At 45.4% G+C, this 120435-nt stretch overlaps 1 protein-coding gene across 1 annotated transcript; it reads right to left on the bottom strand.

Moving 5' to 3' along the window:
* Positions 1-31364: 31364 nt before the first annotated feature.
* On the bottom strand, positions 31365-104793 carry LOC115458789 (proline-rich protein 29-like). Its single transcript, XM_030188601.1, has 6 exons — positions 104702-104793; positions 86989-87079; positions 62054-62169; positions 57005-57204; positions 52244-52314; positions 31365-31411 (listed from the first exon to the last, which is right to left on the bottom strand). The coding sequence occupies exons 1-6, from the start codon at positions 104789-104791 to the stop codon at positions 31380-31382; spliced, it is 600 nt and encodes a 199-aa protein (XP_030044461.1). The 5' UTR covers positions 104792-104793; the 3' UTR covers positions 31365-31379.
* Positions 104794-120435: the final 15642 nt, after the last annotated feature.

The raw sequence follows: 120435 nt of genomic DNA, 5'->3' as shown, positions 1-120435 counted from the left end.
ACTTGGAACCAAATGATTTTGAAAGCAGATTTTGAAATTGCAACAGTAACTCTAACTAAGGGTAGGCAAAGTAACTGGCATTTTCTGAACTGGAGATCTTTACATCCACCTTTGTTTCTTGCTATGAAACTGCTTGTGTAACAGACATTCAGTGCTCTGTAGATTTCAATGGAGCACCATAGGTGAGATAAGCAGAGAAATGTTACAATGTTGGAATGCCTAGAATTTACCTCAGTAAAGAGCAGAATCCTCATTTTCAAGTACTGAACAAAACATATCCAAAGTAGAATTATAACACCTGAAAGCACACGAGCATGAAAGCAGATTTTGAAATTACAACAGTAGCTGTAACTAAGGATAGGCAAAGTAACTGCCATTTTCTGAAGTGGAAATCTTTACATCCACCTTTGTTTCTTCCTATGAAACTGCCTGTTTAACAGACATTCAGTGCTCTGTAGATTTCAATGGAGCACCATAGGTGAGATAAGCAGAGAAATGTTACAATGTTGGAATGCCTAGAATTTACCTCAGTAAAGAGCAGAATCCTCATTTTCAAGTACTGAACAAAACATATCCAAAGTAGAATTATAACACCTGAAAGCAAACGAGCATGAAAGCAGATTTTGAAATTACAACAGTAGCTGTAACTAAGGATAGGCAAAGTAACTGCCATTTTCTGAAGTGGAAATCTTTACATCCACCTTTGTTTCTTCATATGAAACTGCCTGTTTAACAGACATTCAGTGCTCTGTAGATTTCAATGGAGCACCATAGGTGAGATAAGCAGAGAAATGTTACAATGTTGGAATGCCTAGAATTTACCTCAGTAAAGAGCAGAATCCTCATTTTCAAGTACTGAACAAATTTACCTAAAGTAGAATTCTAACAATTGGAAGCAAACCAGCATGAATGTAGTGTTACTTGGCCAGAGTCAAAAAGAGCTGCCTGTGTCTAAAATGGGAATTGAACTCAGTTTCACAAGACCAAAGTCCAACACCCTAACCACTAGTCCACTCCACCAATAAAGTGGAGATCTTTTTGAAGAACTCATGATTTGAAACTTCATTTCAGTGTAAGAACAGCCAAGGAGTAGCTAAACAAGGTTTGCATCCACCTTTGTTTCTTCCTATGAAACAGCCAGTCTAACAAACATTCAGTGCTCTGTAGATTTCAATGGAGCACCATAGGTGAGATAAGCAGACAAGTGTTACAATGTTGGAATGCCTAGAATTTACCTCAGTAAAGAGCAGAAGCTTCATTTTCAAGTACTGAACAAAACATATCTAAAGTAGAATTATAACACCTGAAAGCAAACGAGTATGAAAGCAGATTTTGAAATTACAACAGTAGAGGTAACTAAGTGTAGGCAAAGTAACTGGCATTTTCTGAAGTGGAAATCTTTACATCCACCTTTGTTTCTTCCTATGAAACTGCCTGTTTAACAGACATTCAGTGCTCTGTAGATTTCAATGGAGCACCATAGGTGAGATAAGCAGAGAAATGTTACAATGTTGGAATGCCTAGAATTTACCTCAGTAAAAAGCAGAATCCTCATTTTCAAGTACTGAACAAAATTTACCTAAAGTAGAATTCTAACAATTGGAAGCAGACCAGCATGAAAGTAGTGTTACTTGCCCAGAGTCAAAAAGAGCTGCCTGTGTCTAAAGTGGGAATTGAACTCAGTTTCTCAAGACCAAAGTCCAACACCCTAACCACTAGTCCACTACACCACTAAAGAGGAGATCGTTTTGAAGAACTCATGATTTGAAACTTCATTTCAGTGTAAGAACAGCCACGGAGTAGCTAAACAAGGTTTGCATCCACCTTTGTTTCTTCCTATGAAACTGCCAGTCTAACAAACATTCAGTGCTCTGTAGATTTAAATTGAGCAGTGAGAAAAGCAGAGAAACGTTACAATGTTGGAATGCCTAGAATTTACCTCAGTAAAGAGCAGAATCCTCATTTTCAAGTACTGAACAAAATTTACCTAAAGTAGAATTCTAACAATTGGAAGCAAACCAGCATGAATGTAGTGTTACTTGCCCAGAGTCAAAAAGAGCTGCCTGTGTCTAAAGTGGGAATTGAACTCAGTTTCTCAAGACCAAAGTCCAACACCCTAGCCACTAGTCCACTACACCACTAAAGAAGAGACCTTTTTGAAGAACTCATGATTTGAAACTTCATTTCAGTGTAAGAACAGCCAAGGACTAGCTAAACAAGGTTTGCATCCACCTTTGTTTCTTCCTATGAAACAGCCAGTCTAACAAACATTCAGTGCTCTGTAGATTTCAATGGAGCACCATAGGTGAGATAAGCAGACAAGTGTTACAATGTTGGAATGCCTAGAATTTACCTCAGTAAAGAGCAGAAGCTTCATTTTCAAGTACTGAACAAAACATATCTAAAGTAGAATTATAACACCTGAAAGCAAACGAGTATGAAAGCAAATTTTGAAATTACAACAGTAGAGGTAACTAAGTGTAGGCAAAGTAACTGGCATTTTCTGAAGTGGAAATCTTTACATCCACCTTTGTTTCTTCCTATGAAACTGCTTGTGTAACAGACATTCAGTGCTCTGTAGATTTCAATGGAGCACCATAGGTGAGATAAGCAGAGAAATGTTACAATGTTGGAATGCTTAATTATACCACTTGGAACCAAATGATTTTGAAAGCAGATTTTGAAATTGCAACAGTAACTCTAACTAAGGGTAGGCAAAGTAACTGGCATTTTCTGAACTGGAGATCTTTACATCCACCTTTGTTTCTTGCTATGAAACTGCTTGTGTAACAGACATTCAGTGCTCTGTAGATTTCAATGGAGCACCATAGGTGAGATAAGCAGAGAAATGTTACAATGTTGGAATGCCTAGAATTTACCTCAGTAAAGAGCAGAATCCTCATTTTCAAGTACTGAACAAAACATATCCAAAGTAGAATTATAACACCTGAAAGCAAACGAGCATGAAAGCAGATTTTGAAATTACAACAGTAGCTGTAACTAAGGATAGGCAAAGTAACTGCCATTTTCTGAAGTGGAAATCTTTACATCCACCTTTGTTTCTTCCTATGAAACTGCCTGTTTAACAGACATTCAGTGCTCTGTAGATTTCAATGGAGCACCATAGGTGAGATAAGCAGAGAAACGTTACAATGTTGGAATGCCTAGAATTTACCTCAGTAAAGAGCAGAATCCTCATTTTCAAGTACTGAACAAAATTTACCTAAAGTAGAATTCTAACAATTGGAAGCAGACAAGCATGAAAGTAGTGTTACTTACCCAGAGTCAAAAAGAGCTGCTTGTGTCTAAAGTGGGAATTGAACTAGGTTTCTCAAGACCAAAGTCCAAAACCCTAACAACTAGTCCACTACACCACTAAAGAAGAGATCTTTTTGAAGAACTCATGATTTGAAACTTCATTTCAGTGTAAGAACAGCCAAGGAGTAGCTAAACAAGGTTTGCATCCACCTTTGTTTCTTCCTATGAAACAGCCAGTCTAACAAACATTCAGTGCTCTGTAGATTTCAATGGAGCACCATAGGTGAGATAAGCAGACAAGTGTTACAATGTTGGAATGCCTAGAATTTACCTCAGTAAAGAGCAGAAGCTTCATTTTCAATTACTGAACAAAACATATCTAAAGTAGAATTATAACACCTGAAAGCAAACGAGTATGAAAGCAGATTTTGAAATTACAACAGTAGAGGTAACTAAGTGTAGGCAAAGTAACTGGCATTTTCTGAAGTGGAAATCTTTACATCCACCTTTGTTTCTTCCTATGAAACTGCTTGTGTAACAGACATTCAGTGCTCTGTAGATTTCAATGGAGCACCATAGGTGAGATAAGCAGAGAAATGTTACAATGTTGGAATGCTTAATTATACCACTTGGAACCAAATGATTTTGAAAGCAGAATTTGAAATTGCAACAGTAGCTCTAACTAAGGGTAGGCAAAGTAACTGGCATTTTCTGAACTGGAGATCTTTACATCCACCTTTGTTTCTTCCTATGAAACTGCTTGTGTAACAGACATTCAGTGCTCTGTAGATTTCAATGGAGCACCATAGGTGAGATAAGCAGAGAAATGTTACAATGTTGGAATGCCTAGAATTTACCTCAGTAAAGAGCAGAATCCTCATTTTCAAGTACTGAACAAAACATATCCAAAGTAGAATTATAACACCTGAAAGCAAACGAGCATGAAAGCAGATTTTGAAATTACAACAGTAGCTGTAACTAAGGATAGGCAAAGTAACTGCCATTTTCTGAAGTGGAAATCTTTACATCCACCTTTGTTTCTTCCTATGAAACTGCCTGTTTAACAGACATTCAGTGCTCTGTAGATTTCAATGGAGCACCATAGGTGAGATAAGCAGAGAAATGTTACAATGTTGGAATGCCTAGAATTTACCTCAGTAAAGAGCAGAATCCTCATTGTCAAGTACTGAACAAAATTTACCTAAAGTAGAATTCTAACAATTGGAAGCAGACCAGCATGAAAGTAGTGTTACTTGCCCTGTCAAAAAGAGCTGCCTGTGTCTAAAGTGGGAATTGAACTCAGTTTCTCAAGACCAAAGTCCAACACCCTAACCACTAGTCCACTACACCACTAAAGAGGAGATCTTTTTGAAGAACTCATGATTTGAAACTTCATTTCAGTGTAAGAACAGCCACGGAGTAGCTAAACAAGGTTTGCATCCATCTTTGTTTCTTCCTATGAAACTGCCAGTCTAACAAACATTCAGTGCTCTGTAGATTTAAATTGAGCAGTGAGAAAAGCAGAGAAACGTTACAATGTTGGAATGCCTAGAATTTACCTCAGTAAAGAGCAGAATCCTCATTTTCAAGTACTGAACAAAATTTACCTAAAGTAGAATTCTAACAATTGGAAGCAGACAAGCATGAAAGTAGTGTTACTTACCCAGAGTCAAAAAGAGCTGCTTGTGTCTAAAGTGGGAATTGAACTAGGTTTCTCAAGACCAAAGTCCAAAACCCTAACAACTAGTCCACTACACCACTAAAGAAGAGATCTTTTTGAAGAACTCATGATTTGAAACTTCATTTCAGTGTAAGAACAGCCAAGGAGTAGCTAAACAAGGTTTGCATCCACCTTTGTTTCTTCCTATGAAACAGCCAGTCTAACAAACATTCAGTGCTCTGTAGATTTCATTGGAGCACCATAGGTGAGATAAGCAGACAAGTGTTACAATGTTGGAATGCCTAGAATTTACCTCAGTAAAGAGCAGAAGCTTCATTTTCAAGTACTGAACAAAACATATCTAAAGTAGAATTATAACACCTGAAAGCAAACGAGTATGAAAGCAGATTTTGAAATTACAACAGTAGAGGTAACTAAGTGTAGGCAAAGTAACTGGCATTTTCTGAAGTGGAAATCTTTACATCCACCTTTGTTTCTTCCTATGAAACTGCTTGTGTAACAGACATTCAGTGCTCTGTAGATTTCAATGGAGCACCATAGGTGAGATAAGCAGAGAAATGTTACAATGTTGGAATGCCTAGAATTTACCTCAGTAAAGAGCAGAATCCTCATTTTCAAGTACTGAACAAAACATATCCAAAGTAGAATTATAACACCTGAAAGCAAACGAGCATGAAAGCAGATTTTGAAATTACAACAGTAGCTGTAACTAAGGATAGGCAAAGTAACTGCCATTTTCTGAAGTGGAAATCTTTACATCCACCTTTGTTTCTTCATATGAAACTGCCTGTTTAACAGACATTCAGTGCTCTGTAGATTTCAATGGAGCACCATAGGTGAGATAAGCAGAGAAATGTTACAATGTTGGAATGCCTAGAATTTACCTCAGTAAAGAGCAGAATCCTCATTTTCAAGTACTGAACAAAATTTACCTAAAGTAGAATTCTAACAATTGGAAGCAAACCAGCATGAATGTAGTGTTACTTGGCCAGAGTCAAAAAGAGCTGCCTGTGTCTAAAATGGGAATTGAACTCAGTTTCACAAGACCAAAGTCCAACACCCTAACCACTAGTCCACTCCACCAATAAAGTGGAGATCTTTTTGAAGAACTCATGATTTGAAACTTCATTTCAGTGTAAGAACAGCCAAGGAGTAGCTAAACAAGGTTTGCATCCACCTTTGTTTCTTCCTATGAAACAGCCAGTCTAACAAACATTCAGTGCTCTGTAGATTTCAATGGAGCACCATAGGTGAGATAAGCAGACAAGTGTTACAATGTTGGAATGCTTAATTATACCACTTGGAACCAAATGATTTTGAAAGCAGATTTTGAAATTGCAACAGTAACTCTAACTAAGGGTAGGCAAAGTAACTGGCATTTTCTGAACTGGAGATCTTTACATCCACCTTTGTTTCTTGCTATGAAACTGCTTGTGTAACAGACATTCAGTGCTCTGTAGATTTCAATGGAGCACCATAGGTGAGATAAGCAGAGAAATATTACAATGTTGGAATGCCTAGAATTTACCTCAGTAAAGAGCAGAATCCTCATTTTCAAGTACTGAACAAAACATATCCAAAGTAGAATTATAACACCTGAAAGCAAACGAGCATGAAAGCAGATTTTGAAATTACAACAGTAGCTGTAACTAAGGATAGGCAAAGTAACTGCCATTTTCTGAAGTGGAAATCTTTACATCCACCTTTGTTTCTTCCTATGAAACTGCCTGTTTAACAGACATTCAGTGCTCTGTAGATTTCAATGGAGCACCATAGGTGAGATAAGCAGAGAAATGTTACAATGTTGGAATGCCTAGAATTTACCTCAGTAAAGAGCAGAATCCTCATTTTCAAGTACTGAACAAAATTTACCTAAAGTAGAATTCTAACAATTGGAAGCAAACCAGCATGAATGTAGTGTTACTTGGCCAGAGTCAAAAAGAGCTGCCTGTGTCTAAAATGGGAATTGAACTCAGTTTCACAAGACCAAAGTCCAACACCCTAACCACTAGTCCACTCCACCACTAAAGTGGAGATCTTTTTGAAGAACTCATGATTTGAAACTTCATTTCAGTGTAAGACCAGCCAAGGAGTAGCTAATCAAGGTTTCCATCCACTTTTGTTTCTTCCTATGAAACTGACTGTCTAACAGTCAGTGCTCTGTAGATTTCAATGGAACACTATAGGTGAGATAAGCAGAGAAATGTTACAATGTTGGAATGCCTAGAATTTACCTCTGTAAAGAGCAGAATCCACATTTTCAAGTACTGAAAAACATATATCTAAAATAACTGGCAGTTTCTGAAGTGGAGATCTTTACATCCACCTTTGTTTCTTCCTATGAAACTGCCTGTGTAACAAACATTCTGTGCTCTGTACATTTCAATGGAGCACCATCGGTGACAGAAATGTTACAAGTTTGGAATGCCTAGAATTTACCTCATTAAAGAGCAGAATCCTCATTTTCAAATACTGAACAAAATATACCTAAAGTAGAATTATAACAATTGGAAGCAAACCAGCATGAAAGTAGTGTTACTTTCCCAGAGTAAAAAAGAGCTGCCTGTGTCTAAAGTGGCTTTTGCTAGACTAGAGGTTAGAAAGGTCAGAGAGAAGTAAAACTTTCTTTGTCCCTTTTTGAGTGATGGATTGTTCATAATAAATAAACCACATCTGGATGCCATTCTAAGAAAGGCATACTGGACAGTCTCGAGGGGATCAGCAAGTAGGCAGTTTTAAAAGATTAGGCTGAATGCTGTTAAGAGAGAAGGAGATAGTTTAGATTTAAAGATTCTTGATAATTTAGATTTTGTCTTGTAAGGAATTCTGATTTCTGCTTATTTTAGAATGTTTTATTCTGTTTACTTAATAAGTTCTATTTTCTCCCTGTAAAATACATCTTTGTCTGACTTTTTCAAGTGAGATTTCCTACAGTTTAAGAGGTCATCATCTGGTTTGAATTATCCACAGTCCTAGCTAGTTCTGTGTATGAAGCTAAAAGGTGAAAGAGGTCAGGAAAAGTCAATTCTTTTCCTTGATGGATTATAGCTAAGTGTAGGACTGGTCTTCTGAAAGTAATAACAAACCATGTCTGTGTGCCATTAAGCAAGACTAGCCCCTCAATGAACTCAGCGAGCATTTTAAGTATTGGTAAAATAATACAATCTGAGAATTTAATAATAATAAAATGCAGGAGATAGGTGCCACATTGTCTAGTTTGAGAGGCCTGTAGGTGGTTATATATATATTTTGTAAGAGGCCAATTCCTACCTATGTACTCGCTTATGTCTAGGGGGCGTGGCCTCTGCCCAACCTTAGCTGCATGGAAAATAACGGACAGACCAATGGAATATATTAGTTTATTTATACAGCGTTATATACAAAAATATAGAAAACTCTTATCAGCTTATAGCATCAGCAATTCCTGATTGCATGCACAATGATACCAAAAATATAGAGAATAACTATGATTATCCTATGGGCTAAAATCTGTAATAACAGATAAACACAATACCAAGATCCTAATGATTACCACACAAATCTTATACTAGGCTAACAGCAACTAGAGATCATAAATCCTGACGTCACACATCTGATGGGTCCGAACACAGACTAATTATCTAACCCAGCCTGAAGGAAGTAAACTATGATCTCACCGTCCCGGTCACCAGATCAGATTCCTTCCGATTCCTCAGCCGAATGTCTCAGCGAGGTCCCACAAGCTCAGGTGATGCACTTGTCTTGATCAGCCACAGATGATACAGACTCAGTATAGATCCTGTAGACAGCTGTAACCTGGGAAAAAGCTTTGCCAGGTATTATCAGTAAGTCTCTCAGGTAAATCAGGGGCTTGCAGAAATGCAAGTGTTCTCCTCCTCTTGTCTTCTGTTCTTCTCGGTTCTTCAGCAACTAACTCCTGTTCCCGCTTCTCAGACCAATCAGTTTTCTGGGAGCCAATCAGAAATAGTCCCACCATGTACTCCCAGCATCTGTATGAAGCTTCCTTTGTCCGTCTTATCTCGTAAGCTCTCTTTCTCTCCCTCAGGGACATGCATTCTCCCCCGATACAGAGTGACCTTGGAGGTGGTGCAGGCTTCAGTAAATCTATTACAAGCTGAAATGCTGACTTCTGCACAGTTGGTAGTCAGACATATAGGTGAAAGGTTGCAGCGTCCATTTTGGCTGAAAAGGTGCTCTCATTTGCACACAGGGTGGGTGAGATCACAGCAAATACTCCTACAGGCCCCAGGTCGTAGGTCAGTTTAGGAAATATCTGAAACCTATGTAACTGATATTTTGAGTAAATGTGTAGAGATAATTAGTTCAAGACAGGGTAATCAATCTATTCCTTACCATCTGGTGAGAAAGGGGAGCTAGAGGGGTTTAGGACCATATATAAATGAGAACAGAAGCAGCTTACGTTAGAAACAGGAGACGCAGGACACAGAGAGAGAAGACAGGAGACGAGAGAGAGAAGGAGCTGAGACGAGAGAGACAAGACACAGAGAGCTGAAGAGAAGGAGAGGGCTAGCGCTGATGTCCTACTTTGTTTGCTGGCAAATAAAGAAGATTTCTCTCTCATTCTGGTGTGTGGTGTTTGACTCCTGAAGTACCACAGATTCTGCTAACAATAGTGGTAATTCCTGCATAAATTCCTGGTGTCAGAAGTGGGATCCCGGACCCTGCATCAATTTCTGATGCCCAACGTGGGGCTCCAGAACAACTGACTGAGGAACACTGGCCGGGTATGTATTTTGTATTCTGTATTGTAATCCTAGGAAACTGTAACCAGCCCCTCAAAAGTTGAGGGAAGGGGAGTCTGACCAACTCTCAGCGAAGGCCTTAGTACCTTCTAGTCTAGTGGGGACTAGCAGGGAAATCGTCAGAGCTTATCTGTATCTGAAGAATCTGAAATTGTTGGGTGGGATTTTTTGTACAGTGTGTGTGATGTATGAATGTTAAATGAGTGTGGACTTCTTATAGCTGCGGTTCCAGTTAACGCGAGTTCAACTGGCCAGCGACGGAAGGAAGCGATTGTTGTTTGTCTACCTTGTGTCTCGGGACGTGTGGACCCCTTACCACACTTCCACAAAAATTTCCCTTCCTTTCTGTGTGTTGTAACTGTAAGCATTATGGGGGGGACATCGTCTAGTCAAACTGGTACTCCCCTAGATTGTATGCTTAAGAATTTTAAGAAAGGATTTTTAGTTAATGATTATGGACAGACTAAGTTTAAGTACTCTAAGAACTTTGTGTGAAGTTGAGTGGCCATCTATGGGAGTGGGGTGGCCCCCTGGTGGCAGCTTAGATATTGAAGTAATCCGGAAGGTCTACAGCATATAGTACATAACATAAGTACATAAGTAGTGCCATACTGGGAAAGACCAAAGGTCCATCTAGCCCAGCATCCTGTCACCGACAGTGGCCAATCCAGGTCAAGGGCACCTGGCACGCTCCCTAAACGTAAAAACATTCCAGACAAGTTATACCTAAAAATGCGGAATTTTTCTAAGTCCATTTAATAGCGGTCTATGGACTTGTCCTTTAGGAATCTATCTAACCCCTTTTTAAACTCCGTCAACCTAACCGCCCGTACCACGTTCTCCGGCAACGAATTCCAGAGTCTAATTACACGTTGGGTGTAGAAAAATTTTCTCCGATTCGTTTTAAATTTACCACACTGTAGCTTCAACTCATGCCCTCTAGTCCTAGTATTTTTGGATAGCGTGGACAGTCGCTTCACATCCACCCGATCCATTCCACTCATTATTTTATACACTTCTATCATATCTCCCCTCAGCCATCTCTTCTCCAAGCTGAAAAGCCCTAGCCTTCTCAGCCTCTCTTCATAGGAAAGTCGTCCCATCCCCACTATCATTTTCGTCGCCCTTCGCTGTACCTTTTCCAATTCTACTATATCTTTTTTGAGATACGGAGACCAGTATTGAACACAATACTCCAGGTGCGGTCGCACCATGGAGCGATACAACGGCATTATAACATCCGCACACCTGGACTCCATACCCTTCCTAATAACACCCAACATTCTATTCGCTTTCCTAGCCGCAGCAGCACACTGAGCAGAAGGTTTCAGCGTATCATCAACGACGACACCCAGATCCCTTTCTTGATCCGTAACTCCTAACGTGGAACCTTGCAAGACGTAGCTATAATTCGGGTTCCTCTTACCCACATGCATCACTTTGCACTTGTCAACATTGAACTTCATCTGCTACTTGCACGCCCATTCTCCCAGTCTCGCAAGGTCCTCCTGTAATCGTTCACATTCCTCCTGCGACTTGACGACCCTGAATAATTTTGTGTCATCGGCGAATTTAATTACCTCACTAGTTATTCCCATCTCTAGGTCATTTATAAATACATTAAAAAGCAACGGACCCAGCACAGACCCCTGCGGGACCCCACTAACTACCCTCCTCCACTGAGAATACTGGCCACGCAATCCTACTCTCTGCTTCCTATCTTTCAACCAGTTCTTAATCCATAATAGTACCCTACCTCCGATTCCATGACTCTGCAATTTCTTCAGGAGTCTTTCGTGCGGCACTTTGTCAAACGCCTTCTGAAAATCCAGATATACAATATCAACCGGCTCCCCATTGTCCACATGTTTGCTTACCCCCTCAAAAAAATGCATTAGATTGGTGAGGCAAGACTTCCCTTCACTAAATCCGTGCTGACTTTGTCTCATCAGTCCATGTTTTTGTATATGCTCTGCAATTTTATTCTTAATAATAGCCTCCACCATCTTGCCCGGCACCGACGTCAGACTCACCGGTCTATAATTTCCCGGATCTCCTCTGGAACCCTTCTTAAAAATCGGAGTAACATTGGCTACCCTCCAGTCTTCCGGTATTACACTCGATTTTAGGGACAGATTGCATATTTCTAACAGTAGCTCCGCAAGTTCATTTTTTAGTTCTATTAATACTCTGGGATGAATACCATCAGGTCCCGGTGATTTACTACTCTTCAGCTTGCTGAACTGACCCATTACATCCTCCAAGGTTACAGAGAATTTGTTTAGTTTCTCCGACTCCCCCGCTTCAAATATTCTTTCCGGCACCGGTGTCCCCCCCCCAAATCCTCCTCGGTGAAGACCGAAGCAAAGAATTCATTTAATTTCTCCGCTACGGCTTTGTCCTCCTTGATCGCCCCTTTAACACCATTTTCGTCCAGCGGCCCAACCGACTCTTTGGCCGGTTTCCTGCTTTTAATGTATCTAAAAAAATTTTTACTATGTATTTTTGCTTCCAACGCTAATTTCTTCTCAAAGTCCTTTTTTGCCCTCCTTATCTCCGCTTTGCATTTGGCTTGGCATTCCTTATGATCTATCCTGTTACTTTCAGTTGGTTCTCTTCTCCACTTTCTGAAGGATTGTTTTTTGGCTCTAATGATTTCCTTTATCTTACTGTTTAGCCACGCCGGCTGACGTTTAGTCTTTTTTCCCTTTTTTCTAATACGTGGAATATATTTGTCCTGAACCTCCAGGATGGTGTTTTTAAACAGCATCCACGCCTGATGCAAGTTTTTTACTCTGCGAGCTGCTCCTTTCAGTCTTTTTTTCACCATTTTTCTCATTTTGTCGTAATCACCTTTTCTATAGTTAAACGCTAGCGTACTTGATTTCCTAGTTTCACTTCCTTCAATGCCAATATCAAAACCGATCATATTATGATCACTGTTATCAAGCGGCCCTCGTATCGTTACCCCCTGCACTACATCATGAGCACCACTAAGGACTAAGTCTAGTATTTTTCCTTCTCTTGTCGGCTCCTGAACTAGCTGTTCCATGAAGCTGTCCTTGATTTCATCAAGAAATCTTATGTCCCTTGCGTGTACAGATGTTACAGATGTGTACAGATGTCTATATGCGGGTAATTGAAATCCCCCATTATTATTGTGTTGCCCAGTTTGTTTGCGTCCCTGATTTCCTTTAACATTTCCGCATCCGTCTGTTCGTCCTGGCCAGGCGGACGGTAGTACACTCCTATCACTATCCTTTTCCCCTTTGCACATGGAATTTCAATCCACAGTGATTCCAAGGAGTGTTTTGTTTCCTGCAGAATTTTCAATCTATTTGATTCAAGGCTCTCGTTAATATACAATGCTACCCCTCCACCAATCCGATTCACCCTATCACTACGATATAATTTGTACCCCGGTATGACAGTGTCCCACTGGTTATCCTCCTTCCACCAGGTCTCAGAGATGCCTATTATATCTAATTTTTCATTTAGTGCAATATATTCTAACTCCCCCATCTTATTTCTTAGGCTCCTGGCATTCGCGTATAGACATTTCAAACTATGTTTGTTGTTCCTAAGTACATCATGCTTAGTACTTGACAGTATTAATTGGCAATCTTTTGTCTGATTTTTATTGTTATTTAAAGATACCCGATCTACTACAATCTCTTTTGCAACCTCACTATCAGGATACTCTATCTTCCCTGTTATGGTGATATCTTTGAAAGATACCTTATCCCGAACCATGCTCTTTTGAGCGACTGTCGGCCTTCCCCCCATTTCTAGTTTAAAAGCTGCTCTATCTCCTTCTTAAATGCCGATGCCAGCAGCCTGGTCCCACTCTGGTTAAGATGGAGCCCATCCTTTCGGAATAGGCTCCCCCTTCCCCAGAATGTTGCCCAGTTCCTAACAAATCTAAAGCCCTCCTCCCTGCACCATCGTCTCATCCACGCATTGAGACTCTGGAGCTCTGCCTGTCTCTTGGGCCCTGCGCGTGGCACAGGTAGCATTTCAGAAAATGCTACCCTGGAGGATCTGGATTTCAGCTTTCTACCTAAGAGCCTAAATTTTGCTTCCAGAACCTCTCTCCCACATTTTCCTATGTCATTAGTACCCACATGTACCAAGACAGCCGTCTCCTCCCCAGCACTATCTAAAATCCTATCTAGGTGACGCGTGAGGTCCGCCACCTTCGCACCAGGCAGGCAAGTCACCAGGCGATCCTCACGTCCACCAGCCACCCAGCTATCTATATTCCTAATGATTGAATCACCAAGTACAACAGCTGTCCTAACCTTTCCCTCCCGGGCAACATTTGGAGATATATCCTCGGTGCGAAAGGATAATACATCCCCTGGTGGGCAGGTCCTGGCTACAGGAGTACTTCCTACTTCACCAGGGTGATGCTCTCCTTCTAGGAGACCTCCCTCCTCCAAGGTAGCACAGTTGTAGGAGAACCAGGATATCTTGAACAGCTCCCTTATATAGGTTCCTGGGACAGCCTTGTCACTGACCCTCCCTCCTGGTTAAAAACCTATATGTTCATGCTGGGCCGCGTTCAAAGAAAGATTATTAGAAAATCTAAATTGGAGAAGGGAAACAGTCCCAGGAAGCCCACCATCCAATCGGTGGCTTCCGCCCCTACCCTGTCCGAGAAACCCATACTCTCTGATGACCTCTCAGATCTTGAGCCACCACCTTATTGTTGGGGTTCCGCTCCACCCCCAGAGATCCACGGCGTCTAGCCCAAGTCTCTCCAGCACAGGCTTCTTCGGATAGTTCCTCCCCTTCTGTGCAAACCCCGCCACATCCTAGGTTGGATTTTTCAGCCAGCATCTACCCTCCTCTGCCACATCCTTCCCTGCTAACCTCCCATGACCCGCTTTGGGCCCCACTCCCTGAAAGACCTTAAGACTTTTAAATCTGAGCCTTCTAGGCGAGTTTTACTCCAGTATGTAGATGACCTCCTGATTGCAGCAGTGACCCAGGAAGAGTGTGTCGAGGCTACCAGAGAATTGCTGGAGTTACTCTTGGAGGTCTCATGCTCGAAGGCCCAACTCTGTCAGTCAGAAGTGAAGTATCTGGGCTTCTGCATTTCCCAGGGAAGTCGGAGACTGGATGTCAGTAGGAAGCAAGCGGTTGCTGCAATTCCCCAACCCAAGTCCAGAAGGGAAGTTAGGGAATTTCTGGGAGCAGCCGGATTCTGCAGAATTTGGATTCCGAATTTTGCACTGATGGCGAAACCCAGGCCACAAAGGGGGGGGGGGGGGTGAAAAGGAACCATTTGAATGGGGACCTACTGCTCAACAATCCTTCATCGCCATAAAGAAAGCCCTACTCCAAGCCCCTGCGTTAGGCCTTCCTGATGTGGAGAAACCTTTCTCATTGTATGTCCACGAGCGACAGGGGTGTGCTGACCCAGATGATGGGATCCTGGCAGAGGCCTGTTGCATACCTGTCTAAACAGCTGGATGGAGTGGCTAAAGGATGGCCAGCCTGTCTGAGGGCCATTGCAGCAACAGCCTTACTGGTCCAGGAAGCGGACAAGTTGACCTTGGGGCAAGAACTGGTTGTCAAAGTCCCCCACGCAGTTCTCACCCTCATGGAGTACAAGGGCAACCACTGGTTTACAAATAGCCGCATGGTTAAGTACCAAGCCAGCTTATGTGAGAATCCACGGATACACCTGAAAACAGTGGCTACATTCAACCCCGCCACTCTTTTGCCAGCATCTGAGGGACCACCGGATCGTGACTGTATCCAAACCATGGATGAAGTGTACTCCAGTCGACCAGATCTCAAAGATGTTCCTTGGAGGGACCCAGATGTAATTTATTTCACAGATGGAAGCAGTTACGTGGAGAACTCCAAGCGATTGGCAGGCTATGCTGTGGTGACAGAGGACAAGGTGATAGAAGCAAGGGCCCTGCCCCAAGGAACTTCAGCCCAGAAAGCAGAACTTGTGGCCCTCATACGAGCTCTGGAGCTAGCAGCAGGACTGGTGACCAACATTTATACTGATTCCAAGTATGCCTTCACAACTCTACACGCTCATGGAGCTTTGTATAAGGAAAAGGAACTCATAAATGCCGCAGGCCAACCTGTTAAGCATGGACCTGAAATACTTCAGTTGCTAGAGGCCGTTTGGGCCCCTAAAAAGGTAGCTGTCATTCACTGCCGGGGACACCAAAGGACAGATACTCCAGTGGCCCGAGGGAACCGCCATGCTGATCGGGTGGCCAAGGAAGCTGCTCGAGGACCCCCAGCAGGTACTGTGACCCCCCTGTTCCAAATTCGACTATGTACACCCAAACGGAAGAGAAATGGGCTCAAGAAGAAGGGGCAGTAAGGAGACCTGATGGCTGGTTACATCTCCCTGATACCAGAGTTCTGGTGACACGCCACCTAGCTTGGCCTGTAGTTCCTCAAGCTCATGACCTGTCACACTTAGGAAAAACAGCACTAGCCCGCCTACTCAGTCGAGTAGTGGTCCTGGAAGGATTGGATAGTCTGGTTGCCACTGCCTCTGCCCGATGTACTCTCTGTGCCCAGAATAATGCTCGTCAGGGATCCCGTATTCCACCAGGAGTTCAGTCCAGAGGACTAACACCCTTTGAGTCCCTAGTCATAGACTTCACAGAAATGCCCAGGAGCGGTAGGCTCCGATACCTCTTGGTTATGGCACCATAGGTGAGATAAGCAGACAAATGTTACAATGTTGGAATGCCTAGAATTTATCTCAGTAAAGAGCAGAATCCTCATTTTCAAGTACTGAACAAAACACATCTAAAGTAGAATTATAACACCTGAAAGCAAAAGAGTATGAAAGCAGATTTTGAAATTACAACAGTAGAGGTAACTAAGGGTAGGCAAAGTAACTGGCATTTTCGGAAGTGGAAATCTTTACATCCACCTTTGTTTCTTCCTATGAAACTGCTTGTGTAACAGACATTCAGTGCTCTGTAGATTTCAATGGAGCACCATAGGTGAGATAAGCAGAGAAATGTTACAATGTTGGAATGCCTAGAATTTACCTCAGTAAAGAACAGAATCCTCATTATCAAGTACTGTACAAAATTTACCTAAAGTAGAATTCTAACAATTGGAAGCAGACCAGCATGAAAGTAGTGTTACTTGCCCAGAGTCAAAAAGAGCTGCCTGTGTCTAAAGTGGGAATTGAACTCAGTTACTCAAAACCAATATCCAACACCCTAACCACTACACCACTAAAGAGGAGATCTTTTTGAAGAACTCATGATTTGAAACTTCATTTCAGTGTAAGAACAGCCAAGGAGTAGCTAAACAAGGTTTGCATCCACCTTTGTTTCTTCCTATGAAACTGCCAGTCTAACAAACATTCAGTGCTCTGTAGATTTAAATTGAGCAGTGAGAAAAGCAGAGAAATGTTACAATGTTGGAATGCCTAGAATTTACCTCAGTAAAGAGCTGAATCCTCATTTTCAAGTACTGAACAAAACATATCCAAAGTAGAATTATAATACCTGAAAGCAAACGAGCATGAAAGCAGATTTTGAAATTACAACAGTAGCTGTAACTAAGGGTAGGCAAAGTAACTGCCATTTTCTAAAGTGGAAATCTTTACATCCACCTTTGTTTCTTCCTATGAAACTGCTTGTGTAACAGACATTCAGTGCTTTGTAGATTTCAATGGAGCACCATAGGTGAGATAAGCAGAGAAATGTTACAATGTTGGAATGCCTAGAATTTACCTCAGTAAAGAGCAGAATCCTCATTTTCAAGTACTGAACAAAATTTACCTAAAGTACAATTCTAACAATTGTCTAAAGTGGGAATTGAACTCAGTTTCTCAGTTCCCCAAAACTAGTGGTTAGGGTGTTGGTCTTTGGTCTTGAGAAACTGAGTTCAATTCCCCATTTAGACACAGGCAGCTCTTTTTGACTCTGGGCAAGTAACACTACTTTCATGCTGGTTTGCTTCCAATTGTTATAATTCTACTTTAGGTATATTTTGTTCAGTATTTGAAAATGAGGATTCTGCTCTTTAATGAGGTAAATTCTAGGCATTCCAAACTTGTAACATTTCTCTCACCGATGGTGCTCCATTGAAATCTACAGAGCACAGAATGTTTGTTATACAGGCAGTTTCATAGGAAGAAACAAAGGTGGATGTAAAGATCTCCACTTCAGAAACTGCCAGTTACTTTATATATATTTTGTTCAGTACTTGAAAATGAGGATTCTGCCTTTTACTGAGGTAAATTCTAGGCATTCCAAACTTGTAACATTTCTCTCACCGATGGTGCTCCATTGAAATCTACAGAGCACAGAATGTTTGTTCCACAGGCAGTTTCATAGGAAGAAACAAAGGTGGATGTAAAGATCTCCACTTCAGAAACTGCCAGTTATTTTAGATATATTTTTTTCAGTACTTGAAAATGTGGATTCTGCTCTTTACAGAGGTAAATTCTAGGCATTCCAACATTGTAACATTTCTCTGCTTATCTCACCTATAGTGTTCCATTGAAATCTACAGAGCACTGACTGTTAGACAGTCCGTTTCATAGGAAGAAACAAAGGTGGATGCAAACCTTGTTTAGCTACTCTGTGGCTGTTCTTACACTGAAATGAAGTTTCAAATCATGAGTTCTTCAAAAGATCTCCACTTTAGTGGTGGAGTGGACTAGTGGTTAGGGTGTTGGACTTTGGTCTTGGGGAACTGAGAAACTGAGTTCAATTCCCATTTTAGACACAGGTAGCTCTTTTTGACTCTAGGCAAGTAACACTACTTTCATGCTGGTTTGCTTCCAATTGTTATAATTCTATTCTTCAGTAGTTGAAAATGAGGATTCTGCTCTTTACTGAGGTAAATTCTAGGCATTCCAACATTGTAACATTTCTGTGCTTCTCTCACCTATGGTGCTCCATTGAAATCTACAGAGCACTGAATGTCTGTTACACAGGCAGTTTCATAGGAAGAAACAAAGGTGGATGCAAACCTTGTTTAGCTACTCCTTGGCTGTTCTTACACAGAAATTGATGCAGGAATTACCACTATTGTTAGCAGAATCTGTGGTACTTCAGGAGTCAAACACCAGAATGAGAGATAAATCTTCTTTATTTGCCAGCAAACAAAGTAGGACATCAGCGCTAGCCCTCTCCTTCTCTTTAGCTCTCTGTGTCTTGTCTCTCTCGTCTCTGCTCCTTCTCTCTCTCGTCTCCTGTCTTCTCTCTCTGTGTCCTGCGTCTCCTGTCTCTAACGTAAGCTGCTTCTGTTCTCATTTATATATGGTCCTAAACCCCTCTAGCCCCCCTTTCTCACCAGATGGTAAGGAATAGATTGATTACCCTGTCTTGAACTAATTATCTTTACACATTTACTCAAAATATCAGTTACATAGGTTTCAGATATTTCCTAAACTGACCTACAACCTGGGGCCTCTCAAACTAGACAATGTGGCACCTATCTCCTGCATTTTATTATTATTAAATTCTCAGATTCTATTATTTTACCAATACTTAAAATGCTCGCTGAGTTCATTGAGGGGCTAGTCTTGCTTAATGGCACACAGACATGGTTTGTTATTACTTTCAGAAGACCAGTCCTACACTTAGCTATTGACTTTTCCTGACCTCTTTCACCTTTTAGCTTCATACACAGAACTAGCTAGGACTGTGGATAATTCAAACCAGATAATTAAACTGTAGGAAATCTCACTTGAAAAAGTCAGACAAAGATGTATTTTACAGGGAGAAAATAGAACTTATTAAGTAAACAGAATAAAACATATTCTAAAATAAGCAGAAATCGGAATTCCTTATAAGACAAAATGTAAACTATCAAGAATCTTTAAATCTAAACTATCTCCTTCTCTCTTAACAGCATTCAGCCTAATCTTTTAAAACTGCCTGCTTGCTGATCCCCTTGAGACTGTCCAGTATGGCATCCAGATGTGGTTTATTTATTATGAACAATCCATCACTCAAAAAGGGACAAAGAAAGTTTTACTTCTCTCTGACCTTTCTAACCTCTAGTCTAGCAAAAGCTAGACATTTGAGTAATTAAAACCAGATGACATTCTACCACTTTACAGGACTGAACCAAAATTAAACAGAATTAGCAAATTAATATGATTTCTCTGTCCAGGCTGCCTCATTCCCCCCTTTGAGACTAAAATCAGCTTATGCAGAGATAAGTCTCACAACTCAAATTCTGGGGACTATAGTAATCCCAACTCCATACATTCCAACAGTCTGTGCTAGTCACAGATTACTCTAATATAATGTTCTCAGTCTTTGAGTTCTTATACCAGTTGGGATAGAACCTCAACTGACAAGGATCAAGCTCTCAAATTCCAGGAAAGCCAGAATCAGGGCAATAAAGAGTCTCAGTATGAAGCCGAATTCCAGCAGCTCCTGTAGTATGCAGTTGACCCTTATTTTCAGCCAGTAGATTCTCTGGTTTGGGTCAAGCGCAGCTTCAATGGCTCCGCGGGATCACTTTCTGCACTGTTTAGGCTCCGTCTGATCCGTGCTGGGCTCAGTCTGGTCAGCAGACTTGATTCGAGACCAATGGACCCGTGGAGTTATCCCTGCGACCTTCACAGCTGTAGGGGTAGAAAGCAAAACAGGTCCTTTCCACCGGGGCCCCAAGGGCTGGAGCCTCCAGTCTTTCACCCAAACTCTATCCCCTGGCAGGAAGGAATGTACCTGAGCCTGGAAGGGGACAGGGTTTATTTCTCTCACATAAGACTGAAGCTCAGAAATTATCCGGGCCAAGAGGGCTACCTGCTCCTGCACCTGGGCAGACCCTAAAGTCCCTATGTCTCCCTTAATTCCCTGAAAAATGGCTGGGGGCTTCCCATACACAATTTCAAAGGGAGAGAGGGCCGTTCCTTTAGTTGGGGTGCATCGGAGGCGGAAGAGGGCTAGTGGCAGTGCCTGTGGCCATTTCAGTTGGGTTTCCTGACAAATCTTTGCTAGGCTATTTTTCAAGGTTCTGTTTGCTCGCTCAACCTGCCCTGAACTCTGGGGACGGTAGGCACAATGCAATTTCCAGGTAATGCGCAATGCGCGGGACAGGGCCTGAAGTGTGGCTTCAACAAAGGCGGGACCATTATCTGAGCCTATGGCAAGGGGCAGTCCATACCTGGGGATGACATCCCTAAGGAGGGCTCGAGCTACTTCTGTGGCTTTCTCAGTGACTGTGGCTTTCTCACCCACCCAGAGAAAGTGCAGACCATAACCAAGAGGTATCGGAGCCTACCGCTCCTGGGCATTTCTGTGAAGTCTGTGACTAGAGACTCAAAGGGTGTTAGTCCTCTGGACTGAACTCCTGGTGGAATACGGGGTCCCTGACGAGCATTATTCTGGGCACAGAGAGTACATCGGGCAGAGGCAGTGGCAACCAGACTATCCAATCCTTCCAGGACCACTACTCGACTGAGTAGGTGGGCTAGTGCTGTTTTTCCTAAGTGTGATAGGTCATGAGCTTGAGAAACTACAGGCCAAGCTAGGTGGCATGTCACCAGAACTCTGGTATCAGGGAGATGTAACCAGCCATCAGGTCTCCTTACTGCCCCTTCTTCTTGAGCCCATTTCTCTTCCATTTGGGTGTACATAGGCGTCCATTTTTGCAGTCGAATTTGGAACAGGGGGGTCACAGTACCTGCTGGGGGTCCTTGAGCCAGTGGCGTAGCCACAGGTGGGCCTGGGTGGGCCGGGGCCCACCCATTTACGGCTCAGGCCCACCCAACAGTAGCACGTGTTTAGCAGTATCTACTGGGGATCCCAAGCTCTGCCAGCTGAAGACTTCCTCCTGATGCTAATGCAAATGCTACTCTTCACGATACCAGCACCTACACATGCTCAGTTTTCAGCACATGCCTGCTGCAGACTGCCAAGGTGGAAAGAAGCATTTTCTCGCCAGCTGAGATTTTTTTTGGTGGTGGGGGAGGGGGGAGAATACTTAGTGCCCACCCACTTCTTGCCTAGGCCCACCCAAACTCTGTTGTCTGGCTAAGCCCCTGCCTTGAGCAGCTTCCTTGGCCACCCGATCAGCATGGCGGTTCCCTCGGGCCACTGGTGTCCCCGGCAGTGAATGACAGCTACCTTTTTAGGGGCCCAAACGGCCTCTAGCAACTGAAGTATTTTAGGTCCATACTTAACAGGTTGGCCTGCGGCATTTATGAGTCCCTTTTCCTTATACAAAGCTCCATGAGCGTGTAGAGTTGTGAAGGCATACTTGGAATCAGTATAAATGTTGGTCACCAGTCCTGCTGCTAGCTGCAGAGCTCGTATGAGGGCCACAAGTTCTGCTTTCTGGGCTGAAGTTCCTTGGGGCAAGGCCCTTGCTTCTATCACCTTGTCCTCTGTCACCACAGCATAGCCTGCCAATCGCTTGGAGTTCTCCACGTAACTGCTTCCATCTGTGAAATAAATTACATCTGGGTCCCTCCAAGGAACATCTTTGAGATCTGGTCGACTGGAGTACACTTCATCCATGGTTTGGATACAGTCATGATCCGGTGGTCACTCAGATGCTGGCAAAAGAGTGGCGGGGTTGAATGTAGCCACTGTTTCCAGGTGTATCCGTGGATTCTCACATAAGCTGGCTTGGTACTTAACCATGCGGCTATTTGTAAACCAGTGGTTGCCCTTGTACTCCATGAGGGTGAGAACTGTGTGGGGGACTTTGACAACCAGTTCTTGCCCCAAGGTCAACTTGTCCGCTTCCTGGACCAGTAAGGCTGTTGCTGCAATGGCCCTCAGGCAGGCTGGCCATCCTTTAGCCACTCCATCCAGCTGTTTAGACAGGTATGCAACAGGCCTCTGCCAGGATCCCATCATCTGGGTCAGCACACCCAGAGCAACCCCCTGTCGCTCGTGGACATACAATGAGAAAGGTTTCTCCACATCAGGAAGGCCTAACGCAGGGGCTTGGAGTAGGGCTTTCTTTATGGCGATGAAGGATTGTTGAGCAGTAGGTCCCCATTCAAATGGTTCCTTTTCACTCCCCTTTGTGGCCTGGTAAAGGGGTTTCGCCATCAGTGCAAAATTCGGAATCCAAATTCTGCAGAATCCGGCTGCTCCCAGAAATTCCCTAACTTCCCTTCTGGACTTGGGTTGGGGAATTGCAGCAACCGCGTGCTTCCTACTGACATGCAGTCTCCGACTTCCCTGGGAAATGCAGAAGCCCAGATACTTCACTTCTGACTGACAGAGTTGGGCCTTCGAGAGTGAGACCTCCAAGAGTAACTCCAGCAATTCTCTGGTAGCCTCGACACACTCATCCTGGGTCACTGCTCCTGCACCTGGGCAGACCCTAAAGTCCCTATGTCTTCCTTAATTCCCTGCAAAATGGCTGGGGGCTTCCCATACACAATTTCAAAGGGAGAGAGGGCCGTTCCTTTAGTTGGGGTGCATCGGAGGCGGAAGAGGGCTAGTGGCAGTGCCTGTGGCCATTTCAGTTGGGTTTCCTGACAAATCTTTGCTAGGCTATTTTTCAAGGTTCTGTTTGCCCGCTCAACCTGCCCTGAACTCTGGGGACGGTAGGCACAATGCAATTTCCAGGTAATGCGCAATGCGCGGGACAGGGCCTGAAGTGTGGCTTCAACAAAGGCGGGACCATTATCTGAGCCTATGGCAAGGGGCAGTCCATACCTGGGGATGACATCCCTAAGGAGGGCTTGAGCTACTTCTGTGGCTTTCTCAGTGACTGTAGGGTATGCTTCCACCCACCCAGAGAAAGTGCAGACCATAACCAAGAGGTATTGGAGCTCCTCCGTTGCAACACTGACATTGGGACTTTTAATTTTTAGTGCCCTAGGCAGTCACCTTGCCTACATCTGGGCCTGGTTCTATGCCTAAATGTAAGCAATGCTACATTTCATGAATATTCATTTTAAGGAGACAAGGGGGTCTTTGAGGAAAAGATCTCTGCACCCTGCTGTATTGCAGGTGTCAAGATAGCTCAACAGCTAACTTCAGTCATCTGAGCTCTGTTCTTTTGCTCTGCAGCTTTTTCACTATTGTTCTCGCCTGATAAGAGAAAAGGCGAGTGCTGTCCTGTAGGTAATCAGCACCGAGGCTGATGTGATATGCAAGTGACGATCGCATCTCCGCTTCCAATTTCAGCAATACGTGGAAAATGCCTCCCAGATGAAAATTTGAGCTGCACATTGAGAGTTTAGTCAAATAGGCTATAAAAATAAACCCACCACTTTTTTCACTAATATAATTCAAATGTAAAACCATGGGTGAAATGAAAATATGCCTCACAGAACACATTACTCTATTGCTGAGGGACGCTGCCACCTGGAAAAAGCTGTATGGGGGAAGCTGCAGATCACTGTTATTAAGGACCACGGTAAATAAACCTTCCAATCACTTACTGTGGGAAGTTGCAACTTTGGAAACAGTGGCTGACTTAAAAGCCAGTTCTTTCTTTTAGCTTATTCTTTCACATAGATTCTACCTTTTCAGTCCTTGACAATGACCCAAAAGGCTCACAAAAGACTTAATTAATACATTGGTGTAAATATTCAGCCAGTAGTGATGAGCGTTTTGCTGACTGCTGCTGGCATTGTTCCTGGATATTGAATGCTGGTAATGTCCGGGCTTTGCCACTGAATATCCACTTTATATGGACTCTGGAACCAGCCGTTAAGTCGATATTCAGAACTTAGTGGCTATGTGCTACCGCGTAAAGATAGGACTGTGTTTCATGTGGTCCTATTTATCTAGTTAATCTGAATATCAGCACTTATCCAGCCAACGGTTGACTCTGCCCCTGGAACCCCCCCCCCTCCCCCACGGAGGGCAGCCCGGCTACCTTCCACGGTCTGAATATTGGCCCCAACATATTCAAAATAAAATTCATGGTGTCGATATTCAAAGTGATTTAACCAGCCAGAAACAGCCCTTGTAAGTCTCGGCAGCCATTTTGAACAGTGATCCGGCAGCGGGGGAGGGTCAGCGCCAGCAGCGGGCAGGCAAGGCTGGGACAGGGGGAGAGGAGGGTCGCTGGACATGGGTGGCTGCAGGGGGAGAGGCGGGTCGCTGGACGTGGGTGGGTGGAGGGGAGGCAGGGGAGAGAGGAGGGTCGCGGGGAGGCAGGGGAGAGAGGAGGGTTGCTGGACATGGGTGGCTGAAGGGGGGCTCTGTATGTGGAGCGCCTGCGACCAAGAGGTAGGGTTGTGGGGGCTGCGACTTCAAGGGGGGTTGCGGGGGCGATGACCCTGTGGGAAGGTGGTTTCGTTTGGCTTAGAGAGAGAGGGCTCGTTACAGGCCCCGCCCTCTGACTTTAAGGCCGCCTCCAATCTCCTGTCCTGAGCGTCCTTCAGGGCAGTGCCACCTTCCACCGGCAGAGCCGTCTTCTTAGTCACCGCAGTGATTAAAGAGTCCACTGTGGGCCAGAGAAAGGCCTCCCGTTCACCCTCAGGCAGAGGGTACAGACGGGACATGGCCTTGGCTACTTTAAGGCTCGCTTTAGGGGCATCCCATTGAGCCTAAATTAAAGCCTGCATGGTTTCATGAATGTGGAAGGTTCTAGGCAGGCGCTTAGTTCCCAGCATAATAGCTGAGCCTGCCGAGGCTAAGGGAGAGCCTTCCTCCGTAAAGGAAATGTTTAAAATGTTCATGGCCTGCACTAACAGGTTGGGCAAATCCTCTGAGCGAAACAGCCGTGCTGCAGAGGGGTCATCCGCTCCATGCTCCAAAGAATCGCCTAAGGACCTTTGGGAGAACTCAGAGACGCGGCTGCCCTCATCCACATCAGAGGAGACAGAGTCCCCTAGGGCCTGGAGATCCACCCGAGGGCGTTTGATCATAGAAGCCACATCACCCTTGTCAGAAAGGGGAGCAGGAGCAGCGTTTTGCAGAAGAAAGGCCTGATGCAGCAGCAAAATAAACTCAGGGGAGAAACCCCCCAGTCTGTGCACCTCTGCAGCCTGGGCCATGGCCCTAGAGGCACTCTCAAGAGCGGGGGAGAGGCGCGCTACGTATCCAAAATGGCGTCCGTCGCGTCACTCCGCGAAGGAGCCGTGCGGGAAGAATGGAGCTTCAATTTTGCCAACTTTTTACCGCCGCCCAAGTCAAGGGCGGCCATCCTTTTACTGTCTCCCACCTTGAGGGCGGCCAAAGAAGAAGCCGTCCGAGCAGCGTAGCCGGCCAAAACCGGAAGGGCGGCCATCGGGGGATGGGCGCCTAAGGCGGGAAAAAACGCTGAACCGGAGGAAAAACCAGCTAACTCGCCAAACTCCGGAAAGGTGCCCAAAAAAGGCGTCTCTGCCTCCGATCCCCGCGCTTCCCCGCTAGATGCGCGCACGCGGTCCGGGAAGCGCTTTTTCACGCCCTTGCCATCTGACGCCATTAGCCACGTGGAGAACGTTCGGGGAACCCCCTGCCCGCTAGTAAAAGGTAAAATTACCTGCTTCTTGCTGCGAGCTGCAACGAAATGGTGTCCTAGTGAGCAGCTGCAAGGAAAGCTGTTCCTTCAAATCGCTTTCGGTTTTTTTTCTGTTTTTTTTTTTTTTTAAGGAGCCAGCAGGAGGGGGGAGAAAAGGAGGAACTTGGAACCACCAGGTTTCACTTGCTCAAGAAGAGCCCTCAACCCCAGGCACTCAACCAGGGGCGTATCTGGACTCGGGCGGTAGGGGGGACCAGAGCCAGAGGGAGGGGGCACATTTTACCCCCCCCCCCGGCGCCACCGATCTCCCACCCCGCCATTTCCGGACCCCCCCCTCGCCACCAATGACACCCTCCCCCGCTGCTGTCACTTACCTTTGCTGGCGGAGGACCCCAACCCCCCGCCAACCGAGGTCCTCTCTTCCATGCAGGCTGCGCCGCTGCAAGTTTCAACGCTTCCTGTTCTTCTGAGTCTGACGTCCTGCACGTACAGACTGAATTCCAAATTCTGAGTCTGACGTTCTGCACGTTGTACGTGCAGGACGTCAGACTCAGAAGAACAGGAAGCGTTGAAACTTGCATCCTGCACGGAAGAGAGGACTTCGGCTGGCGGGGGCTTGGGGTCCCCCGCCAGCAAAGATCGGCGACGGGTTGGTGGCGGGCGGGAGGGGGAGGTGGAGAGGGTCTGTGGTAGGGGGGTCCAGGGCGAAATCTGCGGGGGCCCAGGCCCCTGTGGCCCCACGCAGATACGCCCCTGCACTCAACAAAACCTAAGCAATTAGGCTTGGAGACCTAGCCAGAGCTGCTGCTGTGTGACCACCACCTGCTGAGATAGAGAACATACTGAGGAGTTTCCAGCAGCACATGGCCACATATAGGGAGGCAAAAGATTGCTCTCTATCTCCACCTGCTGGTAGATGGACACAACCCACCAATCTATTGATCTGCTTGATGATATGGAAAGACACAGATATTCAGCGCCAAACCGGCTATGTTGAGTGGTCAAAATAGGCCGCTAAAATATCAGGCCTATCTTTGACCGCTAAAAAGTTAACCGGTTAGTGCTGTATATTGGCATAAAAGGTTAACTTTTTAGTTGCCAAATAAACCCAAATATTCAATGAACAGTCCAGCACTGAATATCTGAGTTTAACGCCGGCAGCGGACAGAAAAATCGCTGGCTGAATATTGGGCCCTACATGTTTTAATAGTATTTATACGTGTGTGAAACTTCCTTGGACACTGTTCCCTCTAAGCTGAGTCAGAGTCCTCCACCTACAGCCCTGCCAGTGAAGGACAGGCAAGCTCTGTTGCTGGAAACGGCCCGGCATTGAATATCCGGTCTTAGCATCGACCAAGGGAATTAGCCAGTCTAACTGAATATTGGCTCCTATGTGTTTTGTGCCTCCAACGCAATCTTTTTTTCGAAGTCCCTCATACCCTTCCTTATCAGCGCTTTGCATTTGACTTGACGTTCCTTATGCTGTTTCTTTTTATTTTCAGTCGGTTCCTTCTTCCATTTTCTGAAGGATTTTCTTTTAGCTCTAAATGGCAGATACAAATCAAGGTCAGGTAACACAAAAAGTAGCACATATGAGTTTATCTTGTTGGGCCAACTGGATGGACCGTGCAGGTCCTTTTCTGCCGTCATCTACTATGTTCCTTCACCTCACTTTTTAACCATTCCGGCTGTCGTTTGGTTTTCCGTCCTCATAAGTACATAAGTAATGCCACACTGGGAAAAGACCAAGGGTCCACTGAGCTACTACTACTACTACTAGACATTTCTAAAGCGCTACTAGGGTTATGCAGCGCTGTACAATTTAATATAGAAGGACAGTCCCTGCTCAAGGAGCTTACAATCTAAAGGACAAATGTACAGTCAGTCAAATAGGGGCAGTCTAGATTTACTGAAAGGTATAAAGGTTAGGTGCCGAAAGCAACATTGAACAGGTGGGCTTTGAGCAAAGATTTGAAGATGGGAAGGGAGGGGGCTTGGCGTAAGGGCTCAGGAAGTCTATTCCAAGCATAGGGTGAGGTGAGGCAGAATGAGCGGAGCCTGGAGTTGGCAGTGGTGGAGAAGGGTACTGAGAGGAGGGATTTGTCCTGTGAGCGGAGGTTACGGGCGGGAACGTAAGGGGAAATGAGGGTAGAGAGGTAATGAGGGGCTGCAGACTGAGTGCATTTGTAGGTAAGAAGGAGAAGCTTGAACTGTATGCGGTATCTGATTGGAAGCCAGTGAAGTGACCTGAGGAGAGGGGTGATATGAGTATATCGGTTCAGGCAGAATATAAGACGTGCAGCAGAGTTCTGAACGGATTGGAGGGGGGATAGATGGCTAAGTGGGAGGCCAGTGAGGAGTAGGTTGCAGTAGTCAAGGCGAGAGGTAATGAGAGCATGGACGAGAGTACGAATTTTGCTGATGTTAAAGAGGAAGAAGCGACAGGTCTTGGCTATCTGCTGGATATGCGCAGAGAAGGAGAGGGAGGAGTCAAAGATGACTCCGAGGTTGCGGGCAGATGAGATGGGGAGGATGAGGGTGCCATCAATTGAGATAGAGAGCGGAGGAAGAGGATAAGTGGGTTTTGGTGGAAAGACGATAAGCTCGGTCTTGGACATGTTCAGTTTCAGGTGACGGTTGGACATCCAGGCAGCAATGTCGGATAAGCAGGCCGATACCTTGGCCTGGGTCTCCGTGGTGATGTCTGGTGTGGAGAGATACAGCTGGGTGTCATCAGCATAAAGATGATACTGGAAACCATGAGATGAGATCAGTGAGCCCAGGGAAGAGGTGTAGATTGAAAAAAGAAGGGGTCCAAGGACAGATCCCTGGGGAACTCCAACAGAGAGCGGGATGGGGGTGGAGGAAGATCCATGAGAGTGTACTCTGAAGGTGCGGTGGGAGAGATAGGAGGAGAACCAGGAGAGGACAGAACCCTGGAACCCAAATGAGGACAGTGTGGCAAGAAGTAAATCATGACTGACAGTGTCAAAAGTGGCAGATAGATCAAGGAGGATGAGGATGGAGTAGTGGCCTCTGGATTTGGCAAGGAACAGGTCATTACAGACTAGAGAGTGCTGTTTCTGTCGAGTGTAGAGGGCGAAAACCGGATTGAAGCGGATCGAGGATGGCATGAGAGGAGAGAAAATCAAGGCTCAAGTATTTTGGAGAGGAAGGGTAGGAGGGAGATGGGGCGGTAGTTGGAGGGACAGGTAGGGTCAAGTGATGGTTTTTTGAGGAGAGGTGTGACTACGGCATGCTTGAAGGTGTCAGGGACAGTTGCAGTGGAGAGAGAGAGTTGAGGATATGACAGATGGAGGGGTGACAGTACGAGAGATGGTGTTAAGTAAGTTGGTGGGGATGGGATCAGAGGAACAAGTGGTGCATTTCGAGGAGGAAAGAAGGCGGGCGGTTTCCTCCTCGGTGATATCAGGAAAGGAGGAGAAAGAGGCCTAGGTTGGTTGGTTGAGGGAGAGGGTTGAAGGGTGAAGAGGAAGAGGTGGCTTGGTAGTGAACTCAAGGTTGATCTTTTGCACCTTGTTGTGGAAGTAGTCAGCCAGTGATTGAGATGAGAGTGAGGGGGGGGGGGGGGTGGGAGCGGAGGGCACTTTGAGGAGGGAGTTAAGGGTGGCGAAGAGACGACGAGGGTTGGCGCTGAGAGAATTGGTCAATTGGGTGTAATAGTCCTGTTTGGCAAGGAAAAGGGAGGACTGGAAGGAGGATAGCATGAATTTGTAATGAAGGAAATCTGAATGGGTACGAGATTTCCTCCACAGGCGTTCAGCAGATCGGGCGCAGGAGCCCATCATCCTGTCCCCGACAGCGGCCAATTCAGGCCAAGGGCATCTGGCAAACTTCCCAAACGTACAAACATTCTATACATGTTATTCCTGGAATTGTGGATTTTTCCCAAGTCCTTTTTTAATACGCAGAATGTATTTGGCCTGGGATTCCAGGATGGTATTTCTGAACAGCATCCACCCCTGATGTACATTTTTCACCCTCGCAGCTGCTTCTGTAAGTTTTATTTTCACCATTCTTCTCATTTTATCATAGTCTCCTTTTTTAAAGTTAAATGCTAACATATTGGATTTCCTGTTTATATTTACTCCAAAGCTAATATCAAATCCGATCATATTATGATCACTATTATCAAGCGGCCCCAGCACCATTACCTCCCACACCAGATCATGCGCTCCACTAAGGACTTGGTCTAGAATTTTTCCTCCTCTTGTTGGGTCCTGTACCAGCTGCTCCATAAAGCAGTCCTTGATGTTATCAAGGAATTTTACCTCCCCAGCATGCCCTAAGGTTACATTTACCCAGTCAATATCGGGGGTAATTAAAATCACCAATTATTATTATTATGTTCCCCAGTTTGTTAGCCTCCCTAATTCCTGATAACATTTCTACATCTGTCCGTTCATCCTGGCCAGGTGGATTGTGCTGCACTCCTATCAGTGTCCTGTTTCCCTTAACACATGGAATTTCAATCCATAGGGATTCCCAAGATGTGTTTTGTGTGCTGCAAAATTTTCAGTCTATTTGATTCAAGGCCTTCCTTAACATACAATATTTAATTTCCTTTGCTGAGTGAGCAGAGTAACTTAAAATACAGTCCCTATTTGATTCTACCTTTCCACAAGCTTAAAAACAATTTCCCAGCAAATTCTTACCAGTGAAGATCTCTCGCTCTCTGGAAGTCCTCTCACTGCACCTGTTCTGGACTGGGGGCGGGGGTGACCTAGAAACCCCACCGACATAACCTTGTATCTGCACCACATCACTGCCACAGTCAAGCAGAACCCATACAAAGTCTCCCTTAAACCAGGGCCGCCGAGAGCCGGGTCCGGGACAAGGCCGCCCCCGGGCCCCCCACCACCCGAGGTCGTCGTCGTCATCGCCGCCGGGCCCCCCTCCACCCGCTACTGGGCTGGGCCCTGCACTAACCTTAAACGCCTCCTTTCACCTTCGCAGCAAGCAGCAGCAGGGCAGACCTCTCCTTCCTTCCGTGCCCCGCCCTCGCGGATGTTACGTCAGGCGAGGGCGGGACACGGAAGGAAGGCCTACCCTGCTGCTGCGAACGTGGTGAAAGGAGGCATTTAAGGTTAGTGCTGGGAGCGACGGAGGGAGGACGGGTCGGACTGCGGTGTCGCCGGGCCCCCTCCGGAGGCACGGGCCCGGGGACTTTTGTCCCCCCCTCTCGGCGGCCCTGCTTAAAACTACAAGTAACACACAACAGTGCAGTGGATAAAATATTTAATTATAATGTGAGAGTGGTTGATTTATAGCTCCCCTTCCGTCATATCATAGTATTCTGAAAAGAGAAAGAAAAATGTTAGCTTATTTATCTGGAAAGCACAAGCAGCACTTTACAGTCACAGATCAATGATTGTGTAGCTAGAAAAACACTAACAGAGTTAAATAGATTAGCCGCATAAACTTATACAGACAATTCTAGTCTTATATTTAGGATTTACCCAGGTAAGTCTCCTGCTGAACGTTGTCAAATAAAGATTTGTGTGCATTGCTTTCTGCCTTACTTTAGGATAGCTTTCTACCTTGACCAGACACAGATGCACACGTAACAGTGTCAGTGGTGAATACCAGTGTCGAGGGCAAAGAACTTTACTGCGCCCTGGGAATGCCTCCAGACAGGCCTCTCTGTATATGGCGAGCAGGGAAGAGATTTTCAACCCCGATGATTCATCTGGCTAACCCCTAAAGATCAGCAGAGTAATCTTTTCAATATCAACATCCACAGTAACATAAGGATCAATATTTAGCCAGTGACAGTTAGTGTTTCTTTCAACACTGACCATTTCCAGCTAAATTAAATCCAGATATCCAGCAACAGGCCCATCCTTGCTTGGCACCAAATATCTGGAAGCTTTCCAGGTATGGCCAATATTCAGAACTATGCCCGCATGGCTAACTAGGCATAAAGACTCATTACCCTTCTCCACCACCGCCAACTCCAGGCTCCGCTCATTCTGCCTCGCCTCACCCTATGCTTGGAACAACCTTCCCGAGCCCTTACGCCAAGCCCCCTCCCTGCCCATCTTCAAGTCTTTGCTTAAAGCCCACCTCTTCAATGCTGCGTTCGGCACCTAACTTTTTCAGGAAATCCAGACTGCCCCAATTTGACTGCCCCTATCAGACTGACTGTTCACGTGTCCTTTAGATTGTAAGCTCCTTCTATGTTAAATTGTACAGCGCTGTGTAACCCTAGTAGCGCTTTAGAAATGTTAAGTAGTAGTAGTAGTAGTTTATGCCATCCAGCATGCCCAGTTAGCTTTGCGGGCACTGGTGTTTATTTTTATGTTTATTGAGATTTGATAAAACTGCCCTTATCATACAGCAAATCAGAGTGATGGACAATCAAAATATTAAAAACAGGAAGAGGAATTCCATAACGCAGTGGCTCCCAGACCTGGTCCTGGAAGCACCGTAGCTAGTCAGGTTTTCAGCACACCCACAATGAATATTCACAAGAGAGATTTGCATGCACTACTTCCACTCTATGCAAATCTCTCTCATGAATATTCATTGTGGATATCCTGAAAACCTGACTGGCTGGGGTGGCTCCAGGACCAGGTCTGGGAACCACTGCCATAAAATACAGGCTAGATTATCAATCAAGCAGTCACAAACATACCAAGGGAGAGAGGGATGCCCGTATAACCCTCGGTTGCACTCTGATTCCATCCCAGTACCTCCTCAGCCCTAATCCCAGGGGCTGTGCAGGCTAAGGATGGAGGATATTCGGCAGCACATTGTAGTTCAACCTGGCACGAGCCTCTCAAATTCTTTGAAAATCAACTCCAAAGTAGATAAGGCAGATGTCAATCAGGACTTCCAGCCTCTTCAATTATTCCTACTAAGAATATATTCCAGTGACAGTCATAGACTTGCTCAGAGGACATCTCTTCTTAATCAGGACAGCTCTGTGGGTGTCAATGGATTTGTAGCACCCCCCAGTACTAAGCAAGCTCCATCATTGTGTCCAGGAAGGGGTAAATGTTACTGCCTATGGGCGTCTTCCATGTGTGTACTCTTTCTTCCTGGTCAGGAGAAGATGCAACTCTACCACTTAATTCATATCCAGTGCATTCCACTCTTCTCCCCCCCCTCCAAGTCTAACTACAGGCTAAAGAGCCAGTGATACTGGTGTGGCTGCTACCTGTATAGCAGTCTTCTCACTAAGGAGGTAAAAGTAGCCCTGGATGTGCTGCACAAAATAATTTCTATTGGTTCCTGTCTCTTTAAATGGGAAAAATATACCAAGACAGCAGTGGAGGGACAATGGGAAATCCACAGGTATCTGCAGGTACTGGTGACAACAGTCATTAATAACATGGGGATGGGATGGGGACTAGATTATGTCGTAAACTTGAAACACCAACACCTCAGCTGAAAAAGAATTCAGAAAAAGCAGGCATATTTAACAATGTTTAAATTGTAGCAAGCTAAAGAATGCATTTTATGTTTTCTTTGAATTTACAAGATCTTTTCAGCATGGGTTGGTTATGCGAATGAGAAAGAAAACTTTAGGGATGATAAGGGCACGATAGCAGTATTGATGGGGTGTTTTTGTTTACTCAGGGGTTTGATTGATCACCAAATTATGGAAAAACCAAATCTCAGCAATTTACAAAAATTATAAAAGAAAAAGGGAAAAGTACGTCAAAAATAAGACAGGACAGATCACAATAACTCAGAAAACAATGCAACCATCCTGCATAATACAGCATCCAAACAAAACAAAAAAATGGGTGGAGGGCAGGAGGATGGAAATAAGTGACTGCGGCCAGGTGGGGAGGGGACCAAATTATGTCCCCCTCATTCTGTAAGTGCCCTTCCCTGCTTACATTCAAAGAGTACTGCCAACCACAGTGGAAGGTGACTCATGAAGGTGGCTTTTTTTGGTCTTTGCAACCAGTTGCCACTCCCATTACGAATGGAACCAACCTTGATTAAGTTCAAGGGATTTGCTAAAAACGCACTTTTTCCCCAGGCTTTCAGAGTACCAGAGATGTAGAGCTCTGCAAGGTTTATGTCTTTTGATTATATAGTAGAATTACAGCGTCATATTTTATTGTTTTCTGTGTGTGATATAATCTTTCCTTTTTTGACTATGGCATTCTTATTTGTATGTTTTGTATTATTATTGTTTTTATATAATGTAAGCCACTGACAGCTTTTTTGGCTAAGCAGTATATCAAGATTAAATAAACATGAATCACTTGTTTCCTCTCCAAAAATATTAGGACTAGGGGGCACACAATGTAACTACTAAGTAGTAAATTTAAAACAAACTGGACAAAACATTTCTTCACTCAATGTGTAATCAAACTCTGGAATCTGTTGCCACAGAATGTAGTAAAAGCAGTTAGCTTAGCAGGGTTTTAAAAAAAAGTCCATAAGCCATTATTAAGATGGACTTGGGAAAATCCACTGTTTATATCTAGGGCAAGCAGCATAAAGTCTGTTTTACTGTACTAGGATCTTTCCAGGTACTTGTGACCTGGATTGGCCACTGTTGGAAACAGGATACTGGGCTTGATGGACCTTCGGTCTGTCGCAGTATAGCTACTGTTATATTCTTATGTTAACTAAACTAGTGCACTTAACCACTAGTCTTTAATGATGCATTCAAATGGCGTAATATGTAATTGTTATGGTTCACAGATGTATAAATATAGTATAGCCTGCAGCCTACTACCCAGCTTCGGACCTGCTGGAAAAGCTTGGCCCAGCCTTAGAGGCTGCTGGGAAAGACAGGTCAAGTAAGTTTTTAATTGAAATCGAGGGCCAGCTATTAACAGAAGTTTCTAACTGGCACAATTGTCAGTTGGGAATTATGAAACAGAAATAGCTCAGAAGAACCTTATGGCAGGTGCATGGGAAAAGCAGAAGTAAGAAAGAACATTTGTGGTCAAAGACAGTTGGCCATCTGCTGGAAAAAGGTGGGGGGATTTTTCCAGAGTAAAAATATCAAAATCTGCAGTTAGTCTTGTGCCATCTGGGTAAAACAGTTTTTTTTTAGGGGGGGGAGGGTAATAGGGCTCAATGTTAATAAAGGGAATATAAATGACTGACAGCTGATATGTATGGGAGAGTTGTAGGCAAGAGTTCGACCTGGGCGTCACTCTGCTGGAGAGGTCTCCCCTGAGAATATATTTCTATATTCTTATAATCAATGCTTCATATGTAACCTGGCTTTGGTAAGTAATAAACAATCCTCTAAATGAATCTGTTTCTCACTCTCTTTATTTCTATTTATAGGGAATCTGCAACAATACATGAGATCTGGTATAGGTATGAAGAAGGGTAACTAGAATATATCACCTCTTGACTGTCTTTTGGTCTGGCGAGAGAAGTGCACGTCTCTGCCAGGGTTAAAAGATCATAGTAAGCACCTTTAGAGATTTCTGCACTACTCAGTGACATGGCTGGTCCATGAACAGAAATCATAAGTTGGAATGATTGGAGTCAGATGGAATTGGTAAAAGCCTTCTCTGAGTTCTCTCTGCAGTATCAGCCAGAACCTAGGGGACATATTACCCCCATTAATACACAGGGGAAGGGCATGGGTGGGGATAACAGTTCAGTGTAACTTACAGAATGCGGTAAGTTATGCACATCAATGTCGCATGCGAACATTTACCTGAGCCATACACCTGTTGCAAATGTGTGTGCCTAAATTGTGGGGTACTGATGAGGGTTTTTACATTACATTGGAATCTTATAGTCTGCTACAACCGACAAGCTCAAAACAGGTAACAGTGAAAAGAAGGACCATTCTCCAAACAGCTTTTACAATAGATAATCACAATACCGCAAGATGAGTACAAAGTTCATAGATCAGGAAAAATACACCCAGAAAAGAACGGTCTTTAATGGTCTCCTAAACAAAAAATAATATCCCATTTGCCCGAGAGAAAAAAACTAGAGGATTTCAGATACAGGCAGCTTGATATGTTAAAGAAGATTGCAAGGGTCGTAAGCTTTTACTTTGCGAACTGTAGGAAAGCCCAACATGTAAATATTCCTATTAAAGGAAGACCAATATTTTAAACTAAACTCTAGCATCTATTGGCAGCCAGTGTTTGCACATGTGTAAGTGTTTACATGTTTATATTTCCATGTGTAAGTGTGTACATATTTACATTTACATGTATAATTGTGCATGTATGTTTGTTCACATTTACATATGTAATTGCTTACACGTGTGTTTACATTTGCATATGCATGTGTGTTTATGTTTACATATACATGTGTGTTATTGCATATACAAGTGTTTACATGTTACATCTACATGTGTGTGCATATGCGATTGTTTACATGTTTACACTTACATGTGTGTTTGTCCACACGTAAGCATTTATATGTTGACAATCATATGTGGAAGGAAGTGTTATCCAATTAGCAGGTTCTGATTAGCCTTAACTAAGGGCTGGGTTCTGTATAACTCCAGAATTCTATATACGGTGCCTTAATTTCCACACAGAAATAGAAGCATATTGCAACAATCCAAGATGGCCGCATTCTATTGAGACGCTGTGAGTCGCGTTCCATTGCCTCTTTTACAATGCCTAAACAAAGGGGGAGAGTGATAGCCAGAGCCCCACTACCTACTCCCTCTTTACCTGGTCCTATGGACCGCTTTGCTCGACCGCAGAGAGTTGCTTTAGAAAGCGGGACGCTGCCAGTAGGGATGTCCGGCGTGTTAGGAGAATCGGTCTCCCCTGGATTAGATACCACTCTCAGCCCCGCTATGCGGACTCCACCTCCCCAACCGGTTGGAACAAGCTCCTTTCTTGCTGACTCGACGGGGTCTCCCAATGAAGGTGGTGTGGACCCGGAAGAACTTCGAGTGGAGGACTTGCTTTCATCGCAAGTCGGAGAAACGCTACCACCGTGGAATGCGGGGAGAAGCACCGAAGGACAGAGCGAGATCCCTGTGAAGGCGTCTGAGAGGTTTGAAATGCCTAAGGAATTAATTGTCAAACCAAAGGAGGTTACTTTAGATAAATTATGGGACTTAGTTTCTGCCTTGGGACATTCTTTCTTGAAACAGGCAAATGAAACTGTTCCAAAAGTGAATTTATTAGAGAAAGACTTAAGAAAGATGGAGGAAAAGACAAAAGAAATGGATAGTAAAGCCGAAAAGGTTGACCAAAGGATTATGAAATTGGAAACATTACAACCTCTGATGACAAATGACTTGACTAATCTCAGGAAAAAAATGGAAATCTTTGATAACTATACTAAAAGTCATAATTTAAGATTTGTAAATTTTCCCAGGATAAAGACAGTTCCTCCTCTTGATATGTTAAAGAGATACTTGCGAGAAATTTTGAATATATCAGACCAGAATTTACCACCATTTACTTCTGCTTATTATGTCCCAGGAAAGGAACTGAATCAAATTCCTGAAACTCCAATAGATGTATCTCTTTTGCTTGAGACTTCTGATTCCGAATTAGCGTTGTTACCGGATAAAAATTGGATCTTCCGTCTTTTCTTTCCCTTTTTGGGTTATAAGATATTATTATTTCCTGATGTCTCTAAGGAGACAAGGAGACGGAGGAAACAATTCTTGCTCCTTAAGTCTGAAATAATACAATTGGGGGGCACCTTGTTTTTAAGGTACCCCTGCAAATATATAGTAAGACTTGATGGGAAGAAATACGTGTTTACAGAGCCCGCGCATGCATCAGCTCTTATAACTTCGGAAAAAAAGGATAAGCGCTAAAGGAATAAGTAACTCATCTCAATAGAATTTGCGTTAACTTAATTTAATTTCCTAAGTTTGTTTTTTTTATTCTCCTTGTATTCCTAAACCTTGGATTTCCAATTTATGGACTTGAGTATTAATAACCTCTTAATAGATTGTTAATCTTTAATGATATATGTTTAATTTTTATGTTGCTTTTCCTACCAAGATGTTTTCTTGAAATTTTTGATGAAATTGAATAAATAATAAATTTTAAAAAAAGAAATAGAAGCCTATTCTGTAACAACGTGTATAACTAATTGGCATTAATTAAGATTTATGCACACAATTCACTATATATATTCTGTAACATGGTACAATTAAATTCTAAGTTGCATATTTACATGTTTGAGAGTTTGTGCATATGTAAGTGTTTATATGTACATGTGTATTTGCATATGCACTGTTTACATGTTTACATTTATATGTGTGTTTGTGCATATGCAGTTTACATGTTTACATATGTTTGCATATGAATGTTTACATATTTACATTTATGTATATGTGCATATGCAAGTGTTTGCATGTTTACATTTACATGTGTGTTTGTGTAAGAGTTTACATGTTTACAATTACATGTAAGTGTTTGAGTATGTGTGTAAGTGTTCGAGCATGTGTTTAAAGGTTTACATTTACACGTGTAAGTGTTTAAATTTATATGTGTAAGTGTTTGCATATGTGTAAGTGTTTACATGTTTACATTTACATGTGTAAATGTTTGTGCATATGTGTTTACAGAAGGGAAACCAAAAGGAGACTTGTTAGTAAGTTTTCTATTCCTGGACAGAGCTGTGAACTGAAAATTATCCAACATATATTCCGGAGCAGCCCCATCTAACGTTTTATATAAAAAAACAAACAAACAAACAAACTCTGGCCTCTCTAGGAAGCCAATGCAATCTTACAAAGTAACCTGAGAGAAGATCAGATGCACCGTAGGATTCTGTATTGTCTGAAGCCTTTTTAACTTATGCTTCAAACTTTCCAAAAATATATGATTACAATAGTCTAACTTCAGCAATATCAGTGACTGGACCAGAAGTGTAAATTTCAGTTTTAGTTACAAACTGCGGGAAACGGCAGCTGACCCAGTCGGAGCCCAGGTGAACCGATAAAAGGTCTACATCGAACCAGTGGTCGTGAGGCAGCCATGGGCAAAGAAAGTGTTAACTCTGAGAAATAATTATATATATATAAGAAATGATATTAAAAGCTTGAAGTTTGAATTCTTTTCACTCTGCCAGCAAAGTAGTGAAGGAATGCAGGCTGGAATTAATTAGAGTCTAGTTTGGCCGAGCTAAGGTTAGGAAAGGTCAGTGAGAAATGAAACTCTGTCCCTTGTGAATTGCCAATGCTAGCTGGCACATCTGTAAATTATTAGGCTTACTGAATAGTTTTGTAAGCAGGCACGAGCCAGACATATGACATATTGTAGTTTAAGAATAGGCTGAAATACTATTTAGAAGTGCTTAATATGTAGATAGCTTAGATATAGATATATCTTATAAGATATATCTGATTATGCTTATTTTAGAATATGTTGTATTCTGTGTAAATTAATAATTCTGTGTGGAATGTTTGTTCAACTTTCTGTCTGACGTTCTGAGTAGGGCTACAGTGAAGGGGGGCCAACATGTGTTTTGAATTAACTATGGTCTTAGCTAGTTCTGTGTATGGAGCTGAGAGGTGAAAAAGGTCAGAACTAGTCAGCTCTCTTCTCCTTGATTAATTATAGGTAACTGTAGGAATAGTCCTGAAAGTATAGCAGTATGCCATTAAGTAAGATTGGCTTTTGACCTCTTTAATGAATGCCAGAGTTTAGTTAGCAGTTAGTACTAGGAATATGAGAAATCAATCATAATAACATGTAAGAGACTGGAGACCAAATGTCTGGCTTAAGGGGCCCCAGGTCAGAGGTCAGTTTAGGATGTCTGGAACCTATGTAACTGATATTTCAAAAGTAATGATTGGTTGAGGCAAGGTAGCCAATCTAATTCCTTAACCAATTGGAGAGTAAGGGGGCTGGGCTAGGCTAGGCTGGATAGAACAGTATTTAAGTAGGAGCAGAAGCAGTTTACGTCAGAAAGAACTCAGAAGGAGCTCAGAAGAAAGAGAAGGACAGAAGGAACAGACAGAAGAAGGAGAAGACAGCATAAGAAGAGAAGCAGCTGAGACAAAGACACAGAGAGCTGAGAGAAAGAGAAGAGAGCTAGAACTGATGTCTTGCTTTGTTTGCTGGCAAATAAAGAAGATTTTTCTCTCATACTGGTGTGTGCTGTCTGACTCCTGAGGCATCACAAATTCATGCATCAATTCCTGCAACAATTCTTGGTGGCAGCGGTGGGATGAATCCTGCATTAATCCCAGCACCCAACTGACTGGAGAACATTCGCCGGGTATGTATTCTGTATTTTGTATTGTAATCCTAGCTAGGAAGTTGTAAACCAGCCCCTCAAGAAGGAGGGAAGGAGAATCTGATCAATTCTCAGCGAAGGCCCTAGTACCTTCTAGTCGCGGGGACTAGAAGCGAAAACGCTTGAGCTTATCTGTATCTGAGAAATCTGAAATTGTTGGGTGGGATTTTCTGTATGGAATGTGTGATGAGTGAATGATTAAATGAGTGCGGACTTCTTATAGCTGCATTTCCAATTAACGCGAGTTCAATTGGTCAGCAACGGAAGGAAGCGATTGTTGTCTGTCTACCTAGTGTCTCGAGAGTGCAGACCCCTTACTGCATTCTCAAAAATTCCCCCCCTTTTTGTGTGTTGTAACTGTAAGCATTATGGGTGGGACATCATCTAGACAAATTGTTACCCCCCTAGATTGTATGCTTAGAAATTTTAAAAAAGGTTTTTTAATTAATGACTATGGACAGACTTTAAGCTCAGGTACTTTAAGAACCTTGTGTGAAGTTGAGTGGCCATCTATGGGAGTGGGGTGGCCCCCTAGTGGCAGCTTAGATATTGAAGTAATCCGGAAGGTATACAGCATAGTTGTAGGAGAACCAGAATATTCTGAACAACTCCCTTATATAGATTCCTGGGACAGCCTTGTGACTGACCCTCCCTCGTGGTTGAAAACTTATATGGGATCCCCAGTAAAATTCATGTTAGGTCGTGTTCAAAGAAAGATTAGAAAATCTAAACTAGAAGAGGGAAAGAGCCCCAGGAAGCTTACCACCCAATCGGTGGCTTCCGCCCCTACCCTGTCCGAGAAACCCATACTCTCTGATGACCCCTCAGACCTTGAGCCACCACCTTATGGCCCATTGTTGGGGTTCCGTGCCACCCCCAGAGATCCACGCCGCCCAGCCCAAGCCTCTCCAGCACAGGCTTCTCCGGATAGTTCTTCCCCTCCTGTGCCAAACCTGCCACACCCTAGGTTGGACTTTTCACCTGGCCTCTACCCTTCTGTGCCACATCCTCCCCTGTTAACCTCCGAAGACCCACTTTGGGCTCCACTCCCTGACTCCTCAACTCCTGACAGCCCAGCCTCTCCCTCTAGTACCCCTACCCACTCATTAGGGGCCCGGCATCCCTTTCAATGGACTGACTCACCTGTGACCACCTCTCAGTCTATGAGTACCCCTCCCCATCCCTCAGGGGTTCAACACACCTCCACTGAATGGGTTAGACCTGCTGCAATCACCTTTGAGCATGATAGGAGGGTAGCTCCTAGCTCTACCTCAGGTTCCACTCCCACTTCCTCGAGAGTTCTGCCACTTCGTCAGGTAACTACCACTCGACCGGATCCTAATAATCAGGGTCAGGTTATACAGGCACAGGCCTATCAGTATGTACCCTTCACAACCACTGATCTCCTGAATTGGAAGACGCATTACCCCTCTTATACTGAAAAGCCTCAGGCAGTGGTGGACCTAGTGACTAGCATTATGGCCACCCATAACCCAACCTGGACTGATTGTCAACAACTTCTCCTGACCCTCTTCACAACTGAGGAGAGGCGGAAGATTTTGCAAAATGCTGAGGCCATCACGCGAGAGCGTGTTCCCGACGGGACACAGGACCCAGAGGGATGGGTTAGAGCTCGGTTTCCTCGCGCAGCTCCAGCTTGGGATCCAAATGATGGGCAGCACTATGAACTGTTGTCTGGCTATTGCCGGGACTTACTGGAAGGTATGAGGAAAGGCATAAAGAGGCCCATTAATCTGGCAAAGGTCTCTGAAATTCTCCAAGGGGCAACTGAATCCCCTGGGGCCTTTTTAGAGCGACTAATTGAAGCCTACAGAACATACACCCCATTTGACCCTGAAGCCCAAGAAAACCAGAGAATGGTGAATAGTGCATTGGTGGCCCAGAGTATGCCAGATATCCGGAAGAAGTTGCAGCGTCAGGAGGGATTCGCAGGGATGAATACCACCCAGCTAATTGAGATCGCAACCAAGGTTTTCATTAATAGAGATCAGGAGGTGCGCCGAGAGGCTGACCGGAAGATGCAGAAGAAGGCCGACCTTTTAGCGGCAGCCATTACTAATTCCACCCTTAACCGAGGTCGACCTCTAGCTAATGGGAAGCCAAAGTGGGACCCCGGACCACCAGCCAGGCCCCGAGATTCCTTCAATCAATCCCGGCCAAGGGGGGAGAATCCCAGACCAAGATTGGAGAGGGACCAGTGTGCCTATTGTAAGGAAAGAGGGCACTGGAAAGATGAATGCCCCCAGAGGCGCCAGGGACTGAGAAGGGGACCAGGAGATCGAGGAAGCCGAGGCCGAGTTCGAGAGGGAAGATATGAGCCTCCTGAATCTGACATCATCGGGATAGCCGAGATGGCAGAATGGGACGAATAGGACAGACCGGGTTCCTACAAACTGGGCTCCCAGGAACCTATGGTCAAGCTAACTATAGGGAGCCGCTCAATTCCATTCATGATTGATACAGGAGCTGAACATTCTGTTGTGACAGAGCGATTAGCGCCTGTGTCTGGAAAAACTGTCCGAGTGGTGGGAGCCACGGGGGTGCAGAACCGGAGGCCTTTCCTGACAACCCGTAGATGCCAATTAGGCTCACACATAGTCACTCATGAATTCTTGTATATGCCAGACTGTCCAATCCCTTTGTTAGGTCGAGACCTGCTGTCCAAGCTTAGGGCCCAAATTTCTTTTGACTCTGATGGCCAGACTTCAGTCTCCTTTCGGCCCCCGACATCCAGCCCTAAGGGTATATTGAGTTTCTGCTGCCCTCTTGAAGAAGAATGGCGGCTGCATCAGTCGCATGGCCAAGTTGACCTACCCCTGGCAGACAGCTTTCAGGTCAGTGGGGTATGGGCAGAAGATAATCCCCCAGGGTTGGCCCGAAATATTCCTCCTGTACATGTAGACTTACTTCCAAGTGCCCGGCCAATCCATCTTCGCCAATACCCAATTCCCAGAAAGGCTCTGGAAGGGATTCAAGCACATTTGAATCGTCTGTTATCCCATGGAATTATTCGTCCTTGCCAGTCTCCATGGAATACGCCACTATTGCCAGTTCAGAAGCCAGGGACTGAGGACTACCGGCCAGTCCAAGACTTACGAGTGGTCAACAAATCCACTATCTCATTACATCCTGTAGTGCCTAATCCATATGTCCTGTTAGGATTGATACCTTCTGGAGCTACCCATTTCACAACACTAGACCTAAAAGATGCCTTCTTTTGTATTCGGGTGGCCCCAGCCAGTCAATTGCTTTTTGCCTTTCAATGGGAAAACCCAGTAACAGGAAGGAAGCTTCAGTATACATGGACTCGCCTGCCACAGGGGTTCAAGAATTCCCCCACCATTTTTGGGACAGCCCTAGGGCAAGACCTTAAGACTTTTAAATCTGAGCCTTCCAGGCGAGTTTTACTCCAGTATGTAGATGACCTCCTGATTGCAGCAGTGACCCAGGAAGAGTGTTTTGAGGCTACTAGAGAATTGCTGGAGCTACTCTTGGATGCAGGCTATAAGGTCTCACGCTCAAAGGCCCAACTCTGTCAGTCAGAAGTGAAGTATCTGGGCTTTTGCATTTCCCAGGGAAGTCGGAGACTGGATGCTAGTAGGAAGCAAGCGGTAGCTGCAATTCCCCAACCCAAGTCCAGAAGAGAAGTTAGGGAATTTCTGGGAGCAGCTGGATTTTGCAGAATTTGGATTCCAAATTTTGCATTGATGGCGAAACCCCTTTACCAAGCCACAAAGGGGGGTGAAAAGGAACCATTTGAATGGGGACCTACTGCTCAACAATCCTTCATTGCCATAAAGAAAGCCCTACTCCAAGCCCCTGCGTTAGGCCTTCCTGATGTGGAGAAACCTTTCTCACTGTATGTCCATGAGCGACAGGGGGTTGCTCTGGGTGTGCTGACCCAGATGATGGGATCCTGGCAGAGGCCTGTTGCATACCTGTCTAAACAGCTGGATGGAGTGGCTAAAGGATGGCCAGCCTGTATGAGGGCCATTGCAGCAACAGCCTTACTGGTCCAGGAAGCTGATAAGTTGACCTTGGGGCAAGAACTGGTTGTTAAAGTCCCCCATGCAGTTCTCACCCTCATGGAGTATAAGGGCAATCACTGGTTTACAAATAACCGTATGGTTAAGTACCAAGTTAGCTTGTGTGAGAATCCACGGATACACCTGGAAACAGTGGCTACATTCAATCCCGCCACTCTTTTGCCAGCATCTGAGGGACCACCGGATCATGACTGTATCCAAACTATGGATGAAGTGTACTCCAGTCGACCAGATCTTAAAGATGTTCCATGGAGGGACCCAGATGTAATTTATTTCACAGATGGAAGCAGTTATGTGGAGAACTCCAAGCGATTGGCAGGCTATGCTGTGGTGACAGAGGACAAGGTGATAGAAGCAAGAGCCCTGCCCCAAGGAACTTCAGCTCAGAAAGCAGAACTTGTGGCCCTCATACGAGCTCTGGAGCTAGCAGCAGGACTGGTGACTAACATTTATACTGATTCCAAGTATGCTTTCACAACCCTACATGCTCATGGAGCTTTGTATAAGGAAAAGGGACTCATAAATGCTGCAGGCCAACCTGTTAAGTATGGACCTGAAATACTTCAGCTGCTAGAGGCTGTGTGGGCCCCTAAGAAGGTAGCTGTCATTCATTGCAGGGGACACCAAAGAATAGATACTCCAGTGGCCCGAGGGAATCGCCATGCTGATCGGGTGGCCAAGGAAGCTGCTCGAGGACCCCCAGCAAGTACTGTGACCCCCCTGTTCCAAATTCGACTGCAAGAATGGACACCTATATATACCCAAGTGGAAGAGAAATGGGCTCAAGAAGAAGGTGCAGTAAGGAGACCTGATGGCTGGTTACATCTCCCTGATACCAGAGTTCTGGTGCCACGCCACCTAGCTTGGCCTGTAGTGTCTCAAGCTCATGACCTATCACACTTAGGGAAAACAGCACTAGCCCGCCTACTCAGTCGAGTAGTGGTGCTGGAAGGATTGGATAGTCTGGTTGCCACTGCCTCTGCCCGATGTACTCTCTGTGCCCAGAATAATGCCCGTCAGGGACCCCGTATTCCACCAGGAGTTCAGTCTAGAGGACTAACACCCTTTGAGTCCCTAGTTATAGACTTCACAGAAATGCCCAGGAGCGGTAGGTTCCGATACCTCTTAGTCATGGTCTGTACCTTTTCTGGGTGGGTGGAAGCATATCCTACAGTCACTGAGAAAGCCACAGAAGTAGCTTGAGCCCTCCTTAGGGATGTCATCCCCAGGTATGGACTGCCCCTTGCCATAGGTTCAGATAATGGTCCCGCCTTTGTTGAAGCTACACTTCAGGCCCTGTCCCGCGCATTGCGCATTACCTGGAAATTGCATTGTGCCTATCGTCCCCAGAGTTCAGGGCAGGTTGAGCAAGCAAACAGAACCTTGAAAAATAGCCTAGCAAAGATTTGTCAGGAAACCCAATTGAAATGGCCACAGGCATTGCCACTAGCCCTCTTCCGCCTCCGATGCACCCCAACTAAAGGAACAGCCCTCTCTCCCTTTGAAATTGTGTATGGGAAGCCCCCAGCCATTTTACAGGGAATTAAGGGAGACATAGGGATTTTAGGGTCTGCCCAGGTGCAGGAGCAGGTAGCCCTCTTGGGGAAGATAATTTCTGAGCTTCAGTCTTATGTGAGAGAAATAAACCCTGTCCCCTTCCAGGCTCAGGTACATTCCTTCCTGCCAGGGGATAGAGTTTGGGTGAAAGACTGGAGGCTCCAGCCTTTGGGGCCCCGATGGAAAGGACCTTTTACTGTTTTGCTTTCTACCCCTGCAGCTGTGAAGGTCGCAGGGATTACTCCATGGGTCCATTGGTCTCGAATTAAGTCTGCTGATCAGACTGAGCCCAGCACGGATCAGACGGAGCCTAAACAGTGGAGAGCAGAAAGTGATCCAGCGGAGCCATTGAAGTTGCGCTTGACCCGAACCAAAGAATCTACTAGCTGAAAAGAAGGGTCAACTGCATACTGCAGGAGCGGCTGAACTTCGGCTTCACACTGAGACTCTTTCTTGCCTGATTCTGGCTTTCTTGGAATTTGAAAGCTTGATCCTTGTCAGTTGAGGGTCTATCCCAACTGGTATAAGAACTCAAAGACTGAGAACATTATATGAGAGTAATCTGTGATTAGCACAGACTGTTGAAATATTATTGCTTAATTAGTTTGCTGTATTTGTTTTAGATTAGGAAGAAAGAAAATGTTAGTAGTTTGGATGCTTTTGTTGTTTTCTACTCCTTGCCTCCTTGTTCCTAATATCCCAACTCGCTCCAACCTTTGGTTACACTCAGTCCAGGAACTAATTAGCCAGGCAAAGATTACTTCCCCTTGTATTGTGTGTTCCCGATTTTCTCCTTATACTACAGATGTCCCAGCTGTTCCTGTTCCTGTGCAACTCCCAGCTCTTATACCTCCCTACTTTTCGAGTTCAGGTCCTTGGAGCCAGGATTATACTTGGTGGTCCTTTTATAATGCTACTTCCCCCTCTGAATCTTCTCTAAGGCCAGTTTTTACGTCTCCCTATCCAGCTTCTGGAGTGTTTTGTTTAACAAGAAGCATCTCAACTGTTCTTCCCATTCCCTGTAACTATACTAATGTTCTCCCAGAAAAAGGAGAATCTGTGTGGGTAGTTTCTCCAGGTACTCCTATGTGCCCTGCTACCATACCTGTAGATTATGACCCAGGTGATTATCTGGCTCCTAAGCGTACCACTGAGAAGACTATAGTGTCCAAGCTTATTTTCTACTTTCATAAGTCCCCGGGGTATGAAGAGTTACTAACAAATGAGCAGCCTGTCACAATTGGGGATTGGCGCCTATGGTGTGCAAAGTCTCCATTTCGTCTTCGTTCCCCCTGGGATAGGGGCTCGCATTATGGGCACCCTAAGTACCCTGTCCAGCCTGAGCCAACATTTATTGGGAACTTTCCTCACCCTCTCCTTGGTCATTACTGGCTCTGTGATAATGTCCTCCACATGATTCTTCCCTCCACATATGATTTTTGTGTATTGGTAACCTTGAATTATTTTCCTAAAGTTATTCCTCTTAAGCCGCTATCCCCGCACCGCTCTAAGCGAGAGGCTTTGTCCTTACCTTCCTCCGTTGCCACAGAGGATGAGGCGATTGAATTAGCCCTCCAGTATATTAATTCTACTTATCCTCTGACTAAAAAGAGACTTGTAGCCCTTTCTGCCACGGCCTGGATTCCAATTGGAGGCCCGGTAGCGGGTATTACTGAACTAGGTATGGCTACCCGGAGACTTCAATCCCTACTCCATGTTTTAGTTCATGAGCTGAACGTGGTAGTCAATGCATTGCAGGATCAAATTAATGAATTAAGTATAGTTTCTCGGTATAATCGTATGGGCCTTGACTACCTCTTTGCAGCTCAGGGTGGCCTCTGCACAGTGCTAAATTCTTCAGAGTGCTGTACTATTGTCATAAATAGGACGCATGTAGTTAGGCATGCTATGGATAAAGTCCTACAGTTGGCCAGCCTTAATGTGGAGGATTACCGAGGAGGATTAGATCTTACCTCCTGGTGGTGGTCATTGACCTCCTGGATACGTCCCTTGTTCATTTCCCTAATAGTCTTAGTTTTAGCAGGGTTTTTGTTTTGTTTCTTGGCCTCATGTGCTTCGGCAGTATGCCGTCGAACCTTAACAAGTAGGGTAATGGTGATTCACAAGTCTATTCCTAGTTAGGATCACTATAATCTCCAGAGTTTGAGATGTGAGACTTATTTCTGCATAAGCTGATTTTAGTCTCAAAGGGGGGAATGAGGCAGCCATGGGCAAAGAAAGTGTTAACTCTGAGAAATAATTATATATATATAAGAAATGATATTAAAAGCTTGAAGTTTGAATTCTTTTCACTCTGCCAGCAAAGTAGTGAAGGAATGCAGGCTGGAATTAATTAGAGTCTAGTTTGGCCGAGCTAAGGTTAGGAAAGGTCAGTGAGAAATGAAACTCTGTCCCTTGTGAATTGCCAATGCTAGCTGGCACATCTGTAAATTATTAGGCTTACTGAATAGTTTTGTAAGCAGGCACGAGCCAGACATATGACATATTGTAGTTTAAGAATAGGCTGAAATACTATTTAGAAGTGCTTAATATGTAGATAGCTTAGATATAGATATATCTTATAAGATATATCTGATTATGCTTATTTTAGAATATGTTGTATTCTGTGTAAATTAATAATTCTGTGTGGAATGTTTGTTCAACTTTCTGTCTGACGTTCTGAGTAGGGCTACAGTGAAGGGGGGCCAACATGTGTTTTGAATTAACTATGGTCTTAGCTAGTTCTGTGTATGGAGCTGAGAGGTGAAAAAGGTCAGAACTAGTCAGCTCTCTTCTCCTTGATTAATTATAGGTAACTGTAGGAATAGTCCTGAAAGTATAGCAGTATGCCATTAAGTAAGATTGGCTTTTGACCTCTTTAATGAATGCCAGAGTTTAGTTAGCAGTTAGTACTAGGAATATGAGAAATCAATCATAATAACATGTAAGAGACTGGAGACCAAATGTCTGGCTTAAGGGGCCCCAGGTCAGAGGTCAGTTTAGGATGTCTGGAACCTATGTAACTGATATTTCAAAAGTAATGATTGGTTGAGGCAAGGTAGCCAATCTAATTCCTTAACCAATTGGAGAGTAAGGGGGCTGGGCTAGGCTAGGCTGGATAGAACAGTATTTAAGTAGGAGCAGAAGCAGTTTACGTCAGAAAGAACTCAGAAGGAGCTCAGAAGAAAGAGAAGGACAGAAGGAACAGACAGAAGAAGGAGAAGACAGCATAAGAAGAGAAGCAGCTGAGACAAAGACACAGAGAGCTGAGAGAAAGAGAAGAGAGCTAGAACTGATGTCTTGCTTTGTTTGCTGGCAAATAAAGAAGATTTTTCTCTCATACTGGTGTGTGCTGTCTGACTCCTGAGGCATCACAAATTCATGCATCAATTCCTGCAACAGTCGGACGATAGGAACGGCAACCTCCAATTGAGCCAGCCGACCTGCTAATCTACTGACCACGCAGCCTTCCAAAGCGCCAGCAAACCCAATCAAAAAACTGCTCACTGCACAACCCGGACGGAACGTCCCATTATGTGAGCAGTGAAAGAAAGACACAGCCGAAAACAAGAAATCACCGGCACACCCCGCGAGCTCCCAGTGTGAGCGAGACAACGTTGGGGACTGACCAAGGATCCTGCAGACCTACCTCGTGGCCACGAATCGGGAAGAACTGATCCCCAACAGCACAGGAGACAGAGAGGTAAATTGACCCTCTCCCACGTTGCTACCACCGGCGGCCGGGGATGACCATGTAACGCGGGGAGACCAGTCCCCACATGTGGGGGAGGACAGGGAAACAACCGAGACACCCCGCCGACCTATCCCCTGGTAACCACTGCCCTTTAAAGGCCGATCACAACCCTCCGACCCTCAAGCAGACACCATGCATGACCCGCGACGAGGAAACACTGAGCAACCAGGAGAGGAACAGCTGATCGCCCGCTGACTCGAGCGAAGCGGTGGAGAGAGAGAAGTACGCGCTAACAGCTGTGCACTGTCGATCCGGTGGAGCAGTGGACAGAGGAGCCGAGAACGGAACGACAGAGATTGAAAAGGCGGAGAGAGGAGAACACGCGCTGACCGACCACTACAGACCCTCACCGACCACAACAACAGCGTAGTGAGAGGAATACAACCATCTCGAACTGATCTGAACCTGGCCCAACGATCCAGAAGGTAACAGCAAAATTTCTCCTCCCGACCGGTCTTCCCCAAACAAACACCCCATCCATGTGGGACTCCAGGTTTATCGGCATTTCTTGGGATTTTTTTTTTACTGAGCACTATTTCTTGTATTTATATTGTGCAACAAGGAAACGCCAGGTTACCTCATTCATAAGACTCCTTACGCAGGCGCTTCTGCGCCGAAACACAGCAGCTGTGTCGCGTCATTTGAATGTTCCTCAATAAAGGACTGAATATTGACCCATGTATCTAAGTCAAAACACCTAGATTAGGTGATTACCCCTCCTCCCAAAATATAGTGGAGGAGTGGTCTGGAGTGGAGGAGTGGCCTAGTGGTTAGGGTGGTGGACTTTGGTCTTGGGGAACTAAGGAACTGAGTTTGATTCCCACTTCAGGCACAGGCAGCTCCTTGTGACTCTGGGCAAGACACTTAACCCTCCATTGCCCCATGTAAGCCGCATTGAGCCTGCCATGAGTGGGAAAGCGCAGGGTACAAATGTAACAAAAATAAAATAAATAAATATATATCTATAGTTCTAGAACAGGCAAGGCAAAGTCCTTAGACTCTGAGCTACTCTTCACCTCTCCCACTAGTTTCTAGGTGGGCACCCTCCTATCGCCCTCCCTCTCTCTCTCTCTGCCTATTTTTCATCTGTGGCTCTCCTTAGAGACATAGAAACTTCCTTTCGCATTTACACTGGCACCTAACTAAAATTCCAACTACATCTAGACTGCTTCAGCCACAAAATTAAACAAATCTTTCCTTCAGGCCCTATAAGAAAGAAGGGTGCACCTCCTAGGCAGAGATATGTTGACGGCATCCACTTGCTGTCTTCTTGCAAAAACAAGTGTAAAAAATATTTTGTGAATTGGTAAAAATGTATTCAGTAACACGGATGGGTGACAGGTCCTTCTCCAAACACAGTTCTGAGCCATCAGCAGGTAGACTAGGGAGACACCTGAGTGATAGGTCTTAGCAGGTAGACTAGGGAACCACCTGAGTGACAGGTCTGAGTCCTCAGCAGGTAGACTAGGAAACCACCTGAGTGATAGGTCTGAGTCCTCAGCAGGTAGACTAGGGAGACACCTGAGTGACAGGTCCGAGTCCTCAGTAGGTAGACTAGGGAACCACCTGAGTGACAGGTCCAAGTACTCAGCAGGTAGACCAGGGAACCACCTGAGTGTCAGGTCAGAGTCCTCAGCAGGTAGACTAGGGAACCACCTGAGTGTCAGGTCAGAGTCCTCAGCAGGTAGACTAGGGAACCACCTGAGTGACAGGTCCCAGTTCTCAGCAGGGAGACCAGGGAGACACCTGAGTGACAGGTCCGAGTCCTCAGTAGGTAGACTAGGGAACCACCTGAGTGACAGGTCCGAGTCCTCAGCAGGTAGACTAGGGAGATACCTGAGTGACAGGTCCGAGTCCTCAGTAGGTAGACTAAGGAGACACCTGAGTGTCAGGTCCGAGTCCTCAGCAGGTAGACGAGGCAGACACCTGAGTGCCAGGTCCGAGTTCTCAGCAGGTAGACTAAGGAGACACCTTAGTGACAGGTCCGAGTCCCCAGCAGTTAGACTAGGGAACCACCTGAGTGATAGGTCCGAGTCCCCAGTGGGTAGACTAGGGAGACACCTGAGTGACAGGTCAGAGTCCTCAGCGGGTAGACTAGGGAGAAACCTGAGTGACAGGTCCGAGTCCTCAGCAGGTAGACTAGGGAGACACCTGAGTGACAGGTCCGAGTCCTCAGCAGGTAGACTAGGGAGACACGTGAGTGACAGATCAGAGTCCTCAGCAGATAGACTAGAGAGAAACCTGAGTGACAGGTCCGAGTCCTCAGCAGGTAGACTAGGGAGACACCTGAGTGTTAAGGACACACAGGTGAAGTTTCTGTGACAGTGAGCCCTGTCTACAAGATTAATGACCCAAAATGGAGTATCAGGCCTAACACAGTGCTTGGGGCAATTAACTTGTACTTGTAATGGGTTAAAATGTGTAGAGTGGGGAGTAACCCTGGTTTGCACCACTCAGAATCATGAAGGACCCAGACACCTTTCAACAGAACCCAATAGTTTATCTTGGCCTGCTCCACTGATCCAAAGAAACGGGAGACAGAACCAGGACAAGATGTACATTCTGTAGTCCCTACCTGATGCTGGTGGGATGTCAGCCCCTACTGTTCCCGTGGCACTGGGAGGTGGAGGCGGTGGCACGGCTCTTCTGTGGAAACAAAGGCATTATTAACACTGATAGAAACCTTTATGTGCCACAATAAAAGGGAGGGCTGGGGGCAGAGGAACAGGGGCAGAGAGGTATTTGGGTACATGTTCAGGTCCAGTAGTTAAAATCAGTTCATCTGATTCTGGTTAGACTACTCTCAGGCTCTCAAAGTCAAACTGCCAAGGCTCAAATTTTCTAAGGCAAAGAAGAACTAATGTTTGAAAAAGCAATCCTATGACCTTTTGAATTTTGGAAGTTTTAAAAATATTTCTGGAATGTAAACGCCTTCTAAAGAAAACTCTCTGCAGAAGCAAACTTAGAGATCAACCTTTGTAGAAACCTGGGGAATATATCTGTTGTGGTGTCTCATCCTGAAAGAATCAGGCAGCAATGGACTCGGTTAGATGGAGAAAAGAATGTTTATCAAAAAGGTCTGAAATATGTCCACAGTGGTGACTGGCTGACTGCTTGCACAAGATTTTAAAGCTGCATCCTTTTGGATGCCAACACAGAACAAGTTGTCACATAATTAATGACATCTCCACTTATTTGCCTGCCTTGGTTCAAACCAGCAATGACATGATCAGTATGTGACACTGATTCTGTCAGAATCCCATTGTGGGATCTGCCTGGTGGCTCAATGACATTGCTAAGCATTCATGTGAGAGACTTGGGTTCTCCTCCTTATCTAGGATTCTGTTTCTCACACTGGCCACATGGAGGCAGTATTTTCCACTCCTGGAAGGGGTTTTGGTTGGGGAAGTAGTGTTAGTGCCAGACTTAGATTTCATGTGAGCTGATTTCAAGAGTAAGCTGCAGTTTATGATGCTTGGTCATGGACTGCTGCTGTGATCAGGGCCGTCGAGAGGGGGGAACAGGGGGGAGTGGGGGGGGGGGGACAAAATTCCCCGGGCCCGGGCCTCCAGGGGGGCCCTGCGCCGCATGTCCCTTGCATGCAGCATTCTTTTCTTTATCCGTCACAGGCAGCACTGCCATTCATTCTTACAGGCAGCTCCGCTCCCCTCTGCCGCGTCTATCCGGCACTCTCTGATGCACTTCCTGTTTATATAACGTAGGGCCAGATGGATGCGGCAGAGGGGAGCGGAGCTGCCTGTGAGAATGAATGGCAGCGCTGCCGGCGACAGATGAAGAAAAGTAAAACGGTTAAACGTGCACGGGGGGTAGGAAGAAATGGCAGGGGGGTAGGAAGAAATGGCGAGCAAGGAGGGCTGTCGGGGAGCTGAGGGAGATAAGGGAGAATCGCTGGACAATGGATGGGAGGGCAGGGGGTGAGGAAATCGCTGGACGAGGAGGGGAGGGCATGGGGAGAGAGAAGATATCGCTGGACATGGAGAGGAGAGGAGGGGGGAGAGAAGAGATCACTGGACATGGAGAGGAGAGGAGGGGGAGAAGAGATCACTGGACATGGAGAGGAGGGGAGGGCAGGGGGAGAGGAGGGGAGGGCGGGGGAGAGAAGAGATCGCTGGACAGGAGGGGAGGGGAGGGCAGGGGGGAGAGAGAAGAGATCGCTGGACAGGAGGGGAGGGGAGGGCAGGGGGGGAGAGAGAAGAGATCGCTGAACAGGAGGGGAGGGCAGGGGGAGAGAGAGAAGAGGTCGCTGAACAGGAGGGAAGGGCAGGGGGAGAGAGAGAAGAGATCGCTGGACAGGAGGGGAGGGCAGGGGGGAGAGAACTAAGATCGCTGGACATGAGAGGAGGGCAGGGCAGGGGGGAGAGAGAGAGAAGAGATCGCTGGACAGGAGGGGAGGGCAGGGGGGAGAGAACTAAGATCGCTAGACAGGAGGGGAGGGCAGGGGAGAGAGGAGAATTGCTGAACATGGATGGATGAATGGAGGGAAGAGACTGGAATTGACTGGATATGGGTGGATGGAGGAGAGGCCAGGGGAGAATGGAGAGTTGCTGGACATGGATGGATGGAGGGGAGGGAAGTCAGGAAGGAGATGCACATGGATGGAGGGGAGGGAAGAGAGGAGAAATGCTGGACATGGATGGAGTGGAGGGCAGTTAAGAAAGGAGAAATGTTGGACAAGGATGGAAGGAAGGAGATGCACATGGATGGAGGGGAAGGGAGAGAGGAGAAATGCTGGACATGGATGGAGGGAAGGGAAGACAGAGGAAGTAGATGCACATGGATGGAGGGGAGGGGAGTGAGGAGAAATACTGGATATTGATAGAGGGGAAATTGCTGAATTTAAGGGCTGGATCGGAACACTTTGAGGGCAGATGCTGAAACCGGAGGAAGGATAGGGACAGGGCTACAGATGGTAGACATGACACATAAGGACACAGGAGGATGGTGGACATGGTGAGAGTAAAAATATCAAATGGAAAGAAGACACTACATAAAACAGAAGACGCTGAGACCAAAGCGAATAGAAAAACTAATTGATCAGACAACAAAGGTAGAAAAAATATTTTATTCAGAATTTATTAATTGGAATATGTCAGCTTTTGGAAATGTGCACCTGTGATATTTTTCATGTAAGTTTCAATTTTTCTAGTATTGCTGCATGCCGAGCCTGACTTCTTGAGGTAACTTTCCAGTTCAGTATTTTGCCTTCATATTTTGTTTATTTCTAGTTCCTTGTGTCATATCTGTTGTCATGTGTTTTTCATGTGTGATCAAGGTGCAGTATTCTGCTAGCCCTTTGTAGCCCTTTTTGGGTTTTTATTTTTGTTTCATTAAGTTGTGTACTGGTGTTTTAGATTCCGGTGTAATTATATCGCTGCCTTTCCACGCATAAGGTTGTAGCTCGTCCTGTCCTTGGAATTAGTGCTGTTATGGTTTGGTAAGGTTATGAGTGGGTTTTTGCACAAGTTTGTGTATAGTGTTTTGCAGTGGAGAGATTGTGTTTTGGCCTTACTGAGGTGGCACCAAAACATCAGAAAAGGTGTAGAGCCTAAATCATTACACTACCTCTTGAAGGATCTACATATAGTGCAGGGGCCCGGCCCGGTGGCGGACGGAGGGGAGCGGGTGGAGGGGGGAGTGGCGGCGACCTCAGGGAGGGGGGGGCCCAGGGGCGGCCTTCTTCCGGGCCCGGCCCAGTCTCTTTGCGGCCCTGGCTGTGATGATTGGGCTGAGCTGAGAGCAGGACATCAAAACATGGGAAAAAAAAAGACATAGTTGTGAATAAAGACCCAGGCTGCTGTTACCAATAGAGGTACCTAGCAGGGGAGGACAGATATTGACAATATCATCCCTAGGGTAGAGTGAATCAGGGCAACTGTCTTAGCCCCTGTATTTTAGAGGCCCCAAACTTCCAAAGTCTGGGCATAATCTTCTGCCTAACCCGTGCTTGGCATGATCCCCTCCCTCCTCCATACTGACAGCAGGAGAGCAGCTACCTCCTCCCACCTGCAATCTGAACCCAAGAGGAGAATCTATAATGTCACAGGACTCATTGGCACCATGCATTCATAGACAGATGATCAAAAGCCCCGCGCTGTTCCAAACAGCGCTCTAAAATAGTGCTGGAACAGAACGGGGCTTTACCGCACCAATGATCAGAGATAATTGCATGCAAATTTAAGCACGCAATTATCGCTGATCATGGGGTAGAAGTGTGGGCGAATTGTGCCTGAGCATGAGCTCAGCACAATCCTCTAACACTTGTTTGACAGATCTGGGCTTCAGACTTCAAACTGATACTGGCAGACATACTCAAAAGTGTTGCACCCGCCCCTGCTAGGAGAGAGAGGGAGAGGGACAAACTTGGGGCTTTGGTGGAGGATTTTACCAGAGAGAGCATTGGAGAGATCATCTTTTATTTCTTATAATCCACCTATCAATAATTCTTCTAAGTGGATAAGAAAAGAATGTACATAAGAAAATTACATGCACATACAGATATAGAACTTAAAAACTGCCTTGAAATAAATTCAACTTTGTGAAAGAGGAAAAAAAAATTAGGTCACCCTTCAGATGCTGGTCCTTCTCCTCCTCCTTCATGAACCTAAGTGGCATCTGCTTATTAGTCTTCCATCTGAAGCAGTGGCGTAGCCAAGGATGGGCCTGGGTTGGCAGGGGAACTTTCACTGTGGGCTCAGGCCTACCATCAGTGGTGCACCCTTGCTGTTAACTGGCGGGGATCCCCAAGCCTCACCAGCTGAAAGCATTCTCCAAAGGTGCCTAGACTTCTGCCAAGCTTGGAAGTCAGTGGTAGCATTCCTGAGCTGCTGAAGCAGACAGTTGGCGCATGTGTGAGGACTAAGCATTCGTGGGATGCCAGTGTAAGCAGGTCAGGAATGCTGCCACTGATTGATGAGCTTGGCAGAAGGATGTTCTGGGTGCTTTTGGAGGATGTCTTCAGCTGGCAGGGCTTGGGGATCTGCACCAGGTATTTATATTTTAAGTTGAGCTGAGGGGTGCCGGGAGTAGGGGGTGGAGAGCAGGGTTGGGTAGGGGTAGAGAAGAAATTTTACACCCACCTATTTTGCCTACTGGTCCACCCAAAATCTGCCATCTGGCTATGCCACTGATCTGAAGCAATGTCAATTATGTCATACTTAGGGGAAGGGGGAGGAGGAGGAGAGAAATACACAATCTGGAGCAGATGGAGAGAGAGACAAAGGAAATAGAATTGAATTATACTGATTTACCCTGGGCCTTTTGCTCATTGATCGATTTGATGCTTAGCAGATTAATCCCCTTACTCTTTGATACTCACTGGTCCCCCCGGTGCCTGGTTGAAGGCATTGGCTGATCCAGGCTCAAATGACGTACGACGGGTTCTTTATGTGGCAGCATCATCTGCGGCTGTGGCTGCCATGAAGGGAATGTCGAGTAGGTGCTGGGGTAGGGGTTGTAATGGTGGTGATAAATGACATTTGGCTGGTCCTCCTCTATGTGTACAGGGACAATGTTCGCCTGTGTAATCAGGAAAGATCTGTGTTAGTGCATGACAGAATCCAGCAGATGGTATCCTGGTGAAACTGTTTCTACACTAACTAAAGCACAGAAATCCCTGAGACATTCATTCGCACCAGGTATGAAAAACAGAAAGCCTTATGGTTGGAAGGTTTAATTTTGTTTCTGTTTCTCTACAACTTTTCACCAGGTTTCATAAGGGACTCAATTATTCTGTATATGTCACCCACATTTGGTTGTGGATCCCAGATCCGTCAGTAAACTAATTAGCCAATCAAGTGTTAACAAGCACTTAGTTGGCAGTAATTAGGAGTTAAGCATGGATCTGCCCTATGCCCCATCCCAACTCAAAAGGGGGTGTGGTCATGGGAGGGGAATGGGTGGGCGTTCCTATAAATTAGATGAAGTAGCAAAATAAAGATCTCTTGTTGGGACTTTGATATTATGAAATATTGACTGCAGATGTCTACCTCGATGCTGGCTACATTAAAGTAACTTTGCATATGCAACGGATTTGAGGAATAGAGCAGTTAAGATAAGAGCAATCTGTTTATTTCCTAGTGCTGGATCTGCAGTGGGTTTTATTGAATGAGAATATATTTTTAACTAGGATGATGGAGTTTTTAGCCTGTGATAGTACTGATGACAACCTAGCAATAAATGTTAAAGCAGCTATTACTTAAGATTGAGGCTTTTTTTTCTCCCTCTTTTTTGATAGATTGCTCTTCTCTAGACACTGCATGATCTCTAGAATTTTGGCAATATTAATTTTTGTTATATTTTACCTAACTTTGGCTGCCATTTACTGAATCTGGCTCTCTCTCTTATTTCCTCCCTTCCGCTTTCATCAGAACACAATCATATCAAGCCTCCTCCTCCAGATCTCATCAGAAAAACATCATATTACTACTACTACTTATCATTTCTAAAGCGCTACTAGACATACGCAGCGCTGTACACTTGAACATGAAGAGACAGTACCTGCTCGACAGAACTTACAATCTAATTAGGACAGACAAACAGGACAAACAAGAGATAAGGGAAATAAAGTGAGGATGATAAAATAAGGGTTCTGAACAAGTGAATAAGGGTTAGGAGTTAAAAGCAGCATCAAAATGTGGGCTTTTAGCTTAGATTTGAAGACGGCCAGAGATGGAGCTTAACTTACTGGCTCAGGAAGTCTATTCCAGGCATATGGTGCAGCAAGATAAAAGGAACAGAGTCTGGAGTTAGCAGTGGAGGAGAAGGGTGCAGATAAGAGAGATTTACCCAGTGAACGGAGTTCCCGGGGAGGAATGTAGGGAGAGATGAGAGGGGAGAGGTACTGAGGAGCTGCAGAGTGAATGCACTTATAGGTCAATAAGAGGAGTTTGAACTGTATGCGGAAACGGATAGGAAGCCAGTGAAGTGACTTGAGGAGAGGGCTAATATGAGCATAACGACACTGGCGGAATATTAGTCGTGCAGCAGAATTTTGAACAGATTGAAGAGGAGAGATGGCTAAGTGGAAGACCTGTGAGAAGCAAGTTGCAATAGTCTAAGAGAGAGGTGATAAGAGTGTGGATGAGGGTTCTGGTAGTGTGCTCAGAAAGGAAAGGGTGAGTTTTGGTGATCTTATAGAGAAAGAAACAACAGGTTTTAGCAGTCTGCTGAATATGTCCAGAGAAGGAGAGGGAGGAGTCGAAGATGACCCCAAGGTTACGAGCTGATGAGACAGGAAGGATGAGAGTGTTATCTACAGAAATAGAGAATGGGGGAGGAGGAGAGGTTGGTTTAGGGGGAAAGATAAGAAGCTCAGTCTTGGCCATGTTTAGTTTCAGATGGCTCTGAGACATCCAGGCAGCAACGTCAGACAGGCAGGCTGATACTTTGGCCTGGATTTCGGCTGAGACTTCTGGTGTAGAGAGGTAGATCTGGGAGTCATCCGCCTAAAGATGATACTGAAAACCATGGGATGAGATCAGAGTACCAAGGGAAGAAGTATAGATGAAGTAAAGAAGAGGTCCCAGGACAGATCCCTGAGGTACACCAACTGACAGTGGGATAGAAGTAGAGGAGGATCCACTAGAGTATACACTAAAGGTACGCTGGGAGAGATAAGAAGAAAACCAGGAAAGAACAGAGCCCTGAAATCCAAGTGAGGACAGCGTATCAAGGAATAGGCTGTGATCAACAGTGTCAAAAGCAGCAGATAGAACGAGAAGGACGAGGATAGAATAGAGACCTTTGGATCTGGCTAGGAACAGATCATTGGAGACTTTAGCAAGCGCTGTTTCATTTGAATGAAGGGGCGAAAGCCAGATTGAAATGGATCAAGAATAGCTTGAGATGAAAGAAAGTCAAGGCAACGGCGGTGAACAGCATGTTCAAGTATCTTGGATAGGAAAAGGAGGAGGGAGATGGGGCGATAGCTGGAAGGACAGGTAGGGTCCAATGAAGGTTTTTTTAAGGAGTGGTGTGACTATGGCATGTTTGAAGGTATCAGGAACAGTCGCAGTGGACAGTGAATGATTGAGGATATTATAGATAAACGGGATGACAGTAGGAGAGATAGTGTTAAGTAGATGGGTGGGAATAGGATCAGAGGAAAAGGTAGTTAGTTTAGAGAAGGAAATAAGATGTGTAGTTTCCTCTTCAGTGATTTCAGAAAAGGAGGCAGGGGTTGGAGGGTTGAGAGAATGGACTAAGGGAAGGAGAGGTGGAGGTGACCTGGTTGAGAATTCAAGTTTAATCTTGTGAACCTTATCATGAAAGTACTCAGCCAGAGTCTGGGAGAAGTGAAGGGGGAGTTGGAGGTGAAGGCACTTTGAGGAGAGAGTTCAGTGTGGCAAAGAGACGTTGAGGGTTTGAGCCAAGAGAATTTGTCAACTGGATGTAATAGTCCTGTTTGGCAAGTAAAAGAGCAGACTGGAAGGAGGTCAGCAAGAATTTGAAATGTATGAAGTTAGCATGGACACGGGATTTCAGCCAAAGGCATTCAACAGAGCGGGCACAGGAATGTAGGTAGCGGATTCTAGAGGTCAGCCAAGGCTGGGGTTTGGTACGTTTTACAAAACGGGGAATGAGAGGAGCGAGAGTATCCAGAGCAAAGGAGAGAATAGTATTATAGGAAGAGACAGCCTCATTGACAGACTTGGATTGACAGATAGGTTTCTATGGAACTTTGGAAGGCTAAGTGCTTTGAAAATATGCCTCATAGTGGTAGATAGATTTGAAACACTGGAGGACAGAGTAGAAGGGTCAATAGCCTGAAGATTCCTAAATGTATTGGTTAAGATTGGACGGGACTGGGGAGGAGGGTGTTTAAGTGTGAAAGTTATCAGATGATGGTCAGAGAGGGGGAAGAGTTAAGGCACAGAAACTGGAGAGTGAGCAGTTTGAGAAGAGGATAAGATCAAGACAGTGGCCATTTTGGTGAGTGGGGGTAGTGGAGCACAATTGAAGATTGAAAGAGGATGTTAAAGCAAGAAACTGAGAAGCATAAGAGTCAGAGGGATCATTAGCATGAATGTTAAAATCCCCAAGAATGAGGGAAGATGAAGGTTCAACAAAGAAGGAAAGCCAGGCATCAAAGTCAGTGAGAAAGGAAGAAAGGGACTTATCAGGAGGTTGACTGCTACTCGGAGAGGAAGAGGGGCAAATAGATGGATGGAGTGGACTTCAAAAGAAGAAAAACAGTGAGACTGAGGTGGAAGAAGAGGATGAAATCTACAAGAGGGTGAAAGTAGTCGCCCGACACCACCTCCACGGCCAACCGGGTATGGGAGAAAAGATAACCTCCATGGCATAGGGCCGCGACTGAAGCAGAGTCTTCAGGGTAAAGCCAAGTTTCAGTTAGGGCAAGCAGATGGAGCGTAGGAGAGATAAAGAGGTCATGGACGTAGGAAAGTTTGTTTCACACAGAGCGGGCACTCCACAAAGAGCAAGAGAAAGGCAGGGAAGAAGGGGGGAGGAGAGGAACAGAAATTAGATTGGAGATATCACGGTATGACCTACACAAATAGGATGAGAGCTGATGTGGAGGACCAGGATTGGGATTAATGTCCCCAGCGGAGAGCAGGAGAAAGAGCAAGAGAGTACTGAGAAGAGTAGGAGAGGTATGGCGACAGTGACGAAGGCAAGATGTACTCAGATAGAAAGGAGATGGATGAATGGAAGGAAGGAAATGTTGAAGGTTGAGAGCTGAGAAAAAGGAAGAAGAAAAAAGAGATGGTGAGATGATGAATAGAGGGTGGACATTGTGTTTCTGCAGTGTACAGTGATTTCAGATGGAGAAACAGATTAGGAAGGGACAGTACGAAGAAGAAAATGTGTACTGGAGCCATAAATAGTAACTGGGAGAAAAATAAATGTAAAGAGAAAATGATGGCGTGCAGCACCTAGAGCGGAGGCCCTGAGTGGATCGGAGTGGACCTGGGAGTCATCCCGGAGAAGGCTGGAAAGGATATGCAGATGAGCTGCAAGTCCTCCACAGCACCTGAAAGGCAGCCGGTGGTAGAGCTGGGTACCTCTCAGCCGAGGAAAGGCTTACCAGGGGTTAGGCCGAAGCCAGCATTCCTCCCCCTGAGGGTCGCCTGATATCATATCTGCCTTGATAACCCCATGTATCCAAGTCTCATACCCAACGCCTATCTCCTTCCCAAGCAGCTCACTTCAGTGCACCGAATCATCAATTCCAGTTTCCCACTCCTCTTTCAAGGATCCTTCATGCATCTGCATACATTTCTGCAGAAGATGGCTTGAGATTGGTGGTACCGATTCAGAACCACCCCTTCCTGTTCAAGAGTTCCAGAACTTGCTTTATATTAACCCCTCCCGTTTATCAGTTCAGGACACTGCACAGAAATACCTGGGGAGCTGGTGGCCCTGGGGCATATCCAAAGGAGGACAACGCAGATATAGTCATGTTGTTCATAATTAGCTGATGCATCTGTGCATTTTGGATCATCATTAATTCAATTAAATCTGTTAAAACAGAGAAAGGGAAAATTAGGTTCTTACCTTGGTAATTTTCTTTCCTTTAGTCACAGCAGATGAATCCATTATGAATGGGTTGTGTCCACCTACCACCAGGGGGAGATAGAGAACACTGAAAACCATAGTGCCTCTAGGATGGCTAACTCCATCTGTCTCTCAGTATTTTGAAGCTTCCAAAGCAGTGTTAAACCACAAAGTAGCATAACATGAGCTTTCCTCACAGTGAACGAACGCCCCAGAACAGGAGCAATAACACAAAGGAAGGTCGAACTCAACCTCCTGTAGTAGAACAGAAATCCTGAAGACTGTTTTCCAACTTCTCCCAATGAGGGAACATGTCTTCAGGAAAAATTGAACACAAAACAAAGTCAATCAGGGAGGGATCATGGATTCATCTGCTGTGACTAAAGGAAAGAAAATTACCAAGGTAAGAACCTAATTTTGCATTCCTTGTCATCAGCAGCAGATGAATCCATTACGAATGGGATGTATCAAAACAATCCCTAGATAGGGCAGGAACAAGCCACACCACGCGCAAGCACTTGTGCTCCAAAAAGTGCGTCACTTCTGGCAGCCACATGCAGCCTGTAATGACGGGCAAAAGAGAGCTTAGAAACCCAAGTAGCTGCACTACATATCTCTTGAAGAGAGAGTGCTCCCGTCTCAGCCCAAGAGGAAGAAATCGCTCTTGTGGAATGTGCCTTAAAGGCATCAGGTGAAGGCCGGCCAGATAGCAGATATATAAAAAAAATGGTTTCCTTAAGCCAACGGGCTATAGTGGCTTTAGACGAGGACCTGACAACAATACAAAAAGGTGATCAGAGGTCCTGAAAGCATTTGACATCTGCAGATACTGCAACAGAGCCCTGCGCACATCCAGAAGGTGCAACTGCCCAAAATATTCCGAAAACGCCTCCCTAGAAAAGGAGGGCAGATAAATAGGCTGGTTTAGGTGAAATGCTGAAACCACCTTAGGCAGGAAGGAAGGCACTGTACGTACCGTAACTCCGGTCTCTGAGAATTGCAGAAATGGGTCTCGACAGGACAGCGCCTGGAGCTCAGACACCCGTCTCGCCGATGTAATGGCCACCAAAAAGACTGTTTTTAGAGTCACATCCTTCTCCGAAGCTCGCCTCAGCGGCTTGAAGGGCGAACACTGAAGAGCCTTTAATACTAGCCCCAGGTTCCAAGCTGGACAAGGGGCACGCACGGGAGGCCGGAGCCGAAGCACCCCTCTAAGAAACCGTGCAATGTCTGGATGCGCAGCCAGGGAGAGGCCCGAGACCTTCCCCTGAAAACATGCCAAAGCTGCCACTTGAACACGCAGAAAATTATAGGCCAAGCCTTTTTGTACACCATCCTGCAAAAACTCAAGTATCGGCGAGACAGAAGCCCGCATGGGTGTGATTGCTTTAGAAACACACCGAGCCTCAAACTGGCGCCAGATCCGAGCATAGGCAACGGAAGTGGAACGCTTGCAGGCCTGCAACAGAGTGGAGATGACCTTGATAGAATAGCCCTTGTCTCTCAATTGCGCCCTCTCAATAGCTATGCCATAAGACCAAAGCGGCATGGATCCTCCATGGTCACCGGGCCCTGCGTCAACAGAGGCAAAGGAAGGGAAGCCTCCACCAGCATCCGCCGGAGGCCTGCATACCACGCCCGCCTGGGCCAATCTGGGGCAATGAGGATCACCACTCCTTGATGCAGCCGAATTCGCAGGAGGAGTCGCCCTATTAAGTGCCAAGGAGGGAACACATACAGGAGGCCCGGAGGCCAGGGTTGAGCCAAGCATCCAACCCCGCCGAGCGAGGATCTCTCCGTCTGCTGAAAAAGGACGGGATTTTGGCATTTGTGCTTGAGGCCATAAGATCCGCTACGGGCGTTCCCCATTTGGCACAGATCTGAAGGAACACCGTCTGCCAGTTCCCACTCCGCAGGGTCGATTTGATACCTGCTTAGAAAATCGGCTTGCACGTTGCTCTGACCTGCTGTCTGAGCTGCTGACAGAAGCTGCAGATGTAGCTCGGCCCAGTGGCATATCTGCGCGACCTCTGCGGCCAGTGCTTGACACTGAGTGCCGCCTTGTCGATTTATGTAGGCCACTGCTGTCGTGTTGTCCGACAGAACTCTGCCAGTCCCTCCAGAGTCTTATGAAAGGCCAGAAGAGCCTGGAATATCGCTCTCAGTTCCAAGCGATTGATGGACCACCCCGTTTCCTCGGGTGTCCACAGACCCTGGGCATAGCTTCGCTGGCAATGTGCTCCCCAACCCTTCAGGCTGGCATCCGTTACCACCAGGCACCAATCGGGAAGCGCTAGTGGCATTCCTCGCCGCAGCATGCTGTCTGAGAGCCACCACTCCATTCTGAGTCAGGCCGCAGGGAGCCATGTGAGTCTGTGTTGATAATCCTGGGACATAGGAGACCATCGTTGAAGCAGGGCAATCTGCAGAGGTCTCATGTGCGCTCTCGCCCATGGCACCACTTCCAAGGTGGCCATCATCGACCCCAACAGCTGGACAAAGTCCCAAGCTTGCGGGCGAGGCATCCTCAGGAGCAGACGGACCTGATTCTGAATCTTGCACCACTAGGAGTGGCCTAGTGGTTAGAGTGGTGGACTTTGGTCCTGAGGAACTGGGTTCGATTCCACTGCAGGCACAGGCAGCTCCTTGTGACTCTGGGCAAGTCACTTAACCCTTCATTGCCCCAGGTACAAATAAGTACCTGTATATAATATGTAAGCCGCATTGAGCCTGCTATGAGTGTGAAAGTGCGGGGTACAAATGTAATTAAAAAAAATATATATATATATTGACGACCCAGCCCAGAGATTGCAGTACTGAGACCACTCTGGCTGTTACATGATGACTCTCCTCTGCAGAGTCCGCTCTGATGAGCCAGTCGTCTAGGTACGGGTGAACCCGGATACCCTCTCGCCTGAGAAAGGCAGCTACTATTACCATTACCTTGGAAAAGGTTCGGGGAGCTGTGGCGAGGCCAAAAGGCAAGGCCCAAAACTGGAAATGTTTTCCCAACACCACAAAACGGAGGAACCGTTGGTGCGGGGGCCATATAGGAATGTGCAAGTAAGCTTCTTTTAGGTCCAGAGACGTGAGGAACTCTCCTGGCTGTACCGCCGCAATGACGGAGCGCAGGGTTTCCATATGAAAATGCCGCACTCTTTGTGACTCGTTGACTTTCTTTAAGTCGAGAATGGGCCAAAAGACCCGCCTTTTCGCGGCACCACAGAATAAATGGAGTAACGACCGCAGCCATGTTCGGCGGGCGGCACAGGGATCACCGCTCCAAGGTGCAACAAGACTTGTAAGGTCTCCTCTACCGCTGCCCGTTTCACGGCAGTGCTGCATCGGGACTCCACAAACACGTCTCTCACTGGGGCACCAAATTCCAATCGGTAACCTTCTCTGATCAGGTCCAGGACCCACTGATCTGAGGTAATCTTGGTCCACTCCTCGAGAAAGAGGGAAAGGCGACCCTCATGCAGCTGCAAAGGAGGAGTGGACCGGCGTCCCATCATTGTGGAGGACGGCCCTGAACTCCTGGCCTTGAGCCTGCCGCTGCGGAGCGTTTGTCCGAGCAAAAGGAGTTTCTCTGCTAAAAGCGGGCACGTTGAGTAAACCCAGCAGAGCGCCCCGGGCGATACCTTCTAGCTTCACGGAAGCGAGGTCTGGAGGAGGAGGGAACCAACTGACCCTTGGAAGAAGGCCGCGGCCTATCCTCAGGTAACCGCTGGGGTTTAGCATCCCCCAGGTCTTTAACAATCTTCTCCAACTCCTCTCCATAACAGAAGGCCCTGACAGGGCAACTTCGCCAGCGTTTGCTTAGAGGCCATGTCAGCCGCCCAATGCCGTAGCCATATAAGGCGGCGGCGGACACCGCCACAGACATCTATTTAGCCGAAGCTCTGACCAGATCATAGAGGGCGTCAGCTAAAAACGACAAGGCCGACTCCATGCGCAGTGCAACCTCAGCGAGGGACTCCGCACCATGCACGGGCTGTTCCACTGCTTGTTGTAACCAAGAGAGGCAGGCTCGAGCAGCATAGGAACTGCAAACAGATGCCCTTAAGGCTAGGCCCGAAATCTCAAAGGACCGTTTTAGCGCTGATTCCAGCCGCCGGTCCTGAATGTCCTTCAGGGCGACCCCTCCCTCTACTGGGAGGGTGGTCTTTCTTGTCACTGCCGTGACTAAGGCATCCACTTTAGGCATCCCAAAACGGGCCGAGTGCTCCTCACTCAGAGGGTAAAGATGCCCCATCGCCCTGGCACTTTCAAGGGCCCCTCGGGGTCAGCTCATTGAGCAGAAATAAGCTCTTGGATGGAGTCATGCAAAGGAAAGGCACGAGCAGGCATCGTAGTACTCGCCATCCTCGGATTACCAGAGGAAGCCTCGCCTTGAACAGGGTCATCAATAGAGAGGGCCTGTAAGGCATCAGAGATAAGCGCTGGCAGCTCATCGCGGTGGAAAATCCGAACCGCAGTGGGATCATCCAGATCCAGTGGCAAACTGGCACCTTCCTCTGGCTCCTCAGACCACGAAGGCCTGCCAGATCCCTCAGAGTCCCCACAGCCCGACCACAGTGGGGGGGGGGGAAAGGGGGGTGCGCCACTCTCTGACAGGGAATTTGTTGGAATGTAATTGTATTTTACATGCATTGCCTGTCACCTATTATTTCTCTGTGATTACTCTGTGACCTCTGATGTGAATTACTTAGAGAGGTCACATAGCTATGCAACTTCCTGTGGGGGTTAGATGCAGCACATGCAGCACATGGAGCACATGGAGCTCATGATCTCTCCTAACCTGAGAGGATCTATGGTGGTGTGAGCATCCATTACCATCTAAGCACATGGAAGGAGCTGATAATACAAATGTATAGTAATATGTATATATAAGCCTGTCTGATTATAATCTAACTACAAACTGTGAGTAAACAGATGTTTGTTACTTCAACTTTAAAGTGACTCAGCAGTGAATTATTCTGGGGTGAATGAGAGAGAGATGAAGAAAGAAATTAACATTTCTAAAGCTGAAGCTGTGTGTACTAAAATCTGCTAATTATTTACTACAAATAATCCAACAAAAGGGTTATGGGCCCAGGGTCCAGGAATTGAAAAAGAAGAGAAATATTACCAGGCAGAAAAAAAGGCCACATTTTTCTCTTAAGTTTTAAAGGAAAGATTCAGTCTGTCTCTCTCTCCCCCCACACAGCAGACAGAAGGCTAAGAAAATGGCTGAGGGAAGAAATTCACCATTTTTCTATTCTCTCAAGGTGCCTAAATTAACTGAGTTTAATTATCAGCAATGGGAATTAAGATTCATATGTCTCCTTCGAGCAAAAGGATTATATATATGCTTAGATCAAGACAGAACAGCTGAAAATATGGCTGAATGGGACAATGCAAACTATTATGTGAAGTGCATGCTTTTGGAAGCTCTCTCAGAGAAACAAGCCATATTAGTGGAGGGAAAAGATACACCAAAGGACATTTTATATAAACTGAGAACTATGTATGCAACTACATATGCAAAGCAGCAACCAATTTGGTTGGCAGAGTTGAATGAAACCAAATTAAGGGATAAAAGTAAATGTAATGATCACATTATGTATCTTATGTCTTCATTTCAAAAGCTAGAACTTTCAGGAATTCCCATGTGTGATGCATTGAAAAGAGCATTTCTTTTTACCTCACTATCAAAGAAGTTTGATGTTTTTAGGTCTGTAAATGAGGCCATTGAAGGGCAATCTTTTGAACAGGCAACATCAAAACTAAGGCAGGAATGCATAATAAATGATTCTGAGGAGATGTGTTCTCAAAGTCAGTCAGAGAGAAATGAAACAAATTTCTTGGCAAAGAACAGAGGAAGGCGGAGCTATGGGAAAACTCCACCCAAGGGCAAGCTGATTTGCTACTCATGTGGAAAGGAGGGACATGTATCTAAATGGTGTAAGGAAACACAAAACACTCCCTCTAGCTCACCTAAGCCAATGGAACTAAAGAATTTTCAAACCAGGAAATGTATGAAGGACAAAGATAAACACAAGGGCTTTCTAATGGCAGAAAAATCTTTGACTATGGTAAATAATAATTCAAATGAAAGTACTTGGATTTTGGATTCAGGGAGCACATGCCATTTAACCAATTGTAAGGATTTCTTTCAGGAAATGTGTCCAGAGGAAGGTATTCTTAAAACTGCAAACGCAGGGACTGCTAAGATCCAAGCCAAAGGTATTGGATTCTTAAAATGCAAAGTGTCTAATGAAGTTAAAGAAATTCCTGTAAGTGATGTCTTGTATATTCCCCAAGCAGTTTGCAATATGCTTAGTGTATCTACATTAGATAAGAAGGGATTTGTGATTCATTTTGAAAATAGTAAGTGCACAATCTCTAAAAATGATGAAGTGTATGCTGAAGCTTTTATGCATAATGATGTTTATAAACTGAGCATTTCAGGTGAAGCCTCACATCTGGCGCAAGTGGGGAAGAATGATGGTAAATGTAGTCTGGAAATCTGGCACCGCCGCCTGGGACATCGTGATTCTAAGGTGATCCAGGATCTTTACAGTAAGCAACTGGCCACCGGCATTCAGATAAGTGCAGATGCTGGTAAAATGGAGAAATGCATAGACTGTGTTACTCAAAAAGGTGTGAGACCCTCATTTCCTGCATACACAGGAAATAGGAGTAATAAAGTGCTGGACTTAATACACAGTGACTTATGTGGACCGTTTAATATCCCATCATTGGGAAATAACAGATTTGTGCTAATATTCTTGGATGATTTCTCTAGATATTGTGTGGCCTATTTGCTGAAAGAGAAAAGTCAAGTCACAGACATGCTGAAGAAATACGTAGCCATGGTGAGCAATAAATTTGAAAGAAAACCAAAGGTTCTTCAGACCGACAATGGTGGTGAGTTCACTTCACAAAGCATGCGCACATTTCTAGAACAAGAAGGCATTCAGCATATCACAACAGTAGCTTATATACCAGAGCAAAATTCTGTTGCAGAGAGAAAATTTAGGTCAATTGTGGAAATGACCAGATGTATGCTGTCAGATAGCAATCTCCCTAAAAGACTATGGGGGGAAGCCATTCTCACAGCAGTGTACCTACAAAACAGAATGCCAACTAAAGGCGCTGAGCGCACACCACATGAGACATGGCATGGTAGGAAGCCAAACCTGTCACACATAAGAACATTTGGAAGTACAGCATATGCTCATGTACCAAAGCAAAGAAGGCATAAGCTGGATTCCACAACAGAAAGGGGCATTTTAGTTGGCTATACTCCAGGACACAAAGGATATAGAATTTTGAATCTGAAAACTGGCATTGTTGGCATAAGACATGTTACATGTTTTGATGAAAACAAAAGGGTTGATAAAGGCTGGATTATCCCAGATGAGCCTTATCATCCAGAATATGAAACTAGAACCATAATAGACATGCCAGTGTATATAAATGCCATACCAAGGCAGATGTCTGAAAGCAACTCACCTGTATCTAACGAGGAACAGGCAGAGGAAGCAGACACAGAAAGGATCATCGCAGAAGACAGTACAGTTGGAGAAGGGGAATCAATTGGAGAAGAACTCTCAGATTTAGAGGATGCGGAAAGGTCAGACCAACCTGCAGTCAGACGCTCATCCAGGGAAAACAAAGGTGTTCCACCCCCAAGACTGTCTTACTTAACAAAGTCAGCAGAAGCTCAAGAGCCCTTAACATGGGATGAGATTGAGAAAATGCCAGCAGAACAAGCTGCTGAATGGCATAAAGCTGCACAAGAAGAAATTGATGCATTGGATAAAAATAATACTTGGATTCTTACAAAATTACCTCCTGGCAAGAAAGCTATAGGATGCAAATGGGTATTCAAGTTAAAAAGGAATGCACAAGGAAAAGTGGAAAGGTATAAAGCCAGATTAGTGGCAAAGGGATATCTTCAAAAATATGGAGAAGATTTTGATGAAGTGTTTGCACCTGTAGTGAAACACACGACAATAAGAACACTTCTGAGCATTGCAGTCTCAAAAGGCATGCAAGTCAACCACATTGATGTGAAAACAGCGTTTCTTCACGGAGATATAACTGAAGACTTGTACATGGAACAACCAACAGGTTTCATAAATACAAAACAAAGACAGCTAGTGTGTAAATTAAACAAAGGTCTTTATGGATTAAAGCAAAGTGCAAAATGTTGGAATGATAAATTGCATGAAATATTGACAAATTTAGGATTTAAGCAAGGTGAAGCAGATAAATGCTTGTACACTAGGTGCAGAAATGGACAATATGCATACATTTTAGCTTTTGTTGATGATCTGCTCATTGCAAGCAAAAGTGAGCAAGAGTACAAGGACATTGTAAAGTGTTTAAACCAGAATGTTGAGATAAAAGAACTTGGTAATGTGTCATACTATCTTGGTATAGAAATTGAGAAACAAAATGATGGTTCTTATCTTCTAAGCCAGAAGCAGAAAATAAATGAGCTTATTGAAAGTTTAGGTATGCAAGATGCCCAAGTTGTAAGCACTCCCATGATCACTGATTTTCTGAAGGATGAAACAGTAAGAGAACCTTTACCAGATAACATCCAATATAGATCAGCCATAGGTAAGCTTTTATATCTAACTACCACATACAGGGCTGATATAGCAAATGCAGTAGGAATTTTGAGCAGAAGGGTCAGCTCACCTACCAAATCAGATTGGACTGCAGTTAAAAGGATGGTAAGGTATTTAAAGGGTACCATTGATTGTAAATTAAAGATTTCAGCCAATAGTAATCCAAAACTAATATGTTACTGTGATTCAGATTGGGCAGGGGATCATTCTAATTATAAATCCACAAGTGGATATGTGTTTATGTATGGAAATGTACAAATTTCATGGGCCAGTCATAAACAAAGTATTGTGAGTTTGTCTTCTACAGAAGCTGAATACGTGGCCGTATCGGAAGCGTGCAGAGAACTGATGTGGATTGAAAAACTTTTGCTGGATTTTGGAATAGCTGAAAAAAGACCAATCCAGATAATGGAAGATAATCAGAGCTGCATCCGACTGTCACAGAATGACAAGGTTCAGTCACGCACCAAGCACATCGCAACGAAATACCACAACGTGCGAGAGTTGGCGAAAGAAGGGGTCATCAGTCTACACTATTGTCACACCAGTGAGATGACAGCTGACATCATGACCAAACCGTTACCCAGAGAACATTTTGTGAATCTGCGTATAAAGCTTGGACTTTGTATGAATAAATAATTGCATGACAGTTATGCATGAGAAGGGGTTTGTTGGAATGTAATTGTATTTTACATGCATTGCCTGTCACCTATTATTTCTCTGTGATTACTCTGTGACCTCTGATGTGAATTACTTAGAGAGGTCACATAGCTATGCAACTTCCTGTGGGGGTTAGATGCAGCACATGCAGCACATGGAGCACATGGAGCTCATGATCTCTCCTAACCTGAGAGGATCTATGGTGGTGTGAGCATCCATTACCATCTAAGCACATGGAAGGAGCTGATAATACAAATGTATAGTAATATGTATATATAAGCCTGTCTGATTATAATCTAACTACAAACTGTGAGTAAACAGATGTTTTGTTACTTCAACTTTAAAGTGACTCAGCAGTGAATTATTCTGGGGTGAATGAGAGAGAGATGAAGAAAGAAATTAACATTTCTAAAGCTGAAGCTGTGTGTACTAAAATCTGCTAATTATTTACTACAAATAATCCAACAGAATTTACCCGTCTATGCTTAGTGTGCATCCAACGCTCAGGGGCATCCATGTCTGATATCAGCCCTGGGCCATCATCAGTCGGAGGGGGACCAGGTAGCAACACAGTGTCAGACACCTGCGGCAGAGCTCTTTTCAGCCTGAAGGCTTTATGTAAAATAAGCACAAACTCGGGGGACAAAAACTCGCCCTGATCTCCCGTCTCCGAATTAGGAGCCACAGGGAACGGAGCTCCTCTGGTAGCCTCGGCCCGAGGCGCCCCTCTGCTCTCAGATTCCTCCGCAACCATGGGGGTCGAGCCATGCGGCAGTTCCAAGATGGCGCCCGCTGCCAGCTCCATCGAGCGGGAAGAATCATCACTCGCCATGCTCGTACTGGCTCTACAGTCTAAACAGCACATTTTACAGAGCCCCGCTGCTGATCTGCGCTTGCCACAACGGGAACAGCGCTTAACTCCCTCAGCAGCCATCGCCGAAAAACGACGGAATAAAATTCAAAATGGCGGCTTCGTGCCAAAATCACCCCGATCGGAACGCTGTCTGCGGGCCCTCCCCGGAGGAGCTGAGTACCGCTCTTACCTCAAAGGACCGAGTCCACAAGCTCTGGTCACGCTGCACAGTCAGGAAAAGCCTCAGAAATAGCAGCGCTGAAAAGCGCGTTTTTTTTAACACTGTGAGGAAGTTGGAGACAAACAGCTAAAGAGGCACTCCGGAGGCAGAAGAGGGTGGGAAAGGCAGGGAAAGGGCGAACCTATGTACCTTTAAAGTGGGCTCCACTTAGCCACAACACCCCTGCTACAACTGGCAAAATCTTGAAGGAGCTGAACAAGCTGCGTCCAACCCTGCTGGGAGATAGAGAAATACTGAGAGACAGATGGAGTTAGCCGTCCTAGAGGCACTATGGTTTTCAGTGTTCTCTATCTCCGCCTGCTGGTAGGTGGACACAACGCATTTGTAATGGATTCATCTGCTGCTGATGACAAGGAAGATGTGTGTATCTGAGTTACAGAACAAGGTGCGATGAATGTCATGTTCAATATTTATCACAAAAGGGATGTCTTTCTCTCCCTCTCCTAGCACATATTTTATTCAATAAATGTTACCAGTATAGTGTTCCCACCAATGCACTTGGTTGTCATTTATTCCCAGTTCTGTGCCATCCTCAGACAGCTTCATCCATTCAGGGTTGACATGTCTGGACTACTGAACTGGGACACCAGAGCTGTAGACAAACCTTGCAAAAGACGGTCCTTTCCTTCCCACTCCCTCCTAGCCCTCTGACCCTCATCCTCTTCCCCCTTCTGTCCTGGTTCCAGTCTTTCTTCCTCCTCCTCTCTAGTCCTCCTTCCCCTGCTCTGTTCCCTTCTCTGTCTTCCCTCTCATCCTATAGCACCTCTCATCAACATCATTTTTCTCTACCAGATCTACTGGGCACTGTTTGGATCAAACCATGTAGTGCTGTGGCAGGTCAAGAAGCAACCAGAATGCTAGGAATTATTAGGAAAGGAATTGAGAATAAAACAAAGAACACATAATACCTTTGTTTCACTCCATGGTGCAACTGCGCCTTTGAGCATCATGTAACATAGTAACATAGTAGATGACGGCAGAAAAAGACCTGCACGGTCCATCCAGTCTGTCCAACAAGATAAACTCATATGTGCTACTTTTTGTGTACACCCTACTTTGATTTGTACCTGTGCTCTTCAGGGCACAGACCATATAAGTCTGCCCAGCACTATCCCTGCATCCCAACCACCAGCCCCGCCTCCCACCACCAGCTCGGCATAGACATTATAAGTCTGTCCAGCACTATCCCTGCTTCCCACAGCTCTGGCACAGACCGTATAAGTCTGCCCAGCACTATCCCCGCCTCCCAACCACCAGTCCCGCCTCTGGCACAGACCGTATAAGTCTGCCCAGCACTATCCCCACCTCCCAACCACCGGCTCTGCATATCGCAAAAAGGATATAGCAGAATTAGGAAAGGTAAAGAGAAGGGTGACCGAAAGGAGGTGGAATGAGTCAAATAGGAAAGGATGAAGAGGTTAGGGCTTTTCAGTTGGAGAAGAGACACCGAGGGGGGATTTGAAAGAGGCCTATAAAATACTGATGGAGTGGGACTGGTAAACATGAATCGATTGTTTATTCTTTCAAAAAGTTAAAAACGAAGGGACACTCTATGAAGTTACTAAATAGCACATTTAAAACAAAAATAATTTTCATACTGGGTCAGGCCAAAGCCCTATCAAGTGTCATCCTGTTTCTAACAGTGGTCAACCTAAGTTGGAAGTACCTGGCAGGATACTTCAAAGTAGACGGATTCCATGTTACCAACCCCCAGAGATAAGCAGTGGATTTTCCCAGATCAGGAGGGTTCAGGTATGGAAAGCTAAGTGTGTGTACGTGGGGGAGGTGAGTTGTTTTGATAACCCACGTCACCTCCTTCCCTGCATCTGTTCTAATAAGAAAGAGCCTGCCCCCCCCCCCTTCTTCTCCCTCCTGCATCACAGCTTAAATGAAAGGAAGACTCCACTCTGCCCCAGCATCCCCTTCCCTCTCTCCTGTAGTTAAAGAGTAGTTACTTACCTGTAACAGGTGTTCTCCGAAGACAGCAGGCTGCATATTCTCACAAGTGGGTGACGCCACGTCGGCCCCGGAGGATTTTAAAGCAAAATCTAAAAATCTCTTCTACGGCGTTCCGTCGCGCGAGCGAACGCACTGCGCATGTGCGCACACCTCTTCCCGCTCGCCGTGCGGACACGCCCCTCAGTTAAATCCAAAAGATGGAGGAGACAACTCCAAAAGGGGAAGGTGGGAGGGTTTGTGAGAATATGCAGCCTGCTGTCTTCGGAGAACACCTGTTACAGGTAAGTAACTACTCTTTCTCCAAAGACAAGCAGGCTGATATTCTCACAAGTGGGGTATCCCTAGCTTCCAGGCTTACACAACACAACAAACAGTGGTCAATTGAGTCTCGCAATGGCGAGGCCAGAATAAAATTGACCTGAAAAGAAGAAACATCTAAATGAGTGTAGCCTGGAACAGAACAAAAATGGGCTTAGGAGGGTTGGAGTTGGATTCTAAACCCCAAAGAAGTTCTGCAGCCCTGACTGCCCAAACCGACTGACGAGTCGGCTATTGCTGAAGGCAGTAGTAAGATGTGAATGTGTGGACTGATGACCACGCCGCAGCTTTGCAGATCTCTTCAATAGTGACTGATCTTAGATGAGCCACCGACTCAGCCATGGCTCTAATTTTGTGAGCCGTGACATGGCCTTCTAGAGTCAGTCCAGCTTGGACAAAAATGAAGGAGATGCACTCTGCTAGCCAAGCAGAAATTATGCGGTTTCCGACAGCAACTGGCATTAAAAGAAATAAACAACTGGGCGGACCGTCCAAGGGAGCTCGTCTGCTCCACGCAAAAAGTGCGGAGCTTGCTTTCGCCAGGGCTTGTAAGATGAGGGAGAAAGAATGTTGGCAAGACAACTGACTGGAGCAGATGGTACTCCGATACTAGCGCCAGTAAGAACTTTGTCTGCATGCGGAGAACTACTCTGTTAAGATGAGAAGTAAGGTAAGGCGCTTGAGCTACTAGAGACCGAAGCTCACCGACCTTACGAGTTGAAGGAACAGCCACTAAGGAAAACGACCTTCCAGGTCCAATACTTCAGATGGCAGGAATCCAGTGGCCCGAATTGAGCTTGCAGCAGCTGGATGAAAACGACATTGGGACCCCAAGATACTGGATAAGGAGTGATAGGAACTCTGACCGAAGCATAAGAGCCAACTGTCAAAATTATTGTGGGTGCTAAGCCCAACAGAAATAATCTCCCTTAGACACATACAAGGAATTTTCTCAATATTGGGGGAGAAATAAACCTCTCGTGAAGTGGACAGCTAAAGGCTGACCTTTCACACGTTGATGATAAGCTCTTATTGCACGAAGATGAATACTGACAGAGTTGGTCTTGAGACCAGACTCAGACAGGTGTAGAAAGAACTCAAGCAAGGTCTGTATAAGACAAGATGCAGGATCTAGGGCCTTGCTGTCACACTAGACGGCAAACCTCTTCCATGAAAAAGAATATCACCTCTTTGTGAAATCTTTTCTGAAAGCAAGCAAGAGTCGGGAGACACTCTGGAAAACTCAACGAAACCCCACTCTCAACATCCAGACCGTGTGAGCCAGAGATTGGAGGTTGGGATGTAGAAGTGCCCCCTCGTTCTGCGTAATGAGAGCTGGAAAACATTCCAACTCCAGAAGAAGAGGGAATCCTATCTGACGCAGCTAGAAAAGAGCAATCAGAATCATGGCTCCACAATCTTGCTCGAGAAACAGCAAAGTCTTTTCCACCAGATGTATGGGAGGATTCGCATACAGAAAACCTGTCTCCCAAAGAAGGAGAAAGGCATCCGATGGTAGCCTGCCGTGAACCTGCAGCCTGGAACAGAACTGAGGGACTTTGCGATTGGAATAAGTAGCAAAAAGATCCACTGAGGGTTCTTTCGAACTATAGGCATGCTCAACTGTAGCATTATCCTGCTCAGCCTGTCGGCCAGACTGCTGTTTACGCCAATTAGATAAGTGGCTTGGAGAAAACATGCCGCATTGCGGGCCCACCGCTACATCTGCATGGCATCCTAACTCAGAGGGCAAGATCCAGTACTCCTTTGTTATCGAGTACATCACAACCCGATTGTTTGTTGAATTAAAATAATTTGGTTGGATAGCCAGGAGGGATGCAACCCATGCTCTAGATACCCTAAACTTGATACCACTGGGAAGCTAGGATGCACTGAGCAGATGTCATGTGCAAAAGTGCCATGGGAGTTACGTGAACTGTGGAAGCCATGTGTCAAGAAGTCTCAATATGTACTGTGCTGTAATCTGTTGAGACGGGCAATCATCGTGTTAAGGGAACACATGCACTCTCAGTCCATGAAGATACGCTGCAACAACAGCCAGGCACTAGGAAAAAAACATACTCTGGATGCAAAGAGAGTATAAGTATCCTGTAAATCCAGAGAGCATAACCAATCGTTTTCCTGAAGTATGGGAAGAAGGATGCCCAGGGAAAGCATCCTGAACCAAATCTGTTTAGGCCCCTTATGTCTATGATGGGACGCAACCCACAAAGAAAGACCTGGAATAGAATCTCAACCCTTCTTGCCCTGGTGGAACGGGCTCGACTGCATTGGCGCTGAGAAAAACAGAGAGTTCCTCTGCAAGTACTCACTTTTGATGGAAGCTAAAGGATTAAGCTTCCAATGAACAATGTGGAGGGTTTGATTCCAGTTTGAGAATGTATCCTAACCGGACTAGTTGAAAAACCCCACCGGTTGGAGGATAAAAGAAGTCACCTTTGGTGGAGAAAATGTAAACTTCCCCCCCGACAGGCAGAATGGCCGGTACGGACATTTTTTTTTTTTTTTTTTTTAGTGGCTATACTGAATTGGAGCCAGTCAAAAACCCCTCTGTTTCCTGGGGAATAGGTGCAGGGGCCTGATTAGGTGCACGCCGCTGACTAGAACGAGCGTGCTGAGGCATAGCCCGAACCGGCTGTCGAGAAGTAGGAGTATAGGTACGACCCCTTAAGGCACAAGGAAAACTACTCCTCTCTCTAAAGAACTTCCAAGATGAGGAAGTGTATGCACAGCATATCTACAGTTTTCTGCTGAGTCTCCTCCTCCAGGAGAGAGGCACACAGTCATGAGAGTCTGCGCATCACTGTACAGTGGGGGAAATAAGTATTTGATCCCTTGCTGATTTTGTAAGTTTGCCCACTGACAAAGACATGAGCAGCCCATAATTGAAGGGTAGGTTATTGGTAACAGTGAGAGATAGCACATCACAAATTAAATCCGGAAAATCACATTGTGGAAAGTATATGAATTTATTTGCATTCTGCAGAGGGAAATAAGTATTTAATCCCTCTGGCAAACAAGACCTAATACTTGGTGGCAAAACCCTTGTTGGCAAGCACAGCGGTCAGACGTCTTCTGTAGTTGATGATGAGGTTTGCACACATGTCAGGAGGAATTTTGGTCCACTCCTCTTTGCAGATCATCTCTAAATCATTAAGAGTTCTGGGCTGTCGCTTGGCAACTCGCAGCTTCAGCTCCCTCCATAAGTTTTCAATGGGATTAAGGTCTGGTGACTGGCTAGGCCACTCCATGACCCTAATGTGCTTCTTCCTGAGCCACTCCTTTGTTGCCTTGGCTGTATGTTTTGGGTCATTGTCGTGCTGGAAGACCCAGCCACGACCCATTTTTAAGGCCCTGGCGGAGGGAAGGAGGTTGTCACTCAGAATTGTACGGTACATGGCCCCATCCATTCTCCCATTGATGCGGTGAAGTAGTCCTGTGCCCTTAGCAGAGAAACACCCCCAAAACATAACATTTCCACCTCCATGCTTGACAGTGGGGACGGTGTTCTTTGGGTCATAGGCAGCATTTCTCTTCCTCCAAACACGGCGAGTTGAGTTCATGCCAAAGAGCTCAATTTTTGTCTCATCTGACCACAGCACCTTCTCCCAATCACTCTCGGCATCATCCAGGTGTTCACTGGCAAACTTCAGACGGGCCGTCACATGTGCCTTCCGGAGCAGGGGGACCTTGCGGGCACTGCAGGATTGCAATCCGTTATGTCGTAATGTGTTACCAATGGTTTTCGTAGTGACAGTGGTCCCAGCTGCCTTGAGATCATTGACAAGTTCCCCCCTTGTAGTTGTAGGCTGATTTCTAACCTTCCTCATGATCAAGGATACCCCACGAGGTGAGATTTTGCGTGGAGCCCCAGATCTTTGTCGATTGACAGTCATTTTGTACTTCTTCCATTTTCTTACTATGGCACCAACAGTTGTCTCCTTCTCGCCCAGCGTCTTACTGATGGTTTTGTAGCCCATTCCAGCCTTGTGCAGGTGTATGATCTTGTCCCTGACATCCTTAGACAGCTCCTTGCTCTTGGCCATTTTGTAGAGGTTAGAGTCTGACTGATTCACTGAGTCTGTGGACAGGTGTCTTTCATACAGGTGACCATTGCCGACAGCTGTCTGTCATGCAGGTAACGAGTTGATTTGGAGCATCTACCTGGTCTGTAGGGGCCAGATCTCTTACTGGTTGGTGGGGGATCAAATACTTATTTCCCTCTGCAGAATGCAAATAAATTCATATACTTTCCACAATGTGATTTTCCGGATTTAATTTGTGATGTGCTATCTCTCACTGTTACCAATAACCTACCCTTCAATTATGGGCTGCTCATGTCTTTGTCAGTGGGCAAACTTACAAAATCAGCAAGGGATCAAATACTTGTTTCCCCCACTGTACCTAGAGCAGAAATCTAGGTGTTACATTACAAGTGTCGAAAATGCCCTTGGACAGGAACCTGCGACACACCGTGTGCTACCTGACCACTTGGTGAAAAGGTTTAGCCTACTCCGGTGGGAATGCTCGTAAAGATCTGACAAGACTTGATTTGGGATGTGATCATGCCAGCCTGGTACGCCATTCTCCAAAAGAGGCTAAGGATGTATGCTCTGGCCCCGGGGGCGCCGAAATAAGTTCTTAGAACTCCTATCTGTTCTGAGTGCAGAAGACTCAGGTGAAGATAGTAGTCCAGGACCTCTAGCATCTGGGCATTGGGATTCACAATCTCCACTGTAATGTCAGATGACCATCATTGAACTGAACTAACTACTCAAACAGAGCAGCTCAGATCCAAACGCGTCCGATATGGAGGCTACTATGGGTCGAGAAGTTGCCCCAGTAGGGTGCGAACACCCATACCAGAGGCAGCATCGGTGAAGGAGACCAGGTGAAAAGCCAGATGCCGCAGGAGGTGGTAGCACCCATGGCATCCAATGGTACCCATGGTCCCGAAGCCAAGGACAAAGTCTGGAAATGCAAGGGAATCGAAACCAGACTGCTAGACCATGGCACCGACGGTACCGATGATACACATGGTACCGATGGACCCCGGTACCAATGGTACCCATGGTACTTGGTACCGATGATAGTCATGGTATCTGGTATCGATGGTACCCATGATACCTGGTACCGATGGTAGCCATGACATGTGGTACCAATGGTACCCATGATATCCGGCACCAACAGCACCGACGGTACCGATGGTACACATGGCACCGACGGTGCTCTTGACACCTGGTACCAATGGCACCCATGGCACCGATGGTACCTGGTCATGATATCTGGTATCGATGGTACTCATGTGCCGACGGCATCCATGATACCTGATACCCATGTATCCACGGTACCGACGATACCTGATACTATGGTACCGATGGCAGTCATGATACTCGGTACCGATGGGCGATGATACCTGGTACCGATAGTCGATGGTGCCCATGATACCTGGTGCCGATGGTGCCCATGATTTCCGGTACCGACAGCACCCATGGCACCGATGACACTCGGCATCGACGGCACCCATGGTACCGATGATACCCGGTGCCGACGGGACCCATGGTACCGATGATACCCGGTACCGACGGGACCCATGACACCGACCATGGTACCAATGTAGTTGTGCAGTGGCTGACCAGGGATGCACCTGCTTAGGTTCCTGGTTTTTCCTGTGACATACACCTTCACACTTGTGGGGCTTAAAGACAGTGGTGTGCTGGAGCAGGCTCTCACAGCTCTGGAGAGCCATTTGTAAAGTTTTAATAAATGGATCCTAAAAATGTGGGCTTGTTTAGTTTGCTGGCGAGAGAGAGCCCACAGATAACAATATGCCAGCATTTTTATAAGAAAAGAGAAGCTTATATGCTTTGTTTTCCTTTCAGGCACAGCCCCTTGTGACTCTGGCAACTACTTAACTTTTCCTTGCCCCAGGTACAAAAAAGTACCTGTATATATAAGCCACAATGAGCCTGCCATGAAAGGATCAAATGAAAAAATAAAGAACACCCAAAAAGGGTAAAATAAAAAAATAAAAAAGAGATTTTACTCCGAGGACCTGAAGAAAACACGAAGCACTAACAAACTCCGTGTCTCCTCAGACGCGGAAAAAGAAAAACTGAGGGGCGTGTCCGCACGGCGAGCGGGAAGAGGTGTGCGCACATGCGCAGTGCGTTCGCTCGCGCGACGGAACGCCGTAGAAGAGATTTTTAGATTTTGCTTTAAAATCCTCCGGGGCCGACGTGGCGTCACCCACTTGTGAGAATATCAGCCTGCTTGTCTTTGGAGAATAAGGTAAAAAAGAAAGAAGTCCCCCCCCCCCACTTTGAAAAGAAAGACAGAAGTCCAAAAGACAGCCGGTAAAAAAGGGGCGATCAAGGAAAACAAAGATGTAATGGAGAGATTAAATGAATTCTTTGCTTCGGTCTTCACCGAGGAAGATTTCAAGCGGTACAGGGTTTCACAAATTTTCGAAGAAGTATTATCGGCTCGACCCCTGTCCTAACTATCTGCTCAAGTTTGCACCTCCATGCTTTCTTGCGGACCTTACAACCTACTGCAACTTTATGCTGGAGCGTGGTCTATTCCCTGTAGCACATGGCAATACATTACTCACTCCAGTCCCAAAGGACTCCAAGAAAAAAAGTGGTGATCTTACTAATTATCGCCCTATTGCCTCAATACCTCTTTTTGTAAAAATAATGGAAAGCATGGTGACGAAACAACTTACAGACTTCCTTGACCAGTTTTCCATGAATCTCAGTCTGGCACATTTAGACTGATGCTGGACAAAACTTCTACATGATAAACATAAAGGAATCCTGTTCAGAAGAAATGGATCCTCAGGAGCTTAGCCGAGATTGGATAACAGAGCCGGTAGTGGGAGGCGGGGCTGGTGGTTGGGAGGCGGGGATAGTGCTGGGCAGACTTGTACGGTCTGTGCCCTGAAAAAGACAGGTACAAATCAAGGTAAGGTATACACAAAAAAGTGGCACATTTCTTGGGCAGACTGGATGGACTGTGCAGGTCTTTTTCTGCCTTCCTCTACTATGTTACTATAAATACCTTTCTGTGAAGAAGTAGTAATAAAAAAGGCAAGTGCACTTTTATAATATACCACTGCAACATGCCAGCGCTTATAGCCTCGATGAGAACGGAGAACTACTACTACTACTACTACTATTTAGCATTTCTATAGCGCTACAAGGCATACGCAGCGCTGCACAAACATAGAAGAAAGACAGTCCCTGCTCAAAGAGCTTACAATCTAATAGACAAAAAATAAATAAAGTAAGCAAATCAAATCAATTAATGTGAACGGGAAGGAAGAGAGGAGGGTAGGTGGAGGCGAGTGGTTACAAGTGGTTACGAGTCAAAAGCAATGTTAAAGAGGTGGGCTTTCAGTCTAGATTTAAAGGTGGCCAAGGATGGGGCAAGACGTAGGGGCTCAGGAAGTTTATTCCAGGCGTTGGGTGCAGCGAGACAGAAGGCGCGAAGTCTGGAGTTGGCAGTAGTGGAGAAGGGAACAGATAAGAAGGATTTATCCATGGAGCGGAGTGCACGGGAAGGGGTGTAGGGAAGGACGAGTGTGGAGAGATACTGAGGAGCAGCAGAGTGAATACATTTATAGGTTAGTAGAAGAAGTTTGAACAGGATGCAAAAACGGATAGGGAGCCAGTGAAGGGTCTTGAGGAGAGGGGTAGTATGAGTAAAGCGACCCTGGCGGAAGATGGGACGGGCAGCAGAGTTTTGAACCGACTGGAGAGGGGAGAGGTGACTAACTGGGAGGCCAGCAAGAAGCAGATTGCAGTAGTCTAAACGAGAGGTGACAAGGGTGTGGATAAGGGTTTTGGTAGAGTGCTCGGAAAGAAAGGGGCAGATTTTACGGATGTTGTAAAGAAAGAAACGACAGGTCTTGGCGGTCTGCTGGATATGAGCAGAGAAGGAGAGAGAAGAGTCAAAGATGACCCCAAGGTTTCGAGCTGAGGAGACAGGGAGAATGAGAGAGCCATCAACAGAAATAGAAAACGGGGGGAGCGGGGAGGTGGGTTTGGGGGGGGGGGGGGAAATGAGAAGCTCGGTTTTGGTCATATTTAATTTCAGGTGGCGTTGAGACATCCAGGCAGCAATGTCAGACAAGCACGCTGAAACTTTGGTTTGGATGCAAGGTGAGATATCAGGGGTAGAAAGGTAGATTTGGGAGTCATCAGCATAGAGATGGTAGGAAAAGCCATGGGATGAGATTAATGAACCAAGGGAAGAAGTGTAGATAGAAAAGAGGAGGGGACCAAGAACAGAACCCTGAGGTACACCGACAGGCAGAGGGATAGAAGTAGAAGAGGATCCACCAGAGTGAACACTAAAGGTGCGGAGGGAGAGGTAGGAAGAGAACCAGGAAAGGACAGAGCCCTGGAATCCAAGTGAGGACAGGGTATCGAGAAGTATGCTGTGATCGACAGTGTCAAAAGCAGCGGAAAGATCAAGAAGAATGAGGATGGAATATTGACCTCTGGATTTAGCCAGTAATAGGTCATTGGAGACTTTAGTAAGCGCAGTTTCGGTTGAGTGGAGAGGGCGAAAACCAGATTGTAATGGGTCAAGAATAGCATGTGAGGAGAGAAAATCAAGGCAGCGGCGGTGAACAGCACGCTCAAGTAATTTGGAGAGAAAAGGAAGGAGGGAGATGGGTCGGTAATTAGAGGGACAAGTAGGGTCAAGTGAAGGCTTCTTAAGGTGTGACCACAGCATGTTTAAAGGCAGCAGGGACAGTCGCAGTGGAAAGTGAGAGGTTGAGAATGTGACAGATAAAAGGAATAAGAGTAGGAGAGATGGCATTAAGAAGGTGGGTGGGAATGGGATCAGAGGAACAGGTGGTACATTTTGAGGAAGAAAGGAGAAGTGTAGTTTCCTCAATAGTAACTTCAGGAAAGGAGGAAAGGGAATGAGGGGAAGGAGAGAGAGGGAAACGGACTAGTGGAGGGAGAGCTGGTGAGGTAGAGAAAGCAAGGTTTATCTTTTGAACCTTGTTGTGAAAGAATTCAGCAAGGGTCTGAGGAGATAATGAAGGGGGAGTTGGGGGAGGGGGCACCTTGAGGAGAGAGTTCAATGTGGTGAAGAGAAGTCGAGGATTAGAGCCAAGAGAGTTGGTCAGTTGGCTATAATAATCCTGTTTGGCACGTAAAAGAGCAGATTGGAAGGAGGTCAGCATGAACTTAAAGTGTAAGAAATCAGCAAGGGCCCGAGATTTCCGCCAGAGGCATTCGGCGGAGCGGGTACAGGAACGTAGGTAGCGGATATTAGAAGTCAGCCAAGGTTGGGGTTTTGTACGCCTTACAGGGCGGGTCATCAAAGGTGCAAGAGTGTCTAAGGCAGAGGATAGAGTATTGTTGTAAGAAGAAACAGCCTCGTTGACAGACGTGGATGGTGCCACAGTAGAGAGGAGGTTTGAAACATGGGAGGATAGAGATGAAGGGTCAATATCGTGAAGATTCCTAGATAAATTAGATAGGATAGGACGGGACTGGGAGGGAGGAGATTTAAGTGTGAAAGTTATAAGATGGTGATCAGAGGACGGATGATTAGAGGCAAGGAAACTAGAAGGTGAACAGTTGGAGGAGAAGATGAGATCAAGACAGTGAGGTGGAGGTGGAGCATAGTTGGAGATTAAAGGACGACGTTAAAGTGAGTAACTTGGAAATATAAGAGTTGGAAGGATCATTAGCAGGAATATTAAAGTCACCAAGGATGAGAGAGGGGAGGAAGGATCATGGAAGAAGGCAAGCCAGGCATCAAAGTCACTGAGAAAGGATGAAAGGGACTTATTAGGGGGACGATAAATGACCGCTATTCGAAGAGGCAGAGGAGAGAAAAGGCGGATAGAGTGGACTTCAAAGGAGGAAAAACAGTGAGATTGAGGTGGAAGAAGGGGTTGAAATCTGGAGGAGGGAGAGAGAAGTAGTCCAACACCACCCCCACGGCCAGCAGGGCGAGGAGTATGTGAAAATAGATAACCGCCATGGCATAGGGCTGCGACTGAAGCAGAGTCATCAGGGCAGAGCCAGGTTTCTGTTATGGCGAGCAGATGGCGGTGACGCGAGATAAAGAGGTCCTGGATATAGGGGAGTTTGTTACAGATAGAGCGGGCATTCCATAGGGCGCAAGAGAAGGGCAGAGAAGAGGAGGGGAGTAGAGGAATAGAGATGAGGTTAGAGAGGTCACGGTGAGATCTGTAGAGTTTGGATAATACTTGGTGAGGAGGGCCAGGATTGGGATTGATGTCACCGGCTGAGAGTAAGAGAAGGAGTAAAAGAGAGCGGAGGAGAGTAGGAGAGGTGTGGCCACGAAGGCATCGAAGGCGAGAGATATTTAGGTGGAATGGGGAAGGCAAAATGGAGGAAAGAAAGAGACGGAGATTAAAAGCCAAGAGGGAGGAAGAGGGTAGGAGAGAAGGTGAGGTGATGAAGTCAATGGATGGGAAGTGAGTTCCTGTAGCGGAGAGAGGTAGGGGGTGAGGGAAAAGATTAGGAAGGGACAGAGCTAGGAAGAGAATGTGAATAGGGGCCATAAACGATTAAGGTACTTTAGCAACTGGCGTGCGGCACCTAGAGCGGAGGCCCTGAGTGGATCAGGGTGGACCTGGGTGTCACCCTGGAGAAGGCTGTAAGGATATGCAGATGAGCTGCAAGTCCTCCACAGCACCTGAAAGGCAGCCAGTGGTAGAGGTGGGCACCTCTCAGCTGAGGAAAGGCTTACCGGGGTTAGGCCGAAGCCAGCATTCCTCCCCCTGAGGGTCGCCTGATCCTAGCCAAAAAGCACCTGGAAACTCTGTGCACTTGGAGAGAAGGCCCTGGAAAGATCGGGGTGGAACTGGAGTCACCCCGGATACAGCTGTGAGGAAATGCAGAAGGGCTGCAAGTCCTCCACAGCACCTGGTGGGAGCGCTGGGCTCCTAGAGCGGAGGCCCTAAGTGGATCGGGGTGGACCTGGGTGTCACCCCGGAGAAGGCTGTAAGGATATGCAGATGAGCTGCAAGTCCTCCACAGCACCTGAAAGGCAGCCGGTGGTAGAGGTGGGCACCTCTCAGCTGAGGAAAGGCTTACCAGGGGTTAGGCCGAAGCCAGCATTCCTCCCCCTGAGGGTCGCCTGAAGTGTTAATGAAATAATTACTCAGCTTAGTAGAGTTCGTGTTATCCTTTTATTTTAGATTTACTTTTTTTTTAGATTCTCCCAGATTTCCTAAAACTTGGATCTGAAATTATGGACTTGAGTGTCATTTACCTGAAATGAATTTCTTGCTTTGTAAAACTTTACTTTATGGACACTTTTCCAATCAAGATTGCTTCTTGTATAAAATTGTATAAATGGAATAAAAAAAAATAATAATATACCACTGCAATTCACAAAACAAAAGGAGCAAGTTCCCAAATGCTATCTTTTTCTTTTGATGTAGGCACAGGAAAATGCTCCCAGGTTTCAACTTAATTCATGTTTAATATGGGGTATAAATGTCATAAATAAATAAATAGAAACTCTGAATGTTGAGCACCTGATTCTCATAACATGATGTTTGTTTTAGTGGCCCTTTACCAGGAGAAAAAAAATCTCTGCACGAACATAACAGTGCTAGGGTGTCCCCTCCAAATAACACACTGATTACGATTTATAACAGATTACTACTCTACCTGTGAAAAGTTATTCTGTCATTATACTTGCTCTGTGTACATCAGTATGCTGCACAAACTGGCATGTTTGAAATTATAAGTGAGAATAAATCAAAATGCCACCAAACAATAAAGAATGACAATGTGGATAAAGCAGCTCATGGGCTCGCTCGCTTCCTCCTTCCACCTGCATGGGCCAGTGCTGTGATCTCGGCTTCCTGATCCCCAGGCCAAACTCTGCCATTATCAAACCTCTGACTATTCTTCCATTTTGCTCTTATCTGCAGACACACTTTCCCTCTTCATCACTTACAATCGAGGAAGCCTGGATCTACCCCTGATATCTGTGGAACCTGCTGGTCTCTTTTTATTCCCTACATGGACTCCATTGACCAGCACAGAGTCCTGCTTCTCAGCCAACATTTTTTCAGATCCACACTCTCTCACCTTCCTTGGCATGTCCAGGCCGGACTGGTTGGGTGAGAGGGGTCATCGCTGCTGGGATCTGCTGAAATATTGTTGTTGGTTGTTGAGGTATCTAGAAGACAATGAAAACATCACCCAGTCAGAGAAAAACTGAACCTGAAGCAAAGTAAAGATGAACTGGATCTTTTATGGTATTACTCTTGTTTTCCAGTTCAAGTTGTATGACTTATTTCCCTGTCCAAATTGACTTACAATGAAGGCCTCAATGTTCAGAGATTTCTGCCCCGTTAAACTCCGCAGAGCTGGCCAACTGCCAATATTCAGCTGCACAAGTGGTTAGTGCCACTGAATACTGCCTGTGACCACCATGTCTGGTTAGAGCCAGGGTAGTCCAGGGGGAAGGCTAGAACTTTACCGGTTAGGGGTCATATTCAGTCTGCTAACTGGCTAAGTAAACAGTTAAAATTAGGACACCAAAAAGGCTGACAACTTTATCTGCCAAACTAACTGAGCACTGGTCTAAATATTGGCTGCTGCCTGGTTAATTTCCACCCATGCCTGGTCTCACCCTGATATTCAATGCTGGAACCCAGACATGGCCCGGCATTGAATATCAGGGGTTAATTCAACCTGAAGCTATAAGCGACTTAAAAACCATTGACTGCCGTAGCCTGAATTTCTTCCCCTTCTACCTAAGGAAATGGAGGGCAAAGAGAATTCCCAAGGTCACAAAGCATACCAGTGGGATAAATGGGATTTGACCCTTGGTTTCCTTGGTGTTCAATCTACTTCTCTAACTAGTATGTGACTCCTCCACTCCAGCTGGAACTCTGCCTAGCCTGGAAAAGTTCAGCGACATGATCAACTATCAAGCTAGGTGCAAAGCAGTGGCATAGCCAGACCTATCATTTTGGGTGGGCCTTGCAAACTCCCCCCCTCCCTCTGTCTTGCATCTCTCTCCCTCTCCTTCACCCTCGGATCCAGCATTTGCCACACCCCCCCCCCCCCTCTATTGTCTGGCAACCCCTTCTCCCCTTGCCTGGTCTACATCAGCATCTTTGCTGCCGTACCAGCAATGTACTTCAGACCTCACAGACTTTCTTTTGCGGCATCCCATCAGAGAGAAAACAGGAGCTGACATCAGCGAGGATGGAATGTGGCAAAGGGAAGCCTGTGGGAACGATGCAGGCAGTGGATGTGCGTCACTGCTGTGCAGGCGAAGATGCTGAGGTAGATTGCAGAGAGAGGCTGAGCCATGGGCAAGGTGGGGATCTGGGGACGGAAGAGAGGAGAACGAGGTGGCTGTCACTGAACTTTTTTTGTGGGCCAGAGAGGATGAGTCTGAGCTAAGAATGGGTTAGCCTGTGCCCACCCAGGCCCACCTGTTATGTGAGCATGCTGTTAGGGGTTTAATTTATTTACTTACTCTAATTTGTGAATCACATTTCCTTGATGCTCTAAAAGCAATTAACATGCCATGAACATATTTAGGTATCTAGCTAACACACATGAATTCGCCAAACCCAACTAATGGCACTAGAACCGTTTAAAAGCACCCTCCTAAAATTTACTGGTCAATATTCAGCCGGCAGTAGTAGGAACTTTCACGTAAGTACTGGAAACAAATTTCCACTTTTAAAAGATATGTATAGAAGAGATCACGTGACGCCATGCCGGAGAGAAGACGCATGTAAAGCACTCTCCGACCTCGATCCTTGCCCCCCTTAAGATTCGGGCTATTTACAACCCTAAAACGCAAGCTTAAACAACATCGGAAGGGAGGTTGAAGTCCTGGCAATCGTTGCGGGAGCCAGGTAAAGAAATGACAACAAAAGCAAGCGCCAAGGAACGCTTGCGACAGAAATCGGCGGATACAAAGATGGCGGCCTCACCCAGCATGATCGGCTCCTCGGTCTCATCCACGTGGGTCGCCGAAATAACGGCTGAAATGACCACGGTACTAGAAGAGCTTCTGGAAAGGAGATTATCACCCATAGACTCTAAATTAGAGAAGCTACAGACCCGCATGGAGGACTTGACGCGGGAATGTATAGCGTTCCAGACCCGAACGAGTGAAGTGGAAGATCGGGTCACAGAAGTGGAAGCCGGACAAAAACAACTACGGGAACAAATAGAAACGATGGAACAAAAAATAGAGGACCTTGAAAACCGGTCCCGAAGAAATAACTTACGATTAGTGGGATTCCCCGAAGCCATAGGAGGCAGAGATCTGGTGGGGGTTTTGGAGCGCTGGCTCACGGCAAGAGTAAAATTCCCAGACACCATCGGCCCCCTGAGAGTGGAAAGAGCCCACCGACTAGGGGTACGTCGAGAGCAAGCCGCTAAGCCGCGAGTTATAATCCTGAAGGTGTTAAACTTCGCCCATAAACAGTGGATCCTGCAAGCTGCGAGGAATGAGAACACTCTGCAGTATGAGCAGAAGAAGATTCTTTGCTTTCAGGACTACTCGATGGGGGTAGCAGAGAAAAGACGTGCTTTTTCCCCAATCTGCTCACAATTATTTAACCTGAAGGTTCGCTTCGCGTTGTTATACCCAGCGCGATTGAGAGTCACCCATAATGGGGTAATTCATCTCTATGAATCGGTGGAAGAAGCAAAAGGATTTCTACAGCGGCTGGAGAAGGGAGAGGTGACCGAAACCAGCACTGCTTCCCCATCTTAAGCAGACACCGATCAGCAAAAGCAAGAACTGTTTGGGGAAGTTAAATGTCAGTTTGGAGCCCCAAATATGGGGGACTTGGAAACTATAAGATCTAAAGAGAAAGAGAAGATCTGGAGTAGGAGCAAGGCCAGCACCTCCAGACGTGAGAACAGAATTGTTTAAGACATGTTAAGTTTTTTCTCTGTTTTTCCTTCATCTGTTTGTAGCTGCTGGGGACCATGAAGAGAATATACTGAGGGGAAGGGATGAAAACAAAAGCAATACTGGTATAGATGAAATGCAAATAAGGGGTCTCCCAAAACATGCAAAATGAGTCTTGAACAATGTATTGAGATGATGTATAGGAGGTTCCCAATTGTTTCACTATCTTTTATCCTTCCTTTCCTTTTCTTGAAGGTACGGCTTTAATGATGGTAAATACAAAGAAATGAGATGCAGGGTTATAATGCTAATGTTCTGAACAATGCAGGGGGGAGGATTGGAGGCGTTAAAAGTGATTGGTCCCTTCCTGAGGGACACAAGTCTGGGGGAATGGGAAATGAGATGGGAAGAGGGAGGAAACAGGCAAATGGGGGAGGGAAAGAGGGCAAGGGGGGAATTAGAGGGGGGTAGGCGGTCAACCAATGTATGGGGGAAAAAGAAGGATCGAGGGCAAGGGGTGAATCATGAACGATGTCAGGAACGGAGGGGCATAGGTTGGGATGCCCTTCTGCAAGGAGAAGTTGGTTTAGTAGCGAGGCAGACACGATACAATTCATCTATAGATTATGGTTAGATGTGTCACCTGGAATGTGGGAGGTATCAACTCACCGATTAAAAGAACAAAAATATTACAGCACTTGCAGAGACATAAAATAGACATCGCTTTGCTACAAGAAACACACCTTAGCCAAGAAGAACACACTAAGTTAAAGACATGGTGGGTGGAGGAATGTATTTCAGCAGCAGCACAGGGGAAGAAAGGAGGAGTGGCGGTGCTAATTAGGAAAGGGGTAGCAGCGGCAGTCCGACTTCTTAAAGGAGATCCAAAGGGCAGATATGTGTTGGTGGAGGTGGAGATGGCGGGCCAAACGATCCTAATTTGTAACCTCTATGCACCAAATCAATATGACAAGCAATTTTACAACCAAGTAATAGCCCATCTTCTCCAACACTCTAAAACTTATACACTAGTGGGGGGAGACTTTAACACGGTGTGGGATCCCTCAATAGACAGCTCTAGGGGGCAGAGGAGTGATAACACGGCGTCCAATAAGGGCCTGAAGCGACTAGGACAGATGATGGACTTAGTAGACACGTGGAGAGTCCTACATCCTGGTGAGCGGGATTACACCCACCATGCACGGGCGCATACATCTCAAGCTAGAATAGACTACATACTCACATCAGAAGCTATGTTTGGAGGGGTCAGAGAAGTAAATATAGGGCCTTACACGATATCAGACCATGCATGGGTGTATATAGAGTGGAACATGGGAGACACGGGATCTAGGGGCGGCTCTTGGCAGTTTCCACTAGAGTTGTTCAACGATAGGACATTCAGAGAGAAATTAAAGGAACGATGGGAAGATTATATGACCCTGAACACACAACATGTAGGAGACCCGGTTTTGTTTTGGGATGCAGCAAAGGCAGTACTCCGTGGGGAAATAATTAGTTACTATCACCATGTGAAGAAAGCCCGAAACAGAGAAATTTTGCGTTTGAGTGCATTGGTCTGTCAAGCCCGGAAAGCATATGGACAGAGACAAACAGACGCCCACCGTAGCAAACTCTTAGAAACACAGACGGCACTCAACGTGTTGTTACACCAGCGGGCATCTAAATCCCAGCTGTACTACAAATATCAGCTACACAGGTTCGGCAATAAGGCAGGGCGTCTGATGGCTAGACTGGCTAATCCAAGAGGCAGTAAAAGACAAATACTCCAAATACGGGGAGAGCAGGGAAAGATAGAGACTAAGGCTGAGCAAATCTGCCAAACTTTCGCCGCATTCTATAGTAAACTCTACGCAAAGCCGGAAGAGCAAGGATTGCCAGAGTCTATGTATTTAGACAATTTAAACTTACCATCCATTAGTCAGCAAGATAGAGACAAAATGAACAAGCCAGTTGAAGTGGAGGAAGTGTTACTGGGGATAGCACAAGGAAAACGGCAAAAAGCACCAGGCCCAGATGGGCTAAGAATAGAATTTTATAAAATATTAGGAGACAGCATTGCCCCAACGTTGACCAATTATTTTAATAAAATGATAGATATGGAGCAATCGCCGGATGGATTGGCTTTGGCGCAAATAGTGGTGCTACCAAAACCGGGGTGAGACTTATTAAATCCGGAGTCATATCGTCCGATTTCTCTTCTGAATGTGGATTTTAAATTGTTGGCAAAAATAATGGCTAACCGTATAAAAAGAGTGTTGCCAAGGTTAATACATGAGGCACAAGTGGGCTTCGTAGAAGGCAGAGTAATAGCTAAAAACCTCAGGAAAATCATAGCGGCCTTGGAAATGCGGAGGCGCAGGAGCGCCCAGTCTCTACTTATCAGTTTTGATGCCGAAAAGGCTTTTGACAGAGTACACTGGGCGTTCCTGTTCGCGACGCTGGAAAAATATGGGTTTAACGGCAGGTTTTTGGCGGCAGTACGGACCCTGTATCATAGGCCGAAGGCAAAAATAAGAGTCAATGGGGTGGAATCAGAGGAGTTCTTAATACAACGGGGAACTCGTCAGGGGTGCCCCTTATCCCCGATGCTATTTGTCTTGACTCTTGACCCATTGATTCGAGAGATAATAGAGAACCCGTTAGTAAAGGGGATACAAATGGGGCGCTCAGTATTCAAAATAGCGGCCTTTGCGGATGACCTACTAGTTATGATCACGGAACCACGGGCATCCCTTTCGGCGTTAATGGAAATTCTGAAAGAATATGGAGACTATGCAGGCCTTAAGCTGAATTTAGCAAAATCTGAAGCGCTAGCTTCATCGCTAACAGTTAAGCAATTATGGACTCAGGATTTTCCCTTGTGATGGGCAGATAAACAATTTAAATATTTAGGAATCAGATTGACCATGGACTTAGAGAACTTATATGAGATTAACATCAACATCATGGTGGATGAGACTAAACGCCAGTTAGAGAAATGGGAAGGTCTCCCATTGATGCTGAGAGGCAGGATAAATCTAATTAGAATGGTAATACTCCCGAGATGGTTATACCTCAAGCAGACGCTCCCCGTGCGAGTATTGAAGAGAGATTTGACTAGAGTCCTGAGGGTAATGAGTAGGTTTTGCTGGGCACAAAAGAAACCCAAAATGCAAACTCCGTTATTAGTGGGAGGATGGGGTCATAGAGGCCTAGGATTGCCAAATCTGGCTGGATATAATCAGGCATGTCTATTAAGGCATATAGGAGACTGGGTTGGCCAGACTAATTTATTTACACCGCTAGACATAGAAGAAGAATATTTCGCCCCTTATGACATGGTCACTTTGCTGCATCTGAAACAGGACCGGCTCCCGGCTCACCTCAAACGATGTTTATTGCTTCAACCGCTGAAGGCAGCATGGAGGGTGATGATTAAAAAGTTGGGAGGGAGTGCCACAACATCAGAGCTCTTATCATTTAGAGGGAACCCGAATTTTGAACCAGGTCAAAGTAATTCGGTATTTTTCAGATGGGGACAACTAGGAATTATAAGAGTGGAGCATTTATTAGGAGCTGCAGCGACAATTATCCCGTTTGAGCAACTGCAGGCACAGATTGGGGCTACATGGGGAGACCGATTCGCTTATGCCCAAGCCAAACACTACATCTTAGCCTTACACCAATCAGATTTACAGAGGAAACTAGGGGGTAAAGTACGGACATTCTTCCAACCCATGGAGGTGACGGGGGTGACAGTATCAATCATATATAAAATGCTGCAGAAACGAACCCCACCACACAACTTAAACTATATCATACAAAAGTGGGAAAAAGAATCGGGAACCACCCTAGCGGGATGGGACATTGGGACAACACTGGCACATATCCTGACCCTCACTATAGATGAGAGACTTAGAGAATGTGGATTTAGAGTGGTGGTGAGGGCCTACATGTCTGGACGGCAACGGGGACACATAGGCGGCACAGCGGCGGAGAAATGTGTTAAATGTGATCACATGCCCCACACTCTATACCATGCCTTTTGGGGATGTCCAAGAGTAAAAGCTTTTTGGGGAGAGATCCAGAGATTTATGTCTCTTATAGTAAAGAAGCCCGTGGATGGAACCTGGGATCATTATGTGCTAGATACACAAACAGCATTCCAAACGCAGACTGGGGGAGATAGAACATGGTGTCGCAAAGTATGTTTGGTGGCTAGAAAAACTATTTTACAAAATTGGATTTCATCAGACCCTCCGGCTTACTGGCATTGGAGAAACCAAGTGCACGAGTTGGCCACTTGGGAAGCCAGGGAAGCAAAGGGATCTCCGAAACGGAAGAAAAGTTTTGTAAAGATCTGGGATCATTACATACAAGAACTAAGCCCGCAAGGACGAAGTCTGCTTCTTAATTTGCTGTAACCCTGATACAGGGAGTGAATCCCCCTACAAAACAGCCCTACATATAAGGTTGACATGCAGGGAAGGGGAGGGAGGGACCCCCTGGGCTATCAGAACCAAGCCCGGAGGGGATAAGGGAATATAGGAGATACTAAAAGAGCACTGAACATGTAGGCTAATTGGATGAATGAATACCAAGGGATTGGGAGGGGAGGCGGGGAGGGGGAGGCTGAGGAGAAAGGGAGGGGGGGAAATTGCAAGTGTAAAGATCCTGATCAGAATTGATTTGGCTTATAGAGCATAAGCTGTTGATGATTTAGCCTAGTAAGAAACATTGTATGATAAATATGCTAAATGCTAATAAACGTGTTCAACCATTAAAATTCATAGACAATTAAGGGGGTAGAGGGAACCAGGACGGGGGAGAAAAATGTTAAAAAGTTTTGAATACTGTTCAGTAATGTGTGTGATTTATGCAGCATAATTCAGTTGGGAAATGTGTCAAGTAAAATGTACTGTTTGGAATTAATATGCTGAAATGTTAATAAAAATTGTTTAAACATAAAAGATATGTATAGAGGGGGCCTCTAGGGGTGTATCAGATAAATATTTGTTAGCTGAGATGGGTTCAAAATGAGTGATATTAAATGTTGCACAGTGGTTCTGATGACCTGTGGAATGATAAAACTCCTACCCCTCTTCCCTGCCCTTCTAATCTTTCTATATTGTAGTTCTACCCTGTTGCTCATGTCCTGTCATTGTTGGGTTGTACGATACATGTTGTTGTTTGTTTGTTTTTTTGTAACTTCTAAGTACTTTTAGCATGTAAGCTGCCCAGACATCTATTTGATGGGTGAGAAAGAAAATATCTAATGAAACTTTGTAGGGTGATACATCAACAGACCATATAATAGCATTAATATAAGATGAGAGGTTGGACTCTCTACAGGTAGGGTGGGGTGGCTTTCAGTGTTATTGCCATATTCACAGTGATTTCCATGTTTCTGTCTCCCAGCTGGACAGCTTTTGTTTCCAGTCTGCTAGTTTAATTTTCAACCATTAGAAATAGGGCTGTACATTGATTAAAATTATTAATTGCACGATTGTGATTACAATTTTTAATTGAACAATTGCATAAAACACCCACCTCACACTGCCTCCTGTACAAAGCAATACATAGATAACAGATGTAAATTCTCAAAACTGACACATTTCTATTACTAAAATACAAGCAAAATCATTTATCTTGCCTGCCTGGTGCGAAGGTGGCGGACCTCACGCATCACCTAGGTAGGATTTTAGATAGTGCTGGGGAGGAGTCGGCTGTCTTGGTACATGTGGGTACCAATGACATAGGAAAATGTGGGAGAGAGGTTCTGGAAGCCAAATTTAGGCTCTTAGGTAGAAAGCTCAAATCCAGATCCTCTAGGGTAGCATTTTCTGAAATTTACCCATTCCACGCACAGGGCCCAAGAGACAGGCAGAGCTCCAGAGTCTCAATTCGTGGATGAGATGCTTGTGCAGGGAGGAGAGTTTTAGATTTGTTACGAACTGGGCAACATTCTGGGGAAGGGGGAGCCTATTCCGAAAGGATGGGCTCCACCTTAACCAGGGTGGGACCAGGCTGCTGGCATCGGCTTTTAAAAAGGAGATAGAGCAGCTTTTAAACTAGAAACTGGGGGAAGGCCGACATTCGCTCAAAAGCACATGTCGAACTTTATGGATTTTATATCGAATACATGTGTATCCAACTCTAATCTACTCATAATAGGGGACATAAACCTACACCTGGAAGACCCTAATGCAACCAATGCATGTGATTGTAAAGACTTCCTACAACTATGGGACCTTAGCTTGCCCAATATGCAAGCTACACATGTCAAAGAATCACTCAATTGACCTCTTAACATACAAACTATCCTTAGACTCATACTTACAGATACAAAATGGACGGCTATACCATGGTCAGATCACCATAAATTAAACATAACCCTACAATGGCGGAAAAAAGATACGCACACCAAACAAGAATGCACCACATACACCACTAGAGGACAGATTGATCCTGCTACATTCTGGCAACAGCTTTACAAAAATGAATGGCTAGCACAGACGGACTCCAAACACTATCTCCAAAATTGGGACGACAGATGCAGGAGCATATTAGACGAAATTGCACCTTTACAAACAAGAACCACACGAAGACACAGCTCAATACCTTGGTTCAACGAAGAACTGAAAAAACTAAACACACAAGTCAGGAGACTTGAACGAGCATGGCAAAAAATGAATATACATTCAAAGCTTGGAAACAAACGCAAAGAAAATACAAATATACAATAAGACAAACCAAAAGAACATACTACAAAACCAAAATAGGACCAGACTACAAAGATGCACACAAACGCTACCAACTCGTACATAAACTAATAGACACCACACTGATCACCACAGACAGCACAGACACCCCAACGGCAGACCAACTTGCCAAATACTTCAATGAGAAAATAATAAAACTTCGATCCACTCAATACCACTAATCACGAAAAAGTCTTGGATTGCCTGGACCCTACTCCTGGTGAATACCCAGCAGATCGAATCTGGAATGACTTCGATATGCTAACTGAAGATATCATCATCCAAGCACTCAACAAATTTTCCAAAACCTACTCCAAACTGGATATTTGCCCCAGTAGCCTCATAAGGTTCGCCCCCAAATGCTTCATAACAGACCTTACGTCACACCTGAACTACATGCTACAACACGGACTCTTCCCCAAGGACAATGGAAACATACTACTTACACCCATACCCAAAGACTCAAAGAAAAAATTAAATGACACAACCAACTATCGACCAGTAGCATCCATCCCCCTGATAGTAAAACTAATGGAAGTATGGTAACCAATCAACTTACCAACTACCTAAATAAATTCACGATACTACACGAATCACAGTCAGGATTTCAATCCAACCACAGCACCGAAACAGTGCTAACCACCCTCATAACCAAATTTAAACAACTAATTGCAACAGGAAACAATGTGCTACTCCTACAATTTGAAATGTCCAGCGCGTTCAACATGGTCAGCCACCAAATACTCCCGAACAACCTAGACTACTTCGGGATTGGAGGAAACGTACTAAGATGGTTTAAAGGCTTCCTAACAACAAGAACTTAGGTGATCTCAAACTCAAAAACGTCAACACCGTAGAAACCTGAATGTGGAGTACCACAAGTTCCACCGCTCTCACCAACCCTATTTAATTTAATGATGACAGCTTTAGCCAAATCGCTATCCAACCAAGGACTCAACCCATACATGTTACGATATACATCCCATTTAAAAAAGACATAACTGAAATCGCAAATGAAATCATACACAGCCTCCAAATAATGAACTCATGGGCGAACGCATTCCAACTAAAGCTAAACACGTAAAAAACACAATGTCTCATCCTGTCCTTACAATACAACACAAACAAACCTAATACCATAAACACCCCAGAATACACCCTTCCGGTCTCTGACAGCCTGAAAATTCTGAGAGTCACAATTGACCGAAATCTCACACTCGAAGACCATGCGAAAAACACAGCAAAATAATGTTCTATTCAATGTGGAAACTTAAAAGAATCAAACCATTCTTCCCAAGGGAAGTATTCCGCAGCCTTGCACAATCAATGGTGCTAAGTCATCTAGACTACTGCAACGCCATCTACGCCGGATGCAAAGAACAAATCATTAAGAAGCTTCAAACCGCCCAAAACACAGCAGCCAGACTCATATTTGGGAAAGCGAAATACGAAAGCGCCAGACCCCTAAGAGAAAAACTACACTGGCTTCCTTTAAAAGAACAAATTGCATTCAAAGTTTGCACCCTGGTCCACAAAATTGTCTACGGGGAAGCCCCAACCTACATGTCAGACCTCATAGACTTACCTATTAGAAATGCAAAAAGATCATCACGCACATTCCTCAATCTCCACTATCCTACCTGTAGAGGACTAAAATATAAATCCACATATGCGTCCAATTTCTCATACATCTGCATGCAGCTATGGAACGCACTACCAAAGGCCATAAAAACAACGCAAGACCTAACCATCTTCCGAAGGCTACTGAAAACAGATCTTTTCAAGAAGGCATACCATAAACATCCATCTTAAATTCTGAATAATAAAGCTACAACGATCTATGCTAAACTGAAACCTCATCACAAGACTGATTAACCTTCTTGCTATTAATGATCAAGCACTACCACTTTAAACCTTATGTCAAATAGGGTCTCTCTATAGTCGATGACCAAATTTATGTTTCAACCAACGAAACCTTCATGCAATACCCTAATGTATTCTTCTTTCTATCTATATATGCACATGTTATATATATATATACCATGATCAGTTCCATATGTGCTGTGTACCATGTATGTTACCATGTATGTATGCACCTTAACGTAACACCATTTGTAATTCTGTTAACCGCCATTACAGCAAATGTAAGCCACATTGAGCCTGCAAATTGGTGGGAAAATGTGGGATACAAATGCTACTAATAAATAAATAAATCCTGATAGTGAAGTTGCAAAAGAGACCGTAGTAGATCAGGTGTATTTAAATAAAAATAAAAATCAGACAAAAGATTGCAAATTAATACTGTCAAGTACTGAGCATGATGTAAATAGGAACAACAAACATAGTTTGAAATGTCTATATGCGAATGCCAGGAGCCTAAGAAATAAGATGGGAGAGTTAGAATATATTGCACTAAATGAAAAATTAGATATAATAGGCATCTCTGAGACCTGGTAGAAGGAGGATAACCAGTGGGACACTGTCATACCGGGGTACAAATTATATCTTAGTGATAGGGTGGATCGAATTGGTGGAGGGGTAGCTTTGTATATTAACAAGAGCCTTGAATCAAATAGATTGAAAATTCTGCAGGAAACAAAACATTTCTTGGAATCACTATGGATTGAAATTCCATGTGTAAAGGGAAAAAGGGATACTGATAGGAGTGTACTACCGTCCGCCTGGCAAGGATGAACAGACGGATGCAGAAATGTTAAAGGAAATTAGGGACGCAAACAAATTGGGCAACACAATAATAATAATAGGTGATTCCAATTACCCCGATATTGACTGGGTAAATGTAACATTGGGGCATGTTAGGGAAGTAAAATTCCTTGATGAAATCAAGGACAGCTTTATGGAGCAGCTGGTACAGGAGCCGACAAGAGAAGAAAAAATTCTAGACCTAGTCCTCAGTGGAGCGCATGATCTGGTGCAGGAGGTAATGGTGCTGGGGCCGATAACAGTGATCAGAATATGTTCGGATTTGATAGTAGCTTTGAAGTAAGTATACATAGGAAATCAAATACGTTAGCATTTAACTTTCAAAAAGGAGACTATGATAAAATGAGAAGAACGGTGAAAAAAAATTTAGAGGAGCGGCTGCGAGGGTCAAAAATTTACATCAGGTGTGGATGCTGTTCAAAAACACCATCCTGGAAGCCCAGGCCAAATATATTCCGCGTATTAAAAAAGGAGGATGGAAGACCAAACGACAGCCGGCAAGTTAAAAAGTAAGGTGAAGGAAGCTATTAGATCTAAAAGAAAATCCTTCAGAAAATGGAAGAAGGAGCTGACTAAAAATAATAAGAAACAGCATAAGGAATGTCAAGTCAAATGCAAAGCGCTGATAAGGAAGGCTAAGAGGGACTTCGACAAAAAGATTGTGTTGGATGCCAAAACACATAGTAAAATTTGTTTAGATATATTAAAAGCAGGAAGCCGGCAAAAGAATCGGTTGGACCGCTGGATGACCGAGGAGTAAAAGGGGCGATCGGGGGAAGACAAAGCCATAGTAGAGAGATTAAATTAATTCTTTGCTTCGGTCTTCACCTAGGAAGATTTGGGTGGGATACCGGTGCCAGAAATGGTATTCAAAACTTTGGAGAAATTTAATTAATTCTCTGTAAACCTAGAGGATGTAATGGGGCAGTTCTACAAACTGAAGAGTAGCAAATCTCCTAGACCGGATGGTATTCATCCCAGACAACTGACAGAATTGAAAAATTTACTTGCAGAGTTATTGTTAGTAATATGTAATTTATCCTTAAAAATCGAGCGTGGTACCGGAAGATTGAAGGGTGGCCAATGTAACGCTGATTTTTTAAAAAGGTTCCAGAGGAGATCCGGGAAATTATAGACCTGTGAATGTTGGTGCCGGGCAAAATGGTAGAGACTATTATAAAAAAGAAAATTACAGTCAGGGCTGGTCTTAGGCAGAGGCGACCAAGGCAGCCGCATAGGGCCACGCGCTTAAGGGGGCCCCACATAGCGCACCTCAACTCTGCCTCTCTGAGCCCTGCTCGCTCGGACCACATCATCATGATCCCGCACTCGCTCCGGACTGCATCATCATGATCGCTCCACTCCCGCCTCCGGTGCCCCCCCCCCCCCCCCCCGCTGAGCCCGCCGTCAGCTCCCGCCTCACAGTCACAGGACAACGAGTGTTGCAGCGACGGCAAGGCCCCGACAGACAGTTGCAGGCACGACGGCTCACCCCAGCTTTTCCCTTCCGCCTTCCCGCTCAATGTCCCGCCTCCTTCTGATGAGGTATTTCCTGTTTCCGCGAGGGCAGGCGGGAGTCATTGAGCAGGAAGGGAAAAGGAGCTGCAGCGTGGTCGGAGGTGAGCCATCGCCATCGCCTGGTGCCAGTGCGACTTAAAAAATAAAGAAACTTATGATTTATGCTTGTGACGGCAACTTCATCACTCAGGTAGAACAAACGATTAACCTTTCTGTAACAGAACTATGCTGCCGTGCTTTTCCCAGTAAGCCATTTTAATTTTCAGGTTAATATAATCAGTTGTAAGGAATCTATTACAGAAGACCAAAGCTTGTGCATGATGGTTTTTTAGCTTAATGTGACAAGTGCTCCATTTCTTGGCGTCTAGAAAGGGTTATATGCAATTTTATCTGTGTTTTGATGCTTCACAGTCTTCTGTTTGATGGCATACAGTTTGCTTTTATATGTTACTGTAAATTACTTCTTGAAGCACTTAGTAGAGGTAGAGCATTAGAGAGCAAATAGAAGGTTGCAAATAAATTGACTATTACACAGCAGGTGGTCTCACAAACAACCTAGTTACCCAATATAAATAATTTACTAGGGATTCCCCTGTCACTTCATCAGTCACACTTAAAATTTTCTAAAAATGGAATAATCTTTTCAATGGGGTGGAGCTAGGTTGGGGCAGAGCTAGTGTAGGGTGGGGTGGAGCTAGGTTGGGGGCGAGGCTAGGATAGGGCCCCACCAAATTGGTCTGCACAGGGCCCTGCACTTGCTAAGACCGGCCCTGATTACAGAGCATATTCAAAAGCATGGATTAATGAGACAAATGAGCTTATTTTTGAAAGAGATCTCCGGCCATCTGCTGACACAAATCTGGAGATGGCTGGCCATCTCCTCATCCCGGCCAAATCGGTATAATCGAAAGCCGAATTTGGCCGGTGCCAACTGCATTTTCGTCGCGGAACCGGCCAATCTTCAAGGGAGGGTACAGAAGGCGGGACGGAGGCAGATTGAGGGTGGGGCGGGGGCATGGTTACGAGATGGCCAGCTTCACCCTATAATGGAAAAAAGATGGCCGGCTCGGACGAGCATTTTGTCGGCTGGACTTGGCCCATTTATTTTTAGGTCCAAGTCACCAAAAACTGCTCCAATTGACCAGATGACCATCGCATGGAATCGGGGTCGCCTCCCCTTACTCCCCCTGTGGTCACCAACCCCCCCCCCCAAACAAAAACAATTAACATCAAAAAAATTTTTGCCAGTCTATATGCCAGCCTCAAATGTCATACCCAGCTCCCTGACAGCAGTATGCAGGTCCCTGGAGCAGTATTTAGTGGGTGCAGTGCACTTCAGGCAGGTGGACCCAGGCCCATACCTGTTACACTTGTGGTGATATATGTTGAGCCCTCCAAAAACCCCCAAAATCCACTGTATCCACATGTAGGTGCCCCCCTTCACCCCTTAGGGCTATGGTAGTGGTGTAGAGTTGTGGGGAGTGGGTTTTGGGGGAGATTTGGGGGGGCTCAGTACCCAAGGTAAGGGTTCTATGCACCTGGAAGCTATTTTTATTCTTTTGAAAAATTTTTTGAAGTACCCCCTAGGGTGCCCAGTTGGTGTCCTGGCATGTCAGGGGGGCCAGTGCACTATAAATGCTGGCTCCTCCCACAACCATATGAGTTGGATTTCGCCGGGTTTGAGATGGCCGGGCCCGGTTTTCATTATGGCTGAAAAACGAAGCCGGCCATCTCCTCTTAACCTGGCGATCGATTTAGCCGGCCCCAACCGCATTTCAAAAATACAGTTGGCTCCGCCCCTTTGCGGAGCCTGCCCCGAACATGGCTGGCGCCGTTCGATTATGCCCCTCCAAGTCAACATGGATTTAGTGAAGGGAAATCTTGCCTCACCAATCTACTACATTTCTTTGAAGGGGTGAACAAACATGTGGATAAAGGGGAGCCAGTTGATATTGTGTATCTGGATTTTCAGAAGGCGTTTGACAAAGTACCTCATGAAAGACTCCAGAGGAAATTGGAGAGTCATGGGATAGGAGGTAGTTTCTATTGTGGGTTAAAAACTGGCTAAAAGATAGAAAACAGAGAGTAGGGTTAAATGGTCAGTATTCTCAATGGAGAAGGGTAGTTAATGGGGTCCCTAGGGGTCTGTGCTGGGACCGCTGCTTTTTAACATATTTATAAATGACCTAGAGATGGGAGTAACTAGTGAGGTAATTAAATTTGCTGATAACACAAAGTTATTCAAAGTTGTTAAATCACGGGAGGATTGTGAAAAATTACAAGAGGACCTTACGAGACTGGGCGTCTAAATGGCAGATGACGTTTAATGTGAGCAAGTGCAAAGTGATGCTTGTGGGAAAGAGGAACCCGAATTATAGCTACGTCATGCAAGGTTCCACGTTAGGAGTCACGGACCAAGAAAAGGATCTAGGTGTCGTCGTTGATGATACGTTCAAACCTTCTGCTCAGTGTGCTGCTGTGGCTAAGAAAGCAAATAGAATGTTAGGTATTATTAGGAAAGGAATGGAAAACAAAAATGAGGATGTTATAATGCCTTTGTATCGCACCATGGTGCGACTGCACCTCGAATATTGTGTTCAGTTCTGGTTGCCGTATCTCAAAAAAGATATAGTGGAATTAGAAAAGGTATAGAGAAAGGCGATGAAAATGTTAAAGGGAATAGGGGAAAGACTAAAGCGACTATGGCTCTTCAGCTTGGAGAAAAGACAGCTGAGGGGAGCAGAAGTGTAGCCAGGTTGAGGGCGTGGGGGGAGCAAAAAGCGGACTGCCAATGACGCCAGCGTGTATTTTAAACGCGACAGATCATTTGAACAGTCTATTGGTAGGACTGGTCATGTTACCTTTATGAGACTGCTTTTAAATCTTAAATTTTAGTTATCCCTGACTGAATTCTTTGGGATTATAACCCCGTTTTCTCTAAGTAATTTTCCTGTATCTTCTGTGTGTCATGGCTAGATTGTAAACTCCACCATCTCTCGTGTGTTTCTGTGCATTGCTGGTACAGCTACTAAAACCACAGAAATGAGAAGCAGCAGCAGATATAAATCAAAGTATCAACCTGCCTATTTTGTAGATCTGTTGTTTCCTCTTTTGATCTAATTTTGGTTTTCCGCCAATATTTTTTAAATATTTGCATACTTTTGGAATTAAATATTTTCATTATGAGCACAGCTCAACTGCTTAAACTAATCTCCTTTCCTGAGTTATCTCTGCTGTGTTCATGCTTTGCATGCACCAATATGAAGTTATCAGTGCTGTATTCATATTTATAAGCCTGTCTGGTGACCTGATGGAAATTAGCTCTTCAGCTTTATGTGTATGTGGCAACCCTGAGTGGAGGCACTGATGAAAAGCCGCTTTTCAGCCATCTGTGCTGTATTTCTACTCTACTTACATGGAGAGTTCTGCCAAGGACTGCAGATCCCCTAATTTACCCAGTGGCCTTTTTAGTAAAGCTTAAGTGCCATGTAGCCCATAGGTATAAAACAGGACATGCGGCATTTAGCAAGCGCTAATATCCATTAGCATGCTAGGCTTTAGTAAAAGGGTCCCTTAGATTAATATGTATTTCTGTTATTGTGTTTAATTGGATTTAGTAGTAGCCCAAGGTGAGTTACATGCAGGTGCACTAGTTATTTCCCTGCTTCCACCTAAGCAGGAAGATTTTTCAAGACTCCTGGTAGCCCAAATAAAATGCACCGGATGTTGTTTTTGATATTTCTGTCAAGTAGCTTGCTTAATTATTCCCTTTCCCCCAAACATACTGCCTTAAAATCGTGCCAGGACTCCTTGGAGTGAGCATTGCAGTACTGGTTTAGACTGTTGCATTCAGAGTGACAGGAAGCTGGTAACCAACAGGTAAAAAAAATCACAGCCTGACACTCACCGGCTGCTGTATGATCTGAACCCTCGCTGGCTGCTGGCTCCACAATTGGTTAGGATAGAAGATTTCTTCTCCTGATCCACTGGAAGTCATGGTTCTGAGAAGGAGAAAACTCCTTCTTTAATGTGGAACTGAAAGGCGGCTTTTGGTGAAGCTGATGTAGAGCTGCAGGCAGGCTCGCTCCCATTCATAATCTGTTGCTACAGTGACACTTCAAACTTAGCAAACAGAGCAGGTTGGGAGTTTCCAGTTGCACTGCAGGTATCAGGTCAGAGCTTTTACTAGAGAGATCTTTCAAGGTTCTACTCTCCCTGAGATTAGCAGATTTCCCAGGTCGCATCAGGTTGATTTGGCTGAAGGATAGAGGAAGAAAATCACCAGATTTTTGCTGAGTGAAACTGGAGGGGAAGGGGAGCTGCCCCATGGAAAATTGTACTAATCTGCTGTGCTCTCAAATATAAATTTCCAGATAGTTAAAGCATATTGTTTGTTCTGATTTAGATAATCTATGATATTGAGAAAATACTTTTAGGGAAAAAAAGGTCAATTTTTGTGGGGTGAAAATGTCTATTTTTCCTGATGTGTTCAGGGAAACATACCTTAAACGCAGGGAATTTTTACCCTAGAGGCCTAGAGTTCTTGCCCTGGGTGCAAATTTTTTTCCTAAGTTTCCACATAAATATATTCTTACCTTTCAGGGTAAAGATTTTATATTTTAGGATTTGCTGCAACTGGAGCAATTTCTTAAAGGTCTCCTTCTCTGCCCATATCCAGCAGACAGCCAAGACCTGTCGCTTCTTTCTCTATAACATCAGCAAAATTCGCCCTTTCCTCTCTGAGCACACCACCCGAACTCTCATCCACTTTCTCATTACCTCTCACCTTGACTACTGCAACCTACTCCTCACTGGCCTCCCACTTAACCATCTATCTCCCCTTCAATCCGTTCAGAACTCTGCTGCGCGTCTTATCTTCCGCCTAGACCGATATGCTCATATCACCCCTCTCCTCAAGTCACTTCACTGGCTTCCGATCAGGTACCGCATACAGTTCAAGCTTCTCCTACTAACCTACAAATGCACTCAATCTGCAGCCCCTCATTACCTCTCTACCCTCATTTCCCCTTACGTTCCCGCCCGTAACCTCCGCTCACAGGACAAATCCCTCCTCTCAGTACTCTTCTCCACCACCGCCAACTCCAGGCTCCGCCCTTTCTGCCTCGCCTCACCCTATGCTTGGAATAAACTCCCTGAGCCCATACGCCAAGCTCCCTCCCTACCCATCTTCAAATCCTTGCTCAAAGCCCACCTCTTCAATGTCGCTTTTGGCACCTAACCATTGTACCTCTATCCAGGAAATCTAGACTGCCTCAATCTTGATTGACTGCACTTTTTGTCCTTTAGATTGTAAGCTCCTTTGAGCAGGGACTGTCCTTCTTTGTTAATTGTACAGCGCTGCGCAACCCTGGTAGCGCTTTAGAAATGTTAAATAGTAGTAGTAATAGTAAGTAATGGCTTTAGGATTTCTTTTTAAAGGCTGAGTATATACTAATGATTGGCGCCTAAATATTTCTAGGTTTATTAACCTAGGGGCCCTTTTAATAAGCAGCGGTAGGAACAAGTGTGTGCCAAAAAGCACTGCTGCGGGACAGCAGTTTTTGTCTTCAATTTACCCCGGCTTATGCATCCTCTTCCCTCACCCCTTATGTTCCCTCCCAATTCTCGTCAATCTGCTTCTGGCAACCTTCTTACCATTCCTTCCCTCCCCTGCTTTCGTCTTTCAATTTCCCTTCTACCCCAAATTTAAAACATTACTCATGACCCATCTGTTTACCAAGTCTTTTGGCTCCTCCATCCCTTTCCTTCATGTATCTAATCCTTGCTTTCTTTTATATTGTTAACCACATAGTTACTTCCATGGATCAAGTACAGGAAATAATATAAAATTAAAACTAGTGCAAAGATCCCCTAAGTGCCGATATTCAGCACTTAACTGGTCACAGTTGAGCACATAGAAGTCAGTCATATCTTTATGTGGTCAACCCATAACTAGTAAAGAGTTGAATGTCAGACTGAACTGGCTCCAGAAACCCAGAAATTCAATGTGGTACCTGGACATGGTCCAGTATTGAATTTCTGGGTTTAACACTGGCAGCGGTTAACAAAACACTGATCACCGCCAACTAAATATCGGACTGTTAGTGTGCAACTGGCAAACTGAGCAACTATAAGGAGGTGTTCATAAGGGTGAGGCAGGGACGGGACAGGCATCTCCCACAATTATTGAATGGTGTCATTTAGACGCACAAATTTATGCCTGACACAGTCATGGCGTAAGTGAGCGCCTAAATGCTGACTTACGCTAGTATTCTATAATGCAGCGTTTCCCAAGTCCATCCTGGAGAATCCCCTTGGCCAGTCAGGTTTTCAGGATATCCACAATGAATATGCACGAGATTGATTTGTATACACTGCCTTCATTATATGCAATTTTCTTTAGAGGCCGACCAAATTTCAGTTTCAGTTACGGTGCCGAAACTGACCCAAAATCCCTTTTCTGTCCGGATTTGGTTTCAGTTTTGGCCCAAACTGACTGTGTGTTCTTGATGGAAGTCAAAAATTGTTTGTCTCCCTCTCTCTCTCCCTTCAGGAGTTGCCTCTCCCCCTGGCCTATCTTACAATGTCTGGTGGTCTAGGTGTGTAATCAGGGCAGGAGTTATCCCCAGTTGCTCCTGCTCATGCTGGCTCTGCTCTCATAAGGCTGCCATGTCTTCTAGTGGCAATCTGCAAGTAGTCCAGCAGCACAGCTCACTTGGGGCAAGGGCAACTGGGGATCACTCCCACCCTGAATATACCACTAGACCTCCAGGGATTATAAGGTAGTTTGGTAGGGGGGGGGAAGCTACTCTTGCGTTTTATTTTTTGGTATAATTTGATTGCAAGTAATGAAGTTATGATCTTGCATAGCAGTTTATATGGTAAATAGTACATAATAACATAGTAGATGACGGCAGAAAAAGACCTGCACGGTCCATCCAGTCTGCCCAAGAAGATAATTCATATGTGCTACTTTTTTTTATTTGTACTGTCCTCTTCAGTGCACAGACCGTATAAGTCTGGCCAGCACTATCCCTGCCTCCCAACCACCAACCCCGCCTCCAACTACCAGCTCTGGCACAGACCGTATAAGTCTGCCCAGCACTATCCCCGCCCCCCAACCACCAGCCCCGGCACAGACCGTATATGTCTGCCCACACTAGCCCCGCCTCCCAACCACCAGCTCTGGCACAGACCGTATAAGTCTTCCCAGCACTAGTCCCGCCTCCCAACCACCAGCTCTGGCACAGACCGTATAAGTCTGCCCAGCAGTATCCCCGCCGCCCAACCACCACCCCGGCACAGACCGTATAAGTCTGCCCAGCACTAGCCCCGCCTCCCAACCACCAGCTCTGCCCCCATTCTAGGCTAGCTCCTGAGGATCCCATTTCTTCTGCATAGGATTCCTTTATGTTTCTCCCACGAGTGCGCCAAATAAATACTTTCATACAACAGTTGAGCAGGAATTTAAGCCTGTAAATTTGGATGATGAGCTCCTTAGATTAGTTTCTCTGTACAGATACATCAGCCGTCACTCCAAATGTGGCGCAAAATCGCCATTGTAAAGCACTGGGGCTTTTAGTTTCAGTTTTCATTAGCTGTGAGGCTATTTTGCTTGGCGGTAAAAGTACGGTCTTTCATTATTTAAATAAATTATATATATTGTGTTTAGATACTATGTAGGTGATTCTAAAGAATTTCCAGACTCTGTTGTGGTATGTTGAAGATGCAGCGTTTTAATTAAACTTACAGAGTGCAGAAGCGAGATTCTGTGAGAAGGAACCTGCAGTGATGTGTTTTCAAGCAGAGAACTGGTTAGCTTGTAGGTGGTAGTAGGGAAATGATATGATGAAATGAAGTTTATATATTAGAAATTAGTTTGAGAAATGTATTGCTGTTGATTGTAATTTTTCAGAGCATATAGAACCTTGCATTCAGTCACAGCTTGTATAATGTCCACAGTGTAGCCCAGTGTCTGGATTCCTTCATCTGTTTTAGTAAGAATCTATATCATGCTTGTCTTTTAATCAATTTTATAACTAAATACAAAATGGGAAACATCTCAATGCTACTTCTCTTGTTACTTGTGCACAGTCTGGGTCAGCATAAAAAAAGCGGTAATCATGATTTTTTAAAAAATACGTTCTCACAAAGTTCCTGTCTCAGAGGATGTTTAAATACATCTGCTTTGACGTGGGAATATAAAGGTGCCAGACTTGTTGAGAGGGAATGGTACAGCTTAGGGGGTGAAGAGCTTTTGTGAAATGAAGGAGTGGGACTTGGGTGTGTGGGTGTGATAATCTTTTGGTGGCCAAACAGGTAGAAAAGATGACAGCTAAAGCTAGAAGGATGCTTGGGTGCATAAAGAGAGGAATGGTCAGGAGGAAAAAGGAGGCGATGATGTCCCCGTATAAGACTCTGGTGAGGACCTCATTTAGAATATTGTAAACAATTCTGGAAACCACACCTTAAAAATATAAATAGGATGGAGTTGGTCCAGAGGGTGGCTACTAAAATGGTTAGTAGTCTTTGTCATAAAACACATGGGGACAGACTTAAAGATCTCAATGGCAGGTGATGTTTAATGTCAGCAAGTGCAAAGTGATGCATGTGGGAAAGATGAACCCAAACTATGTTTATATGACGTAAGATTCCACTTTAGGAGTCACCGACCAGGAAAAGGATCTAGGTGTCATCATTGATGATATGTTGAACCCTATGCTCAGTGTGTGGTGACAGCTAAGCAAATAAAATGTTAGGTATTATTAGGAAAGGAATAGAAAACAAAAATTAGAATGTTATAATTCCTTTGTTTCGCTCCATGGTGAGATCGCACCTTAAATACAGTGTGCAATTCTGGTCACCGCATCTCAAAAAAGATAAGAGCAGAATTTAGAAGAGGTACAAAGAAGGCAACAACAATATAAAGGGGATGGGACGTAGGCACTTCAGCTTGGAGAAGAGACAGCTGAGGGGAGATATGATAGAGGCGGGGCTGGTGGTTGGGTGGCAGGGATAGTGCTGGGCAGACTTATACTGTCTGTGCCCTGAAAGCACAGGTAAAAATCAAGGTAAGGTATACACAAAAGTAGCACATATGAGTTTATCTTGTTGGCAGACTGGATGGATCGTGCAGGTCTTTCTCTGCCGTCATCTACTATGTTACTCTATAAAATACTGAGTGGAGTGGAACAAGTAGACTGAATTATTTGTTTACTCTTTCCATAAATACTAGGACTAGGGGGCACACAATGAAGCTACTAGAGGTAAATTTAACCCATTAGTGCCCAATGGTTCCCGTGGAGGGGCATAATCGAACAGGGCACCCAAGGTTCCTGAGGACGTCCTCGCAGGACGTTCCTGTGAAGGGGCGGGGAAACCTGTATTATCGAAACAAGATGGACGACCATCTTTCGTTTCGATAATATGGTCGGGAACGCCCAGATCTCAACATTTAGGTCGACCTTAGAGACGGTCGTGCCCGGTTTTCGGCGATAATGGAAACCATTGGCGTAGCCACAGGTGGGCCTGGGCCCACCCACTTAGGGCTCAGGCCCTTCCAACAGTAGCACATGGTAATGAAAATGCTGCTCTCCACTATACTGGCACCTTCGCATGTTCAGTTTTCAGCACATGTCTGCTGCAGACTACCAAGGTGAAGACTGGAGAGAAGCATTTTCCCACCAGCTGAGATATTATTTTGATGTGGGGGTGGGGAGAGAACATTTGGTGCCCACCCACTTCTTGCCTAGGCCCACCCAAAATCTGCTGTCTGGCTACGCCCCTGATGGAAACCGAGGACGCCCATCTCAGAAATGACCAAATGCAAGCCATTTGGTCATGGGAGGAGCTAGCATTCGTATTGCACTGGTCCCCCTGACATGCCAAGACACCAACCGGGCATCCTAGGGGGCACTGCAGTGGACTTCAGAAGTTGCTCCCATGTGCATAGCTCCCTTACCTTCGGTGCCGAGCCCCCCAAAACCCACTACCCACAACTGTACAACACTACCATAGCCCTAAGAGGTGAAGGGGGGGCACCTACATGTGGGTACAGTGGGTTTGTGGTGGGTTTTGAAGGGCTCACATTTACCACCACAAGTATAACAGGTGGGGGGGGGGGGGGGGGGGCCTGGGTCTGCCTGCCTGAAGTGCACTGCACCCACTAAAACAGCTCCAGGGACCTGCATACTGCTGCGATGGACCTGAGTATGACATTGGAGGCTGGCATAGAGGCTGGCAAAAAATATTTTTAAAGTTTTATTTTTTTAGGGTGGGAGGGGGTTAGTGACCACTGGATAAGTAAGGGGAGGTCATCCCCAATTCCCTCCGGTGGTCATCTGGTCAGTTCGGGCACCTTTTTGAGGCTTGGCCGCAAGAAAAAATGGACCAAGTAAAGTCGCCCAAGTGCTTGTCAGGGACGTCCTTCTTTTTTCCATTATCGGTCGAGGACGGCCATGTGTTAGGCACGCTCCAGTCCCGCCTTCACTATGATTCTGACACGCCACCATGAACTTTGGTTGTTCCCGCGACGGAAAGCAGTTGAGGACACCCAAATCGTCTTTCGATTATGCCGATTTGGGCGACCCTTGGGAGAAAGGCACCCATCTCCCGATTTGTGTCAAAAGATGGGCTCCCTTCTCTTTCGAAAATAAGCCTCATAATAAGTCATATGGGAACAAATTGATTTGTTCCCATATGGGAACATTGGGCACTAATGGGATATTTCTTCACTCATCAAGTAATTAAGCTCTGGAATTCATTGCCAGAGAATGTGGTAAAAGCAGCTTAGCAGGGTTTAAAAAAGGTTTGATAATGTCCTAAGAGAAAAGTCCATAAGCCATTATTAAGATGGACTTGGGAAATATCCACCTATTAGTTCTAGGATAAGCAGCATAAAATTGATTTTACTGTTTTGGGACCTTGCTAGGTAATTGTGACTTAGATTGGCCACTGTTGGAAACAGGATGCTGGGCTTGATGGACCTTTGGTCTGTCCCAGTACGGCAACACATATGTTCTTATGTATACTCTGGAAGAAATGCAGGAGTGGGGAGATGTGATCGAGATATTTGATAGAGATATTTGATAGAGATATTTAAATACCTAAGAGGCAAGTCTATTTCAATTGAAAGGAAGCTCTGGAAAGAGGGGGCATAGGATGTAGGTGAAAGGGGATAGACTCAGCAGTAACCTGAGAAACTACTTCTTCACGGAAAGGGTGGTAAATTCATGAAACGGCCCTCCCGGTGAAGTGGTGGAAACAAAACAATATATGAATTCAAGGGAGTGATAGGGAGAGTAGATGGTGTGGAAAGGGCAGACTGGATTGGTCATATGGTCTTTATCTTCTTTTTTTAAATATTTCTACATTTCTCCTGTACACAGAAAGGAAAAGAATGTAACACGTCAGCCTCATTTTACCTTAATTACTACCTGGACCACTGGAGGGAAAATAGTGTGAATAGGAACATATGTACCTTACTTGAGTTATTCTCAATAGACATGGCACCCACAGTCTGAGTAGGAATCTGGCAAACAAGAAGATGGTGTTAAAGTGTGACAATATGGGGGTTATGGAATTCATTAATATTCAGGCCTTGAAATGTAACATGTTCGCAGGGAATTCATATTGTGCTGCCTGACCTTGAATATGACAATATGGACATGACATATGCCAGGATTTAATAAAGGGATTGCTGACTTGTTTTATGTGGTCTTTCAGGCAACTGGCTCCACGAGCAAAGAAGGAGAGCATCCCAGTGCCTGAAGACCATTGACAATTTGGGACAACGCAGTGTGGTATTTGCTGAAAGAATCAGTGTCACGGGAAGTTGGAGGGCTTACAAGCAGGGACATAGTACTGTTTAGGGGTTCCTAAGGGAGCAGAGGAGTAACCTTAAGGAAGTATAAGAAAGACCCTTGGTGACATATATCATGCATGCGAAAGCACAGGGACTCACAAGAGGGATGGTTAGGATTTACCTGTTTCTGCAAAGCTGCTGGGTTGGGGGGGGGGGGGGGATTTTAGTGGCAGCACCTCATTAGATGGCTATCCCTCAACCTATGCCTCCTATTGCCAGGATGAGAACAGACTCACTTACATAGTAACATAGTAAATGACGGCAGATAAAGACCTATACGGTCCATCCAGTCTGACCAACAAGATAAACTCATTTACATGGTATGTGATACTTTATACCCGAGTTTGATTTGTCCTTGCCATTCTCAGGGCACAGACCGTAGAAGTCTGCCCAGTACTGTTCTTGTACTAAGTTCTGAAGCTAACATCAAGCCCCTTAAAATTTACACTCCAGCCCATCCCTATCTATTCAGTCACAATCAGGGCAGAGACTGTAACTTGGAGGGGCATAATCGAACGTTGCCGGCGAAATAGTTCACTGGCGATCTATTTTGGGCGGCGGCGCTACAGCTGGTCGGAACCGTATTATCGAAAAAGATGGCCGGCCATCTTTCTTTCGATAATACGGTTTTAGTCCGGCCAAATGCCAGAATTCACCCGGGTTTGAGATCGCCGGTTTTGTTTTCAGTGATAATGGGAAAAAAATGCTGGCCATCTCAAACCCAGCGAAATCCAAGGCATTTGGGTCGTGGGAGGAGCCAGCATTTGTTAGTGCACTGGTCCCCCTGACATGCCAGGGCACCCTAGGGGGCACTTCTAAAAATTTTAAAAAATACAAAAAAACCTCCCAGGTGCATAGCTCCCTTCCCTTGGGTGCTGAGCCCACCCAAATCCCCCAAACCCACTCCCCACAACTCTACACCATACCAATAGCCCTTATGGGTGAAGGGGGGCACCTACATGTGGGGCTACAGTGGGTTTTGGGTGGGGTTGGAGGGCTCAAACTTAGCACCACAAGTGTAACAGGTAGGGGGGATGGGCCTGGGTCTGGCCTGCCTGAAGTGCACTGCACCCATTAAAAACTGCTCAGGGACTTGCATACTGCTGTCAGGGAGCGGGTATGAAATTTGAGGCTGGCATACAGGCTGGCAAAAAAGGTTTTTATTTTTATTTTTTTTAGTGTGGGAGGGGGTTGGTGACCACTGGGGGATTACGGGGAGGTCATCCCCTATTCCATCCAGTGGTCATCTGGTCAGTTGGGCACCTTTTTGAGTGGCTTGGTCGTGAAAATAAAAGGACCAAGTAAACCCGGCGAAATACTGCTTAACGCCGCTTTTGTTTTTCCATTATCCGTTGAAAGCTGGCCATCTGGTAGCCACACCCATGCCGCCCATGTCCCGCCTTCGCTAAGCCGCCGACAAGCCCCCATGACCTTTCACCGGCGAGGCGACGGGGGAAAGCGGCAATGCTGTCAAAAATGCCGCTTTCGATTATACCGATTGTCGCTGCTTTTGAGAGATCGCCGGCCATCTCCCGATTTATGTTGGGAATGGGCCGGTGATCACTTTCGAAATAAGCCTGTTAGTAATATAGTAAATGATGGCAGATAAAGGACCTGAACGGTCCATCCAGCTGCCCAAAGATAAACTCATTTTACATGGTATGTAATACTTATATGTATATCTAAGATTGATTTGTCCCTGCCTTTCTCAGGGCACAGACCGTAGAAGTCCTCCCTGCACCGGTTTATTCTCCAAATACCGGCGTCGCCACCCAATGTCTGCTATGATTCCATAGATCCATTCCTTCTAAACAGGATTCCTTTGTGTTTATCCAAAACACGTTTGAATTCCATTACCGTTTTCATCTCCACCACCCAGTGGCGTAGCTAGGGTAGTTGACACCCGGGGCCGGTCATTTTTTAACACCCCCCTCCAAAATCTAGTACTAGGCATGCCGAGAATACAAAACACTCAGGACCTATAGAGCAATTCTACCATACCATAAGCAGTCATTTCTACGAATCACACAAGGAAAAGGAAAGCATCTTAAACACTATAGTGAGCAGCAAAAAAATAAAAATATTTTATTTACAGTTTGTTGTCTCTGGTTTCTGCTTTCCTCATTCTTTTCACTGTCTTCCTTACATCCAGCATCTGTCTTAGTCTCTCTCTGCCATCCAGTGTCTGCCCTCTCTGCTGTCTCCTCCAATCCAATCTGCCCTCTCTCCCTGCTCCTTCCATCTACATCTGCCCCTGTCGGCCCTCTCTCTCTCCTCTCTCCCCATTCCATTCACTGTCTGCCCTTTCTCTTGCCCCTTCAATCCACCATTTGCCCTCCCTCTCCCATCCATCCAGGGTCTGCCCTCCCTCTCATTCCCCATTCCATCCAGGATCTGTCCCCTCTCTCTGCCCCTTTTTTTCAGCCCCAGTTCCAGCCCCACTATCCCACCAGTCCCCAGTTTCAGCCCAGCCCTTTTCTCCCACCAGTCCCGAGCTTCAGCCCCAGCCACTTCTCCATGTCTCCATTTCAGCCCCCAGTCCCCACAGTTTCAGCCCCTGCCCCTTTTCAGCCCCCAGTCCCAGTACTAGCCCCCTTATCCCACCTACCGTCCTTTTCAGCCCCCAGTTCGAGTCCTTTTCATCCACATGCCTTGCATTAGGGCCCCCCCTTTTCAGTCTGTCCCATTTTCCCTCATGACCCCTTCTCAGACCCCAGTTCCAGCCCCCTTCTCCCATCTGAGAACCCCTACTCACCCCACCGCAGTCCCCTTCTCCCATCTGAGAACCCCAGTCTTCTCCCATCTGGGGGAGTCCCCTTCTCCCTCCCCATCGGGGAACCCCCACAACACCCCTCTCCTCTCCCATCTGAGAACTCCCAACCTGACCTGCCTACCAGTGAGCTCCATCGAGAGACAGCTCTCTTCTCCTGCTCCCACCCTGCCTTAAAAAAAACCCCACACTAGTCACAAGGGTTAAGTTGTTTTTCAGTCTGTCAACTTTGGGCTTCTACATTTAAGGTGGAATTACTTATGGCCCAGGAGCAGCTCTTTTTGGAAAAGGAGGGGGCTTTTCTACTGCGTTCAATCAGCACCTCCAATCCTTATCAAACAGTGGGTCTCAGAAAGTTCACTTGTCTCATTAGCTCTTTCGTCTCCAAGCGAACACATACAACACTAAAGCCATTAAACTTGTGCATAATACAAATCTAGACAGAAAGAAATCCAGGTTTCCTTACAGTCTTTGAAACGTCGGCAACCAGCATCTCTCGCAGGCAGGCAGCACCTCGTGTCTGCCCTGCTTGTAAAAGAAGTAAATCTTCTCCTCCTCTTCGTTGGGCTTTCTTCACTGTGTCCCGCCCTCGCGGAAATAGGAAGTTACCTCAGAAGAGATTTCTGGCGATATGCCATCTTGGGGTGTTCTTTAAACATTGAATGTACCCCAGCACATGCCAGTATTTATGTATGGCCTGTCCAATTTCCAGGGCCTGGTGGGAAAACGGAAGAACACAAGCTAAGGGTTTGACCATTGACGTCTGTATTGGAGATAATAGCCATGATCTATGAGCGTACCGTGCTGACGTATTGGTGGTTTCCTCAGCAGCCTGTCTCTAGCTCAACGCTACAATCTTGCCAGGAAGTAGCTAATGCAGTGGAGAGAGGAGAGTGTCATTTCCCTTATCGTGACTTTGTGATTTTATAATTTCTACCATTGCTCTGAAAACGTGATTGTTAGTAACCCACTGAGGACATGGACTGCTACGTGTTTTTATAATGCATGGCGTGAACATTGAGGGTTACCTCAAATGCTATTAAGTATTGCATGTTATGAAATCTTGATTTCTGTATGTAATAGTTAAGAACACACTGATTAAAAGGAATGGTGAGAATGATTTGATATATATGAGGGTCATGAGCGATTGTGAGCAGTTAGTGAACTAGTACATAAGGAATACTGAGGTCTCTTTGAGATATATTGGAAGGTTGTACATATCCACATAATATGACTGAATAAATTTTATTTTGTATGTAAATTGATTACAGAGTTGAAGTATGAGTACTGTGTGTGTAAGTATTAAATTTTAACTGCCAGACCCTCGACCATTCTTCTAAGGTTCGGAGATCCCTTCTCATCATTTCTACTCCCTCCAGGGTATCCACTCTATTGGCTATTTTCGTGTCATCCGCAAAACGGAATACCTTTCCTTCAGCAATATCTCCCAAAAACATATTAAACAGAATAGGCCCCAGTACCGACCCCTGAGGAATTCCACTGCTCACCTTTCTTTCCTCCGAGCGGATTCCATTTACCACCACCTCTGCCACCTGTCGGTCAACCAGTTTCTTATCCAGTTCACCACTTTCGGTCCAAAGTTCAACCCTTTCAGCTTATTCACGAATCTTCTGTGGGGGACTGTATCAAAGGCTTTGCTGAAGTCCAAGTAGATTACATTTAGCGCTTGACCTTCATCCAGTTCTTTGGTCACCCAGTCAAAAAAGTCAATAAGATTCATTCGGCAGGATTTTCCTTTGGTAAAGCCATGTTGCCTCGGGTCCTGTAACCCGTCGGATTCTAGAAAGTTAATTATCCTTTCTTTCAGCAGTGACTCCATTATTTTTCCTACCACTGACGTGAGACTTACCAGTCTGTAGTTTCCCACTTCTTCTCTGTCTCCACTTTTGTGAAGAGGGACCACATCCGCTCATCTCCAATCCCACGGAATCTCTCCCGTCTAAATATCTATTAAATAAATCTTTAAGAGGCCCGCCAGGACCTCCCTGAGCTACCTCAGTGTCCTGGGATGTAACCCATCCGGCCCCATAGCTTTGTCCACCTTCAGATTCTCAAGCTGTTTATAAACTCTTTCTTCCGTAAACGGCGCAGTATCCACTCCATTCCCAGATATTCCCTCAGCAGCCAACTGCGGTCCTTCTCCAGGATTTTCCTCCATGAGCACCAAAAAGAAATAATTGTTTAGCACGTTCGTTTATCTTCATCAATCTCCACATAGCCATTCTCATTATCTTTCAGTCTCGCAATTCCATTCCTCTCTCTTCTCCTTTCTCCAATATATCTGAAAAAGGTCTTGTCACCTCTCTTTACATCTTTATCCATTTTTTCTTCTGCTCGTGCTTTCGTTAGCCATATTTCCCTCTTCGCTTCTTTGAGTTTAATCCGGTAATCCTTTCCATGATCCTCTCGTTGCGTTCTTTCTATTTTTTGAAAATAGCCTCTTTTGCTCTTATTTTTTCAGCTACTTGTTTGGAGAACCATATAGGCTTCCTGCTTCTCTTGTTTTGTTTACTTTCCTCACAAAAAGGTCAGTCGCCATATTTATAGCAGCCTTTAGCTTGGACCACTGTTTTTCCACTTCTCCTACACCTTCCCACACCAACAGCTCCTTCTTCAAGAGCCTTTATATCAAACCATACGGTGTGATGATCACTATTACATACATGGGCACCCACCGGATATTGAAAACACTTCCTCCATTCATGAGCACTAGATCCAGCATTGACCCTTTCCTCGTGGGTTCCATAACCATTTGTCTGAGCAAGGCACTTTGACAGGCATCCACAATCTCCATACTTCTTTTTGATTCCGCAGGCGGGATGTTCCAATCCATGTCAGACAAACTGAAATCTCCCAACAGTAGCACCTCCCCTTTCATACCAATCTTTTGAATATTCTATCCAATCCTTGTCTAACTTCTCAGTTTGTGTAGGAGGTCTGTAGATAACCCCGTGTGGATACAGGTTCTATCTTGCTATCTCTACATCAGTAACACTAGTTTAATTGTTTTCCATGATGCAGGTGCAGGGCCAGCAAAAGCGGTGCGGATTGTGGGTGTCTTACCTTTTGCTGCTGACAATAACTTAATAAAGGACATGTAGTGGAACTTGATAATCCTGTTACACCTCAGCCTGCATGGAAATCCAGTAGGCATCTGGACCAATTCTCCTGGAAGGCCAACAATCAAATCAGTGAATTTGTCTATCGGGGGGGGGGGGGGGGTGGAGATTCCATTTGGCCCCAGGGAATGACAGGGGAGATGAGAGGGCTTTACCATAAGAACTCATGCATAGCCATACTGGGTTAGACCAATGGTCCATCTAGCCCAGAACCCTGCTTTCAACAGTGGCCAATCCATGTCACAAGTACTTGGCAGATTCCCAAAGAGTAGCAAGATACCATGCTACCAATCCCAGGGATAAGCAGTGGCTTTCCCAATGTCTATTTTAATAGCAGATTATGGAATTTTCTCTAGGAACTTCTCCAAACTTTTATTTAAAGCCAGAAACACTAAGAAGTCGATGATCAGAGCTGTCCCTGCAGTTCCTCTGGTTTCTCATGGGTTGCAAGAGAATGAAGTGTTGAGAAAGGAGAAGGGTGAAGAAAGAGGGCAAGAGGGGGAAGAGTGTCTGGAGGAAGGAGAGGAGTGGGGGCAAAAGGGAGAGGTAAAGAGTGTTTGAAGACAGGGAGGAAGGACCCAGTTCAGGGTGCGGGGGGGGGGATATGAAGTCTGGAAGGAATGAGGGTAAAGAGGAAATAATGTCTGGAGTGAGCATGTGTGAAGGGAAAAGGGCATCTAGGGAAGGAACAAGAAAGTGAGACATGAGAAAGAGTATCTAGAGGGAAGGGTGGAGAGACTGAAGGATCTGACCTGGCTAGGTAGAAGTTAAAAAGCAATGTGAAGAGACAAGGGACCTTGGAAACGGCGAGAAAACGTGAAAGAAGGAGCTGAAAGAGGGCAACTGGGAAGCTGGGTAGGGGGCACAAGTGGGAGATCTTGATGTGAAATGAGGAACCTGGAAATTGGATGGTGACCGGGGTACAAATTATATCGTGGTGATAAGGTGGACCAGATTGGGGGAGTAGCAGCATTGTACGTTAACGAGAGGCTTGAATCAAATAGATTGAAAATTCTGCAGGAAACAAAAGACCTCTTGGAATCATTGTGGATCGAAATTCCATGTGTAAAGGGGAAAAGGACGGTGACAGGGGTGTACTACCGTCCGCCCAACCAGGATGAGCAGACAGACGCAGTCATGTTAAACGAAATTAGTGAGGCAAATAAATTAGGCAACGCAATAATAATGGGTGATTTTAATTACCCCTATATAGACTGTGTTTAATGTAATCAGGGCACGCTAGGGAGGTAAACTTCCTTGATGAAATAAAGGACAGCTTTATGGAGCAGCTGGTACAGGAGCGACGAAGAAGGAAACATTCTAGACTTAGTCATTTGTGGAGTGCATGATCTGATACGGGAGGTAGCAGTATGGGGGCCGCTTGACAACAGTGATCATAACTGATCGCCTTTGAAATTTGCTTTCAAAAAGGTAAACATAGGAAGTCAAATATGTTAGCCTTTAACTTTAAAAAAGGAAGCTATGATAAAATGAGAAGAATGGTAAAAAAAAAACTTAGAGGAGCAACTGACAGGGTAAGAAACCTACAACAGGCGTGGATGCTGTTCAAAAACACTGTTCTGGAGGCCCAGGCCGAACATATTCCACGTATCAGAAAAGGAGGACGGAAAACCAAACGACAGCCGGCATGGTTAAAAAGTGAGGTAAAGGAGGCTATTGTAGCTAAAAAGGAATCCTTCAGAAAATGGAAGAAGGAAACCGAATGAGGAAAATAAGAAGCGGCATAAGGAATGTCAAGTCAGATGCAAAGCGCTGATAAATAAGGCAAAGAGGGATTTTGAAAGAAAGAGAGAGTTAGAGGCGAAAACTGATAGTAAATATTTTTTTAGATACATTAAAAGCAGGAG

Source organism: Microcaecilia unicolor, unplaced genomic scaffold (assembly GCF_901765095.1).
Source record: "Microcaecilia unicolor unplaced genomic scaffold, aMicUni1.1, whole genome shotgun sequence".
Classification (NCBI taxonomy): domain Eukaryota; kingdom Metazoa; phylum Chordata; class Amphibia; order Gymnophiona; family Siphonopidae; genus Microcaecilia; species Microcaecilia unicolor.
The sequence above is the reverse complement of the archived record's forward strand: the minus strand, read 5'-3'. Positions and strand labels throughout refer to the sequence as shown.

Excerpts from the sequence above, each read along its gene's own strand:
- LOC115458789 (XM_030188601.1), bottom strand. The coding sequence starts at position 104,791 with ATGACTTCCAGTGGATCAGGAGAAGAAATCTTCTATCCTAACCAATTG. Across the intron at positions 87,080-104,701 it reads TTCAGATCATACAGCAGCCG|ATACCTCAACAACCAACAAC; the intron begins GTGAGTGTCAGG and ends ATTGTCTTCTAG. Across the intron at positions 62,170-86,988 it reads GCCTGGACATGCCAAGGAAG|ATTTAATTGAATTAATGATG; the intron begins GTGAGAGAGTGT and ends CTGTTTTAACAG.